Source organism: Gorilla gorilla, chromosome 1, assembly GCF_029281585.2.
Source record: "Gorilla gorilla gorilla isolate KB3781 chromosome 1, NHGRI_mGorGor1-v2.1_pri, whole genome shotgun sequence".
Taxonomy (NCBI): domain Eukaryota; kingdom Metazoa; phylum Chordata; class Mammalia; order Primates; family Hominidae; genus Gorilla; species Gorilla gorilla.
The window spans coordinates 7,760,314-7,899,402 of NC_073224.2; the positions used below are offsets into that span (position 1 = coordinate 7,760,314).

Consider the following 139,089-nt stretch of genomic DNA (forward strand, 5'->3'; position numbering starts at 1 on the left):
GTATACCCACTCTCTTAGTATTTTTAAGAGTACAGTATATATGGTTTTCTACAGAGATAGGAAAGCCACAATGTCATAAAGGAAAAAACAAATTTTGTACAAAGAGAAATAATTACAATATACTATATTTCTCTCATGAGTTCCTTAAATTATATTTTATGGTTGAAAGAAAAATTATAACAACATTAGTTGGTATAAAAAAACTATACATTGTGATGTAATAAAAATGCTATACATAAGTTAGAATCCTTAAAAATCTTAAAGAAAACATCAGAAAATCAATAAATGGAAAGCAGAGAAATAAAAGACAGAAGAAACAAACAGAAAACAAATTAAAAAGTCGACAAATTGTAGCATATTAATGATTACCTTAAAAGTAAATGATGCAATAATATATGCAAATTGAAAGACAGAGATTGGACACTGGATAAAAATACATAATTGAACTATAAACTGTCTATGAGAAACTCACATAAAGTAACAAAACAAGTAGGTTGAAAGTAAAACTACAGAAGAAGTCATAGCATGTTATGTCAACAAAAAGGAGAAGTATCAATAACAACAAACATAGAAGGGTGATCAATGAACAGGCTTTACTTCCCAACAGTTTCACCAGATAGCCATAAATGGGTATTTTATTCCATTTAAACAGGTTACAAATAATATAATGAAAATACTGTCATTTAAATCTTACATATTTGATAACAATATCAGAAAAATTTCCAACATAGATATATCTTTATCATATAATAGGTTATGTTGACCACTTTAGCTTATTCCCCCAGCCTTAAGGTATAGTTTACACACACACACACACACACACACGCACGTATACATATATTTATAGTATGCAATGTGATGCTTTTATATAGGTATAAACTGTGAAGTTATCAAACAAAATGAATTTACATATCCATCACCTCACATAATTATCTTTTATTGTGATTACATTTAAGATTCACTCTCTTAGCAATTTCCAAGTGTAAATGAACAATTAAAAGAAAAAATTAAAGAAAACATCTACAGCTATATTAAATACAGGTTGAAAGCCAGATATAAACCATATAGATACACACAATATAGATATTGGTAGACATAAATATGGCTATGGGTATAAGCATGAGTATGAATATAGTTAAGGTGTTATAGATCCAAGTTTACTTAAGATAGGACTATTTTATTTATTTATTGAGACAGAGTCTCACTCTGTCACCCAGGCTTGAGTGCAGTGGCACGATCTCAGCTCACTGCAACCCCAGCCTCTGGGGTTCAAGTGATTCTCCTGCCTCAGCCTCCCAAGTAGCTGGGACTACATGCACCAACCACCACATCTGGCTAATTTCTTGTATTTTTAGTAGAGGCAGGGTTTCACTATGTTAGCCAGGCTGGTCTCAAACTCCTGTCCTCAGGTAATCCACCTGCCTCTGCCTCCCAAAGTGCTGAGATTACAGGTGTGAGGCACCGCGCCCAGCCTAAGACAGGCCTATTTTAAACATCTTATACCAGTGTAATTACTACTAACAGTTCCTGGTTTATTCTGAAAAAGTCTACAGGGAATAACACACACTAGGACCTGTTGGGTGGAGGGTGGCGTAGAGAGGGAGAGTATCAGGAAAAAAAGCTAAGGCATGCTGGTCTTAATACCTAGGTGATGGGTTGATAGGTGCAGCAAACCACCATGGCACATGTTTACCTACATAACAAACCTGCACATCCTGTACATGTACCCCGGAACTTAAAAAAAAAAAGTCTACTTTGGCTGATAAATGTTAAGTTCCCAATGTACACAAATAGAAATATACATATACATATAAATAGATATAACTGAAGTTATATGTATATGTATTTTCTATAAATTTATATGCCTATGTAGGTATGTATTCTATATATCAATAGAAAATTACTTTTTCTATGAATTAAAAGTGGAGCATTGAGTCATTCTATTATATTTTAAATTATGGTTTCTATAAACATGTTCAATGACATAAAACCTTTCTGAGGCTCCTTTTACCTCTGTGTTTCTCAGGTTGTCAGTGATGAAGTTAAACATCAGGGTAATAACTCTGTATAGCATAGAGATGAGCCTGTCTGTGGCTAGATCTGGGCTTGCCTTAGACATGTGAGTGTTGACTGGAGAAGGAGTAAATGTAGGTAAATGTCAATATGCCATAGAACAAACAGACCGTAAGGAGGTGGGAAGTGCATGTAGAGAAGCACTTTGCACTCCACTCTACACACTGGATCTTTAGGATAGTGGAGATGACGTATATGTAAAAGTTAAAGGCAGCCAGAAAAGCACTGATCCCCAAGATAACTGATTCCACTAAAACAAGCATGTTTGCCAGGTGCATGGACTGGCACAACAGGGCCCCCATTGGTGAGATATCACAGTAATACTGGTTAACTCGATCAGGCTTGCAGAAAGACAGGCAGAGGGTAGACACTACGTGAAGGAGGAGGAAATTTAGAAACCCAGCTGCTCAGGTCCCATAAACCAGCTGGACAAAGCCAATTTGTTCATGATCAGGATGTAACAAAGGGAGAAACATGTGACCACACACCAGTCATAAGCCGTAACAGTGAGAAAGCTTTCTTCCCAGCCCAGGCCACTAGGAAATAGGGCTGCAAAGCTCACCTAACAAAAGAAATGCTGTGATCCTCAGTCTAGAGAATCTTAGGCATCTTAGGTATAGTAGCTGATGAACACAATATGTCTAAGATGGACAAATTTGCCAAAAAATAATACATGAGTAGTGTGCAACTTAATCATAGTCCCAATGGCCAAGAGAATGTCTCCACTTCACACCAAGAACACCTGACAGATAATGGCAAGGGCCACAAAAAGAAGGTAGTGCTCATTGGAGAAGTAAGAGAGCCCTATAAGGATAAACTGAGTCACTGTGAACAAATTGTGAACACCCATCCTCTCTCTTCACAAGGGTTTTTCTGTGGAGGTTGGGGGAGGGGAATGAAACAAACAAACATACATTAGTATAAAAAAACAAGAGGCCCAGTGATAAGAAGTTCTTGGAAAACAGCTGATATTGTGAGGCTGATGAATGATGTTAGCCCTATTTTAATTAGATGTTTCAATTATTATGAGTATTGCTGGAAACCTCCATCATATTTCTTCAAATATTTATCCTCAGTTCCCTATCAAGGGGAGAAACCCTCTATATAAATAAAGAGACGTTCAAAAATTTACCTTCTCAGTACAACTGTCTTTCATTGTTGACCCTTCAGCAGTATTTGGGATTTCATAATTCAGTGAAAGCTGATGGTGCATTTCTCAAACCTACTTGGGTACTTTATTCTGCCTGCATTATCTCAATGTTTATAATTTTGTGCACTATTCCAATACTAAATAACTTGAAGATAAAAGCTGTGTGTATTATTCCTTGATACAGAAATTTTAGTAAATATTAAGAATTAAAAGACACATAGGAAAAGGTAGATAAAATAATGAAGTGAAGAATAAATGGTGTGTTATATGCTCTGACAAATTTTCCTTATTGGAAAGAAATAAATATGGGAATGTTTTTATAACTTCAACCTAAAATCATTAAAATACTTCCATAGCATATATTTTAATTAAATTTGTACTGTAAAATATAGCTAAACCTAGATGACAGTATCTAAATGTCATTCAAATAAGAAACAAATTTATTTACATATATATACAACTCCTTCTCCTTTAATATTTACATATTTGATCTTGTGTATAAGAAGTTTTACTACAAATACAAACATATATTTATACAAATTACACATGCTAAAATATATTGGCCTTACTCTCGTTGAATTTTAAAACCACATTTGTATGTATCTTAATAACCCACATAATCACGATGTTTACAAAAATACTTCAATTGAATTTCTTCAATCAATACTTCAATAGATTTTTAATGTTGTTATAAAAATGAATTTCTTTCATTTTCATATCTCCTGTATATGATACTAAATTCAAAGATAAAATGTGGTTAAAAATGCAAAAGTCACTTTTAATAGTCCAGCCTTCATATTTATTTTGCTTGGTTGAAACTATTAATATTCTTTTTGCTAAGATAACATGTAAAATATAAAAAGTAAAAAATATGCATAGTGATTTATATACACAAATGGAATAAAATAATTTTCCACCACCTTTTCCCCAGCAGTATTTAAATAAAAATAACCAGGAGAACTTGGGACATGTTATTAGTCTTTCCTTAAGCAGCACCAGATCTGTCCCAGACCAATACTTGTAATAAGCAAAAAAATCTTATCACCAAGCTCTTCAAATCATGAAATTTAGGAAAGAAAATTACTATAATAATGACACTTGGATATCTTTATTCAGTCAACAAAAGATTAATGAGTGAATGAAAAAGGTTAATACAAAAACAACCATGTCATTTTTCAAGTTCTCAAATGTTCAAGATTCTACACTGCTATTCAATTTTAGTCTGTCTACATATTTATAAGGTAATATCTTAAAAATATAATAAGATATTTGGGAAATTAAATAAGGTACTTTTTATTATATTTATTATGCCAATTACAATTACAAATAATAATAGAATATTTTTCTCAAGATGATAAATACTTAATTCTACATGTTCTATATTAAATACTCATTTTCCTTTATGCTTACAATTACAAACTAGGAGATCTATGAAATGACCAAAAAAGACCTCAGAAGTATCCTCTTAAGTTCAAGAAATTACAAACAAATGCATATAAAAAGTTAAATGAAATATGGAAAACAATTCATGAACAAATTAAAAGTTTGACAAAGCAGTGGAAACCATAAATAAGAACCAAATAGAAATCCTCAAAATAAAGAATAAAATAATTTAATTGAACAATTAAATACAATGCTTCAACAACTAATTTGATCAAGCAGAAAAACCAGTTAGCTGGAAAATATGACATATGAAATTATCAATTCAGAGGAGTAAAAAGAAAAGAATAAACAAAAATGGAAAAGGCCTATGGGAATTATAGGATACCATCAAGCAAACTAACACTTGCCTAATAGAAGTTTCTGAAGGAAAAGAGAGAGGAAAATGTCTAAAAAACATATTTAGGAAATAATGGCTGGAAATTTTTTCATCTGGGGAAAGACAACAAATAGGTACTGGAAGTTCAGAGGCTGCCAATGGAACAACAAAAGAGGAGTTTATAAAGCACATCATAATCAGATTATCAAAAATGAAAAACAAAGAAAAATACTCAAAGAAATAAGAGATAAAAAACATATCACATTCAAGGGAGCTCCAATACAGCATGCAGAAAATTTCTCAGCAGAAATTCTTCAGGGCAGGAGATAGTGGGATGATACATTCAAAGTGCTACAGAAAGAAAAAATCTGCCAACCAAGAATAATGTATCCAGCAAATCTATCCTTCAGAAATAAGGGAGAAAGACTTTCCAAAGCAAAAAATAAAAAATGTTAAAAAGGCTGAACAAGTTTATCACCACCAGACCTGGCTTGTAAGATATGCTAAAGGGAGTTCTTCGAGCTGGAAGAAAAAATCACTGAGTAATACAAAAACATTTGAAAACAGTCGAATTCAGAATACTCTAAAAAAGAAATGACAGTGTGAAAATTACTTATATCTTTACTATGAAGGTTAAATAAAAAGCTATTAAAAATAACAACTAAAATAATTTGTTAAAAGGTATGTAATATGATAAACATAAATGAGGTCAACAATTCAAAATATGGAAAGAAAGGAGTTAAAGTTTAGAAGGTTTTTTTAGTGATCAAAGTTAAGTTGTTACTAGGATAAATAATCTAGCTACAAGATATTTTCTGTAAGCTTCATGGTGACCACAAGGCAAAATCTTAAAATAGACACACTAAAATAAAAAGTAAGGAATAAAAATATGCTACTAGAGAAAATGCACAAACACAAAGGAAAACAAAAAATAAGACCGTATCTATTAGGAATAATCTTTTTTTTTTTTTTGAGACAGAGTCTCGCTCTGTTGCCCAGGCTGGAGTGCAGTGGCGCGATCTCAGCTCACTGCAAGCTCCACCTCCCAGGTTCAAGCCATTCTCCTGCCTCAGCCTCTCCAGTAGCTGGGACTACAGGCGCCCGCCACCACGCCCGGCTAATTTTTTTGTGTTTTTCTTAGTAGAGATGGGGTTTCACCGTGTTAAGCAGGATGGTTTCGATCTCCTGACCTCGTGGTCCGCCCGCCTCAGCCTCTCAAAGTGCTGGGATTAGAGGCGTGAGCCACCGCGCCGGGACTGAGTGAGTTTTTAAAACAAGACCCAACAAAATGCTGACCATAGGTTACTCACTTCACCTATAAGGAAAGGGATAAAATTAAAGGAACAAAAACAAAATATTTTGTGAAAATGGAACTCAAAAGACAGTAGGAGTAGCTATACTTATATGAGAAAAACACAGGCTTGATGTCAAAAACTATAGAAAGAGACAAAGAAGGTCTTTATATAATGATTAAGGGGTGAATTCACCAAGAGGTTACAATAATTATAAAAATATATGCACTCAACATTGGAGCATCTAAATATATAAAGCAAATATTAATAAATCTAAGGGGAGAAATGATTGAAAAACAATAATAGCAAGGAGTGTGAATACCCCACTTTCATCAATTAATAGATCATCTGGATAAAAAAGCAACAAAGGATCTAAAGTCCATTCTAGACCAAATGACTTAACAGACATTAAAATAACATTTCATCCAAAAGCTGCAAAATATACTTTCTTCTCAACAGCAAATGAAACATATTTCAGGACAGACTATACATTAGGACCCAGAAATAATCTAGGCAAATTTAAGAAGATTGAAATTCTATCGAATATCTTTTGGGACCACAATGTTATAAAACTAGATAGTCAATTCCAGAAGAAAATGTGCAGAATTTACAGAGACATGAGAATTAAACAAACAACATGCTCTTGAATAGCCAAAGGGCCAGTGAAGAAATTAACTAAAAGTTTAAAAATTTTTGAAACAAACAAAAACGGAAACACATTATACCAAAACCTATGGGACACATCAAAAACAGTTCTAGGAGAGAAGTTTACAGCAATAAATGCCTCCATCAGAAAAGGAGAAAGAGCTAAAATAAACAGCCTAACACTACACCTCAAGGAACCAGAAAAAAAACATTAGTAGAAGGAAGGAAGTAATAAGAAAAAAAAACACAAGTAAATGTAATAGAGAAAAAAAATAATGTAAAAGGTCAATGAAACAAGGAGTTGGGGTTTTTTTAAAGATAAACACACAAATCTTTAGGTAGACAAACTAAGAAAAAAGAGACAATATTCAAATAGATAAAACATGAAAAAGGAGACATTACAAATGATACCACAGAAACACAAAGGATCATAAGAGACTATTATAAGCAATTATATGACAACAAACTGAATATCCTAGAAGAAATGGATAAATTCTTAGACACATAAAACCTACAAAAATTGCATTATTAAAAAATAGAAAATCTGAATAGACCAATAAGTGAAGAAATTGAATCAGTAATAAGTTCCCTATCAAAAAATAAAAAGAGCCCAGGACCTGATCAATTTATAATTTTTTCATATTATAAAAAAAGTTAAAAAAGATCTTACACCAGTTCTTCTTAAATGATTCCAAAATATTGAAGAAGAAAGAACACTTTCAAATGGATTCTATAAACAGAGGCCTCAGAAATAACACTACACATCTACAACCATCTGATCTTTGACAAACCTGACAAAAACAAGCAACAGGGATTCTCTATTTAATAGTGTTGGGAAAACTGGCTAGTCATATGCAGAAAACTGAAACTGGACCCCTTCCTTACACCTTATACAAAAAATAACTCGAGATGGATTAAAGACGTAAACATAAAACCTAAAACCATAAAAAACCCTAGATGAAAAGCTAGCCAATACCATTCAGGACATAGGCATGGGCAAAGACTTCATGACTAAACCACCAAAAGCAATTGCAACAAAAGCCAAAATTGACAAATAAGATCTAATTAAACTAAAGAGCTTCTGCACAGCAAAAGAAACTATCATCAGAGTGAACAGGCAACCTACAGAATGGGAGGAAATTTTTGCAATCTATCCATCTGACAAAAGGCTAATTCCACAATCTACAAGGAACTTAAACAAATTTACAAGAAAAAGGCAAACAACCTCATAAAAAAGTGGGCAAAGGATATGAACAGATACTTCTCAAAAGAAGACATTTATGCGACCAACAAACATGAAAGGAAGCTCGTCATCACTGGTCATTAGAGAAATGCAAATCAAAACCACAATGAGATACCATCTCACACCCGTTTAGAATAGCGATCATTAAAAAGTCAGTAAAGAACAGATGCTGGAGAGGATGTGGAGAAATAGGAACATTTTTACACTGTGGGAGTGAAAATTAGTTCAACCGTTGTGTAAGACAGTGTGGCGATTCCTCTGAGATATAGAACTAGAAATACCATTTGACTCAGCAATCCCATTACTGGGTTTATATCCAAAGGACTATAAATCATTCTACTATAAAGACACATGCACACGTATGTTTATTGCAGCACTATTCACAACAGCAAAGACTTGGAACCAACCCAAATGCTCATCAATGATAGACTGGATAAAGAAAATGTGGCACATATATACCATGGAATACCATGCAGCCATAAAAAAGAATGAGTTCATGTCCTTTGCAGGGATATGGATGAAGCTGGAAATCATTTTCAGCAAACTAACACAGAACAGAAAACCAAACACTGCATGTTCTCACTTATAAGTGGGAGCTGAACAATAAGAACATATGGGCACAGGGAGGGGAACATCACACACCAGGGCTTGTCAGGGGGTGGGGGGCAAGGGGAGTGATAGCATTAGGAGAAATACCTAAGTAGATGACAGGTTGATGGGTGCAGCAAACCACCATGGCACATGTATACCTATGTAACAAACCTGCACGTTCTGCACATGTATCCCAGAACTTAAAGTATAATAATAAAAAAAAACCTGGCAAATGCAATTCAGCACAATGAAAAGATAATTTATCATGCTCAAATTGGGATTAATCCCATGGATACAAGAATTCAACATATGCAAATCAATACATGTGATATGTCATATCAGCAGAATCAAGGGCAAGAAACTCATGATCATTTCTATAGATGCAGAAAAGCATTTGGTAAAATTCAAAAATCCTACATGATCAAAACTCTCAACAAATTAGGTACAAAAGAAATGTACCTCAACACGATAAAGGCCATATATGAAAAACTCACAGCTAACTTTCTGCTGAATGAGGACAAGTTGAAAGCTTTTCCCCTAAAATATAGAACAAGAAAAGAGTGTCCACTTTTGGCACTCCTATTCAACATAGTACTGGAAGTTTTAGCCAGAAGAATTGGGCAAGAGAAAGAATAAAAGGCATCCAAATTGGAAAGGGGGAAGTCAAACTGTCCCTGCTTGAAGGTGCCATGTTATCATACACAGAAAACTTCTTTTAGAACTGATTAACAAATTTAGAAAAGTTGCAGGATACAAAATCAACATACAGATCAGTAGCATTTCTGTACACTAATTTTTCAGCTTTAAAAATAAGTCAAGAACAGAATTTCATTCTCAATAGGCAAAAATATAAAATAAAATACAGTACTTAGGAATAAACTTAACTAAGGAGGTTAATGATTTCTGTACTGAAAACTATAAATCATTTATTAAAAACTTGAAGAAAAACACAAATAAATGGAAAGATAGCCTGGGTTCATTTTGGAAGAATAAATAAAAATCTCTATACTCCCCAAAGCAATCTACAGATTTCATGCAATCCCTATCAAAATACCAATGACATTCTTCGCATAAACAGAAAAAAAAATTCTATAATTCTTATGACACCACAAAAAAAAACACCAAATAGCCACAGCAATTTTGAGTAAAAAGAACAAACCTGAAGACATCATATCACAGGCTTCATAATACACTACTACAAGACTACAGTAAACAAAACAGCATGATACTGGCATAGAAGTAGACATAGAGGCCAATGGAACATAACAGAGATACCAGAATTAAATCTATAAATGTACAGTTAAGTGATTTTCAACAAAGGTGCCAAGATCACACAATGGGGAAAGGACAGCTTCTTCAATGAATGGTGTTGGAAAATTGGATATTCACATTCAGAAGACTAAAATTAGACCCTTATCTCTCATCATATATAAAATGCAACTTAAAATAGATTACAGACTTAAATGTAAAATCTGAGACTATAAAACAACTAGAAAAAAATAGAAGAAAGCTTTATAACATTGGTCTGGGGAGGATTATTTGGATAAGACCTCAAAAACATAGACACCAAAAGCACAAATATACATATAGCATTACATCAGATTAAAAAGCTTCTACACAGCAAATAAAACAATCCACAAAGTAAAGAGACAATCTACAGAATAGAAGAACATTTACAAATTATTTAACTGATAAAATGTTAATATCCAAAACCAAAAGTCCTCCAGCAACTCAACAGGAACAAAAAAACACCAAGAACCTGATTTAAAAATGGGCAAAATACCTAAATAAATAGTTATCAAAAGAAGGCACATAAATGTCTAACAGGTATATATAAAAAAAAGATCAACAGTACTAATGTTCTGGGAAATGAAAAACAAAACCACAATGAGATATCACCTCAATGCAGTTAGTATGGCTATAATTAAAAAGACTTAAAATAACAAGTGTTGGAGAGGATGTGGAGAAAAGTGAACCCACACACATTGTTGGTGGAAATGTAAATTCGTACAGCCACTTTAAAAAACAGTATGAAGGTTTCTCAAAAAATTAAAAATAGAACTCCCATATGATCCACCAATTCCACTACTGGGTAGATATTCAAAGAAAATGAAATTGGTATGTTGAAGAGCTATCTGCACTCCCATGTTTATGGGAACCATATTCACAATAGTCAAGATATGGAATCAACCTCAGTGTCCACCAGCAGATGAACTGATAAAGAAAATGTGATACATATACACAATGGAATGCTCTTTAGCCATAAAAAGAATAAAATTATTTCATTAGGAACTACATGAATGTGCTACAGAAGACATTATGTTAAGTGAAATAAGCCAGGCACAAAACACAAATACTGAATGATCTCATTAATATGTGGAATTTCTAAAAATTGATCTCATAGAAGTAGAGAGTAGAAAAGTGGTTTCCAGAAGGAAAGGAGAGTAGGGGAAAGGAGAGAATAGGAAAAGGTTTGTCAAAGGATACTAAATTACAGTTAGGAGAAATAAATTCAAGAGACCTATTGTACAGTAAAGTGACTATAATTAATGATGATTGGATTCTTAAAAAAATGCAGAAAGAGTAGATGTTGAGTGCTTTTCCTACTAAAATGGTAACTAGGTGAGCTAATGCAATTGTTAATTAGCTAGACATCATAATCCCACAATGTATATATACTTCAAAATATTATGGGCACATGATAAAAATATACAATGCTATCTGTAAAATTTTAAAAATAAAATAATAATTTCTAAACATTATAAAAAGAAGAAATTTGAAACACAACACCATTTACATTAGCACCCAAAATTAAAATACTTAGGTATAGATCTAACGAAATATGAACAAGACATATATGAGAAAAACTATAAAACTCTAATAAAAAAATCAAAGAAGAAATTAATAAGTGGAGACATATTCCATGTTCATGCATTAAAAGGCCCGATATTGTCAAGATGTTGGTTCTTCCAACTTGATCTATAGATTCAATGTAATCCCACTAAAAATCCCAGCAAGTGACTTTGTATTTATTAAGAAACTTTTCCTAAAAGCTAAAGGAAGAAACAAAAGACCCAGAACAGCTAGAGCAACAGTGAAAGAGAATAACAAAGTTGGAGGACTTATACTACCTGAATTTGACATTTATTATAAAACTACAGTAATGAAGACAGTGTGGTATTGCTAAAAGAATAGACAAACAGATCAACAGGAGAGGCTAGAGCCCAGAAATAGTCCCACGTACATATAGTCAACAGATGTTTGACAAAGAAGCAAAGGCAGTAAAACAGAGCAATAATAGTCTTCAACAAATGGTGCTGAAACAACTGCATATCCATGTGCAAAAAATAAATAGACATAAACCTTAAGTCCTTCACAAAAATTAACTTAAAATGAATCACAGACTTAAATATAAAATGCAAAACTATAAAACCCTAAGATGACATGGGGAAAACCTAGATGATGTTGGGCATGGCGATAACTTTTTTAGATAAAACACAAAAGCCACAATTCATAAAATAAATCATTGAAAAGTCAAACTTTATCTTAAAGAAATCTGCTCTGTGAAACACAATGTCAAGAGGATGAGAAGACAAACCACACACTGGAAGAAAATATTTGACAAAAATACATCTGATAAAGAACTTATCCATTGCCAGGTCCAGTAACTCCCACCTATAATCCTAGCACTTAGGGAGGCTGAGGTGGCAGGATTGTTTTAGGCCAGAAGTTCAAGACTAGCCTGGGCAACACAGCAAGATTCCATCACTAAATTAAAAAGAAAAAAAAACTTATTTAAAGTATGTAAAGAACACTTAAGGGCCGGGCATGGCAGCTCAAGTCTGCAATCCCAGCACTTTGGGAGGCTGAGGTGGGCGCATCACCTCAGGTCGGGAGTTTGAGACCAGCCTGACCAACGTGGAAAAACCCTGTCTCTACTAAAAATACAAAATTAGCCGGGCGTGGTGGTGCATGCCTGTAATCCCAGCTACCTGGGAGGCTGAGGCAGGAGAATCACTTAAACCCGGGAGGTGGAGGTTGCGGTGGGCCGAGATCATGCCATTGCACTCCAGCCTGGGCAACAAAAGCAAAACTTCAACTCAAAAAAAAAAAAAAGAAAGAAAGAAAGAAAAGAAAAAAAGAACCCTTAAAACTCAACAATAAGAAAACTAACAACATAATTAAAAATGGGCCAAGTACCTTAAGTGACACCTCACCAAAGAAGAAATATAGATGGCAAATAAGCATATGAGAAGATGCTCCATATCGTATGTTGTTAGGGAAATATAAATTAAAATAATAAGTTACCCCTGCACACCTATTTGTATGACTGAAATATGAAACGCTGACATCACCAGTTTCTGGAGAGGATGCAGAGCAATAACGGATTTTTAGGACAGTGAAAATACTCTGTAAGATGCTATAATGATGGATACAGTTATTATACATTTGTCCAAACTCACAGAATGTACATCACCAAGAGCGAACACTGAGATAAAGTATGGACTTTGGGTGATGATTATGCATCAGTGTAGGTTCATTAGTTGTACAAAATGTACCATTGTGGTGTGGGATGTTGATAAGGGGGAGGCTGTGTATGTGTGCAGGCAGGAGGCACATGGGAAAGCTCCTTAACTTCCTATTTTGCTGTGAACCTAAAACTGATGTGAAAAAATAAAGTGTCTTCTGGGTGGGGTGGTATGTGCCTGTAGTCACAGCTACGCAGGAGGCAGAGGCAGGAAGATTGCTTGAGGCCAGGAGTTTGAGGCTATAGTGCACTATCATGGTAGCTGTGAATAAACACTGCAATTCGGCCTGGGCAACAGAGCAAGACTCCACCTCTTAAAAAGAAACTTAAAAATTTTTTAAAGTCTTTAAAAATCAAAGTCAAATAGGATAGATATGCTATAAGGATGATACAGAGGCCATAGGTATATGAGTGTTTACTGAACATGTATATGTTCATAGGTATATGAGTGTTTACTGAACATGTATATGAAGAAGTCTCTCAACTTTCTCTTTATAATACAACATTCACAATACAATGTTAGGGGAAATTCAACATATCAAGTAAACAAAATGAGAGATGTAAAGATTTGAATCATTTAACTACATTCATGCACTCATATTCTTTTCAAATGCACAATTTATTAAGTGACTTTCCATTAGGGTACCATAAATACATTAAATAGACTATTTACCAAAAGAAAAACAACCTAAATAAGAATTATGTATTTAGAAACTGTAAAATGGCTTTCTAATTTGCTATGGTATTAGGACAATATAAAAGAGAGACTGTGATCTCACTCCATTGATGAAAGAAATAGAGATAGAGAGATCAGGAAATAAAAATTGTTTAATAAGAGGAAACTACTTTTCAAAATTGTAGGATATAGCCACAGGTATATTTATAGAAGGGGCAAAAATTGGGGCCTGGATTCAATACTTCTCACAAAAATACATTTAAAGAAATGGTAGATAATATGTCTAGGGAAATATGAGCCGTCTGAGAAAAACAAACTCCTTAAATAAAGTAAAATGAAACAAGCAAAATGAAAGTATGCTGTCAGATAAAAAAATTATTAATTTCTCATACAGTAAAATTTAAAATAAATATATAACCCCCAAATGAGGGCTTCATAGTTAACATAAAGGAGAAAAATATAAAGAGAAGCAAGTAGGAATAATAAGTACAAATATAAATATCTAGAAAAAACACTAAAAAATGTTTTAATTAACAGATCTGACATAACTAGTTATTGAGTACTCTGATGAATGTAGAAGAATTGTCTCAGAGAAAATCCAGATAAGACTTCAACATAATAGCATCACCAGAATGAAATAAATAAGTATACATATGAGAGTATATATTTGAAGAAACAAGTGTTTTCCTTATGTGAAGCAGGATTATAGTCCCCCCTTAAAAATGTAACATGATATATTAGGAAAAATCTAAACATAGACATATTTGTGAAGTTTAATATCAAAGACAAAGAGAAAATTCTAAAACCTTCCCCAAATAATAAAAAAGGTCTCTTACAAAATCCAAAGTATTATATTTTCATCTACTAAAGGGCAACACTGGTATGATTTATTTTATCTTCATTTTTTAAGGTAAGGAAACCGAAAGCTCAAATTATTTGCTCAAAAAAAATTAATGAGAGTCATTAAATGTTGAGAGGCTCTGATATTCATCACCACACACATGGGTGCATGCTGCTGCATGTAACTGGTTATCATTCATCCTTCAACTAGCATCTACCTAGCTAACTTTATGTGCCATGTGCCAGACAATGCTCTAGGCACTTGAGATACATCAGGAAATAACAACAACAACAAAAAAATCCCTGCTTATGGGATCCAGAACTAGAAATACCATTTGACCCAGCCATCACATTACTGGGTATATACCCAAAGGATTATAAATCATGCTGCTATAAAGACACATGCACACGTATGTTTATTGTGGCACTATTCACAATAGCAAAGACTTGGAACCAATCCAAATGTCCATCAATGATAGACTGGATTAAGAAAATGTGGCACATATACACCATGGAATACTATGCAGCCATAAAAAAAGGAAGAGTTCATGTCCTTTGTAGGGACATGGATGAAGCTGGAAACCATCATTCTCAGCAAACTATCGCAAGGACAGAAAACCATACACCGCATGTTCTCACTCATAGGTGGGAATTGAACAATGAGATCACTTGGGCACAGGAAGGGGAATATCACACACCAGGGCCCGTTGTGGGGTGGGGGAGGGGGGAGGGATAGCATTAGGAGATATACCTAATGTAAATGACAAATTAATGGGTGCAGCACACCAACATGGCACATGTATACATATGTAACAAACCTGCACGTTGTGCACATGTACCCTAGAACTTAAAATATAATAATAAAAAAAATCCCTGCTTATAAGCAAATTATACTTTAGGATAAGAGTGTATGTGTGCGGGGAAGGGGTGGGGAGACAGCAGATACTGAAAATAATCATAATAAATAAGTAAATTACATAGCATGATGGAAGGTCATCAGCATCATAGTAAAGAGGAAAAAGAGCGAACTCGGGCAGATCAATAATACTGGTGGGTAACAGTAGAGAGCTCAGGCTGGGCCTTGAGTAAGTAACTTTTGAGCACAGATTGGTAAAACAATAAGAGAGTGAGTCTCATAGATACTTTGGAGAAGAGAGTCTAATAAAAGAAAATTCCTAGCATGCCAACTCTGAAGCAGAACTGTGGAGTATATATTCTAGAACAGCATAGATGCCTGTGTGGTTGGAATGGAGAATGGGAAGATGAGACCAGTGAGAGATAACAGCAAAATATGACTGGAAACTAGACTTAAAAGGGTCCTGGAGCAGCCTTTTTGAGGCCCTTGACTTTCTGTCTAGGACAGAAAAAAATGGATCTTAGAATATTTACTAGGTAAATGCGGGTTGTTTTTCAAAGAGATACACAAATTCACATTTCCATTGCTAATGCATCACAGTTCGTTTCACTCCATATCCTCATTCAAACATAGTATGTTCACTCATTTAAATATTCGCTGAAAAATAGCAAGTATGGAGTACAACCTAATGGTTTTATTTTAATTTCCATGATTATTATCCATAGGCAGTATCATTTGATATGTTTATTGATCATCCATACTTTCTACTCTGTTAACTATCTGTTCAGGCCTTTTGCAGACATTTTTTTTCTGTTGGGTTATTTTCCTTTGTCTTAATGATTCCTAAAGATTGTGTATATATTTACTTACTGATTCAGTTCCACATCCAATTACCCACATGACCTTTCCACTTGAATGGCTTTTAGACATCTCAAGATGTACAGTATTCTGATATTTCCCTATCCCATATCTGTTCCACGCACATCTTTGCCTCCCACTTCTGATCACAATGGTACCCCTTAATACCTCTGGCCCAAAGCTTTGGGGTCACCCATGAGTGCTATCTTCTGTACACACGCTACAGCCAGTCTACAATATTTCTGTTGGCTCTACCTCCAAAGACATCCAGAATCCGGCCGCTTCTCACCATCTTCACTGCTACCTACCTGCTTTGGGCCACTTATTCTTTGTGTATTTATGAAATGTTTATGTAATCTTGCTGCTTCTACCCTTGACCCTCAGCAACCTACTCCCTACAGAGTAGCAAAAATAATATGTGTACTTCTTCTCTGCACAAGACCCTATATTGACTTCCCATCTGCCTTAGAATAAAAGTCTTAACAAAGAGCCTTTTCTACATAGCAGAAAACTGGAGGACAGAAAATACAAATAGTTATTTTTAAACAGTGAAATGCTATGTAACAGTTATATATTTTTAAAATGTCTTAACCATCAGTACTTGCATGAATGAATCTCCCAAGCAAAATGTTAAGTGCAAACAAACAAAATGCTTTTGATATGATTCTGTCAATATAAAGCTCAAGAGACATGCACACAAATATTTGAAGATATGGGCATTTATGATAAAAGTGTAAAGATAAATGATTTACAAAACAAAATTAAGAATGTTGTGGCTCTCCAGAGAAGATGGGAGGAGACCACCAGGAGCTCAAATAAATTGTTGATGTATATTTCTTCTATGTGTAGTAATTACAGGTTATTTTATTTTAAATTTATAAATATTAATTAGATGGATTTTATTGTGTACAATATATTTCATAATATGAATTAAAATAATTTTAATTTTAAAAGTGTCAAAAATTTATTCCAAAGCCACAATGAAGATCTCATTTTGATGTTCTACTGAATCACATTAATGAGTTCACCACTGTCCTCCCACTCCTGATATAAACACAGACATCCTTCTAATAAGTAAACGGTCTGTATATTGTGTATGAGAATTGCACCCCAACCCAGAGGTAACCTAAATATGGCAAACACTCAATAAAATATATACAAAATGAGACCAACTCATTGCTGTGAATTTTCTAATCACAGCAGTCCAATGACTACATAAAGAGGTGATCGCTTCCATAATGAAGCCTGTATTAGTCCATTCTTACATTGCTATAAAAAAATACCTGGACAGTGTAATTTATAAAGAAAAGAAGTTTAATTGTCCTAAGGTTCTATGGGCTGTGCAGGAAGTGTGATTCTGGTATCTTCCAGGCTCCTGGGGAGGCCTCAGGAAGCTTCCAATCAGGGCAGAAATCAAAGAGGGAGCGAGGCATCTCACATGTTGGGAGCAGGAGCAACAGAGAGAGAGCGGGGAGGGGCTATACACTTTTAAACAACCAGATCTCAAGAGAACTCACTCAGTATCACAAGAACAGCCCCAAGAGGATGATGGTAAACTATTCATGAGAAATCTAGCCCCATAATCCAATCACCTCCCTCCAGGCACCACCTCCAACACAGGGGATTACAATTTGAAATGAAATTTGGGTGGGGACCCAGGTCCAAACAATATCAAATCCACAGATAGCTATCTAAAACAGCAATAAAATATTACTTTATGATAATAAATTTAAGACCTCACTTGTGGGGTCCAAAACAAGCAAAAAGATCATAAGGACACATCGCTGTAGGTGTCACAGGAAAACTGAAGTTATAAATTGAGGTCAATTGCACAGGAATCTCAGCTCCGTCTATGGACACCTACCTAAGGAAAATAATGTTCTTCTCAAATCTATATGTATTTAGGTATTAATACAAAGGTTTACTATGACAAAAAACTCCTCTCTCTGCAGACCTAGAACAGGTAAAATATGACAAAGTAGGTAGAGGTGAACTATACATTTGCTGGCTCTTTCACTAGAGGCAGGCACATTCCCATACATAAAGGTGAATAAAGGGGCCATGTGAGAGATAGAAGACTAAAGCAGGACACTTGGTGTGAAGCTAGAGTAGGTGGTGGGCTTCTGGCCTATGTAAAAGGGGCTTAATACACAGGAGTCAAACTGCTGTCTGCAGTTAATTTATTTTATTATATTTTTAATTGAAATATAAGAATTGTATATATTGATGGAGCACAATGTGATATTTTAATACATGTTTACATTGTGGAATGATTAAATCATGGTAATTAACAGATCTATCACCTCATACACTTCTATTGTGTGTTGGAAACGTTTAAAATCTATTTTCTTTAGCAATTTTTAAATATATAATGCATAATTATTTATTATAGTCATCATTCAGTACAATAGATCATTAAAGCTTATTTTTCCTGTCTCACTGAAATTTTATAATCTTTGATAAAAATCTCCCCTTCAGTATCCATCCCCTAAAACTTAAATATTTAAATTAGTATTAGCATCTGTTATATATGATATAATAATAACAACAACAATAAGTTAAACATGTGTGGGAATGAAATAGTCTTTTAAATTGGCACAATGAAAAAAATGAGGTGAGAAGATTGTGGGAGGCCCAAGATATATTTCAATCCAAAAGACACCTTTAAGCAGTCGGGAAGGTGGGACACTGAGTAGAAAATGATAAAAAGTAACTGAGGTTAGGAGCGTACTCATTGAAGTAGCAGGAAAGAAATATAATGTAAGCCAGCAAGAAAGAGAGATAATGTAACGCACAAATAAAATTCTGAGTGCCCCAAGTGACTGAATGGACCCTCCTCTTAACCAAGGGGATCCCAAGAAACCTGAAAAAATAGCTCAGGCCATAATGGAAAAGGCGGGTCACACATACCCTCATCCCTGTGGAGTTTAGGCACAAGGGACCAGCATTAACATTAAAATAGAGATCATAAGGCTGACAAAACAGATTCTTTGTAGCAGTGAGATACCCAACTCCGACCTGACTCTGGTATGGGATCACATGATAGAGAGCAGGCCTTGAAGGAAATCAAAGTATTTTGTCCCAAAATATAATCTCTTTGACATATTTTGAAATGTCCCTGCAAAGCCCTCTCTTGTAAGAGTAATTTGTATTCTGTAGGGAATCTCCTTCCCTTACCAGGTCTTTTCCAGATTTTTTTAAGATCTGATAAGATACGTTTACCATCCATTCTCTCTGAAGCCTGTTACTTACAGGCTTCACAGACATAGCAAGAACCTTGGCTTCCACTACCCCCCTCATCTTGACTCAAGCATTTCTTTATGCTGACTTCAACTCTTCTCAGGCAAAACTTAACTTTTTCAACCCATTGCCAATCTTTGGAAATCTTTGAATTCACCCAGGACCTGAAAAGCCCTCTCCCACACCCTACCTTCTAGATGTCTCACCTTTCATGGCCGAACCAGTGTACACTTTACATGTATTGATTTATGTCTGCCTGTAACTTCTGTCTCCCTAAAGTATATAGAAGCAAGCTGTAACCCAGCTACCTGGGCACCTGTCTCCCTAAAATGTGTAAAAGCGAGCTGTAACCCAGCTACCTGGGCACCTGTCTCCCTAAAATGTGTAAAAGCGAGCTACAAGCCAGCTACCTGGGCACCTGTCTCCCTAAAACGTGTAAAAGCGAGCTGTAACCCAGCTACCTGGGCATCTGTCTCCCTAAAATGTGTAAAAGCAAGCTGTAACCCAGCTACCTGGGCACCTGTCTCTCTAAAATGTGTAAAAGCAAGCTGTAACCCAGCTACCTGGGCACCTGTCTCCCTAAAATGTGTAAAAGCGAACTATAACCCAGCTACCTGGGCACATGTTCTCAGGACCTCCTGAGACTGTGTCATGGGCCATGGTCATTCACATTGGGCTCAAAATAAACCTCTTCAAATATTTTACAGTTTTGCTTTCTGCATCAACAAAACCAATGGAGTTTGTGTTACTCAAGAAGTTTTCTTGTTTAATCAATACTTTTCTCTACACGAGGGCAGAAATTAAAACACTTTAACTGATAAAAATAATTTGGTAGATTAAAATAAGTCAATTCAATCTATCCTAGGATTTTTGTTTTTCACTGACTTGACTGAACCTTTTAACAAATTGAAAACTTTTTTGTTAAGAATCTAGCCCAAGTTCTTGAGCTTTATAAATACATAAAACGTATGAGCTAACTTTAAATAACCAAATAGCTACTTTTGAAGAGAGCTGAATATCATGTCTTTCCACACTTTATTATTAATGGTATTTTTAGTGCAGTGACAATTTTATTATAAATGCTGAGACACAGTCACAATACTAAAAGAAAGATTCCAGTTATGAATCTGGATTGTTTTCCAAATACTGAAATTGGTACTCATATGAGGGAACTAGGACTATTCTCGGAATGATCAGTTTATTCCAGTGAATAATAATCATATGTGGATAAACGTCATGGAACATAAGCATGGTTGTTAAATGAGCCCAAAGCTATCAAGGGGGACTCATTTTGCTGTTCTACCTCAAATTAATGGAACACACTATTGTCTTCCTATTCACAAATACAGACACAGTGTGTTTAATAATAAGCAGATAGTCCAGCACTTTGTATGAGAATTGCATCTGGTCCCAGGTGAAACCTTACTTTTTGTCAAAATTTGTCTGATTTCACTGTTGCCAAGATGCCTTTGAACGAACTTGGGGCTTCATTACTGTCCAGAATGCCAGGGAGAGCTAAGTTAGAAACCCAAAGGATATTATAACAAGTTCTTCTCCTGGGATCCCAACTGCAGGTGCCAGCGCTTGTCGTTTCCTCTATTTAATTAAAACTTTTTAACTGGTATATTGTAGCACTCTAACAAGTCCCCTGGCACACCCAGAGCAGAGGTTTAACTGGCAGGGATCCAAGCTCCAGGAAGTTGCCAAGTAAAGAAAACAAAGCTGCTTTCAAATCCCTCTTCCCGGGTCTTTTGTATTCTGTGAGAGACTATTTAAACCATTGCTCAGCCCCTGTGCCTTTCACATACCCCTATTATAATTTTTAAGAACTCTCACTGGGAGGCCAAGTGAGTGTCAAATGAGAGAAACTAGACTACCTCAAGAGAGTATCTCTGGGAACTGTATCTATCAGAATAAAGCAATCACATTTTGAGTTAAAGTTGTTGGGTAATAACCGATGCTTTTTCTTTGTTCCCCCACCACAAAGTTGTCTTGTTGTTGCTGTTTTTCATATATCATCAGAATATTGGAGGGTGGAAGGAGAGGTCAGAGTATTTAACTCTACTTCTTCCTGCCAGCCTATGGTCTGGCAATTGCCCTCTTCCTTTGCCTAAGTTCACAGCTACCATTGTCAGTCAATAAAACCACTCTTTCTTCTTACGCATTCAGATTTCATCTTGTTAATTCTATTATGTGACATTATTGCTTGTTGGATCTCTTAACCTTAATAACCATGTGTAAATAGTTCTTTCATTAAAATCTCTTCTCAACTCCTTTGCACAGGCCATCTGTTTTCTACCAGCTCCCAATTAATTCTCCAATAGAGACCCTAAGAACCTCACAAAACAACACATCAAAATGGGTTCTTGAATTGGTTTGCTCGCCTTTATAACTTTATAATAACTTTAGACTGATAAGCCTAGATTAATTTGGAAGGATACAGAGTTACATTACCAATTGAATATGTGACCATCCAAGTTCTCTTGTGCTACAGGAAAGACATGGATTGGGAGGAGTGTGATCCTGAGAAATGGGTTGCAGACAGTTGTATAAACAAAGACAAGAGTGGCAACTTTGAAACTGAAAACACTGAACATTACTTTTGGGTGTAAGAATTTCATACCCCCCACCCTGATTTGAGACAATCAGCAACTCTATACGTAAGTCTTTTCGTTGGCTTCAACTGGGTAAGTTATTCGCATGTTTGCCAGCATCTTTCACTTCCTCTAGAGCATAGGAGATTGAGATCCAGCTTCGCAGAGAAGGAGAAGTAGAGAACATGCACTGAGGAATATGGCTCATGTACTAAGAGAGCTGTAGGTCTTGACATTTTTCTTGGCATAAGTCCGAGGAACAACTATGGATGTGCATTCTATGGCTTTTAGACAAAAGAAGATGTAATATAGGACTAAATATGGTAATATTCATTACCATGGGTATACTCCTGAAGCATTTATAACTTAATATGTTGGTTTAAGTGTCTGGAAAGAGCATTCATAGTCTTCTATGTTGACTAATTGAAAGCTGGACTTAAAGGAGGCCTATAGTAAATAAGTATGAGATGCTAGAACTTCTGTGTCAAAGTGTAGCAAGATGAATACTAAGGCTTAGTGAGATGGGTATTTATTATGGTCACTCCACCCAACTACTTGTTATCTGTACTTATGGGAGGGCCCAAAGGCCACTGTTGTTGTTGCCTATATTTTAAATCATATTAATTTTTTTTTATTTTTAAGCAGAGCACCAGGATCCTAGAAAAGCTTGTGGCTGTCCTCAGTAGTCCATAAATAACAGTGAGGAATTACACATTGATTCCATTGGCCTCTCTGATATCAAAGAGTTTTAGACATGTTGAAGGGGCATAAAAATCAGAGATAAGGTAGACATATCTCTGGCAGATGGTGAGCTCAGTTTCTGTGTATTCCAAACTTTCATCAAGTTCTGAGAAGCATGCCTGCTCCACCTGACCCAGTCATGACAAACTAAATACATCCCTGCATTCTGGGATAGCTCAATGAACAGCCGCTCTAACACCAGCTGCCATGCACCTTGACATTGCTCCCCTCCAGCCAAAGCTTATAAACGACAAGTGACACAGAGAAACGAGGGCTGTTTTCTGTCTTTATGCAAGTAAATACAGCATATACTCCTGGTAAAGTTAAAATCATACCTTCTCCTTTTAAGCCTTTTGGTTGAAGGTTTACAAAAACATGACAACTTTTGGAAATCAGATCTCTAATCCAGATAACTGAAAGAAAAAGAAAGGAAAATGTATAAAAAATAATATTGTCCGTAATACTGTCGATTCAAAACTTTACCTCAAAATTCTTTTCACTCAAGAAGTAATGCTTATTAACTGTTCTTACTGGGAAGAAACTTGCTCAGGAGAAGCAAATATTCCAGAGAACAGAAATTTAGTCCAAATTTTTTTTTTTTTTTTTTTTTTTGAGACGGAGTCTTGCTCTGTCGTCCAGGCTGGAGTGCAGTGGCGCAATCTCAGCTCACTGCAAGCTCCGCCTCCCGGGTTCACGCCATTCTCCTGCCTCAGCCTCCTGAGTAGCTGGGACTACAGGCGCCCGCCACCACGCCTGGCTATTTTTTGTATTTTTAGTAGAGACGGGGTTTCACCCTGTTAGCCAGGATGGTCTCGATCTCCTGACTTCGTGATCCGCCCGCCTCGGCCTCCCAAAGTGCTGGGATTACAGGCATGAGTCACCGCGCCCAGCCCGTCCAAAAATATTTTTTAATGGAAAGATCAAAGATTTTTTCTTAAATAATTACAAATAGATAAAAATACACATTTTTAACATAATTTAAATTTTAATGATGAATCAGGATAATTAACATAAACAAACCATTCTTTCCATTTCTAAAGTATATCACTCATAACAGAGCTTTCTCTGAGACCTCTACAGATATTAGAAAACAAAAAAAGTGGTGGAATAATTTAGTTTTTAGGACATTTAACATATTAATATGTATAGCAACTTTCTTGGAAAGGATTATACTAAATAGTATTTCCCACATTTTAGCAGCTTTTTTTTAATTTATTTTCAAAGATCATCCTGTAGGAAGGCATTACTAGATGTATACTTCGGAATACACTGCCACAGAGGTGGCTATTTAAAAAGGGGAGTAATGTGGAAGAAAGGGACAAATGAGGCTTCCCATCTCTGAGCTGCTTTGGTCTATAACTTCCCTGAAATGACTTTCCAGAAAAAGACCTTGATGTCTGCTTTCCTTTGGAGATTTTTCCGTTTCACATAAAGGCAGGGTACCACATGTGTCACTGTGATGCACAGGAGCAGGCAATCGAGTGCCTTTTTTGAAAACTATGGTCAATAAGCCAGATCAGCCTTCTCCCCATCAGTGTCCATTCCTGTGTGTTCCTATGGGCTGACCTCTTACAGGTCAACAGTCTGCAGAACATGACTCAAAATCTCACCTGAAGGACCACCTTTCTAACCTACACTTCCTTGACAGGGTGTAAAGGACAACCTTCACCATTCCAAAAATTCTACATTTCCAACTACCACCCAACTCACACTAATCCCCTCCAAGGTTGGCTTCCCTTCCAATACTTATCTCTCATCTCTATTCTGTAGCTCATTTAATAGTATCACCATCTACCTAGGCACTTCAGCTGGAAAGCATGGGGAAAATGTCGGTCTGTCTCTCTCTCTCAGTCACATGTGCCATTAACCTCTAGGCCCCAGCATGTCCATCCTCCAATCTCCCTCAAATCTAACTTGCTCTTCTCCATTTCCAATCATACTAACTCTCAACATCTCCTGGCTTTATAACAATTTCCCATCTGGCCTCCTTGCTTTCTGTACATCATCTTCATTCTAGCTTCACTTCTGAATCACACATCTGAGCACGCTGCTACAGTTCTCACTTTTTTTTTTTTTTTTTTTTGAGATGGAGTCTTGCTCTATCACCAGGCTGGAGTGCAGTGGTGCAATCTTGGCTCACTGCAACCTCCATTTCCTAGGTTCAAGCAATTCTCCTGCCTCAGCCTCCCAAGTAGCTGGGATTACAGGTGTCTGCTACCACGCCCAGCTAGTTTTTGTATTTTTAGTAGAGACAGGGTTTCACCATGTTGGCCAGGATTGTCTTGATCTCCTGACCTCATGATCCACCTGCCTTGGCCTCCCAAAGTGCTGGGATTACAGGCATAAGCCACCGCTCCTGGCCAGTTCTCATTTTCATGTACATATTCCCACTCAATTTTAAAGCAAGCCTCTTAGAACTAGTTGATGCCTTGCACCGGTGCTTCACAAACATGGATAAGAAGATTCATATGAGGACTGTTGCTCACAACAAAAATTTACAAACGACCCAAATTATGTGACATAATCAAGTGGAATAATAGGCAGCAAGGAAAAACAAATTAAACTGTACACACAGTTGGATATTAATAACACACTACTGAGTGAAATAAGCTAGCTCCAAGTTGCTCTATCCAGAATAATAAGCTTCTTATGAATTTCATAAATGACTAAAAGTAAATAGAATATTGTTTAGGTGCTATATTTAGGCTACACATACATGTGAACATATATACACAAACAACACATATACATACATACATAAATATATAAATACATGCACACTGACAAAACTATGAAAACTACAAAAAAGGCAACAGAACAATCAGCACAAAGAGGTAAGAGAGACAGGCATACAGGCTGCAGAGAAAATGTGCAGAGGTAAATACGGACAATGTTGTTATTCTCTGGTTGGGTGATATCATCATATATGACCATGCTATTGTTTAGCTAATTAATTATTAAAAGAAAGCCATGCATGAGCTAAGAATTATATGTCCAATTCAGTATAGCTAAGGTATAGTGAAAGGAAGGGAGGCAGGAAGAGGGTGAGAAAAGAAGTTTCCACGTTTAAAAGAGGATTTGAGGCCGGACATGGTGGTTCATGCCTGTAATCCCAGCACTTTGGGAGGCCGAGGCAGGTGGATGACCTGTGGTCAGGAGTACGAGACCAGCCTGGCCAACGTGGTGAAATCCCATCTCTACTAAAAATACAAAATTAGCCAGGCGTGCTGGCAGGCGCCTGTAATCCCAGGTACTCGGGAGGCTGAGGCAGAAGAATCGCTTGAACCCTGAAAGCAGAGGTTGCAGTGAGCCGAGATCACGCCATTGCACTCCAGCCTGAGCAACAAGAGCAAAACTCCGTCTCAAAAAAAAAAAAAAAAGAAAAAAGAAAAAACAAACAAACAAAAAAAGAGGACTTGAAGAAGACCCAGAGCAAAACCATGTTAATGGAAACCAGCTATGTGGGTCTGACAGTCAATGCTTTTGGTAAACTGTAATCTGTGGCCTATCTACAGGGAAGTGATTCTCCAAAAGAGCATTCAAGCAGCACAGATCACCCCAGCAGTGCTATCTGCTCCCTCCTCCTGAGCTTGCCAAGATTTGGGGGTTTTGCTTAGGCTTCCCCATTCCTGGATCCTAAAGCACTCCAAGCAAAGTAATGTTGGTACTGTTTATCCCTACATGCAATGTGCCATATGAAATCTTGAGAAAGTTGCCCATGTCAGTCTATTTTGTTTTTTAAAAAGGATGATTATAAAATAAAGTGAACATCTGAATCTCTGGCCAAGTGAACCTCAGCCTCCCTTATAAACCTCAATATGCTCATCTTCATTTACTACGAAGCAACAACTCTTCAAATTCTTAAGCAAATCATACAATATTAATTGCAATCTGGATCTCCCTACATGTCTTTCATTGATCAACTGTCAAGGACATTAAGGAGATTCTCAAGACTCCTCAAAAGTTGGGGGCGTGTGTGTAAGGGGAGAGATTTGTGACCAACTAAAATGCAGGAAAGTTAAATAACATTTCCAACTTCCTGGTTTGAGGCACAAACACATTTGGTGTTGAAGGAAAAGGATCAGGAAGAAACAAAACTATAATTTATAGCTTCAGTATGGTCATGGGACAGGAAATAATGTGTAGCACTTACAAATTCCATGTCCAAGCCAGGAAAAGCAAAACAGAAACAAGGACCAAGAGGGTGGTAGTTAACCTAGAAAGACTGAGGACTAAGGAAGTCCCTACTGCTGACCGAGCCCATACCAAGCAAAACCAGCAAGTGACAAGCAGCTCTCAACCCCTTTGGCTTCCTGCCTACCCTGAGATATTCTTCCCAATAATTCAAATCTAAAAGGTTTTCAGCAGCATGGGAATTAAAAAAGAAAAGAAAAACCCACCTCTGTGAAAGAGTGGCTTATATACAGGTGATCGTTTTGGATGGCACACCTTAGCATTACTAAGTTAATGCATCAGAAAGGTCACAAACCCATCCTCTGTAAATCGGGACAGAACCATGCCCTCTACTTGTTTTCTGCCCGAGCTTCATTCTTGACTTCTGAAGTCAATTTTAATGGTTTAAGCCCTTCCTCTCTGTTTCCAAGAGTTTTGTTTAACTTTCTTTTATCCCCCACTCACACCCTGACAGATTATGGTATGAAATAACAAAAAGTCCATAGACTTTGAAATCAGATAGACCTGGGTTTAAATCAGATAGACCTGATGCTTCATCTCTGAATCTTATCTGTAAGCTTCTGCAAAATGGACTAGTAATAACTACTCCTGAAGTTCTTCTGAGTGTTAAATGAGATAATGTATGGAAACATATCATGTCTGTTGTAGTAGATATGCTACAGTGACACAGCACACCTACTCCAGGACAAATCATTCACGTCTCGGATAGTATCTGGAACAGTTAGCTGCTTAACTGCAATCATCTTCTCAATACATTTACCAAAATACAGAAAAGTGCCATGCATCAGTTACTTGTGAAAATTCTATCTCCAGTCCTGATCTCTCTCCCTTGAGTTAGAGCCCTGGATTTGTGGCTACTTAGTGAATATTACTATCTACTAGTGACTTTAGAATTGGCTAGAATTCATTTTATGCCATTGCTATTAGAAATATGAAAGCAGACCTCAACACATGAATTCATTTGGCCTTTGTTATATATACATAGACAGGATAGGAAGTAGGACTTAGGTCACCCACCTCTCTATTTCCTGCATTTCTCTAAGTGCTTCTTGATGTCTCTCCACCAGCTGGACCATATAGAAAAGCAAATTTATCACCACACTTCCTCCAAAATTAGCTCCCCCTCTGGACTTATTTCTGTTAATTGAACCTTAATTTTCCTGGTCTGATTCAGGACTTGCAATGTCCTTGGCAAGATTTTCTGCCTTCTTCTACACCCATCCACCAGTCCCTGCATCCATTTGTTACCAAACTACCATAATTTCGTCTTTTACAAAGTCTGCTGTCTATCCTTTCCTTTTAGTTTCACCTTGACAGCACACTCTAGAACCTCATTACCTCACACCAGGACAAAGGGGTCCTACCTGGACGCCCTTCCACCTGCCCATCTAATCCCAAACACTCTACGCACACTGCCACTTTCACCATCCCATATCCACGCTTCGCAGAGACACCTGCAAAAACACTTCCAATGCAAGACTCAGCCACAACTGAGCCTCAGAGTGTGACATCTAGGGGACACTTTGACAAAGAACCACAGGAGAAACCAAAGAGGTGGGTAAAGAACCAGGAGAGAAGACTCCAGAGAAAGGTCAAGACCCGGGGGCAGGCACCAAAAAAAGAGATGAGAACGGCAAACTTTGCCCTTTCGCAGCCTAAAGTCCTCCAAGTAAATGTCAGAAGCCAGCAAATGCCTTGGGGGGCTGATACGGAGCCCTGACTCATCTCTGGAGGAGCAGAAGAGGTTAATCAGAAATCTGTGCAAGTAGAACAAGGGGTCGGAAGACTGATCTAGCTACACGGGAGGCCAAGGTGACGCTGAGGGACTCACTCACAGATGCTGAGGGCTCAGCAGGGTCTGCACGGGGTCTAAGGAACGCAGCACCGAAGCCATTCTGCGTTGCTCAAGCACTCCGCGGACACGCGCTCGGCTCTCACATCCTGGAGATGTTCATTATCCCGGGAAGATGTTTATCAGAAGAGAATTTCAAAAAGAATAAGTAACTTTTTAGTAAATGTCCTCAATTAAACCCCCGCCTTAAGGCAACTGTTGAACTTTCCCCAATGTTGGAGGATACATGTGATGACATGAAATGTTCCTATTTTCCAAAGTTTTCATCTAGCAAGTCGTTCATGTACGGTTTAGCACCGTTAATATAAGTTCACTCCTCAAAGTAATAGGTTCTGTGACACAAGATTCTTGGTCCTAAATTTCTGATTCAAAAATGGGAAAACATTCCAAGATATAAAAGCTATTCACCAGTATTCCAATTAAATGTATAACATAATAGAACAATATGAGTAATCATTGAGTCACCTTTTCCAGATGTCTCACAGAAAACCTCCTCTGACTATAATGCCCATGGAAAATCATCTTAATTCCAGAAAGCGGGGGCTGACGGGACACACTGTTGAGAGGGTGAGTCACGGAAAATCACGAATGGTGGCAGGCGCCCCGCCTCAGTTCCCCTCAGGAGAGGGCACCCGCCAGTGCGGACCGCGAAGGGGCGTCCAGGACAAGGGCGGTTGGGCTCCGCGGCCCCAGCGTCCGCCCAGCGCGCCCTCCCGCGCGGCCTCGTCCCAGCCTGGCCCAGGTTCCGAGTCCCCAGTCGCGGGCGTCGTGAGGCTCGAGCGAACCCCCAACACCCGCGCCTCGCCAGCGCCACCCCGCCGCTCTGCGAGGTTCCCGGCGGCCCGACGGCGGGATCCTCAGGACGCAGGCGCGCGCCTCTGCCGCAGCCAGGGGAGGAGCGCGGCGGCAGCAGCGACCAGTAACCGTTAGTGGAGCAGCCCCGCCCCCACGGCCGCCAGGCCCGCTCCTCCCACTCCGCCTCCTGAGCTGGAAGCTGAGAGAACCCAGGGCCCGGGCTCCAACTTCCAAGCCTGTCGCAGAGCCTGGCAAGCTCTGCGTGACCTTGTTGGTTCTTCTTCCCGCCTGGCCTCTGCTCTAGTTCCTCAACATCCTTCCTGCTCATAGGGAAGGTCTCACCCCAAAGTGGCCCTGGGATTCCGTCTTGCATATTTTCGTGTGTGTGTGTGTGTGTGTGTGTGTGTGTGTGTGAGTGAGTGTTTACAAACTGAACTGATTTACTCCCACCTCTTTAGACCTCCTTTAGAAAGGAGAACGCAGACTGGGTGGCTGTGAGCAGCACTTACCGTTCTCCATGGCCTTGGTAGGGCCTCTTGAGCCCTGCTTGCTTCTTCACACAGAAAGGAAACTAAAGAGCTTTCTTGACAACCAGTAACTCTGCCAAGTATATTTGTGTTTTCACACAGGATTTTAATTTCTACCACTGTGGGAGGCACTAGGTTCATGTTTGGAAAAGTTAGTCCCCATGCTGTCTCTGAAATTGTATCCACAAAGACAGTTGTTCATTTTAAGTGGCAATTAGGATGGTGAGGAATTCAAAACCGTGCCTAACAATAAGAACAGTAATAATAATAACACTAGCCATTAATTGAGCTTTTAGTAGGAATCAAACATTCTTATTTAATCTTCAGTGCTTTATAAACACTATCTTATTGAATCTTCACTGACATCCCATGAGACATTTTTATTCCTGTTTCACAGGGGTCTGTTGGGTGCACAGGAATCATGTCTTTCAAAGAGCACCAAGTGCAGAGGCCATGGCAAGGACCCTGGACTCAAGTGGAAAGAAGAGGAGCAAACGTGTTCCCAAGCCCATGTTGAGACATCACCATTCCAAGGACACCCAGAAATAGCTGAGGAGGAATTTAAGGAGACAAGAGAAACATGGGATTAAGATCTTGTCAAGCAAGTGAAGATTTCGAGACATGGAGCTATGCATGTGAATATGCCTGGACATTCATGAACTTATTTACACTCATGAACTCCTGAAACCTAAGAGAAGTTGAAAAATTGCAAATCTACTTGCTCCTTCTCCGCACCCAGGCTCCACTTCTAAGTTATTGCCAACTGCTCATGGCTGAAAGCCCACATCCACTTCCATCCTTCATCAGCCACATCAGGCTGCTAGTTTTCTTGGCCCTCCAACTGCCCACCTACTCTTCCCTGCCTGGGTTGGTTTTCAGACACTTGGACTTCACTGATCTGCCTGTTCTTCTGAACAGTGGACTCTGCTCTCCCATCTGAATTTTTGATACTCCCATTGTGTTATCATCAAAAATATATATTTGGGCCAGATGCAGTGGCTCACACCTGTAATTGTAACAGTTTGGGAAGCTGATGCTGGAGGAACCCTTGATGCCAGGAATTTAAGACCAGCCTGGACAACAAAGGGAGACCCCATCTCTACAAAAAATGAAAAAAAAAAATTACCCGGGTATGAGTGCATGCACCTTAGTCCCAGCTACTTGGGAGGCTGAAGCAGGAGGATCGCTTGAGCTCTGGCATGACCCTGTCTCAAAAGTTAGGGTCAAAATGTTTATCTATTTGGTCTTTGCCCTTGATTCCTGGCAAAAAGGCACCTGAAATTCTTGGAATTTCCTGAGTGATAGGAGTTTCTTTCATTATTCATAAATAGCCCCTTTGGATCTTACCTGAGTTAATGCTAAGAGGTGACTCTAGATGGCCCTTACATAGCTTCTAGATGGGAGCTGGTGGCCAGGGCAACCAACCACATGAATAGAGGGGCTGAACTCTCAGCCCTACCCCCTGATCTGCAGGGAGGGGACAAGGGCTGGAGACTGAGTCCAATCACCACCAACTGCCATCAATCATGCCTATGTAATGAAACTTCAGTAAAACCCCTGAAACAACGAGGCTGAGCTTCCAGGATGGTGAATACATTGAGGTGCTAGTGCCCCCAGAGAAGACAGGGAACCTCCATCCCCACCCCACCCCTTACCCTGTACATCTCTTCCATTTGGCTGCTGTTAAACTGTATCCTTTAAGATAAACTGTGACTGTAAGTAAAGCGCTTTCCTGAGGAATGAGCCATTCTAGAAAATTCTCAAACCTGGGGACAGGAGTGGTGGAGTCATAGTTTGAAACAAACTACCAACCCTCACATTTTTAGTGAGCTAGGCAGAAGCGTAAATAGCCTGAGGACCCCATTTCTGGCCTGCATCTGAAGTGGAGGTGGTCTTGGGGAACTGAGCCCTTAACCCCTGGGGTCAGCGCTAACTCCGGCTAGTGTCAGAACTGGACAGAATTGTTGGACACTGAGCTGGAATAAGAGAATTAGGGTACTGGTTATTGTTGGAATAATAACATAACACCTGTAGTAATCATGCTGTTAATATTTTTCTTAAATAGATCCAACATTCCGCTGCTGCCAGGTGTTGAGGAAATGCACACACCCTCATGAGAGAGATATAAACCGTCACAGAGCATCAGGTAAGCCCCTCCCACACCCTCCCATGCCAGCCGGAGCCACCATTGTCTCTTGCCAGGATTGTTCCAACAGCCCACAATGGTCCTTCCCAGTTCTTCCTTTGACCTTCTACAGGGCAGCTAGAAGGGCACTGTAAAATAATCAGTCAGATCACATCACTCCTCACAGCCCTGCAGTGGGCCCCTGTTTCCTCCATGGTGATCTGCTACTCAGCTGCCTCTTCACCTGCGTGTTCCACTTCCCTGGCCCTCACTCACTCCCCTCCAGCTATGCCAGTCTCTTCCTCATTCTTGGAACATGCCAGGCAGCTTTTACCTAGGGACTTTGCACATGTTTCTCTGTCTGGAACATTCTTCCACTAAATAGCTTAGGACCAATTCCCTTACTTCCTCTAAGCTTTTGCCTAAATTTCAGCTACTGCACAATGTCCACCCTGAAAATGCTATTTAAGACTATGGCATTCTCTAGATTCCTCCTCTTTGGACATCTCTGAAAAAAAAGGCATCTATAAGTCCTTGGGACAGACACTTGGGTGAAGGGGCGGCTGTGGGCACAGCTTCAGCAGACTTAAACGTCCCTGCCTGACAGCTCTGAAGAGAGCAGCGGATCTCCCAGCACAGCCTTCAAGCTCTGATAAGGGACACACTGCCTCCTCAAGTGGGTCCCTCTCCCCTGTGCATTCTGACTGGGAGACACCTCCCCGTAGGGGCTGACAGACACCTCATACAGGAGAGCTCCGGCTGCCATCTGGTGGGTGCCCCTCTGGGACAAAGCTTCCAGAGGAAGGAACAGGCAGCAGTCTTTGCTGTTCTTCAGCCTCCACTGGTGATAGCCAGGCAAACAGGGTCTGGAGTGGACCTCCAACAAGCTCCAACAGACCTGCAGCAGAGGGGCCTGACTGTTAGAAGGAAAACTAACGAACGGAAAGGAAGTGTATCAACATCAACAAAAAGGGCATCCACTCAGAGACTCCATCTGAAGGTTACCAACATCAAAGACCAAAGGTAGATAAATCAATGAAGATGGGGAGAAACCAGCACAAAAAGGCTGAAAGTTCTAAAAACCAGAAAACCTCTTCTCCTGCAAAGGATCACAACTCCTCACCAGCAAGGGAACAAAACTGGTTGGAGAATGAGTGATGAATTGACAGAAGTAGTCTTCAGAAGTAGGTAATAACAAACTCCTCCGAGCTAAAGGAGCATGTTCTAACCCAATTCGACGAAGCTAAGAACCTTGAAAAAAGGCTAGATGAATTGCTAACTAGAATAACCAGTTTAGAAAAGAACATAAATGACCTGATGGAGCTGAAAAACACAGCATGAGAACTTCGTGAAGCATACACCAGTATCAATAGCCAAATCGATCAAGAGGAAGAAATAATATCAGAGATTGAAGATGAACTCAATGAAATAAAGCAAAAAGAAAAGATTAGAGAAAAAAGAGTGAAAAGAAATGCACAAAGCCTGCAAGAAATATGGGACTATGTGAAAAGACCAAATCCATGTTTGATTGGTGTTTCTGAAAGTGATGAGGAGAATGGAACCAAGTTGGAAAACACTCTTCAGGATATTATCCAGGAGAACTTCCCCAACCTAGCAAGACAGGCCAACATTCAAATTCAGGAAATACAGAGAACACCACAAAGACACTCCTCGAAAAGAGCAACTCCAAGACACATAATCATTACATTCACCAAGGTTGAAATGAAGGAAAACATGTTAAGGGCAGCCAGAGAAAAAGGTCAAGTTACCCACAAAGGGAAGCCCATTAGACTAACAGCAGATCTCTCTGCAGAAACCCTATGAGCCAGAAGAGAGTAGGGGCCAATATTCAACATTCTTAAAGAAAAGAATTTTCTACCCAGAATTTCATATCCAGCCAAACTAAGCTTCATAAGCAAAGGAGAAATAAAATCCTTTACAGACAAGCAAATGCTGAGAGGTTTTGTCACCACCAGGCCTGCCTTACAAGAGCTCCTGAAGGAAGCACTAAACATGGAAAGGAACAACTGGTACCAGCCACTGCAAAATCATGCCAAAATGTAAAGACCATCGACACTATGAAAAAACTGCATCAACTAACGGGCAAAATAACCAGCTAGCATCATAATGGCAGATCGAATTCACACATAACAATATTAACCTTAAATGTAAATGGGCTAAATGCCCCAATTAAAAGACACAGACTGGCAAATTGGATAAAGAGTCAAGACCCATCAGTGTGCTGTATTCAGGAGACCCATCTCATGTGCAAAGACACACATAGGCTCAAAATAAAGGGATGGAGGAATGTTTACCAAGCAAATGGAAAGCAAAAAAAAACAAAAAACAAAAAACAAAAAAACAGGAGTTGAAATCCTAATCTCTAACAAAACAGACTTTAAACCAACAAAGGTCAAAAGAGACAAAGAAGGGCATCATGTAATGGTAAAGGGATCAATGCAACAATAAGAACTAACTATCCTAAATATATATGCACCCAATATAGGAGCACCCAGATTCATAAAGCAAGTTCTTAGAGACCTACAAAGAGACTTAGACTCCCACACTGTAATAGTGGGAGACTTTAATACCCCACTGTCAATATTAGACAGATCAATGAGACAGAAAATTAACAAGCATATCCAGAACTTGATCTCAGCGCTGGACCAAGCAGACTTAATAGAAATCTACAGAACTCTACACCCCAAATCAACAGAATATACATTCTTCTCAGCACCACATAGCACTTATTCTAAAATCGACCACATAATTGGAAGTAAAACACTCTTCAGCAACTGAGAAAGATCAAAAATCACAACAAACAGTCTCTCAGACCACAAATTAGAACTCGATATTAAGAAACTCACTCAAAACCACATAACTACATGGAAACTGAACAACCTATGCCTGAATGACTACTGGGTAAATAATGAAATGAAGGCAGATGTTCTTTGAGACCAATGAGAACAAAGACACAATGTACCAGAATATCTGGGACACATTTAAAGCAGTGTGTAGAGGAAAATTTATAGCACTAAATGCCCACAAGAGAAAGCAGGAAAGATCTAAAATCGACACCCTAACATCACAATTAAAAGAACTAGAGAAGCAAGAGCAAACAAATTCAAAAGCTAGCAGAAGACAAGAAATAACTAAAGTCAGAGCAGAACTGAAGGAGATAGAGACACAAAAAAGCCTTCAAAAAATCAATGAATCCAGGAGCTGGGTTTTTGAAAAGATCAACGACATAAATAGACCACTAGCCAGACTAATAAGAAAAAAGAGAAGAATCAAATACACACAAAAAATGATAAAAGTGTTATCACCACTGATCCCACAGAAATACAAACTACCATCAGAGAATACTATAAACACCTCTATGTAAATACACTAGAAAATCTAGAAGAAATGGATAAATTCCTGGACACATACACCCTCCCAAGACTAAACCAGGAAGAAGTCAAATCCCTGAATAGACCAATAACAAGTTCTGAAATTGAGGCAGTAATTAATAGCCTACTAACTAAAAAAGTCCAGGACCAGATGGATACACAGCCGAATTCTACCAGAGGTACAAAGAGGAGGTGGTACCATTCCTTCTGAAACTATTGCAAACAATAGAAAAAGAGGGAATCCTCCCTAACTCATTTTACGAGGCCAGCATCATCCTGATACCAAAACCTGGCAGAGACACAACAAAAAAAGAAAATTTCAGGCCAATATCCCTGATGAACATCGATGTGAAAATCCTCAATAAAATACTGGCAAGCTGAATCCAGCAGCACATCAAAAAGTTTATCCACCATGATCAAGTCAGCTTCATCCCTAGTATGCAAGGCTGGTTCAACATATGCAAATCAATAAACGTAATCCATCACATCATCAGAACCAATGACGAAAACCACCTGATTATCTCAATAGATGGAGAAAAGGCCTTCAACAAAATTCAACAATTCATGCTGAAAACTCTCAATAAACGACATATTGATGGAACATATCTCAAAATAATAAGAGCTATTAATGAAAAACTCACAGCCAATATCATACTGAATGGGCAAAAACTGGAAGCATTCCCTTTGAAAACAGGCACAAAACAAGGATGCCCTCTCTCTCCACACCTATTCAACATAGTAGTGGAAGTTCTGGCCAGGGCAATCAGGCAAGAAAAAGAAATAAAAGGTATTCAATTAGGAAAAGAGGAATTTAAATTGTCTCTGTTTGCAGATGATACGATTGTATATTTAGAAAACTCCATCGTCTCAGCCCAAAATCTCCTTAAGTTTGATAAGCAACTTCAGCAAAATCTCAGGATACAAAATCAATGTGCAAAAATCACAAGCATTCTTATACACCAATAACAGACAAACAGAGAGCCAAATCATGAGTGAACTCCCATTTACAACTGCTACAAAGAGAAAAAAATACCTAGGAACACAACTTACAAGGGATGCGAAGGACCTCTTCAAGGAGAACTACAAACCACTGCTCAAGGAAATAAGAGAGGACACAAACAAATGGAAAAACATTCCATGCTCATAGATAGGAAAAATCAAGATCATGAAAATGGCCATACTTCCCAAAGTAATTTATAGATCCAATGCTATCCCCATCAAGCTGCCACTGACTTTCTTCACAGAATTTGAAGAAAAAAAAAACTACCTTAAATTTCACATGGAACCAAAAAAGAGCCCACATAGCCAAGACAATCCTATGCAAAAAGAACAAAGCTGGAGGCATCATGCTACCTGACTTCAAACTATACTACAAGGCTACAGTAACCAAAACAGCATGGTACTGGTACCAAAACAGGCATACAGACCAATGGAACAAAACAGAGCCCTCAGAAATAACACCACACATCAACAACTACCCGATCTTTGACAAACCTGACAAGAACAAGCAATGGGGAAAGGATTCCATATTTAACAAATGGTGTTGGGACAACTGGCTAGATATATGCAGAAAGCTGAAACTGGATTCCTTCCTTACACCTTATACAAAAAAATAACTCTAGATGGATTAAAGACTTAAACATAAGACCTAAAACCATAAAAACCCTAGAAGAAAACCTAGGCGATACCATTCAGGACATAGGCATGGGCAAAGACTTCATGACTAATACACCAAAAGCAATGACAACAAAAGCCAAAATTGACAAATGGGATCTAATTAAACTAAAGAGTTTCTGCACAGCAAATGAAACTATCATCAGAGTGAACAGGCAACCTACAGAATGGGAGAAAACTTTTGCAATCTATCCATCTGACCAAGGGCAAATATCTCAACTCTACAAAGAACTTAAACAAATTTACAAGAAAAAAAACAACCCCATCAAAAAGTGCACCAAAGATATGAACAGACACTTCTCAAAAGAAGACATTTATGCAGCCAACAAACGTATGAAAAAAAAGCTCATCATCACTGGTCATTAGAGAAATGCAAATCAAAACCACAATGAGATACCATCTCATGCCAGTTAGAATGGTGATAATTAAAAAGTGAGGAAACAATAGATGCTGGAGAGGATGTGGAGAAACAGGAATGCCTTTACACTGTTAGTGGGGTGTAAATTAATTCAACCATTATGGAAGACAGTGTCGTGATTCCTCAAGGATCTAGAACCAGAAATACCATTTGACCCAGCATTCCCATTACTGGGTACATACCCAAAGGATTTATATTCTTTATTCTACTATATACTTCATAGCTTTTTTATTTACTTCATAGCTCTTTGCACTTTTATTTCATTAATATCCTTATATGACTATTTTGCCTTCTTCTACCAGAAAGTAAGTTCCATGAAAGCAGAGGAATTTATTTTTATATTAACAACAGTATCAATCAGTCCTTAAAGTACCAGTGCTGCAGAATATATAGAGCATTTATTCGATACATGCAAGTGATGAATAAATAAATGCATAGTTCAAATTAATTGAAAGTGTTTATGTGGACTCACAGTGTAAATTTTAAGGTTTGCTGAGGACACAGATCATCTCTGTTTGTTATATCTCCCTAGGTATTGACTACAACGAACAGTTACCAGTGTTTTTAAAAGTATACTGATCTATACTAAGATTATTTTAGTCATAAAAATCCACAATGGGATAAAATGTAAGTTTTTTCTGCGGGGGGAGGACAATCTCTACTTATATGTGTTTTAGTCTCTGCTCAAATACATTACCAAAAAGCAGTTCCATGCATGCCATCTAAACTAGAAACTGAGGGGAAGAGTAAGATGGCCAAATAAAGGGCTCTACTAATTTTCTCCGCTGCCTCCACCAGTTTCACATCTATACAAAACAAACCACCTTTATAAGAACCAAAATCAAGTGAGCACCCACAATACCTGGTTTTAACCTCACATTAATAAAAGAGACACTGAAGAAGGTAGGAAAGAAAGTCTTAAATCCCTGATATTTACTCTCTCCAGTCCCTTGGCAGTGGCCATGTGGTGCGAAGAGAGAATCTGTGTGCTGTAAGAAGGATAGCACAGCAATTGTGAGACGTTATATTGAACTCAGTGCTGTCCTGACACAGCAGAAAGCAAAACTGGACTGAACTCAGCTAACACCTTTCCACAAAGGAAGCAGATAAATCAGCCCTAGCTAGAAGGGAATAACAGATGCCAGCTGTTGGAACTTGAGTTCTGGCAAATGTCGCCATGGTAGGCTAAAGTGCTCTGGGATCCTATAAAAACTTGTAAGGCAGTATAGACTGCAAAGACTGCAACTCCTAGGTGGGTCCTAGTGCTGAACTGGGCTCAGAACCAGGGAACTTGGAGGGCATATGACATACTGAGACATCATCTGGGGTGGCCAAGGGAGTGCTTACATCACCCCCCCAACCTTAGGCTGCACAGCTCATGGCTCCAAAACAGACTGCTTCCTTCTGCTTGTGGATTGAAGAGAGTAAAGAGAACTCTGTCTTACATCTTGGATACCACCTCAGTCACAGTAAGATAGGCCATCAGTCAGAGCCGTGAGGCCCCCTTTCCAGGCCCTAGTTCCAAAATGACAATTCTAGACACACCCTAGGCCAGAAGGAAACCTGCTGCCTTGAAGGAAATTACCCAGTCCTGGCAGGATTCATCACCTGCTAACTAAAGAGCCCTTGGACCCTGAATAACTAGGAGAAATACCCAGGTAGTATCCCGTGGCCCTTCAGTGAGACTCTGAGACTGGCTACCTTCAGGTGAAACTCGGCACCATCCCAGCTATAGGGGCTATGGAGAAAAACCCTTTCTACTTGAGAAAAGCAGAGGGAAAAGTAAAGGGGACTTTGTCACCGGTTTAGCCACAGGGGGCTAGAGAACCAAGCAGGTCCTTGGGGTATTTGAGTCCAGGCTTTGGCTCTTTGATGGCATTTCTGGATCTATCCTGGGCCAAACGAGAGTCCACTGCCCTGAAAAATGAGTCCTATCCTAGGCAGCATTTACCGCGAGGTAACTAAAAAGCCCTTTGGCCTTAAGGAAATACTTTCAGTATCCTGGAATACTCCCTGTGGGCCATGGTGGTAGTGGTCACAGATTGAGGCTACTCTGCCTGTGGAAAATGGGGGGAAGAGGGGATAGAACTGCATCTCGTGGTTTGAATGCCAGCAAAGCCACAGTACAATAGAACACCAGGTAGACTTCTAAGGACTTTACTCTAGTCCCTGGCTACTGAATGGCACCTCTGGACTTGGCAGGGGCCTGTGGGAAGTCTGTGCCCTGAAGGGAAGGACACAGGCGTGGCTGGCTTTCTCACCTGCTGGTTATAGAGCCCCAAGGCCTTGAGAAAACATTGGAAGTAGCCAGGTAGTGTTTATAGCAGGCCATGAGCCAGGCTCAGTCCTGTGCTGGTTTCAGGTCTGATCGAGAGCACTCTGATGCTCGTGGCCACAGTGGTGCTTGTGTCGCCCCATTCCTAGCTCCAGGTGGTTCAGAGTAGAGAGAGAGAGAGAGAGACTTCATTTGTTTGAGAGAAAGTAAGCGAAGAAAACATGAGTCTCTTTCTGGTAATCCAGTGATTTATTCCGGATATCATTTAAGACCATCAAGGTGGTATCTCTATGAGTCTACAAGAACCACGGGATTACTGGCCTTGGGTGCCCCCTAAAGCCAATACAGCTTAGATCACAACACCTAAGTCTTTTTTAATACCTGGAAAGCCTTCCCAAAAAGGATGGGTACAAATAAGCTCAGACTGTGAGCAGTACAAAAAATAACTAACTCTTTAATGCCCAGACACAAATGAACATCCATCCACAAGCATCAACATCATCCAGGAAAACATTACCTCAGCAAATGAACTAAATAAGGCACCAGAGATCAATTCTGGAGAAACGTAGATATGTCACCTTTCAGACAGAGAATTCAAAATAGCTGTGTTGAAAAAAACTCAAAAAAATTGAGAATAACACAGAGAAGGAATTCAGAATTCTGTCAAATAAATTTAACAAAGAGATTGAAATAAAAACAAGCAGAAATTCTGGAGTTGAAAAATGCAATTGACCTACTGACGAATGCATCAGAGTTTTCCAATAGCACATTGATTAAGCAGGAAAAAGAATTAGTGAGCTTGAAGACAGGCTATTTGAAAACAGAGGAGATAGTTTACTCCATTTTCATACTGCTGTAAAGAGCTGCCTGAGACTCAGTAATTTATAAAGAAAATAGGTTTAATTGACTCACAGTTCAACATAGCTGGGGAGGCCTCAGGAAACTCACAATCATGGAGGAAGGGGAAGCAAGGCACCTTCTTCACAAGGTGGCAGGAAGGAGAAGAGTCAAGCAAAGGGGGAAGAGCCCCTTATAAAACCATCAGATCTCATGAGAACTCACTCACTATCATGAGAACAGCATGGGGGAATCTGCCCCCATGATTCAATTACCTCCACCTTGTCTCTCTCTTGACATGTGGGGATTACAATTCAAGATGAGATTTTGGTGGGGATGCAAAGCCTAACCATATCGGGGACAAAAGGAAAAATTATAAGAAACAAAGAAGCATGCCTACAGGATCTAGAAAATAGCCTCAAATGGGCTACTCTAAAAGTTATTGGCTTTAAAGAGGTGGTAGAGAAAGAGATAGGAGTAGAAAGTTTATTCAAAGGTGTAATAACATAGAATTTTCCAAACCTATATCAATATTCAAGTACAAGGTTATAGAACACCAATCAGATTTAGCCCAAATAAGACTACCTCAAGGCATTTAATAAACTTCCGAAGGTCAAAATAAAGGATCCTAAAAGCAGCAAGAGACAAGAAACAAATAACATACCATGAAGCTCAAATACATCTAGGAACTGACTTTTCAGTATAGAAAGCTTACAGACCAGGAGAATGGTATGACATGTCTACAGTGCAGAAGGAAAAATACTTTTATTCTGGAATACCATATCCAGGGAAAATATTAGTTAAATATGAAGAAGAATTGAAGACTTTCCAGAAAAACAAGAGCTGGTGAATTTCATCAACACCAAACCAGACAATAACTACAAATAAAATAAAATACCAAGGAATTAACCACAGAAGTGAATGATTTCTACAATGAAAACTATAAAACGCTGATGCAATAAATTGGAGAAGACACAAAATACTGGAAAGATGTTTCACGTTCATGGATTAGGAGAATAAATATTGTTAAAATGTCCATACTATCTAAAGTAATATACAGATTCAATTCAATCCTTATCAAAATACCAATGACATTTTTCACAGAAATAGGAAAAAAAGTCCTAAAATCTATGTGGAACCACAAAAGACCAAGAATAGCAAAGATTTATTAAGTAAAAAGAACAAAACTGGAGGAATCACATTATTTGACTTTAAGTTATACTACAGAGCTTTAGTAATCAAAACGGCATGGTTCTGGTATAAAAACAGACACATAGATCAGTGGAACAGAATAGAGAACCCAGAGATAAATCTATACATCTGCAGTGAACTCAATTTTGACAAAGGTGCCAAGATCATACATTAGGGAAAGAACACCATTTTCAATAAGTGGTGCTGGGAAAACTGGATATTCGTGTGCAGAAGAATAAAACTAGACCCCTTTCTCTCACCATATAGAAAACTCAAATCAAAATGGATTAAAGACTTAAATGTAAGACCTCAAACTATGAAGATACTAAAAGAAAACATTGGGGAAATGCTCTCAGACATTGGACTGGTTGAAGATTTATTGACTAATACCTCAAAAGCACAGGCAACCAAAGCAAAAATGGACAAATGATCACATCGAGTTAAAAATCTCCTGCACAACAAAGGAAACAATCAACAAAGTGAAGACAAAACCCATAGACTGAGAGAAAATATTTGAAAACTACCCATCTGACAGAATATATAAAGAGCACAAATAACTCTCTAGGGACAAATCTAATAATCTGATTTAAACATGGGCAAAAGATCTGAATAGGCATTTCTCAAAAGAAGACATAAAAATGGCAAACAGGTATATGAAAAGGTCCTCAATATCATTGATTGTCAGAGAAATACAAATCAAAACTACAATGAGATATCACCTCACCCCAGATAAAATGGTTTTTATCCAAAAGTCAGTCAGGCTATTACAAATGCTGGCAAGGATGTGAAGCAAAGAGAACCCTTGTACACTGTGGGTTAGAATGTAAATTAGTAGAATCACTATGGACAACAGTTTGACAGTTCCTCAAAAAATTAAAAATAGAGTTACCATACAATCCTGCAATCCCACTCCTAGGTATGTACACAAAAGAAAGGAAATTAGTGTATTGAAAAGGTGCCTGCACTACAATGTTTGCTACAGCTCTGCTCACAATAGTTACACAATGGAAGCAACACAAGTGTCCAACAACAGATGAATGGATAAAGAAAATTTGGTAACTATGCACAATGGGGTTCTAGTCAACCATAAGAAGAATGAAATCCTGTCATTTGCAACAACATGGATGAAACTGGAGTTCATCATTTTAAGCAAAATAAGCCAAGCACAAAAAGACAAACTTCACATGTTCTCATTTATTTGTGGAAGCTAAAAATTAAAATAATCAAACTCTTGGAGCTAGAGAGTAGAAGGATGGTCTGGTAAGGGTAGTTGGGGGAGGTGGGGAGGAAATAGTGATGGTTAATGGATACAAAAAGAGAAATAATTATTAGGACTTAGTGTTTGTTAACACAACAGAATGACTGTAGTCAAAAATAATTTAATCATACATTTTAAAACTACTAACATATTATAACTGGATTGTTTGTAACACAAAAGATAAATGCTTCAGGTCATGGATACCCCATTTACCCTGATGTGATTACTATTTATTGCATGCCTGTATCAAGATATCTCATGTATCTCATATATATACACCTACTATATGCCCATAAAAATAAAAATTAAATCAAAAATTTAAAAAACTGGAATCCAATACTACTTCATTCTCTATCCTCTTGCCTTTCTCTATGCTTCTTAATTTAACTACAATTCCAGACAATAAATTATGCATTATTTGAATTGGTTTATTTATTATTTCATCAGTGGAAAAAAATTGTTTCTTCTCTCTGCTACGGTAACTTTCTCCCTGATTAGCTTAGTGCAATCAATAAATATTGATGAATGAACATATCCATTTAGTATAAATACATTCACTTTGACTCTGAGTCATAGTGCACACACACACACCCACGCATGCACACACGTGCTACTTCAACAGAAAATAATCAAATATATTTACAAAGTAATTATAAGTTGTAAAGGTAATACAGTTATGGTTTTTTCATCTGAGGAAGAAAATTCAAGACAAATTTAGGAAATTGTTTTCTAGTGTCAAGATTTTTGGATGAAAGATACTAGCCAGTTCACTTCCTTCTATCCTTCTATTAAACCAATGATATACAAATAAATGAATTATTTTTGCCAGTTTTTATATCTGCAAGATAAATCAGCAGTAGACAAAATGAAATTTCTTTTTTTCTTAGAATCAATAACTCTTGTTAAAGGAGATGGTATTTCTACTAAGGGATAAGTGAAAAGCTCAGGAAATGCTCAAATGAGGGCCTTTATAACTTTTATATATTCCAATTCTAAAGATGTCTTCTAGTTCTTATGAACATACAAACACACATGCACACGTGTATACACAGATACACACATGTACACACACACACACACACTAACTGTGGTGGGGAAATTGACAGATATGGAGAAGATGCATTCATCCAAGTTTAATGGTTTTCTTAAATCTTGAAAAGTAAATACTGAAGTTATGATTAATTAATTTACACCAATATGTTCTCCAGTGAAAGTTAATTTCAGTTGTATCTCTGCTTTTTTCTAAAGCAAATTAGTGCTTCAATAAACATTCTTAAAAATGCCTTCTCATGTATGAAAGAGTTTTCCGAGGTGTATGCCTGCACGTGGAATTGCTGAGGCACAGATGTAATGCATGAGATAGACGCTATAAGTAAGCTCACTCAGTCCTTATTTTAAACTCTTTCCAGTCTGTATTATAGTCTTCAGGGAAGCTATAGATTTGAAGCATATCTTGTACTGCTTCTTTCATATCTCCATCTCCCTGCTTGTATATGACCCAAGTTCCATCAAGAAAACTAGTAGTGGAGCTTCTGTGGGAAGAAGTCACATATGTGAATGAATATTGGGTTTCTTGCAAGCATGGAGTGGAAGTGGTCGATTCTTCTGGAAAATCAGAGATTTTCTCAAATATACTTATACCCACAAGTACAGCAGCAGCTGTTGGGTTTCATTACCATTTGTGGTGTTTTGAGAGCCTTTTTAAAATATATTCAGTTCCTGGTAATGTACAGCCCAAGCTCTCACATGTAGACTGTGCATGTAATGGTAGTAGTCTACGTTTTAAACTCCATATGCCTCAATAGGCTATTTGTAATTTTATACGTTTCAACTAAGAACCATGATGAATGCAATCCATGTTTAACATTACTGTATAAATAACAAAATATGGATCAAAGTGTTCACTAACAGCAGTGTGTGTGTCCAAGTCGTTCCTAAGCCCACCAACACTCGATGCTGTCAAATATTTTAGAAAGCTTGCCTGTGTTACTGGACAAATTATGTTTTCTCTGCTGTGAGATGGCTTCCAGGATAATGCACTCTTCAAGTACAATGCATATTTTTACATGTTCTTGATCTGATCCTGATTTAAAGAAGTCATTTTCACATTCAGAGTGCCAATCCTTTGGCAATTAGGTTCTATGGGTATGTAGTTTGGGATTTTTTCCACTTTAAGATGACTGTGGGTGAGAATAAAGCTTTACATTTAATAGTTATCATTATCAATGTTTTCATTTAGATGTTGCATTTTTTCATAATTTGAGTGACTATACCTCCCTCCCTAAGCTTAATAGTTTCTAGCTTTCGATTTAAAGTGAGAGACAGGCAACTCTTCCTTTCACTTGAAAATTCAGAGGCCTTGTAGGATTATTGATCGACCTAATTTTCATATTGTTGTGTCTAAGGAAATTGCAAGGCCTAAGGAGAGGAAAAAAGATGGGGACACAGCCAGTCAACGGAGAGTCAGAACACACACACTTATTAAGTTTATCATCTTATATGAGAACAGTTCATGGCTCCCCAAAACAAATACAATAGTAACATTGAACATCACTGATCACAGATCACCAAAACAGACATACCAATAATGAAAAAGTTTGAAATATTGTGAGAATCACTAAAAGGTGACATACAGACGTGAAGTGAGCACATGCTGTCAGAAAAATGGTGCCAATAGACTTGCCCAATGCAAAGTTACAAAAAACCTTTGATTTATAAAAAATGCAATATTTGTGAAATTCAGCAAATGAAGTGCCATACAATGAGGTACGCTTGCATCTATCCAAAGAACTGGAATCAGTAGGTCAAAGACATGTCTGTATTTCCATGTGTATTGCGGCATTACAATAGCTGAAATATGGAATCAATCTAAGTGTCCACCATGGACAAATGGATTTTTAAAATGTAGTATACACACACAATGGAATACTATTCAGCCTTGAAAAAAAACATGAAATTCTGTCATTTGTGACAATATGGATGAACCTAAAGAGGACATCATGTTACGTGAAATAAGCCAGTCACAGAGAGACAAATACCACAGGATCTCACTTATATGTGGAATCTGAAAAAGTCAAACTCATAAAAATACAGAGTAGAATGGTGGTGACCAGAAGATGGGGGCAAGGGTGATGGCAGACTGGTAAAGGGGAAATGTTGGTCAAAGAGTACAGAGTTCCAGTTAGACAGGAAGAATAAGCTCTGGTGATCTATTGCACAGCAAGATTAATCTAGTTCATACCAATGTATTGTGTGTTTCAAAATAGTTAAAAGAGAGGATTTAAAACATTGTCACCACAAATGAATGATAAATGTTTCCGGTGATATATTACATTGCCTGATTTAATCATTCCACATTGCAAACATGTATTAAAACATCACTTTTACCCCATAAGCATATATAATTATTTTTATTTGTCAATTAAAAATACAATTTAAAGGACTTTAAAAAGGATAACTTAGGTAGGATGCTATTTATATTATAGTTTAAGTATTAATTTATAAAATGATGCTATGCATTTTATAGATGAATATTTATATAGATAGAATACACATAAAAGCACTCTGGGAATAATGCATAATAACTTTCAGTTCATACTTTCCTATGCAGAGGAAAAATGGAAGAAGATTTTAATTAGCTTAACATAATATTGTGTTTAATTAAAATACAATGAAAATGACATTTCTCCTCTATGAACCTTCCTATACACAGCACCATAAACATATGTGAACCTTTATTGTTTGTGATATGATTGCATATATTTCATCTCACCCAATAGATATGCTCCCAGAGCACTGGTCTCTAGCCTATTTGACCATCCTTTATAATGCTGAAGAAATTCTGAGCACACACTGTTACCTTATGTTTATTTTCCATTTGGTTGCTTTTAATCCATATGATCTTGTTCTGCTGTAATTAATAAACACATATGGTAGTAATTCATTTATATTAGTAATTCACTTTTATATTAATTAATATGTTGTATTACTGAGTACAATATAATTTATAAAATTTTGAGATCTACAACTCATAAAAATGAATAAAAGCACAAGTTCTAATGTTTTGAACACCCCAAAGTACCTTTTAGTGCATTCTAAGGTTGAATTCACCCAAATATGGAGAGCATGGTAAACTATAGCTGAATTTAATTTAAAAATCAAGAAAGAGCTCAGCAATCAGTTGAAAATATAAGCCCAGAGAGTTTACAAATTGCCTGATTAGAACAAGAGTTCAAGAGTTCTGGTCCGTAATCAAATTCTTCATCTAGCATACCACACTGCCTTCTCAGGGACCACACTGCCTTCTCAGGGCTGCCTTCATGTCCCTATTCCTCAGACTATAGATGACAGGGTTCAGGGTCGGGGGCACGACTGTGTAGAATACAGACAGGAAAACATCCAGAACGGGGGGAGAATTTGAAATTGGCTTCACATAGGCAATGCTGCCAGATATCATAAAGAGTGTTACAACCACAAGATGTGGAATGCAGGTAGAAAATGTTTTTGATCTACCCTCCTTAGAAGGAATCCTCATGATGACAGAAAAAATGTACATGTAGGAGAGAGTAATTACAACAAAGGAGATTATCACAAGACATGTACCAAAAACCATGACTCCAATCTCAATGGTAATTACTTTGGGGCCTAAGAGGCTTAGGAGCTGTGGAATATTACAGAAAAATTGACGTATTCTATTGCGCCCACAGAATGGTAATGAGAATGTTGCTATCACATGCATGAATCCACAAATCACCCCACTGAGCCACGACATGGCCATCATCCTCAGACAGACACCTTGGTTTATGATGACCTCATAATGTAAAGGCCAGCAGATGGCCATATAGCGGTCATAGGACATCACTGTAAGGATGGCTACCTCTGTAGTCGCCAAGTCCATGAAAAAGAAGGCTTGCAGAGCACACCCAAAGAAAGAAATGGAAGTATCATGAGTCAAGGAACTAACAATAGATTTTGGAATTGTGACAGAGATGTAACAAAAATCTAAGAAAGACAAGTTTCTCAAAAAGAAATACATTGGGGTTTGGAGGTGAACATCCAGAGTGGTAAGTATGATGATTAGGAGATTTCCTATGACAGCTGCCAGGTAAACTAGGAAGAATACAGCAGCATGTACAATCTGAATATCCCAGGAATTCGAAAATCCCATGAGGAAAAATTCAGCAACTTCAGTTTGGTTAAAATCATTTGCGGTCTTTCCATTTCTTCCTAAAGAGAGAAAAAAATGGATTATAGAAATATCAAATATGGCTACCCCCAGTGATATTTCAATTTGTGATAATTAATTATAAGGTTACTCATATGCAGCATGGATACTATCGTTCTAAACCTAAATCTCAATTACACAGAATAGTGCTTTATACAAAGCATATTCTCAATAAATACATCATAGTATGTGAGGTGTATAAAAGATGACAACCAAAATGCAAAATAAAAAGGGAGAATGAATAACCTCACTGACATAATCAACAAAGAAAATATATAGTATTAAAAGAATAAAGTATGCATACTTGGACAAAAAATGAGTATTATTCCCATCAACTGAATATACGTATTTATTTTGAAGCATTTTATTTGCTCGTTATGTGTTAAAGAACAGCATTGCAAGTGGTTTGTCATAGTTCTTTTCAGTTTTATGAAAATAAAATCAAAGTGGTATTAGTAATCTGAAAAAAAGGCTCCTTATGTCATAACTATTTAGTGAGGTTATAGTCACAGCCTTTCAAAAAAGTATCAGGAGACATTTGGTAAACACCTCACATAAAAAGCACAATGGTTGGCTCTTATAGTAAAAGATTTCATAAGAAACAGTTCTTGAATTCAAAACTTAAACAATCAAATAGAGAACGTAGGGAGGTAAAATACTAAGTGGAATCTGGTATTATAAACAATAGCGGGCATGATGAGAAAGGGTGATAGTGGATGTATCGAGAAAAGAGATTGGTCTTATTTTGTGTTGTTATAGAAGAGTTGCAGAGAACAGTGTCTGAGCTAGGTTTTGAGAACTATTTTACTGAATGATTTTTAGACTGATATTTTTGAAGAAAGCCACATAGGAAAAGGCAGAGGTACAAAAGTATTTATCGTATGCTTAGGATATGGGTATGGATTAGCTAGGAAATGTGTATTTACATCAGTCTAGTCTTTTTGCTGGTCTTCAGAATCTGTCTTCAATGTTGAGATTCAAAGAAAAAGAATATCAATTATGTATTCAAGACACCTAAAAATATTGAGCAATTTCTACAATGATCTTTCCTAGCATCTGCGACTCATTTTATTTTTTTTTAATTTTGCTTTGGATTGGTCTAGTCCAGTAAAATGGGAGTCCTCATTCCCAGACTTCTATAGTGTTTAAGCCAAACTCTGAAATGGATTTTCACCCATATCAAATAATGTAGCTGGAATTTATGTACGGTAATCTGTATCAATTTAAAGTATGCAATTCTAGGAGTTTTTGCAGTTGTATATGCCTATGAAACAACCACCACAAACAGGGCAGACTATTTTCATCATATCCAAAATATTCCTTATCCTTCTTTGTATATAATCTCTTCTTCTGGCAGTTTTCACTCTAGGCAATCACTGATTTCCTGGTCTTTCTTGGGTAAATCAAAAGTTAAACCGAGAAAGAAAACCAAAATGGAGTCAACTGAATATCTCTCTACTGGAAAATGTGTTTCTATTTGTTCTAGTTTTCTGACATTGATCGCCTAAATAGCTGGTTGTTAAAGGGACAGGTACAACCAAATAGAAAGAAAAATGCTTCTTGTGACCAAGTAAAGAACCAACTTCATCTTGGGAATCTATTCTGATTACAGTTTACCAGGGCACCATTAATTGATATCTCTTTTATCAAAATGTTTAAAGGAATGATGTGGTGACACTAATCAGGAAGAGAAATATCAAGGACTCTAAAGTGAGAACTATTATACAGCATTGACAGGCATTGGAATTGACTCATTTATTATGAATTTTTAAAAATTCAGTCAATGCAAACATGTTTAAATGTGCGCATCCTTTTCATCGAACACACACACACACACACAACACACACACACACAACACACACACATACAGAACTTTCACCACTGAAAAGAAATATAGACTCATCCAATCCCACCATACATCGAAACTACACACACACACACACACACACACTTTCACCACTGAAAGGAAATATAGACTCATCCAATTCACCACACATCAAAACTCGTATTATACTACTCCCTCTTTTCTTTTACCTGCTTTCATGGATGTGCATTGCTCATGCCCAGATCCGGAACTGCTATCACCCCAAAAAAAGAAATAAGTGTGTATTCTAAAATGTGTTGTGCTTAATCTATAAATTAGATAAGAAGATGGTATGGAAATATATCAGTGCAATCTATTAATTGAAAAATAATATAACATTATTTATGGTTTTATTTTCCACTTATGGTATTGAACTTACTGCATGCTATGAGCTGATTTTTGTTGAACTGGGCCATTGAGCAACTCCAGTCATTCAAAATTTCAAACTTCTGTTTCTTTGAGAAGGAGCCTTGGTTTACCTGAACATATCAGATAAAATTGAAAAATGCCCTAATCTAACAATGTGGCTGTAGCCTCCAAGTTGCAACTGCAAATGTCTTTATCTTCTCCCTGATTCAAAAATATAAACTTGATGAGTGCCACATCTGGTTTCCATTTAGCTGTGATTCAGTATTTGTAATGAAATGGTGATTAATAAGTGAGATCCTAATGAGAGAAACTCTTTATAATTTGGAGGTCTCTGGAGACAAGATTTCTTGTAAATATGTCCTTGGTGAGCAAAAAGAAAAGCAGAGCTTTGATTAATTCAGTGACTAGCAACAAGGAGAAATATTCTTTTCTGTGATGTGGGATAAAAGAATGGGAATTAATTGCATAATATAACCTTCCACACGCCCAGAGGCTCGATTAGATAGAGCACTTGTGCTGAGAGTGAAAGAAGAAATGATCGATACTTATGCTTGGACAATAGGTATAAACCCAACCAGAGATTCTGGAACTAGATTTTCATTCTTAATATTTTTATCCTAATATTCTTCCCAAATAGGTATATTTGTGCCTTTTCATAGCCCTTTCTATCCCAAGTCAATTTTGTATATGAATGGCAAATTTTAAACACAAAGCTAATCCAGCTGGGCATCCTGGCTCATGCTTGTAATCCTAGCACTTTGTGGGGCTGAGGCAGACAGATATCTTGAGCCCAGGAGTTTAAGACCATCTCACTGGGCACGGGGGCATGTGCCTGTAGTCCCAGCTACTCGGGAGGCTGAGGTGGGAGGATCTATTGAGCCAGGGAGATGGAGGTGAGCCATAGTCACACCACTGCACTCCAATCTCAACAACAGAGCAAGATCCTGTCTCAAAAATAAAAACAAAATGAAATAACAACAACAAAAAAACAAAACTAACCTGTCACCCTTGTCTTAAGACCTTTCTCTGCATTTCTTTGGTATTAAAGGTAAAATTTCTTGACTTGGCCCATATGCTTGAATGCTCTAATCCTCTGTCTCATTTCATGTCATTCCTCACGCCTACATGGATTGAGTGGTCATTGGATTGCTTCTTTTGTGGAATGCTATTCAAATATTTCCTCATTTAAAATTGGGTTTATTTTTATTAGTATGTAGGAATTATTTTCCATTATGGATACTAAGTCTTTATTGATGAAATTAGTTGTAGATATTTTTCAAGTTTGTAGTTTTATATTTCTCTTTACAGTGTTTTGACAAATAGAACTTAGTAATTTCAATGTTGTTTTTCTATTAATTCTCCACCTTTTTTTTTTTTTTTTTTTTTTTTTGAGATGGAGTCTCTCTCTGTCGCCCAGGCTGGAGTGCAGTGGCACGATCTCCACTCACTTGCAAGCTCCTCCCGGGTTCACGCCATTCTCCTGCCTCAGCTTCCTGAGTAGCTGGGACTACAGGCGCCCGCCACCACGCCAGGCTAATTTTGTATTTTTAGTAGAGATGGGGTTTCTCCATGTTGATCAGGCTTGTCTCAAACTCCCGACCTCAGGTGTTCCGCCCCACCTCGAACTCCCAAAGTTCTGAGATTACAGAATTCTCCACTTTTAAAATTTTTTTGTTTTGGTTTTTTCTTTTGTTGTTGAAGAAATTGTTTCTACAAATGGCACTGGCAGGATGGTGGAATAGGACTTTCCAACTCTCATCTGCTCACAGAAACATCAGTTCAAACAATTATTCATGCCCAAAAGGAACTTCACAAGAACTAAGAAAACCAGATGAGATATTGCAGCACAGAAATTTTAAAACATGCAATGAAGAGGATAGGAAGGACAGTGTCATCTTACCCACATCGCCTCATTCCCAATGCCAAGCAGTAATGTATGGAGAGAGATAACCTCTGTGTGGGCAAAGGAAAGTGAGCACCAAACTTTGTCTCAGACCCCAACACCAGGCTTACCCCAGTAAAACCCAGCACCATGCTAGCCCCTGCATCACCAGGTTCCAGGCTGCCTTGCAAACACAGTCCCCAAGCTTGCTCTACTGCCAGGTCAGCCTCAGAAGCCCCGGGCTCCAGAGATCCCCCTGCACTAGGCCAGCTCCTACAACCATAGTCTTTAGGCCTGCCTCGTAAACAGGCTAGCCCAACACATCAAATCACCACGTTAGCACCCATGCACCCAGCCTCCAGGCCCATTCCTGTGCCAAGGAAGCCCCCGTAGACACAGACTCCAGACCTGCCCGAGGTTCTCCATCACTTGCTCCACCACTAGGGCAGCCCCAGTGACAACAGGACCCAGACTGTTTCAGTGCCAGGCCCAACCCTATAACCCCAGGCTTCAGGCCTACTCCAGTGCCAGATTGGCACCTGAACACCACAGCACCAGGCTGTCCACCACGGCCTTGGGCACCATTCCGACACCAGCAGACCCAGTATCCAGGCTGGCCCTACAGATACAGGCTCTAAGCCCACCAACTGCAGGCCAGTCTCCCCCGTGGCCACAAGCACCAGGCTGGTACCCATGGACCCAACCTGCAGGGTGTTCCCTGTGGACACAGGCCACAGGCCCCCTCAGTGCCAGGATGGCCCCTGTGATCTGGCACAGTGAGAACTCCAGGGCCTTCAGTCACATCAACAAGCACGAACCGCCTGTGTTCTACAGGAGCACTAAGAAGTCACGAATGGACCCAGCTCCTCTTCCAAAGTGCCCTTCTGAATTGCTATGCCAACAAAATGGAGAAGTACTGTTTGGGGAATAATATACCTTTCAAGATCTTGCTTGCTGTGAATAACACTCCTGCACATCCTCTTATTTCTCACCCCAATATCTTATCTTCACCCCAATATCAAAGTGGTGTTGCTCCCTCCAAACACCACCTCTTTGACTCCTACATGAGGAGAAAGGACTCCTCATTGCTGTTGGTAGGGTGGGATTTCCAGCTCTCTGCGGGATATCACTGTGGATGCAATGGGCAAATGTGCTTTGTTACTGCTTCCACGTAATTCCAGTGACGCCATAGTAGATGGGCTTGTTATCGTTGGGCTGTGGCAACGATAACTCTCCAGCAGGCTTCCGCTGACTCCAGCCCATCAAGGGGCAGGAGAGGCAAAATCAGGTAAGAGTGGATGCCCAGGCTCCCCATTTGAACGTTTCTGGTGGGACTAGAGGTGGGACTCTGTCTTTTCTGTGGTGTTTGGCTGGAGTGGAGAAGGTATTGTCTAGAAGTTTCTGTCTTGCTTGCCTTCCCTTTTCGTTCCTTTGACTGGAGAGACTTGGGTGTTATAGGGGCTTTTTCTTTAGATCTGTGCCCTTCAGCATTTCTGGACTCTGAGATTTTCCAAGACCTAGGCTAGACCTCTTTCCTATACAGGAGGAAGAAAACAACAAGCCAGTCCCTAGCTGGTCTGTCTTATTCCCTTCACCTTCCAGAATCTTCCTAAGCTTGTTTTATATACAGTGTCCAAGGATTTTAATTGAACTTGGCAGGAGGAAAAAGAAACAGTACTTCAACTCCATCTTTCTAAATGCTAAAGTCCTTATATAAACTTCTTATTTTAGAATAATTTTGGATTTACATAAAGATGCTCTTCCATGACTGGGCCTACATCATAGGTTAAGCCACCTGAAGACAAGAGGAAAAAAATAGTAAACTTACCACAGGTTTGATAGTATTTCAAATTTTGGACTTTGATCTACCTGCTACTGTATATTTCCTAGAATTCTCGGGTAGCTGCTTTATCTTTTCCCACCAGGTGAAATGTGTTGGCTCTGTCCTACCTGGAACTATAAACTGTCACTTGAACTCCTCATTCTCCTTTCCCAGGGCCCCCATGTCACATTGCTTTTGTCTAATCTTTATCAAGATCTGTGCTTTTGGCATGCAATCTTACATCGTGAAACTCCAATAGTAATGGCTTTTGTATCAGTGAGAAGTATATTATTTCTTCACCAGAGTACCTACGACTTGCTTCACAGGAATGGAGTAAGCTAAATAAGACCTGCGTATTTTTCTTACTAAGTTAGAAAACTCTTACCTAAATGTATGGATTGTTGGACATGAGAAAAAGTATTAATGACTTTTCCAGAGAGTTCTGTCCTTCTGATTGATCAGAAACCTAGAAATATGGAGATGCTTCACAATGAAGACTCTTATTTCCAGTTCATTAGTTACAAAATGAATTAAAATTTTGAAATCATAAATCTGAAGTTTGAAATATTCTGTTTAGAGATCCTGGAAAACTAATTTGGAGGAGGTTATTCATGTCCTATAGTGTATTAAAGATTATATCTGTTTAGATGCTATTTATAGAGTGGTCAAATAATATTTTATAATTCTTCACTGCAATTCGTAAAAAATATGGTCAAAATATTGCAGATAATTTTTAATCACTGGAAGCAAGCCATTTATTCCACAATTTGATTATCTTAATAAATATGTAAATTCTCCGTCTATATGGAGATCATGGCCCTGGGTTTTCAGTTTTCTTCTCCTAAATGGAAAGCTGGTATAATTTGTTTACGTGCCTTGTACACATAGCTTGTGTCTTCACCCTGAATTCTCAAAAGACAGATTTCTAAGACTCTGATTTAGGCAAATCCACAAGTTTTACTATTTTCTTTATTTTGGAAGCAGCTTCATGATAGTTTTGAAAATTATGTCTTTAGAATTGTCTGCTCCTCAACTAAAATGAAAATGGCACTGTTTCCAATTATTTTATTCATATTATGTTTCACTTTGCAGAAATACACAAAATTTATGTGATTTATTTTATCCTTTACTTCTTATCCCAAGGCAACTTTTTCAGTCTTTACCATGTTCACCCAATAAATCTGGATATTCCATGGTAAGGAAAATACAGGTTAATTCAACTTGTATCTAATGCAAACCAGACATGAGCCAGAAGTTATTTTCTCTGCACATCACTGCTTTTTAATAATGTAAACATGACTTATCAACGTTCAATTATGTAATTTTTTCATGTTTTAAGCTATTGTTATAGTGCAAAGTTTAACACTATCCTTTTTAAATTTTTATTTATTTTTGTCAGATAATGACAAATTACAATTGTATACAATATAAAATTGTTGCTACTATATATGTAGTATACACATATATACACATTATGGAATAATTGAATCAAGCTAATTAACATATCTATCACCTCAAATACTTATTATTTATCCTTCCTGTCTAGCTGAAGCATTATATCCTCTTACCACCATTGCCCCATTCCCCACAGTCCCCAGCTCCGGGTAACCACAATCCTGCACTCTGCTTCTATGTGCTGGAATTTTTTAGATTCCACATCTAAAATTAAGTGAGAGCATGCTATAATTTGCCTTTCTGTGCCTTACTTATTTTACTTAACATAATGATCTCCAGTTCCATCCATGTTGTTGCAAATGACAGGTTCTCATTCTTTTCTATGGCTGAATAGTACTCCATTATATATATGTACCACATTTTCTTAATCCATTCGTCTGTTGATGGACATTTAGGTGACTTCCACATCTTAGCTATTGTAGACAGCTGCAACAAACATAGGTGTGCAGATATCTCTTTGATATACTGATTTTCTTTCTTTTGGGTATATACTCAGCAACAGGATTGCTGGATCATATTGTAGCTCAATTTTTGGTTTTTTGAGGAAACTCCAAACTGTTGTTCATAGTGGTTGTAGCAATTGACACTCCCACCAACAGTGTACAAAGGCTCCCTTTTTTCCACATCCTCACCAACATTTGTTATTGCCTGACTTTTGGATATGAGCCATTTTAACTGGGGTGAGATGATATCTCATTGCAGTTTTGATCTGCATTTCTCTGATAAGCACCTTTTCATATGCCTGTTTGATCTGCATTTCTCTGATGAACACCTTTTCATATACCTGTCTGCCATTTGTATGTCTTCTTCTGAGAAATATCTATTCAAATCTTTTGCCCATCTTTTGATCAGATTATTAATTTTTTTCCTATAGAGGTGTTTGAGCTTCTTATGTATTCTGATTATTAACCCTTTGTCAGTGGGTAGTTTGCAAATATTTTCTCCCATTCTGTGGGTTGTCTCTTTAGTTTGTTGATTGCATCCTTTGCTGTGCAGAAGCATTTTGACTTTCTGTGATCACATTTGTCCACATTTGCTTTGGTTGCCTGCGCTTGTGGGATATTACTGCTCAAGAAATCTTTGCCCAACAAATGTCCTACAGATTTTCCCCAATGTTTTCTTGTAGTAGTTTTATAGTTTGACATCTTAAATTTAAGTCTTGATTATGATTTGATTTTTGTATATGATGAGAGATAGGGGTCTAGTTTCATTTTCTGAATGTAGATATCCAGTTTTCCCAGGGCCATTTATTGAAGAGATTGTCTTTTTCCAGTGAATGTTCTTGGCATCTTTGTTGAAAATGAGTTCACTGTACATGTGTGAATTTGTTTCTGGGTTCTCTATTCTGTTCCACTGATTTTTGTGTCAGTTTTTGTGCCAGTACCATGCTGTTTTGGTTACTATAGCACTATAGTATAATTTGAAGTCAGGTAATATGATTCCTCCAGTTTTATTCTTTGTGCTTAATATAGCTTTGGTTATTCTGGGTCTTTTGTGGGTCCATATAAGTTTTATAATTTTTTTTCTATTTCTGTGAAGAATGTCATTGGTATTTTCATAGGGATTGCTTTGAATCTGTAGATTCCTCTGAGTAGTAAGAACATTTTAACAATATCGATTCTTCCAATCCATGAACATGAAATATTTTTCCATGTTGTCCTCTTTAATTGCCTTCATTAGTGTTTTACAGTTTTCATTACAGAGCTTTTTCACTTCTTTGGCTAAGATTAATTCCTAGGTATTTAATTTTATGTGACACTACACATAAAATGGGATTTTAAAAATTTCTTTTCCATATTGTTCACTGTTGTCATATAGAATGCTACTAATTTTGTATTCTTGTATTCTGCAACTTTACTGAGTTTATCAGTTCTAATAGCTTTCTGGTGGGGCCTTTAGGTTTTTCCAAATATGAGATCATATCTTCTGTAAACAAGGATAATTATTTGACTTCTCCCTTTCCAATTTGACACACTTTATTTCTTTCTCTTGTCTGATTGCTCTAGCTAGGTTTTCCACTACTATGTTGAATAACAGTGGTGAAGGTGGGCATCTGTGTTGTGATCCAGATCTTGGAAGAAAGGCTTTCAGTTTTTCCCCATTCACGATGATACTAGCTGTGGGTCCATTTTGCATGACTTTTATTATGTTGAAGTATGTTCATTCTATACCCAGTTTTTTTTAATTTTACATTAAGTTCTGAGATACATGTGCAGAGCATGCAGGTTTGTTACATAGGTATACATGTGCCTGGTGGTTTGCTGTGCCTATCAACCCATCATCTAGGTTTTAAGCCCCACATGCATTACGTATTTGTCTTAATGCTCTCCTTCCCCTTACCCTCCATGCCTCCGACAGGCCCCGTTGTGTGATGTTCCCCTCCCTGTGTTCATGTGTTCTCATTGCTCAACTCCCACTTATGAGTGAGAACATGTGGTGTTTGGTTTTCTGTTCCTGTGTTAGTTTGCTGAGAATGATGGCTTCCAGCTTCCCCCTTGTCCCTGCAAAGGACATGAACTCCTTCTTTTTTATGGCTACATAGTATTCCATAGTGCTATACCCAGTTTTTTGAGGGCTCTTACCATGAAGGATTATTGAATTTTATCAAATGTTTATTCAGCATCAATTGAAGTGATCACATGGGTTTTTTTTCTTCATTCTACCGATATGATATATCACAGTGATTTATTTGCGTATGCTGAACCATCCTTGCATCCCTTGGATAAACCCCACTTGGTCATGATTAATAATCTTTCTTTCTAATGTATTGTTGAATTTTGTTTGCTAGAATTTTGTTAGGACTTTTGCATCAATAACATAAGAGATATTGGCCTGTGGTGTTCCTTTTCTGATGTGTCTTTGTCTGGTTTTGGTATCAGTGTAATACTGGCCTCATGGAATAAGTTTGGAAGTATTCCCTCCTCCTCTATTTGTTGGAATAGTTTGAGTAGGATTGCTGTTAGTTCTTCTTTAAATGTTTGGTAGAATTCAGCAATGAAGCCACTGGGTCCTAAAGCTTTTCTACACTGGGAGACTGTTTATTACAGCTTTGACCTCGTTACTGGTTACTGGCTTGTTCAGGTTTTGAATTTCCTTAGGGTTCAATCTTGGTAGGTTGTTTATGTGTCTAGAAATTTGTTCATTTCTTCTAGATTTTCCAATTTAATAGCATATAGTTGCTCATTGTAGCCACTAATGAACCTTTGAATTTCTGCAGTATCAATTATAATGTCTCTTTTTATTCTGATTTTGTTTATTCAGACATTCTCCTTTTTTTCTCAGTCTGGCTAAAGTTTCATAAATTTTGTCTAACTTTTCAAAAAACCAACTTTTTGTTTTATTGACCTTTTTAATTTCAATTTCATTTATTTCTGCTCTGATCTTTTTATTTCTTTTCTTCTACAAATTTTAGGTTTGGTTTGCTCTTGCTTTTCTAGTTCTTCAAAATGCATCATTAGATTGTTTATTTGAAAGTTTTCCTCTTTTTTGATGTAGGCTCTTATAGCTGTAAACTTTCCTGTTAGTACTGGTTTTGCTGTATCCCATAGGTTTTGATATGTTGTGTTTTCATTATCATTTATTTCAAGAAACTTTTCAATTTCCATCTTAATTTCTTCATTGATCCACTGGTCATTCAGGAGCATATTATTTAATTTCCATGTGTTTTTATAGTTTCCAAAATTCCTCTTGTTATTAATTTCTAGTTTCATTCCACTGTGGTCAGAGAAGATGCTTGATATTATTTCAATTTTTTGGATGTTTTAAGACTTGTTTTGTGACCTAATGTATGGTCTATCCTTGAGAATGATCCATGTGCTGAGGAAAAGCATGTGTATTCTGCAGCTCTTGGATGAAATGTTCTGTAAATGTCTATTAGGTACATTTGGTCTGTAGTGCAGATTAAGTCCAATGTTTGTTGATTTTCTGTCTGGAAGATCTGTCCAATGCTGAAAGTGGGGTGTTGAAGTCTCCAGCTATTGTTGTATTGGAGCCTATCTCTCTCTTTAACTCTAATAATAGTTGCTTTATATAATCTGTGTGCTTCAATGTCAGGTGCATATATGTTTACAATGGTTATATACTCTTGCTGAATTGACCCCTTTGCAACGATATGAATGAACCTGGAGGACATTACGCTAAATAAAAAAGCTAGTCAGAGAAGGGCAAGTAGTGTGTGGTTTCACTTATATTAAATATTTAAAATAGTTACCATCATAGAAGTAGAGAATAGAATGATGGTTACTAGGGGATGAGAGACAAGAAAATGGGGAGTTTTTGTTCAATAAGTACAAAGTTTCATTTATGCAAGATGAATAAGTTATAAGAGATCTGTTATAAAGCACAGTGCTTATAGTTTACAGTGCAGTATTGTGCACTGAAAAATTTGTTAAAAGTGTTGATCATATGTTGTGTTATAACAAGCACAAATAAGAAGCACAAGGAAACTTCTAGATGGAATGGTTATGTGTATTACTTTGTGGTGATATTTTCAAGGGTGTATGTATATATCATACTCATCAAATTTTTTTTCTTTTTTTTTTCTTTTTTTTTTTTTTTTTTTTTGAGACAGAGTCTCGCTCTGTCGCCCAGGCTGGAGTGCAGTGCGCGATCTTGGCTTACTGAAAGCTCTGCATCCCGGGTTCACGCCATTCTTCTGCCTCAGCCTCCCGAGTAGCTGGGACTACAGGCACCTGCCACCAAGCCCAGCTAATATTTTTTATTTTTTTTTTAGTAGAGACGGGGTTTCACCGTGTTAGTCAGGATGGTCTCGATCTCCTGACCTCGTGATCCGCCCGCCTCAGCCTCCCAAAGTGCTGGGATTACAGGTGTGAGCCACCGTGCCTAGCCCATACTCCTCAAAGTTTATACACTAAATATGTATATCAATTACACCTCAATGAAGCTGTATTTTTAAAAAAAGAAAATAATAATGTCTTTTGAAGTCCAATTATTCTCATTGATTGAATGTATGAAAAGGTATAGAAGAAAATTTGATTATTTTATTCTTTCAAAAATCTTGTACCTACCATGTATAAAGTGACCTCAGTTCTCACTTCTGCAACTCATATACTAACATTGAAATAATACAGAGAAGATGAGCGTGGCTCCTGCACAAGGATAAAGTGGCCTCAGAACACAAAAAGAGATGCACACTCTAAGTTATGAAAAATAATGTGTTTAGCATATTTTGTTCTTGTTACCCCTTATTAAATTCTTAAAATGTATTTGGAACGGTTATTTAAAAATAGCTTATGCAATATCCTACTGACCAATAAATTTGAACTACGAGCACATGCAGGAATTGCTTATTTTCAACATAAAGCTATAATGAAGGACATAACGATGTAAATGTAAAGTGTTTGGCAGGAAACTGAACATTTTATTAAAACTGAAGAAAAGTCTCCTAACCTAGATAAATACATGGTAAATACTTAATAATTTATTTTTCTGAATCCCTGGGAATAAGTATCAGACATAAAATAGAGGCTTTGTGGTGAGGATCACAATTTACAACCATCCACAGCTCTCTTTTCAATAGTTTATGCTCTCAAATAAACGTATAAACATTTTACTTAGTTACACATAAAAAAGGAAAAAGTCCCTTATGAAGAGAAAATAAGTGAGCAGTAATATAGTTCATGTGAAATTTAGAACCATGGGTTTGACTAAATAGAATCTGAATAAGCTACCTGGCTTATAATGAATTTCTTGCAAATCATGTCCATAGGAATCACAATTTTCCCGAGAGAAGTTTCCTCAGAGCCTCTTTCATATCCTTGTTCCTTAAAGTATAGATGATAGGATTTAAAGTGGGGGTCACCATGGTGTAGAAGAGGGAGATAAACTTCCCTTGGTCCTGGGCATAGCTGTCACTAGGTTGCAGGTACATGTAGATTATGGTGCCATAGAATATAATCACCACTGTAAGGTGGGAGGAGCAGGTGCTGAAGGCTTTGTGCCGTGCCACTACTGATTTGATCCTCAGCACAGCTTGAGTTATGAAGCCATAGGAGATGGAGATGAGTGCTGGTGGAATGACAACAAACAGAACACTAACGACAAAAAGCACCAATTCATTGACAGTGGTGTCCACACAAGCCAACTTGAGAAGAGCTGGTACTTCGCAAATAAAATGGTCCAGCCTATGGTTGCCACAGAGAGGCAATTGCAAGGTAAAAGTTGCATGGATTAGGGAATTAGCCAAACCACTGAGTCAGGAGATAGATGCCAGCTGTTGGCAAAGCCGTGGGTTCATGATGACTACATAGTGGAGAGGTTTGCAGACAGCAACGTACCGATCCAAGGCCATGACAGCCAAGAGGATACATTCAGTGGAGCCCAGTGCCAGAGAAATATAGAGTTGCGCCACACAACCACCGTAAGTGATCGTCTTCTTTGGTCTTCGCAAGTTAACTAAGGTCTGAGGAGCAAGGCTAGTAGTGAAGCAGATGTCCAGTAAAGAGAGGTTGCTGAGAAAAAAGTACATTGGGGTATGAAGAGGGGGATCCAGGTATGAGATGATGATTATGGTGAAGTTTCCCACAAGGGTCAGGAGGTAGAAGAAAAGGACAAATACAAAGAGAACAGCCTCCAGACGAGGGTGGTCTGAGAAGCCTAGAAGGATGAAATCCATTAGGGAACTCTCATTGGCCAATCCCATCCCTCCAGGGGGATCCGCACCTAAGGCAGGAATGGAATGGGTACATCCAAAACAATTAAATTTAGAATAACAGAATACACGAGCTGAGAGGATCATGGAGACCAACTTTCCAAAACTATTCATTTTTCACCCTAAACTATTCATTTTTCACTAATGTGCTGCTGACTTGGAACATCAATCCATGTTTCTTCATTCCAGTTCAAAGGCTCATCTTTAAAAATTATGAACGATTTCAACTTTGGAGTTGTCTGGGGACTGATTATTAAAGCCAATCAAAGTGCATATTTACATGCATATCAAAAAATCCACAATGACCTACCACTAAAAATAAATTTCTCTCAAAATACGGTGAACAGTATCTCCCTGATTTTCAACTGTCAATAAATTATCTGCGTATGAAATACCTTACTCAGATTTGATTGTAAGCACAATCAGATGGGGAAGACTTTTTAGATAAAACTAATTAAAACAAAGACTTTAAAACCTTTAAAATGGGTATGATTGGTATGAAGGAGATAGAAAATCATTTTTGATATGTGTCACATTGGTACTAACTGGAGGAAAATGAAAAGATATATATAAGGAACCAAAATATATGATATAAATTCAAATCATCTCATAAAAGTTTATTCAATGATTGAACTGCCAAAAAATAAAAATTAGTTTTAAAATTTTTTATTTATTTAGGCATTATTTAACCAAGTTGGCTAATAGTCCTTACTAGTGAAGAAAAATACATATACTCAAAGGAATATATATAATTATAAGAGTTAAAGATGCATTGCAGTATTCTTATAAATATAAAATTTGTTTGAAGGAACCCTTAGATAAATCTATTAAAACTCCCTAACGTTTTGGCCAGGTGCTGTGGCTCACCCCTTTAATCCCAACACTTTGACAGGCTGAGGCAGGTGGATCACTTGAGGTCAGGAGTTCGAGACCAGCCTGACCAACTTGGTGAAACCCCATCTGTAATAAAATACAAAAATTAGCCGAGTGTGGTGGTGTACACCTGTAGTCCCAGCTACTCAGGAGGCTGAGACAGGAGAATTGCTTGAACCTGGGAGGCGGACAGTTGCAGTGAGTCAAGATCGCACCACTGCACTCCAGCCTGGGAGACAAAGTGAGTGAGATTCCATCTCAAAAAATAAAAATAAATAAAATTCCTTAACTTTCAAAATGTCAAAAACACAAAACAAATTATAAACAAAAATGAAAATAATTTATGAGACTGTTGAAGAAAACTGAAAGTCATCTGGAGAATGTCGAAGAGAATGTGTGAATGATTCACTTGTCTTCGTAAGAAGATTCAAAAAGAAATATTTTGCAAATTATGCATCTGACAAAGGACTAATATCCAGAATCTACAAGGAACTCAAGCAAATCAGCAAGAAAAAACAAATAATCCTATCAAAAAGTGGGCAAATGACATGAATAGACATTTCTCAAAAGAAGATATACAAATGACCAACAAACAAATTTTTTTAAATGTTTAACATCACTAATCAGGGAAATGCAAATTAAAACCACAATGAGATTCTACCCTACCCCAGCCAGAATGACCATTATTATAAAGTCAAAAAACAGTAGATGTTGGTGTGGATGTGGTAAAAAGGGAATGCTTATCCACTGCTGGTGGGAATGTAAATTAGTATAACCTCTATAGAAAACGGTATGGAGATTTTTCAAAAAAACAAAAGTAGATCTAAAATTCAATCCAGCAATCCCACTACTGGGTATCTACCCAAAGGAAAAGAAGTCATTATATCAAAAAGACATGCACATGTGTATGTTTATCGCAGCTCAATTCACAATTGCAAGGATCTGTAACCAACCTAAGTGCCCATCAACCGATGAGAGGATAAAGTAAATGTGTTATACATCATGGAATACTGCTAAACCATGAAAAAAATGAAATAATGCCTCTCAGCAACTTGGATGGAGCTGGAGGTCACTATTCTAAGTGAAGTAACTCAGAAATGGCAAATACTGTATGTGCTCACTTACAGGTGGGAGCTAAGCTATGGGTATGCACAGGCACACACAGTGGTATAATGGACATTGGGAACTGAAAAGGTGAGAGAGTGGGAGGGGAGTAGGGGATTTAAAGAACTACATATTAAAAAAGCCTTTGACAAAATTCAACAACCCTTCATGCTAAAAACTCTCAATAAATTAGGTATTGATGGGACGTATTTCAAAATAATAAGAGCTATCTATGACAAACCCACAGCCAATATCATACTGAATGGGCAAAAACTGGAAGCATTCCCTTTGAAAACTGGCACAAGACAGGGATGCCCTCTCTCACCGCTCCTATTCAACATAGTGTTGGAAGTTCTGGCCAGGGCAATCAGGCAGGAGAAGGAAATAAAGGGTATTCAATTAGGAAAAGAGGAAGTCAAATTGTCCCTGTTTGCAGACGACATGATTGTTTATCTAGAAAACCCCATTGTCTCAGCCCAAAATCTCCTTAAGCTGATAAGCAACTTCAGCAAAGTCTCAGGATACAAAATCAATGTACAAAAATCACAAGCATTCTTATACACCAACAACAGACAAACAGAGAGCCAAATCATGAGTGAACTCCCATTCACAATTGCTTCAAAGAGAATAAAATACCTAGGAATCCAACTTACAAGGGATGTGAAGGACCTCTTCAAGGAGAACTACAAACCACTGCTCAAGGAAATAAAAGAGGATACAAACAAATGGAAGAACATTCCATGCTCATGGGTAGGAAGAATCAATATCGTGAAAATGGCCATACTGCCCAAGGTAATTTACAGATTCAATGCCATCCCCATCAAGCTACCAATGACTTTCTTCACAGAATTGGAAAAAACTACTTTAAAGTTCATATGGAACCAAAAAAGAGCCCGCATTGCCAAGTCAATCCTAAGCCAAAAGAACAAAGCTGGAGGCATCACACTACCTGACTTCAAACTATACTACAAGGCTACAGTAACAAAAACAGCATGGTACTGGTACCAAAACAGAGATATAGATCAATGGAACAGAACAGAGCCCTCAGAAATAACGCCGCATACCTACAACTATCTGATCTTTGACAAACCTGAGAAAAACAAACAATGGGGAAAGGATTCCCTATTTAATAAATGGTGCTGGGAAAACTGGCTAGCCATATGCAGAAAGCTGAAACTGGATCCCTTCCTTACACCTTATACAAAAATCAATTCAAGATGGATTAAAGATTTAAACGTTAGACCTAAAACCATAAAAACCCTAGAAGAAAACCTAGGCATTACCATTCAGGACATAGGCGTGGGCAAGGACTTCATGTCCAAAACACCAAAAGCAATGGCAACAAAAGCCAAAATTGACAAATGGGATCTAATTAAACTACAGAGCTTCTGCACAGCAAAAGAAACTACCATCAGAGTGAACAGGCAACCTACAACATGGGAGAAAATTTTCGCAACCTACTCATCTGACAAAGGGCTAATATCCAGAATCTACAATGAACTCAAACAAATTTACAAGAAAAAAACAAACAACCCCATCAAAAAGTGGGCGAAGGACATGAACAGACACTTCTCAAAAGAAGACATTTATGCAGCCAAAAAACACATGAAAAAATGCTCATCATCACTGGCCATCAGAGAAATGCAAATCAAAACCACTATGAGATATCATCTCACACCAGTTAGAATGGCAATCATTAAAAAGTCAGGAAACAACAGGTGCTGGAGAGGATGTGGAGAAATAGGAACACTTTTACACTGTTGGTGGGACTGTAAACTAGTTCAACCATTGTGGAAGTCAGTGTGGCGATTCCTCAGGGATCTAGAACTAGAAATACCATTTGACCCAGCCATCCCATTACTGGGTATATACCCAAAGGACTATAAATCATGCTGCTATAAAGACACATGCACACGTATGTTTATTGCGGCATTATTCACAATAGCAAAGACTTGGAACCAACCCAAATGTCCAACAATGATAGACTGGATTAAGAAAATGTGGCACATATACACCATGGAATACTATGCAGCCATAAAAAATGATGAGTTCATGTCCTTTGTAGGGACATGGATGAAATTGGAAACCATCATTCTCAGTAAACTATCGCAAGAACAAAAAACCAAACACCGCATATTCTCACTCATAGGTGGGAATTGAACAATGAGATCACATGGACACAGGAAGGGGAATATCACACTCTGGGGACTGTTGTGGGGTGGGGGGAGGGGGGAGGGATAGCATTGGGAGATATACCACCAGCATGGCACATGTATACATATGTAACTAACCTGCACAATGTGCACATGTACCCTAAAACTTAAAGTATAATAAAAAAAAAAAAAAAAAAAAAAAAGAAAAATATCTTCCACTCTAAGATGATAAACATAAAAAAAAAAAAAAAAAAAAAAAAAAAAGAACTACATATTAGGTGCAGTGTACACTACTCAGGTGATAGGTGCGCTGAAATCTCAGACTTCACCACTAGGCAGTTCATCCAGGTAACCAAAAACTACTCGTACCCTCAAAGCTACTGAAATTTTAAAATATAGTTTTTTGTTTGTTTTGTTTTTATTTCTTTACTTATTCATTTATTTTTAATTGACAAATTAAAATTGTATATAATGATCATGTACAACAAGATAAATACTGTTTTTTAAAAAAAAATATAGTTTTTTTCTGGGCCTTTTTCACATAATATGCTCCAAAATATGAGGTAGGTAGTAGTGTTCTAATTCTACAGATGAAAAATGTTTAAAATACATGCCCCAAATTGCTCAATTTTAAGTTTATGGAGCTGGATAAAGCCCAACCCAGAGTTAGGCTTAATACTTCCCTAAAGGCAGCTCATATACTTGACTCCATAAGCACCTTTGGCACCTAGGATACGTGTATTTAATTTTCTTGTGCAAAAGGGTAAATGGAGTTACCTGTGGCCACTCCAACTGTCTTTCCACCACTTCAGCCAGCTAAAGTTACTGCTGTATCCCCAGGACCTATCAAAGGGCCTGACCCACAGCTGGGCTCAGTAAATACTATGGAATGAATGAGTCAGTATTTAATCGAAACCTGATCACATAATACCACTACTATTATGGATTTTTTTATTATTCTTTAAGTTCTAGGGTACATGTGCACAAAGTGCAGGTTTGTTACATAGGTATACATGTGCCATGTTGGTTTGCTGCACCCATCAACTCGTCATTTACATTAGGTATATCTCCTAATGCTATCCCTCCCCCAGTCCCCCATCCCACAACAGGCCCCTGTGTGTGATGTTCCCTTCTCTGTGTCCAAGTGTTCTCATTGTTCAATTCCCACTTATGAGTGAGAACATGTGGTGTTCAGTTTTCTGACCTTGTGATAGTTTGCTGAGAATGATGGTTTCCAGCTTCATCCATGTCCCTGCAAAGGACATGAACTCATCCTTTTTTATAGCTGCTTAGTATTCTATGGTGTATATGTGCCACAATTTTTTTATCCAGTCTGTTGTTGATGGACATTTGGGTTGGTTCCAAATGTGAGTAGTGCCACAATAAACATACGTGTGCATGTGTCTTTATAGTAGCATGATTTATAATCCTCAAAACTTGTACCCTCAAAGCTATTGAAATTTTAAAAGAGTTTTTTTGTTTTGTTCTTATTTCTTTACTTACTTTGTTTTTATTTCTTTATTCATTTATTTTTAACTGACAAATTAAAATTGTATATATTTATCATGTACAACACGATAAATACTGTTTTATTTAAGTATAGTTTTTTTTAAAAAAAGGATTCAAAAAGGTGAGTGCTGAAGGTATGCTTAGAAAATAAAATACTTGGAGTCAAACTGTAGAAATCACTGGGTGAAATAAAGTTCTTAGCTTTGCTGTGCAGGCAGTAAGATGTTGTTAAAGGCTCTGAGCACACAAGAGAGTAATATTTTCTGTTTCCATTTTGGAAATATTGGTGCATTGATAGGAAGATGGGTAGGGAAGATATTGATGTGAGGGAGTTCAGGTAGGGATAGTTCAATAGTTCTCATGATATTAACTAGGTTCATGTCATGTGAATAGCCTGAGAATTACCAAAATGACAACATTAACTGAATGAAAGTCAATGGGAAGAAAATTAATGGAATGAAAATGACAAAATTAACCTAATACTGACTTTTAAATGGAAAGGGAGGTAAACTGAGGATATAAGATGATTTTGTGCTTTTCTTTCAGAATGAGGAAAGTAGGGATATGTGAAATTACAGGACAATTCCTATTCTGACTAATTGTTGTATAACTTACCAAGACTCCCAAATCAAAACGTGTTTCAGAATCTCATCAGCCAAGGTTATTCTTCCTGCTTGTTGTAAAATGTTAGCGTAACATTTGAGTAAGGTGATTGTGTCTAATGTGCATATTTACATTCCCTTCAGAGCCAGCTGTGGGTTCTTTCCTCCCACCAGAGCCAGATGGAATGTTTGCAAAATGCCTGTAGAAATGTCAGTTTGTGCTAAACTCAGACACTTTTTTTTACCATTTTAGACATTTCTAATTTATATTTCTCCCTATAACTGAGAATCTTTGCATTAAGTATGGCAAAATAAATAATAAATAGAAAAATATACATATTAGTACAAGTTTAGTGAAGAGAATGATCACAAACACATTTAGAGAAGATGGCAGAAAGCAAGCTGAGCCCTTACATTTAGCTATGCTGTGTGTGTGTGTGTGTGTGTGTGTGTGTGTGTGTGTTTACCTTTTAATTTCAGGCATACACGTGCAGGTTTGTTACACAGGTGAACTTCTGTCGTGGGGCTTCGTTGTAAGATTATTTTGTCATCCAGGTATCAAGCCTAGTACTAATTAGCTATATTTTTCCTGTTCCTTTCCCTCCTTTCACCCTCCACTCTCTGGGAGGCCCCAGTGTGTGTTGTTCCCCTCTATGTGTCCATGTCTTCTCATCATTTACCTCCCACTTATAAGTGATGACACGTGGTATTTGGTTTTCTGCTCCTGTGTCAGTTTGCTAAGCATAATGGAGCTATGGCTTTTCTTATGCTGCTTCCCATGACAATGATAATCTTCTCCAACCCCCTTCACCAGGCAGTTATCTACACACTTTTAAGACTCAGTATTTCTCACGAACATACAAAGACCTCTTTGACTCTGATTAGCACTCCTCTCTCATACATCCCTCCACCCAACCTTGGTGAGGCTTATTTTGTGTTCATTCCGTACCCTAAACTTACCTCTACAATCAAAAACTCCAATACCATACTGACCTAATGTTTTATGACCGTATATATCTACTAAACCATAACCTACTTCTTAAACTGAGGGGTCATGTTCTACTGATATTTTATGGAATTTATATGATATCAAATGCATACTAATGTGTCAATAAATGCTTGATGAAGAAATGAATGCATTTTTCATGTGTCCTATTTCCCAGTCAGACTCTGTTGAATCTTTCTGGACAGAAGATACTGGGTAAAGAAGTGGTTAATATTGGTGGATCAGCTGACCTAGAGAGAGAGCTGAGCTGTAAGGTGTCAGAGGACCCTAAAGCAGCAAGGGACCAATATGAAAGTTACCGTGAAGCCTCTAATCACTGACTATGATAATGCATTCCAGTGTATAACACTGGAAGAAGCATCAACTCCTCCTAATCCCTTCCCATCCCGCTACCCCACCTCTCATGCAGTGGTGCTTGGTGAAGGTAAATCAGCACAGATGCAAAGGTCATGTCACTGTCGAGGGTTCCATGAACGAAAGGCCCCTGCAATTTTATGGATCCCCAAACCAGGGAGAGTGAGAAAGGGAAAGGGCTACATGTGGTAAAGTACTGAATACTGAGTCAAAGATAGGAAAGTTGTCTTTAAGTTTCTCCCCTTCTCCTGCCTTACAAGAAGACTCTGCCTACAGCACCAGACAAAGTGAATGAATAAAGATGAGCAAGGAATAAAGATGCTTAAGATATAAATGTGATTGTGCAAAAGAACATGACAAGCCAGAGAGGTCAGAGCGAACCCTTGACTGCAACTCCCTCCAGAGTCTTCAACGCGCTGGCTGTGCCGAACACTGAGGTGGGGAAGCAGCTTTCCCCTATCCGTACTTTTCCACATCTAGCCCTTACCCTTTCTCATGGTCCCTGGATCCGTAAAACTGCAGGAGCCTTTTGTTCATGGAACCCTCAACAGCGATATGACGCTCACATCTGTGCTGATTTACCTCAGCTTTCACCAAGCACCATTGCATGCCAAGTCCTTGCAATTCCCCCCAAAACAGGTTTTTAACCACAAGCCAACCCCTTAAATACCTGTGCTGCCGTGCCACTCAGCCCTTGTTCATTATTCTAACCATCTGCCTGAATAAAGCTGCCGTGCCACTCAGCCCTTGTTCATTATTCTAACCATCTGCCTGAATAAAGCTTTAAGACAGACGGCTGAAAAATCATAATCGTGTCCTCTCTCAATCTGGAGAATCCAACTTAAGACCGATGCGCTTCTGGTCTAGTCCATTCTCCAGATGCTCTGGTCTTCCATGGTTACTTGACCAGTTGGTGAAAATATGAGACCAATGGCTATAGATTTCCTAGTGTCTGTTCACGTGTTTCAAGACCAGATTGGAAGTTGCCCACCTGATCAGTAAAGCACTCGGTCTGTTTAAGTAAGTGTCCTCTACCCATACATATTCTTGCTAACCATCAAATTTTACTAAAATACAATTACTTCATGAGAAGGAAACACAGAAATTAGAGCAGTGTTAATAGAGTCGAGAAACAGAGGTCCTCTGGAAAACATTTTATTTCTACTCAATGAAATCCAACCCAATAATTTAAACCCTCAATCATTTTGGTTAAATTGTAATTCAACTATCCCTCTGTTTCAGCTGGCGAAGAGCTTACAATTTCAAAGGTTAGCAATGGTGCACTACTTGAGGAAGCTTCCCCTGCAGTACTTCGATTTTTTTTACAGAAGGCTGAAATTACCTTGAATTGAATGTTCCACTTGAGTTATAGTTGTGCTTTTGCGGAATTGCGTGTGTGCTAAATCTACCAACTAAGTTGTTTCTATAAGTAAAATTTATCCCCAAAATGCTAATTATACTAATTAATTGCATGATGCTAACTTGTACTTATGAAGACTAACAAGAAATTGCCCTGTATTTATATTAGATAAATGAAAGCAGAAGTCCAGATAGTTTACCTGTGTCACACAACATTATTACTTTAATGATACAGCAAATCCAACAGTAATGAAAGCAATAAAGTTTCTACCTATTAACTTTTATAAACTTCTTTAAGATACGATTGCATTGAATTTAGATTATACCAGATTGAATTCTTACTTACACTCAGGAATATTTAAAGGTGTCGGTGTTTTTCACATCTTCAGGATGCAAGTCATATAACATTTTCTTAGCTTTGTTATTTTGTGTCCAGCCTGCTGTTGACCCACAAGACAACTGGCTTCAAAAAACAATCTGTTCAAGATTTATATTTCTCGCCTGAGTTTATCCTGAGGAAATTATGTTAGTGGCAATGAAAACTTGGAGAAAAAGGGAAGCAGAAACAGTGAATTTTGCAAATTTACAAAATTGCCATGATTTGTTTTTACCATGTCTTCTGGGAAAAACCTGCATCCCCAGTAGGCAATTAGTGGAAGAACTGACTAACTTCTTGGGATCATCAAGGAACAATACTACACATATTTCCCCAGTGTGAAGTATTCCTTTCTTCAGTATTATTCTGGCACCTCGTACTTCACATAGGAAATAGAAGCCATCAAACTTGTCCAACATGAAAGAGAGAAAAGAAAACCCACTTAAGTCTTCTGGGTCCCTCCTCCTTCACTCTAGTTACCATAGAGAAGATCTTCGTCATCCCCTTTAAAGAGAATCTCTTTGCCCGTACTTTGGATTTCTAACCTTGAGCATCGTTCTCTTAGAACTGAGATACTTTATATTAAAGCTGTCATAACAAATGCCTAGAATAACTGTCTCTTTTGCAATCTCTTCTTACTCTCTTAAGCCCTTAATGGTTGGATTCATCAGTCCCAGTCCAGCGGGACTGATCTTCTAACAAATTAAATCTTCTCCTATCGGAAACTATATGCTTATTGCTATGTTAATTATGTGTAGATTTCTCTACTGAGGACTAGATTCATGTATCCTATTTTGAAACTACCATCTCCACTAGGTGAGACACCTCAAATGCACTGTGTTCAAATCTAAACCCTTGCTCTCTCCATTTTGCTTGCTGTAAAAGTGAATAATGTCACTGTTATCCAATTATGCAAGCTAGAAATTTAGGCCCATCTTTGATGTAACTGTCAATAACTTTATCTACTAGGCATAAAAGAGTTAGGACTGAAATTCAAAACTATTCTTCTGAGTCTGGTGATCTTTGTACTACATCAACAGTGTCACTTGGGAGGTTATTTGACATATTGAAATTGTTAGTTTTTCAACCTCTTATATAATCACTGTATTTTTTAGACTTCCTTCCTGAACTCTTTCCCCTCTGAATTCATAGCCTGTTTTTAATTTTTAAAACGTATATGTAGGCCGGACGCGGTGGCTCACGCCTGTAATCCCAACACTCTGGGAGGCCAAAGTGGATGGATCATGAGGTCAGGAGATTGAGAGCATCCCGGCTAACATGGAAACCTGTCTTTACTAAAAAATACAAAAAAATTAGCGAGGCATGGTGGCAGGCGCCTGTAGTTCCAGCTACTCTGGAGGCTGAGGCAGGAGAATGGCGTGAACCCGGGAGGCGGAGCTTGCAGTGAGCCAAGATTGTGCCATTGCACTCCAGCCTGGGTGACAGAGGGAGACTCCATCTCAAACAAAAAAAAAAGTATATGTAGTGGTAAAATATTTATTAAATTATATGTATATAAGCATATATGTAAAATAATAAAATATAAAGTGATAAAATATACACAACAAAATCTCACCATTTTAATAACTAATAATTTCAACTTTTATTATACATTAAAGGGAACAAGTACAGGTTTGTTACATGGGTAAAAGGCATGACGTGTAAAATGCATGACACTAAGGCTTGGGGTCCCAGTGATTCCATCCCAGGAAGTGAGCATAATATACAACAGGTGGTTCTTCAGCCAATAGCCCACTCCCTCCCTCCACCATCTGTTGGTCCCCAGTATCCATTGTTCCTAACTTTATTTATTTATTTATTTATTATTATACTTTAAGTTTTAGGGTACATGTGCACAATGTGCAGGTTAGTTACATATGTATACATGTGCCATGCTGGTGCACTGCACCCACTAACTCGTCATCTAGCATTAGGTATATCTCCCAGTGCTATCCCTCCCCCCTCCCCCCACCCCACAAGAGTCCCCAGAGTGTGATGTTCCCCTTCCTGTGTCCATGTGTTCTCATTGTTCAATTCCCACCTCATGTGTATTCAGTGTTTAGCTCCCACTTATAAGTAAGAACATATAATCTTTGGTTTTCTGTTCTTGCATTAGCTCACTTAGGATAATGGCCTCTAGCTCCAACTATGTTGCTGTAAAGTACACATTTTTATTATTTTTTATAACTACCTAGTATTTCATTGTATATCACATGTCTACCACATTTTCTTTATCCAATCCTCTGCTTGAGCACCTAGGTTGATTCCATGTCTTTGCTAGTATAAGTAGCATTGCAACATACAGGTGCATGTGTCTTTTGGATAGAATGAATTATCTTCCTTTGGGTATATACCCAGGAGTGGAATTGCTGGGTCAAATAGTGGCTCTATTTTAAGTTCTTTGAGAAATCTCCAAACTGCTTTCGAAGTGGCTGAACTAGTTTGCATTCCCACTAACAGTGTATAAGCGTTCCTTTTTCTCCACAGCCTCACCAGCATCTGCTGTTTTTTGACTTTTTAATAACCAGTATTCTGACTGGTATAAGATGGTACCTCACTGTTGTTTTGATTTACATTTCTCTGATAATTAGTAATGTTGACCATATTTTCATGTGTTTATTGGCTGCTCATATGTCTTCTTTTGAGACATGTCTGTTCATGTCCTTTGCCCATTTTTAATTGGATTTTTTTGGGGGGTGGTTTGCTTGTTGATTTAAGTTCCTTGTAGATTCTGGATATAAGACCTTTGTCAAATGCACAGTTTGTGAATATTTTCTCTCATTCTGTAGATTGTCTGTTCACACTGTTGGTAATTTTTTTTTTTTCTGTGCAGAAGCTCTTTAGTATAGTTAGGTTCAGCTTGTAAATGTTTTGTTTTGTTGCAATTGCTTTTGGGAACTTAGCGATAAATTCTTTGCCAAGACTGATGTACAGAATGGTGTTCTTTAGGGTTTTTTCTAGGATTTCTATAGTTTGAACTTACATTTAAGTCTTTAATCTTGATTTAATTTTTGTATGTGGTGAAAGGTAGGGGTACAGTTTCCTTCTTCTGCATGTGGTTAACCAGTTATACCAGCACCATTTATTGACTAGGGAGTCCTTTTCCCACTGCTTATTTTTATTGATTTTGTTGAAGATCAGATAGTTGCAGGTTCGTGAATTTATTTCTAGGTTCTCTATTCTGTCCCACTGGCCTATGTGTCCGTTTATATAGCAGTACCATGCCATTTTGGTTACTGTAGCCTTATAGTATAGTTTGAAGTTAGGTAATACGACATAATAAAAAATGATAAAGGGGATATCACCACTGATCCCACAGAAATACAAACTACCACCAGAGAATAGTATAAACACCTCTATGCAAATAAACTAGAAAATTTTTAAAAAATGGAAAAATTCCTGGACACATACACCCTTCCAAGACTAAACCAGGGAGAAGTCGAATTCCTGAATAGACCAATAATGAGTTCTGAAATTGAGACAGTAATTAATAGCCTACCAACCATAAAAAGCCCAGGACCAGACAGATTCACAGCTGAATTCTACCAGAGGTACAAAGAGGAGCCAGTACCATTCCTGCTGAAACTATTCCAAACCATAGAAAAAGAGAGACTCCTCCCTAATTCATTTTATGAGGCCAGCATCATCCTGGTACTAAAATCTGACAGAGACACAACATAAAAAGAAAATTTCAGGCCAATATCCCTGATGAACATTGATGCAAAAATCTCCAATAAAATGCTGGCAAACCAAATACAGCAGCACATCAGAAAGCTTATCCACCACAACCAAGTTGGCTTCATCCCTGGGATCCAAGACTGGTTCAACATATGCAAATCAATAAACATAATTTATCACATAAACAGAACCAATGACAAAAACCACTTGATTATCTCAGTAGATGCAGAAAAGGCCTTTGATAAAATTCAACACCGCTTCATGCTAAAAACTCTCAATAAACTCGGCATTGATGGAACATATCTCAAACTAATAAGAGCTATTTATGACAAACCCATAGCCAATATCATACTGAATGGGCAAAAGCTGGAAGCATTCACCTTGAAAACCGGCACAAGACAAGGATGCCCCCTCACCACTCCTATTCAGCATGGTATTGGAGGTTCTGGTCAGGGTTATCAGGCAAGATAAGAAAATAAGGGATATTCAAATACGAAGAGAGGAAGTTAAACTGTCTATGTTTGCAGATGACATGATTGTATATTTAGAAAACCCCATCATCTCAGCCCAAAAACTCCTTAAGCTGATAAGCAACTTCAGCAAAGTCTCAGGATACAAAATCAATGTGTAAAAATCACAAGCATTCTTATACACCAACAATAGACAGGCAGAGAGCCGCATCATGAGTGAACTCCCATTCAAAATTGATACAAAGAGAATGAAATACCTAGGAATACAATTTCCAAGAGACATGAAGGACTTCTTCAAGGAGAACTACAAACCACTGCTCAAGGAAATCAGAGAGGACATAAAGAAATGGAAAAATATTTCATGCTCATGTATAGAAACAATCAATATTGTGAAAACGGCCATACTGCCCAAAGTAATTTATAAATTCAATGCTATTCCCATCAGGCTACCATTGACTTCTTTACAGAATTAGAAAAAAACTATGCCAAATTTCATATGGAACCAAACAAGAGTTCATATAGCCAACACGATCCTAAGCCAAAAGAACAAAGCTGGAGACATCATGCTACTTGACTTCAAACTATACTACAAGGCTACAGTTACCAAAACAGCATGGTACTGGTACCAAAACAGATATATAGACCAGTGAAAAAGAACAGAGGCTTCAGAATTAACACCACACATCTACAACCATCTGATCTTCGACAAACCTGACAAAAACAAACAACGGGGAAAGGATTCCCTATTTAATAAATGGTGCTGGGAAAATTGGCTTAACCATATGCAGAAAACAGAAACTGGACCCCTTCCTTACATCTTATACAAAGATTAACTCAAGATGGATTAAAGAGTTAAACCTAAAACCTAAAACCATAAAAACCCTAGAAGAAAACCTAGGCAATACCATTCAGGACATAGGCATGGGCAAAGACTTCATAACTAAAACACCAAAAGCAATTGCAAGAAAAGCCAAAATTGACAAATGGAATCTAACTAAACTAAAGAGCTTCCATACAGCAAAGGAAACTCTCATCAGAGTGAACAGGCAACCTACAGAATGAGAGAAAATTTTTGCAATCTATCCATCTGACAAAGGTCTAATACCCAGAATCTACAAAGAACTTAAATTTACAAGAAAAAAACAAACAACCCCATCAAAAGAAGACATTTATGCAGCCAACAAACATAGGAAAAAAAGTTCATCATCACTGGTCGTTAGAGAAATGCAAATCAAAACCACAATGAGACACCATCTCATGCCAGTTAGAATGACAATCATTAAAAAGTCAGGAAACAGGCCAGGCGTGGTAGCTCATGCCTGTAATTCCAGCACTTTGGGAGGCCAAGTCAGGTGGATCACGAGGTCGGGAGATCAAGACCATCCTGGCTAACATGGTGAAATCCCATCTCTACTAAAAATACAAAACATTAGCCAGGCATGGTGGCAGGTGCCTGTAGTCCCAGCTACTCGGGAGGCTGAGGCAGGAGAATGGCGTGAACCCGGGAGGTGGAGATTGCAGTGAGCCAAGATCGCACCACTGCACTACATGCTGGGCGACACAGCAAGACTCTGTCTCAAAAATAAAAAATAAAAAAAAAAAGGAAACAGCAGATGCTGGAGAGGATGTCTAGAAATAGGAATGCTTTTGCACTGTTGGTGGGAGTGTAAATTAGTTCAACCATTGGGGAAGACAGTGTGGCAATTCCTCAAGGATCTAGAACCAGAAATACCACTTGACCCAGCAATCCCATTACTGGGTATATACCCAAATGATTATAAATCATTCTACTATAAGGACACATGCACACATATGTCTATTGCAGCACTATTTACAATAGCAAAGACTTGGAACCAACCCAAATGCCCATCAGTGAAACACTGGATAAAGAAAATGTGGCACATATACACCATGGAATACTATGCAGCAATAAAAAAGGATGAGTTCATGTCCTTTGACATGGATGAAGCTGGAAACCATCATCCTCAGCAAACTAACACAGGAACAGAAAACCGAACACCACATGTCCTCACTCTTAAGTGGGAGTTGAACAATGAGAACACATGGACTCTAGGAGGGGAACATCATACACCAGGGCCTGTCAGGGGATTGGGGGAAAGGGGAAGGAGAGCATTAGGACAAATACCTAATGCATGTGGAGCTTAAAACGTAGCTGACAGGTTGATGGGTGCAGCAAACCTCCATGGCACATGTATACCTATGTAACAAACCTGCATGTTCTGTACACCTATCCCAGAACTTAAAGTAAAACTTTTTAAAAAGAAAAAAAATTTTTCATCTCCAAAAATGGGGGATATTCTTATATTGTATGTACTTCACCATCACTGTTCCTTTCCTAACCCAAGTCTTAACTCATTTTATTGTTAGTGCCTGTTTAATTGCATCCTTGTTGCACTATAATCTACGATTCCAATATTCCGATCCCAGTTCCCAGAGCAAGCTTAATTTACATTTGATAAGCAAACTTATTAATGTATGAAGTATATGTCTCCATGAAAGGTGACAAAATAAACATAAATAGAAATCCCACTTTATGCAAGTCTTCTTTTGAAAAAGTATCATTGATTAGAAAGTGAAGGTCCAATATAAAATTTTTATAGCTACAGATTCTACTTACTCTACCAATATTTTATCCAATATAGTTTAAAAGCGTTAGGCATAATTTACTAAAAATCCACAGCAAACAATGATAGAGCATTATTTTTATTTTGGTAACATAAGGAGGAACTTTGTCACTTGACAAAGTACCATAGTACCATAGTACCATTTGGTAGTACTCAAGAGAAATCTGCCTATGTTTGTAAGCATATTTTTGAAGTTTGTCAGCTTACAAATTGGATTTTTCAAAGTCAGGGTATTTGTTGCTGTCAAAATATTGCAGGAAGAGAGATTGTTGCTTCTAATATTGGAGAAGAATGTGGTGTTCCTGGAAAGGGATTGAAGGGCCAGCATAAAGAAAAAAGAATGAAAAGGAAGATTCAAATGCTTTCTTCAGTGCATGCTCTGTCACATCTGCGTTATCCCTGCTTAAAACATAATCTTATTTAAAGTGTTCTAAACTCATGAGAGTTTTATAAAGAGCAAAAGATCATAGTTACTCTAAAAATAAAAGCCCTCAGAAAATTTGGGGAAGTTTGGGAGAGTTTGGAAAACAGCAGGCACTATAATTGGTTGGGTACAGAACCATATTAACCAGATTTGGAAGGTCAAGATAAAGCTTCAGCTGATATCTTGACAGCATTGCCTTAGGCAAAGTCTTCTACAGGAAACTCTTTCCTTTCCTTACCCATCCTTTCCCTTTTAGTCCTCCAGGGTTGCTTCTTAGCTTTACTGAGGTGGCAAATTAAATGCCACTTTCCCAGGAAGCCTTCAGTTAGCTCCTTGATAATCAATTGCATAACACACTATTTTTTTCATAGACCTTATTCCAGTTTCATTTTCATGGTTACCTTGTAGTTTGTTTTGTTTTGTTTTGTTTTGTTTTGAGGGGTTTGTTTGTTTGTTTTGTTTTTGAGACAGAGTGTTACTCTGTTGCCAGGCTGGAGTGCAGTGGCGCGATTTCAGCTCACTGCAAACTCCGCCTCCCGAGTTCAAGCGATTCTCCTGCCTCAGCCTCCCGAATAGCTGGCATTACAGGCACGTGTCACCATGCCCAGCTAATTTTTGTATTTTTGTTTTTTAGGTTCATCTTTTCTAACAGCAATGAGTTCAGGGTGGGTATATACCGTTTATTTCTAGTTTTCTCCCTATACTTAGCAACTAGCACTGCATGTGATATTCAGTACTTGCACATCAAAAATGTAACAAACTGGTAAATAAACAACTGAGGGACACTGAAAGGATAGACACTCAAAGGACAGAAGCCATGCAGTGCATTATCTTACTAATTATGCCTCTGCTTCTGAACAGTTATAAACAACAACTCATTCTCTAACGTTTAATACTATATTTAAAATGATCACCACATTTGGACTTAAAAGACCCTTCTACAATATCCTTCCTCATCTCACTGAATTCATTTATTTATTTTGGTGTAAGTTTGAACAGAGGACATAGTTTCCTACTACAGAGTGTACAACCCAGTGCCTGCTATAATGCAGTGAAATAGGAAGTATAATACCATGAGTTCACACAACGTTTTCTAGACTCAAAATGCAAAAATTCCTTATTTCCAGAAAAAGAATGGTATGGGCCATTTAGAGTGAAGCCATGGGAAATGAAGTTCAGTATTTTGGTGCAAACAATTTAAACAATTTGGTTAAGGTTTTATCTGGAAGATATATCTCAAAATTATGAAAATGTTTCATATACAGAAATGCAGTTATAATAACAATGTGTTATTATTTATGTATCCATGTGAGCCATAGAAAATTTTACAGCTGTGTTTTTTCTATAGACTGAGACTCCAGTGTTAGGCAATTCAAACTATTTCTTGATGCAACTACACAACCAGAGAACTGGGCTTTCATCTACTTTCCACATCACCTTTAAAGTGTGCCCTTTGTCTTTGTGTTGTATTTGCATGTCTACACATCTCTTCCACATGTTAAGAGGATGGCATATAGGGTGCAATTTAAAAATTTGCCTCATTACAGCTTGCTCAACACACATGCATCTCAGCTACATTCTTGGAAAGGAATAAGCTATGTGTCCATCTACAAGAAGGCTCAGAGATTAATGCATTATTAGCAACCAAAAAAAAAAGTTGGCTGACATAAACATTTCTTGAATATGTTCATGCCTATCTTAATCCAGTAAAGTATTTATTCAAAAGTAGTTTCAAATGTACTACAAAAATGATATATTCTGCAGCAAAGGCACTGAAGCATAGATTGACTAAAGGACTCACCTTATACTGCTACTGGGTAATGGCCAAGTTGCGACTTTATAGACATATGTTTCATGTATGTATGTAGACATATATTCCATAGTATTTTACATAATGCAAAATGTTGTACAAATATTTAATCAAAAGAAAATGTGAGAAGAGCCCATAAAAAAGCCTCTTATTAAAAGATGCTACTTTTTACCAAAAAAAAATTCATCACAGTGTCACTTAAATTTTTTTTTAATAATCATAAAATATTTACTCTCAGAGCGTTTGCTAGAACTTTCTTTAATGCCCCTTTCACCTCCTTGTTCCTCAAGGTATAAATAAGAGGGTTAAGTATGGGGGTTACCACAGTGTAGAAGAGAGAAACAAACTTTCCCTGGTCCCTGGATCTACTCTTGGCTGGCTGCAGATACATGAAGATGATGGTTCCATAAAAGATGACGACCACTGTCAGGTGGGAGAAGCAGGTCCCGAATGCTTTCTGTCTCCCGGTAGCTGACTTAATCCTCAACACTGCGTGGGCAATGTAGCCATAGGAGACCAGGATGAATGAGACAGGCACTATAAGGAAAAGGATACTAGCCACAAAAAGCTCAGCCTCGTTAAACGTGGTGTCCACACGAGCCAGCTTGATGAGCACAGGGACCTCACAGATGAAATGATCCACTTGGCGATGCCCACAGAAGGGCAGCTGCAGGGTGAGGGTGGACTGTACCGGGGTGGTGGCTATTCCACTGATCCATGCCACAGACGCCAAGGCCATGCAGAGATGGGTATGCATTAAGACAGTGTAATGGAGAGGGCGGCAGACAGCCACATAGCGGTCACAGGACATCACAGCCAGGAGGACGCACTCAGTGGATCCCAGGGCATGGGAGTTGTAAAGGTGAACCGCACAGCCACCATAGGTGATAGTTTTCATGGGTTCCCACAGGTTTACCAGGAGCTGGGGAATAACACTGCTGGTGAAGCAGCGGTACAGGAAGGAGAGATGAGAAAGGAAGAAATACATCGGCATATGAAGCTTGGGTTCCAGACGAGAAACCAGAATGATGGTGGTATTCCCCAAAATAGTTAGTAAATACAGAATCAATATGAGCACAAATAGAACCTTCTGTAACTGAGGATAATCAGAAAACCCTAAATGGATGAAACCTGCTAGGTTGCTCTCATTGGTATGTCTCACCATCCCCATATGTAAAGTGTGTTCCCCAAGGCTGAGGCATAGCTGAGAAAGATAACACATCACATAGGGTTAAATGAGTGACAATGTCACCTGCCCACCCAAAAAAGTATTGTATGTTAAATGCTTAGAAGCTATGTCTTTACATCCGGTGACTTAGATCTATTTATTTTCCGAATATGTGCATTATAAATAAATGCAATACACATCCTTCAAATATCTTAGCTGTCCTTCAGTGCTTTCCGAAGCAGAGAAGAGCAAGAGCAGACATTAGGAAACATCATCATCTTTTGCAGGAAATAAATTTGACCCTTCCTTTAAAATAAATTTCCCTTTTTATATTAATGTATTTCAAGTTACAGAAAAAGGGAGTCTCGAGATACCATCTCACACCAGTTAGAATGGCGATCATTGAAAGTCAGGAAACAACAGGTGCTGGAGAGGATGTGGAGAAATAGGAACACTTTTACACTGTTGGTGGGACTGTAAACTAGTTCAACCATTGTGGAAGTCGGTGTGGCGATTCCTCAGGGATCTAGAACTAGAAATACCATTTGACCCAGCCATCCCATTACACGGTATATACCCAAAGGATTATAAATCATGCTGCTATAAAGACACATGCACACGTATGTTTATTGGGGCACTATTCACAATAGCAAAGACTTGGAACCAACCCAAATGTCCAACAATGTTAGACTGGATTAAGAAAATGTGGCACATAGACACCATGGAATACTATGCAGCCATAAAAAAGGATGAGTTCATGTCCTTTGTAGGGACATGGATGAAGCTGGAAACCATCATTCTCAGCAAACTATCTCAAGGACAAGAAACCAAACACTGCATATTCCCACTCATAGGTGGGAACTGAACAATGAGAACACATGGACACAGGAAGGGGAACATCATACACCGGGGACTGTTGTGGGGTGGGGGGACAGGGGAGGGATAGCATTAGGAGATATACCTAATGCAAAGTGACGAGTTAATGGGTGCAGCACACCAACATGACACATGTATACAAATGTAACGAACCTGCACATTGTGCACATGTACCCTAAAACTTAAAGTATAATAATAATTAAAAAAAGAAAAAGGTTTTAATAATCACAAGACCTATTTGTGTACATTGGAAAGGAATCAAAATTTTTAAAATGGGTATTAAATATGTCACTCCATCAGTTACTAACAGTGATTAAAAAGAAAAAAAAAAGAACTAATGTCCAGCCTAAATTACTTCTCAAATACTGGATCCCTAAAAGGCTAAAAGAAAATAGTTTATGAAGAAAAGGGCAAAGAAGAAAGAACAATGGCACTTAAATAATAAAAGAAATCCCAGCGACTTGGGAGGCCAAGGTGGGAGGACAGCTTGAGGCCAGGAGTTTGAGACCAGCCCTTGCAACATAGCAAGACACTAACTCTCCAAAAAAAATTTAAAAATTAGCTGGTCATGGTCCCATGCACCTGTAGTCCCAGCTACTCAAGAGACTGAGGCAGAAGTGTCGCTTCACAGGAGTTCGAGGTTGCAGTGAGCTATGATCATGCCACTGCATTTCAGCCTGGGCAACAGAGTAAGACCCTATCTCTAAAAAAAAAGTAAATTAAAGTAACAAATAAAGGAATAAATAGTAAAATAATGAAAATAAAGTTAAAGAATTAAGACAAATCATGTCAGTATAGGCACACAATGATTGCTCTAGGTGATTGTAAATACAAGTGAAATAAATACATCAATCGCTTAAGGGATGAGTGCTCCAATTAATAGAGAAAAGCATGTCATAGGCTAGGGTAAAAAAAAAAACTAAACTCAAATTTGTACAGCCTGTTTGAAACAAACAATACAGTCAATTAAAGAAAGAAAACATTTTTAAAAATTAAATTAGAAAAATTCAATATAATTTAATTTTGAGATAACAACAAAACTGACAAAACAGGGCAATTTTATTGATTAAAGATTGAATCTACAATGAACATACGGATGTAGTAAAATGTTATGTCCCAAGAAGGCAACAAATTGTGTAAATCAAAAACTGTTAGGACCAATTGCATAAAAATTAAAACATGTTTTTTAAAAAGAAACTGAAAGTGGAAAAAATCAAAATATGCCATCCAAAAAGAAGTCTCTTTTTAAAAATAGTTTAAACATTAATTTTAGTTTCAGGGTGTACATGTGCAGGTTTCTTACCTGGGTATATTGCATGATGCTGAGGTTTGGTGTATGATTGATACTGTCACCCAGACTCAGCATAGTACCCAGCAGTTAGTTTTTCAGTCCTTTCCCTTCTCCCTTTCTCTGCCCTCTAGCAGTCCCTGCATCTGTTGTTCCCATCTTTATGTTCATGTGTACACATTGTTTAGCTCCCACTTATAAGTAAGAACATGCAGTGTTTAGTTTTCTGTGCCTGCATTAATTAAAGGCCTCCAGTTGCATCCATTTTGCTGCAAAGGAACATGACTTCATCATTTTTTATGGCTGCATAGTATTCCAGGGTGTATAGGAACCACAGTTTCTTTATTCAGTCTACCATTCCATTTCTTTGCTATGGTGAATAGTGCTGCAATGAATATATGAGTGCATGTATCTTTTTGGTAGAATGATTTCTTTTCCTCTGGATATATACCCAGTAATGGGATTACTGGGTCAAATGGTAGCTCTGTTTAAGTTCTTTGAGAAATCTCTAACCCGCTTTTCACAGTGGCAGAACTAATTGACATTCCCACCAACAGCATTCCGTTTTCTCCACAGCCTTGCCAGCATCTGGTTTTTTTTTTTTTGTTTTTTACTTTTTAATAATAGCCATTCTGGTATTTCACTGTGATTTTGATTTGCATTTCTCTGATGATTAGTGATGATGAGCATTTTTTCACATTCGTTGGCTATTTGTGTGTTTTCTTTTGAGAAGTGTCTGCTCATGTCGTTTGCCCATTTTTATACGGGGTTATTTGTTTTTTGCTTTTTGAGTTAAATTTCTTATGGATTCTGGATATTAGACCTTTGTCAGATGCATAGTTTGTGAACATTTTCTCCCATTTTGCAGGTTGTCTGTTTTCTCTGTTGATTGCTCCTTTTGCTTTACAGAAGCTCTTTAATTTAATTAGGTCATTTTTGTTTTTGTTGCAATTGCTTTGGAGGACTGAGTCATCAATTCCTTCCCAAGGCTGATGTCCAGAATAATATTCCCTAGGTTTTCTTGTAGGATTCTTACAGTTTGGCATCTTCCATGTAAATAATTCATCTTGAGTTAATTTCTTGTGTATAGTGAAATGTAGGAGTCCAGTTTTATTCTTCTACACATGGCTAGTCAGCTATCCCAGCACCATTTATAAAATAGGGAGTCCTTTTCTCATTGCTTACAAAAATATATCTCTTTAACATAAAAATTGTTTTGAACTGAGTGCAACTGGGAGGAGGCAGATAAAGAAAACGTTACCTGCCTTTCCTCAATTTGCCTGAAAGCAGGAGATAGATGTACAAAAGACAATTGTGTCCTCCTCTCCACACCAAGAAAGACAAAAATTAACAGCCAGGAGATAGCATCAGAGGAATCTATGAAACAACCCCTCCCAACTAGCCTTTATCTGCCATTTATTAGCCTTCCCACAATTTGCTGTCCCCAGAAACTTTTCCTTTGTCTTGTCCTTTTCCTTTGTCTTGTTATCCTCTAAAAATTTACCATTCTTCTTTGAATCTGCTCCATAAGCTGGAGGCCTAGGTCACCTCTTTGGGAATTACTCATTCCCTGAGCATCTCTCGTGTATACATCTCTCGTGTATACATCTCTCGTGTATATTGAGCATCTCTCGTGTATACATCTCTCGTGTATACTGAGCATCTCTCATGTATACTGCAGTATACATTTTAATAAACTTGTTCATGTTTCTCTTGTGAATCTTTCTTTTGTTACCGGAGTCAGCCCCACCAATAAACCTAATAAAGGTAGATAAAAATAACTTCTCCTCCCCTACAAAAGCAAATTTTCAACTGTATTTCAAATATTAAACGCAAATTTTAAAATGTGGGAAATATTTATAAGACAAAAAGCAAAGATTTAATAACCATGGCATTTTAAAATATCAGTAAGAGACAAATAAAAACCTGTATTGTAAATATATATGTGACAGATATAGAAAAAAAGAAAAGGAAGAAATACAACTAGGTCAAAAATATGAAAAGGCAAGCAATTTTTAGACAACTAAGCTATGTCCCTTCTAGGCCAATTTTGCTGGGGGTTTTAATCATAAAAGGATGCTGGATTTTGTCAAATGCTTTTTCTGTGTCTATCGAGATAATCATGTGATTTTTGTTTTTAATTCTGTTTATGTGGCGTATCACATTTACTGACTTACATATGTTAAACCATTCCTGCTTCCCTGGTATGAAACCCACCTGATTGTGGTGGATTATCTTTTTGATATGTTGTTGAATTCGGTTTGTTAGTTTTTTTTTTTTTCAGGATTTTTGCATCTATGTTCATCAGGGATATTGGTCTGTAGTTTTCTTTTTTTGTTATGTCCTTGCCTGGTTTTACTATTAGGGTGATACTGGCTTCATAGAACGATTTAGGGAGGATTCCCTCTTTCTCTATCTTGTGGAATAGTGTCAATAGGATTGGTACCAATTCTTTGAATGTGTGATAGAATTCTGCTATGAATTCGTCAGGTCTTGGACTTTTTTTTCCGACAATCTTTAAATTACCATTTCAATCTTGCTGCTTGTTACTGGTCTGTTCCAAGATTCTATTTCTTCCTGGTTTAATCTGGGAGGTTGTATATTTCCAGGAATTTACCCATCTCCTGTAGGTTTTCTAGTTTATATGAGTAAAGATGCTCATAGTAGCCTTGAAAAGTCTTTTGTATTTCTGTGGTATCAGTTGTAGTATCTCCCATTTCATTTCTAATTCAACTAAATTGGATCTTTTCTCTTCTTTTCTTTTTTTTTTTTGAGACGGAGTCTGGCTCTGTCGCCCAGGCTGGAGTGCAGTGGCGCAATCTCAGCTCACTGCAAGCTCCGCCTCCCGGGTTCACGCCATTCTCCTGCCTCAGCCTCCTGAGTAGCTGGGACTACAGGCGCCCGCCACTACGCCCGGTTAATTTTTTTGTATTTTTAGTAGAGACGGGGTTTCACCATGTTAGCCAGGATGGTCTCGATCTCCTGACCTCGTGATCCGCCCGCCTCGGCCTCCCAAAGTGCTGGGATTACAGGCGTGAGCCACCGTGCCCGGCCTTTTCTCTTCTTTTCTTGGTTAATCTTACTAATGGTCTATCGATTTTATTTATCTTTTCAAAGAACAAGATTTTTGTCTCATTTATCTTTTGTATTTTTCTTTTTTTTGTTTCAATTTCATTTAGTTCTGCTCTCATCTTCTATTTTCTTTTATTCTGCTGAGTTTGAGTTTGGATTGTTTTTGTTTCTCCAGTTCTGTGAGGTGTGACCTTAGATTATCTATGTGTGCTGTCTCAGACTTTTTGATGTAGGCATTTAATGCTCTGAACTTTCCTCTTAGCACCACTTTTGCTGTGTCCCAGAGGTTTTGATAGGTTGTGTCACTATTATCATTCAGTTCAAAGAATTTTTTAAATTTCCATCTTGATGGCGTTGTTGACCCAACGATCATTCAGGAGCAGGTTATTTAATTTTTATATATTTGCATGGTTTTGAGAGCTCCTTTTGGAGTTAATGAAGGAGGTCTGCCGCTCCACATCTGTGGGTATTTCTCATCAGGTGGAGACAAGAGACTGAGAAAAGAGATAAGACACAGAGACAAAATATAGAGAAAGAACAGTGAGCCCAGGGGACCGGCACTCAATGTGGGAGGACCTGCACCGGCACTGGTCTCTGAGTTCCCTCAGTATTTATTGATCACTATTTTTACTATCTTGGTGAGTGGAGTGTGGCAGGGCAACAGGGTGATGGTGGGGAGAAGTTCAGCAGGGAAACATGTGAACAAAGGAATCTGTAACATGAATAAGTTCAAGGAAAGGTACTGTGTCTGGATGTGCACATAGGCTAGATTTATGTTTCACTTTACATAAATATTTCAGTGTAGCAAAGAGTAACAGAGCAGTATTGCTGCCAGCATATCTCGCCTCCAGCCACAGGGCAGTTTCTCCTATCTCATAATAGAATAAATGGTCGGCTTTACACCAAGACATTCCATTCCCAGGGATGAGCAAGAGATAGAAACCTTCCTCTTGTCTCAACCACACAGAGGCCTCCCTCTTTCATTACTCCTCCTCAGCACAGACCCTTCACAGGTGTGGGTCTGGGGGATGTAAGGTCTTTCCCTTCCCAAAAGGCCATATCTCAGGCTGTCTCACTGGAGGAAAATCTTGGACAATACCCAGGCTTTTCTGGGCAGATGTCCTTGTGGCTTTCCACAGTGCATTGTGTCCCTGGTTAATCGAGAACGGAGAATGGCGATGACTTTTACCAGGCATACTGCCTGCAAACATATTGTTAACAAGGCACATCCCACACAGCCCTAAATCCATTAAACCTTGATTCAAAACAGCACATGTTTCTGTGAGCACAGGGTTGGGGCTAAAGTTACAGATTAACAGCATCTCAAAGCAGAACAATTTTTCTTAGTACAGATCAAAATGGGGTTTCTTATGTCTTGCTTTTCTACATAGACACAGTAACAATCTGATCTCTCTTTTCCCCACAGTTAAATTCCAGCTTTATTCCACTGTGGTCTAAGAGAATACTTGACATAATTTTGAATTTCTTAAATTTGCCGAGGCTTGTTTTGTGGCCTATCATATGTTCTATCTTGGAGAATTTTCCATGTGCTGATGAATAGAATGCATATTCTGCAGTTGCTGGGTAGAATGTTCTGCAAATATCTGTTAACTCCATTTGTTGTAGGGTATAGTTTAAGTCCATTGCTTCTTTGTTGACTTTCTATCCTGATGATCTGTCTAGTGCTGTCAGTGGAGTATTAAGGTCCCCCACTATTATTGTGTTGCCGTCTATCTCATTTCTTAGGTCTAGTAATTGTTTTATAAATTTGGGAGTTCCACTGTTAGGGCCATATATATTTAGAATTGTGAAATTTTCCTGTTGGACAAGTCCTTTTATCATTATATTATGTCCTTCTTTGCCTTTTCTTTTTTTTTTTTTTGACAGAGTCTCACTCTGTTGCCAAGGCTGGAGGGTAATGGCGCAATCTTGGCTCACTGCAACCTCCGCCTCCTGGGTTCAAGTTATTCTTCTGCCTCAGCCTCCCAAGTAGCTGGGATTACAGGTGCCCACCACCACACCCAGCTAATTTTTTTTTTATTTTTGGTAGAGACAGGGTTTCATTATGTTGCTTTAAAATTTGTATGATATAAGAATAGCTACTCCTGCTTGCTTTTGGTATACATTTGTGTGAAATATCTTTTTCCACTCCTTTACCTTAAGTTTCTGTGGCTTTTTATGTGTCAGATGAGTCTCCTGAAGACAGCAGAAACTTGGTTGGTGAATTCTTATCCATTCTACCATTCTGTATCTTTTAAGTGGAGCATTTAGGCCATTTACATTCAATGTTAGTATTGAGATATGAGGTACTATTCTATTTGTTGTGCTATCTGTTGCCTGAATACCTTTTTTTTCCATTGTGTTGTTGTTTTATAGATCCTGTGAGATTTATGTTTTAAGGGGTTCTATTTTAGTATATTTTGAGGATTTGTGTCAAGATTTAGATTTCCTTTTAGCAGTTCTTGTAGTGCAAATTCTCTCAGCATCTGTTTGTCTGGAAAAAAAATTGCATCTTTCCTTCATTTATGATGCTTAGTTTCACTGGATACAAAATTCTTGGCTGATAATTGCTTTGTTTAATGTCTTCAACAGTTTGGATGAGGCCCACATATTTTATGAAGGAGATATAATCTGCTTTACTCAAGGTCTTCAGATTTAAATGTTAATCACATCTAAAATATACTTTCACAGCAACATCTAGACTCTTGTTTGACCTAGCTGGGTACTATAGCCTAGAAAAGTTGACACATAAAATTAACTCTTATAGTTCATCCTTGACACTCATACACAACTCCTCAAACCATACTGAATCTTCAAATAAGGAAACTAACAAGTGCTATTTTCTCTTTGATATCCCATAACTTACATACTGTGATGTAAAAGTAATACATCTTATCTTACATCATAAGAGGATAAGAGAGGAAAGAAATCAAAGACATTTGCTTACTGTGTGTATACATATGCATATATGTATATGTATACATAAAATAATTATGTAATACACATATAAATGTTTATATATGTCTATACATACATGCATTTATACAAACATATTCACAACAAAACAAAGAAGAAATATAACAACACAGTCCTCATTTCTGTAACTAGTCATATGGTTGTAGCTGCCTTCTTTTATATTCTATGTTCCTTTGCCTTTGCAAGCATCTTGGTTGTAGTTCTTTATGTGGTGGGTCAACCCAGACCTTTATTCCTGAAGGGTCTGGGCCATTAATAGTCCTGTCTGAATTGGGTTGTTGTAGTTTTCCCCTGACTTTAATCACAGAGCATGACAGTACTGTGTGGAGTATTGGAGTAGCAGTCCAATTTGTCCTTTTTAGTCAGTATCAATTACCCCAACCACTATAGTAATTTCCCTTTTTACCTTTTGATCCAGAGGAACAAAGAGCTCAAAGTGGCCAGGTGGCCGTCTTAATTTCCAGTTTAACAGAAACGTTGTTTTGTCTTCTGACCTAAGCATTCTTCCCTCTGGAACCAAGACCTCTAGGCAAGCAGAGCTTAAGATCGTGAGGACAAAAATTGTTTATCAGTGGATCACTAAGAGTAATAATGAATGATGCAAATCCCATTTCCATCCTTTGGTTCCTGGACCCATGAATCCTCACTATGTTGGAAACACCATATATTGGGCATTGATTTAAAGCCTATATAGCATTATACAGAACCTGTCTCAATCCTTCAAGGTTTTACCACCAAACTGATATTGCTACTGAGTCTTCCAAAGGCTATTCCACTATTCTTACAAGCCAGCTGCTTCAGGATCATGGGGAACATGGTAAGGCCAGTGAATTCATAATTCATGAGCATGAACTCATTGGCACACTCTGTTTTCTGTGAAGTGAGTCCCTTTTTTTTTTTTCTTCTTTTTTTTTTTAATTGATCATTCTTGGGTGTTTCTCACAGAGGGGGATTTGGCAGGGTCATAGGACAATAGTGGAGGGAAGGTCAGCAGATAAACAAGTGAACAAAGGTCTCTGGTTTTCCTAGGCAGAGTGTTTGTGTCCCTGGGTACTTGAGATTAGGGGGTGGTGATGACTCTTAAGGAGCATGCTGTCTTCAAGCATCTGTTTGACAAAGCACATCTTGCACCGCCCTTAATCCATTTAACCCTGAGTGGACACAGCACATGTTTCAGAGAGCACAGGGTTGGGGGTAAGGTCACAAATCAACAGGATCCCAAGGCAGAAGAACCTTTCTTAGTACAGAACAAAATGAAAAGTTTCCCATGTCTACTTCTTTCTACACAGACACGGCAACCATCCGATTTCTCAATCTTTTCCCCACCTTTCCCCCCTTTCTATTCCACAAAACCGCCATTGTCATCATGGCCCGTTCTCAATGAGCTGTTGGGTACACCTCCCAGACGGCCGGGCAGAGGGGCTCCTCACTTCCCAGTAGGGGCAGCCGGGCAGAGGCGCCCCTCACCTCCCGGACGGGGTGGCTGCCAGGCGGAGACGCTCCTCACTTCCCAGACGGGGTGGTTGCCGGGCGGAGGGTCTCCTCACTTTTCAGATGGGGCGGCCGGGGCAGAGGCGCTCCTCACTTCTTAGATGGGATGGCGGCCAGGAAGAGGTGCTCCTCACTTCCCAGATGTGATGGCGGCCAGGAAGAGGCGCTCCTCACTTCTTAGATGGGATGGCAGCCGGGCAGAGACGCTCCTCACTTTCCAGACTGCGCAGCCAGGCAGAGGGGCTCCTCACGTCCCAGACGATGGGCGGCCGGGCAGAGATGCTCCTCACTTCCCAGACAGGGTGGCGGCCGGGCAGAGGCTGCAATCTCGGCACTTTGGGAGGCCAAGGCAGGCGGCTGGGAGGTGGAGGTTGTAGTGAGCCGAGATCACGCCACTGCACTCCAGCCTGGGCACCATTGAGCACTGAGTGAAGGAGACTCCGTCTGCAATCCCGGCAACTCGGGAGGCCGAGGCTGGCCGATCACTCGCGGCTAGGAGCTGGAGACCAGCCCAGCCAACACAGCGAAACCCCGTCTCCACCAACAAAATACGAAAACCAGTCAGGCATGGTGGCGCGTGCCTGCAATCGCAGGCACTCGGCAGGCTGAGGCAGGAGAATCAGGCAGGGAGGTTGCAGTGAGCTGAGATGGCAGCAGTACCGTCCAGCTTCGGCTCGGCATCAGAGGGAGACCATGGAAAGAGAGGGAGAGGGAGACCGTGGGGAGAAGGAGAGGGAGAGGGAGGGGGAGGGGCAGGGGGCGAAGTGAGTTCCTTAATCAGAAGCAAAGCTGTGTAAAATAACATCGTGGTGGGTAAGGCACTCTGTAAGTCCACAGATGGTACTTTTGCAGAACCGTAATGTGCAGAGAAGGCAAATTCACATCCAGAGTGTCTATTTCAGTAAGAACTACCTTCCATGACAGAAGTGTTCCAGTGTAATCCACCTGCCACCTGGTAGCTGTCTGATTGCCCTGGGGAATGCTGCCATATCAGGGGCTCAATGTTTGTCTCTGCTGCTGGCAGATTGGGCAATCAGCAGTGACCGTAGTCAGGTTAGCCTTGAAGAATGGAAATTATGCATAATCTCCATCCCTGCCACCATACCTGTTCAGGAGCCCACTGTGTGATGACGGGGTGGCTGGGGAAAGAGGCTGACTGGTATCCACACACTGTTGACTATTAGTTTCTCTGCTGACATCACTCTTTGGTGAGCACTCACATAACACAACATCTTCAGGTTTTTAGCCTGTCAAGACAGGTCCATCCATATAATTCTTCCCCAGACCTCCTTGTCACCAATTGTCCAATCATATTCATTCCAAGTCTCTCACCATCCACCAAACCACTGGCCACAGCCCATGAATTGATTTAAAAAATCACACATTTGGCCATTTCTGTTTCCAGGCAAAGCAAGGAACCAGATGTACTATTTGATGTTCCACTCTCAGGGAGGATTTCTCTTCACCACTATTATTCATGGATGTCCCAGAAAGGGCCGTGGTGCTGCAGCTGTTCATTTTTTGGCAGTGCCCGAATATTGTGCAAAACCATCTATGAACCAGGCCCAAGGTTTCTGTAGGGCCTGTTGATTGACCATAGGAAACTCACCATGAGGCCATCAGTGTAAGGCAGTGTAGCATGAGTGGGGACCACGGACATTTGGGTCACTTCTTTATGTAATTTACTAGTGTTTTCAGGACCTGCTTGAGCCTGATCGCATATGTACGCTTTCAATTTTACGATGAAGTGCTCTGCACATACCCCGTTTTATAGCTTAACAGGTCAGACAACATCCCCTTTATGAGGGGCAGCTCAGGTCACATGGTAACTTGGTGGCCTATGGTTAAGCATTCAATCTTTAATATGGCCCAGGAGCAAGCCCAATGCGTTTTCAAAAGCAGCTTAGGTGTTTGAAGAAATGGCAGGGCTTTGCTCCAAAATTCTAAGAGTCTTCGCTGTGATTCACCTAGAGGGCCCCTAAACAGAATCCCTGTCTGCCACTGACACCTCAAGAACCATTAGAGCTGCTGGATCCTACCGCCTAAGTAGCAAAACACCTTGCACAGCAGCCTGGACCTGTTGCAGAGCCTGCTCTTATTCTGAGTCCCCACTCAAAGCTAGCAAGTTGCTTAGTCAATGAGCTAGAGTAACACACCCAAATGAAGAATACGCTGCTGCCAAGATCCAAAGGGGCCACTAGACATTATGCTGCTTTTCTGGGCATAGAGGAAACAAGGTACGACAATTTATTCTTCATCACAGAAGGAAATCTCAACATGCTTTACACCACTTGACCCTAGAAATTCCACTGAGGTAGAAGACCCCTGATTATTGTCACATGTATTTCTCATCCCTTGGCATGTATCCATTTTATCAATAAATGTGGAAATGCCAGAGATTGTCAGCATACCCCCAGAAGCTAGGAGAGATGCATTGAAAAGATTTTCCCATAGAGAAACCAACTCAAAGTTTTTAGGCTTTTTCCCTTGAAAGACCCACTCTGCCAACACCTTGACCTTGGACTTCTAACCTTCAGAATTGTGAGAAAATAAATGTTTATTATTTAAGCCACTCACTCTGTGGTCCTTTGTTATGGTAGCACCAGTAAACTAACACACCTAGATATTCAAATTTATAGTCGCTTTATTCATTTATAGCCACTGTATTCATAATGTCAAAAACTTAAATATCCTACATATCCATCAGTGATTAGATTAACAAATTATAGTATATCTATATGGTGATATGCTGAGACAAGTAAGATGTACAACTACTGATAGAACATTAAACATAGATGAATCTCAAAAATATTATAATGAATAAAAGAAGCCTTACACACACAAAATAAATATGGAAAGGGTACATTGCTACAAATATCTAGAACAGTTATAATTATACAAAGCAGATCATTGGTTGCCAGGACTGGTGAAACTGAGGGAAAAGGAGCACTGTGGAACTTTCTGGGAGGATGTACGTGTTCTGTCTCTTCATAAGGAGGTGACTACATGGGTGAATACACTTGACAAAATTCATATAACTCTACCCTTACAGTGGTTACATTTTCTTGTATATAGTCACACTTGAGTAAAATTGATTAAAAATATAAACAACGTAAAATGTTCAAATGTTTATATGCATAAAAGATAAGCTTCACAAAACAATTTACAGGTTAAAAAGCACTTATACAGCAATGATTCCATTGTTCTTCATAACCACATAAGATAGTTACATTTCTTAAATTCTGCTTTGCTGAAAAACTAGATCTCGGAAAGATTAAGACATCTGCTGTGGCTTATGGTGAACCACCAGAAGACATTGATGCTCTTGGATTTCAACGTTCCTTCTACCAATCAATACTGTTTATTAACCTATTGCTTGCCCCTTCTCTGATAATTCCAGATTGTTACTCAAATTAAAATTAATCTTATTACAAATACGGTATTTATATCATAAAACAGCTACAAAGGCAGATAAAAAGTAAAAAATGTTGCCATTTTCCTAAAATTGGCTAATTTCTACAGGACTGACATATTTTGACAGAATGACTCTTCCAGAATTGCAAAATTTCTATTGTTTCCCTTCCGCACATTAAAATCACCACAAGACGGCACAACAATTCGTTGAATAGAGAGGCAAAATGTGTATACAACAAATGAGTTATCTGGAGTCCACCTATTGATTAATGCTTGTCAATGACTAAAAGGTCAGTACAGGTTGAAAATCCCTAATCTGAAGATCTGAAATGCTCCAAAATCTGAAACTTTTTTTTTTTTTGAGACAGGGTCTCACTCTGTTGCCCAAGCTGGAATGTGGTGGCAAGATCCTGGCTCAGTTCAGCCTCAACCTCCCAGTCTCAAACAATCCTACTACCTCAGCCTCCTGAGTACCTGGGACTACAGGTGTGCACCACCACACCTGGCTAATTTTTTAATTATTTGTAGAAACGAGGTCTCACTGTGTTGTGCAGGCTGGCCTCAAACTCCTGGGCTCAAGAGATCCACCTGTCTTGGCTTCCCAAAGTACTCGGATCACTGGCATGAACTGCATCACCAGCTTACCATCTGAAACTTTTTGAGCACTGACTTGAAATAGTGACACTTCTGCTTTCTGATGGTCCAATGTGCACAAACTCTGTTTCAGACATAAAATTATTTAAAATATTGTATAAAATTACCTTCAGGCTATTCAGACAAGGTGTATATCAAACATAAGTGAATTTTATGATTAGACTTGAATCCCATTTTCCAACTCTCTCATTATGTGTATGGAAATATTCCAAAATCCAAAAGTAAATCTGAAATCCAAAACACTTCTGGTCTCAAGCATCTCATCTAAGGGATACTCAACTTGTATACTGTAACTATACAAAAAAATATATAATGAATGCATTGTCAATTAAGGCTTTTGTCTCCCAATTAGGAAGCTGGCATATCATTAAAAAACTTCTTGGGAAAGAAAGCATAATTAGATGGATTATTTTCCAGTTTGCTTGAATTTTAAAACCAGAAACTATACATCCACCTTCAGTAGAGATAACTAGTCACAGGTTAAATTAACTAGTGTGTTGCAAACAAAGTATAAGCACAAGTTTATTTTCAATTTTTACTAATCTTTGAACAGAATCCTTCGATTCTCTGTTGGCTAGAAAATTGAAAAAATTGACAATTATATATGCTTCATTTCATCTTTTTTTATTTTGTGACACTTTCAATTTCTCTTCTCAGAAAAGCCAATGTCAGAAACTATTAATTTTTGAACTATTACTGCAAGTTTATATGCAAAAATATCCAGTACATAGAAAAAGAAAAATTGAAGTAAATGTCAGGTTAGCAAAGGGTCTGGTCACTGGTCTTACACAGTTTATTGAGTAGATTACACCTCAAAGATGAAATAGGTAATTGGATGGGGAGATGTTGGCATTTGAAATTTGGTGAGCAGGCTTGGAATTGAAGATTCTTGGACATATATTTGTGGAGACTTATTGGTAACCAAAACCCAAATTCTGTAAAATATTTAAAGAGGTTGATTCTGAGCCAACATGACTTACCATGGCCTGGGATACACTCTCAGGAGGTCCTGAGAAAGTGTGCCTGAGGTGGTCAGGTCACCGTTTACTTTTATACATTTTAGGGAGACAGGAGTTACAAGCAAAGACATAAATCATTAAATGGAAAGTGCACATTGGTTCAGCTTAAAGAGGCAAGATCTTGAAGCAGGAGAGAGCTTACGGGTCATAGGTAGATTCAAAGTTTGTCTGATTGGCAATTGGTTGAAAGAGTTAAGCTTTGTCTAAAGACTTAAGAAGTCAGTAGAAAAGAATGCTTTAGCTAAAATAAAGGGGTTGTGGAAACCAAGGTCTCTGTTATGTAGGGAAAGTCTCATAGATGGAATCCCTCAGACAGTGTGTGATCTACACCAGAGTCAGGTTGGAATTGGGACTCTTATTGCCACAATCAGTCTATTTCATCAGTCTTATGACTCATCCTGGTCACTTGTGCCTAAACTCCAAAAGGGAAGGGGTATAACAAGGTGTGTCTCACCTCCCTTCCTATCATGGCCAGAATTCAGTCTTTCAGGTTCATCTGAGGTCTCTTTGGCCTAGAAGAGGGTCCATTCAGTTAGTCAGGGGGATTAGAAATTTATTTTCATTTTACATTATTGTCCTAAGAAAGTTTTTTTTATCACCTCCATGTCCTCAAACTTTACAAGCAAAAACACATAGAATATTTTAGGTCATTGTGTCAATTTCTATGATTTCACCTAAGCCACAGAGATGCCACATTTCAGAGTTGCCTAAGGATATATAATAAGATAATATTTCTAAACTTTAGCCAGAAAGGAATGTTTCATGCACTGCTCAGGGTGAACAACTTCGCCAGAGTCTGCTATTCTGCATTGTCTTCATTGCTGGAAGGTGATAAAGCAGCTTGAGGATTTTAGTGTGGAAACACAACTTCATAATCATGCTCATGGGTGCAGGAACAAGGCCTACTAACAGAAGTCCTAAGAAGGGCATATTCTGTCTCTGACCTTTCTCTAAACTGTCTCACTTTTCTTGTGAGGGAGTCAATGTTCTCATAGCCATCATCATTGGAGCTCAGGGAGGATCTCTGATGGGGGATGTGATTAATGACAGTGTAGCACACTTCTTCAGAACCACTGCCATTCTCGTTTTCCTGCCAAGCACAAAGAGAAAAGAAATCAAGGATCCAGGGTCATTCATAAATTGAACTCAGTGTACTACCTTCCCTTCTTCTTTATACACCTGATGGTGCTCTTACACTTAAGGTATCCAAAACCCAAGCATTCCTGTACATCAATAATAGACAAGCAGAGAGCCAAATCATGAGTGAACTCCCATTTACAATTGCTACAAAGAGAATAAAATACCTAGGAATGCAACTTACAAGGGAAGTGAAGGACCTCTTCAAGGAGAATTAAAAACCACTGCTCAAGGAAATAAGAGAGGAAACAAACAAATGGAAAAATATTCCATGTTCAAGGATAGGAAGAAGCAATATCATAAAAATGGAAATACTGCCCAAAGTAATTTATAGATTCAATGCTGTTTCCATCAAGCTCCCCGACTTTCTTCGCAGAACTAGAAAAAACTACTTTAAATTCCATATGGAACCAAAAAAGAGCCTGTTTAGCCTAGACAATCCTAAGCAAAAAGAACAAAGCTGAATAGGAACAGCTCCAGTCTGCAGCTCCCAGCAAGACCAATAGAGAAGGCAGGTGATTTCTGCATTTCCAACTGAAGTACCCAGTTCATCTCACTGGGACTGGTTAGACAGTAAGTGTAGCCCACAGAGGGTGAGCAGAAGCAGGGTGGGGCATCACCTCACACAGGAAGTGCAAGGGATCGGAGAACTCCCTCCTCTAGCCAAGGGAAGCCATGAGGGATCATACCTTGAGGGACAGTGCTATCCAGCCCAGATACCACACTTTTCCCACGGTCTTCGCAACCCACAGACCAGGAGATTCCTTTGGCTGCCTACACCACAAGGGCCCTGGGTTTCAAGCATAAAACTGGGTTTCAAGCACAAAACTGAGTGGCCATTTGAGCAGACACTGAGCTAGCTGCAGGAGTTTTTTTCGTACCCCAGTGGTGCCTGGAACACCAATGAGAAAGAACTGTTTACTCCCCTGGAAAAGGGGCTGAAGCCAGGGAGCCAAGTGGTCTTGCTCAGTGGGTCCCACCACCATGGAGCCCAGCAAGCTAAGATCCTCTGGCTTGAAATTCTTGCTGCCAGCACAGCAGTCTGAAGTCGACCTGGGACATTCGAGCTTGGTGGGGGAAGGGGCATCTGCCATTACTGAGGCTTGAGTAGGCAGTTTTCCCCTCACAGTGTAAACAAAGCCACAGGGGAATTTGGGCTGGACTGAGCCCACTCCAACACCACAAAGCCACTGTGGCCAGACTGCCTCTCTATATTTCTTCTCTCTGTGCAGGGCATCTCTGAAAGAAAGGCAGCAGCCCCAGTCAGGGGCTTACAGAAGGGAAGGCTGTGAGTGCAGCTTCAACGGACTTAAATATTCCTGCCTGCCTGTTGGCTCTGAAGAGAGCAGCAGATCTCCCAGCACACTGCTCAAGCACTGCTAAGGGAAAGATGGCCTCCTCAAGTGGGTCGCTGACCCTCATGCCTCCTGACAAGGAAACACCTCCCAACAGGGATCGACAGACACCTCATACAAGAGAGCTCCAGCTGGCATCTGGCAGGTGCCCTGCTGGGACAAAGCTTCCAGAGGAAGGAGTAGGCAGCAATCTTTGCTGTTCTGCAGTCTCCACTGGTGATACACATGCAAACAGAATCTGGAGCGGACCCCCAGCAAACTCCAGCAGACCTGCAGAATACGGGCCTTGTTGTTAGAAGGAAAACTAACAAACAGAAAGCAATAGCGTCGACATCAACAAAAAGGACAACCACGCAAAAACTCCATACAAAGGTCACCAAGAGCAAAGATCAAAGGTAGATAAATCCACAAAGATGAAGAAAAAGCAGCTCGAAAAGGCTGAAAATTCCAAATACCAGAATGCCTCTTCTCCTCCAAAAGATCACAACTCCTCGCCAGCAAGGTAACAAAACTGACGGAAAATGAGTATGTCAAATTGACAGAGGTGGGCTTCAGAAGGTGGGTAATAAACTCTTCCGATCTAAAGGAGCATGTTCCAACCCAATGCAAGGAAGCTAAGAACCTTGAAAAAAGGTTACAGGAATTGCTAACTAGAATAACCAGATTAGAGAAAAACATAAATGACCTGATGGAGCTGAAAAACATAGCACGAAAACTTCGTGAAGCATACACAAGTATCAATAGCCAAATTGATCGGACAGAAGAAAGGATGTCAGACATAGAAGATCAACTTAATGAAATAAAGCATGAAGACAAGGTTAGAGAAAAAAGAATGAAAAGGAACAAACAAAGCCTCCAAGAAATATGGGACTATGTGAACAAAGATCAAACCTACATTTGATTGGTGTACCTGAAAGTGACGGGGAGAATGGAACCAAGTTGGAAAACACACTTCAGGATATTATCCAGGAGAATTTCCCCAGCCTGGCAAGACAGGCCAACATTGTAATTCAGAAAGTACAGAGAACATCACAAAGATACTCCTGAGAAGAGCAACCCCAAGACACATAATCATCAGATTCACCGAGGTTGAAATGAAGGAAAAAATATTAAGGACAACCAGAAAGAAAGGTTGGGTTACCCACAAAGGGAAGCCCATCAGACTAATGGCGGATCTCTCTGCAGAAACCCTACAAGCCAAAAGAGAGTGGGGGCCAATATTCAACATTCTTAAAGACAAGAATTTTCAACCCAGAATTTCACATCTAGCTAAACTAAGCTTCATAAGTGAAGGAGAAATAAAATCCTTTACAGAGAAGGAAATACTGTGGGATTTTGTCACCATGAGGCCTGCCTTACAAGAACTCCTGAAGGAAGCACTAAATATACAAAGGAAAAACCAGTACCACCCACTGCAAAAACAAACCAAAATGTAAAGTCCATTGACACTGTGAAGAAACTGCTCAACTAATGAGCAAAATAACCAGCTAGCATCATAAGTACAGGATCAAATTCATACATAACAATATTAAACTTAAATGTAAATGGGCTAAATGGCCCAATTAAAAGACACAGACTGGCAAATTGGATAAAGATTCAAGATCCATCAGTGTGCTGTATTCAGGAGATCCATCTCACATGCACAGACACACATACACTCAAAATGAAGGGATGGAGGAAGATTTACCAAGCAAATGGAAAGCAAAAAAGAGCAGGTGTTGCAATCTGATAAAACAGACTTTAAACCAACAAAGATCAAAAGAGACAAAGAAGGCCATTACATAATGGTAAAGGGATTAAAGCAACAAGAAGAGATAACTATCCTAAATATATATGCTCCGAATACAGGAGCACCCAGATTCATAAAGCAAGTCTTTAGAGACCTAAAAAGAGACTCAGACTCCAACACAACAATAGTGGGAGACTTTAACACACCACTGTCAATATTAGACAGATCAACGAGACAGAAGATTAACAAGGATATTCAGGACTTGAACTCAGCTCTGGACCAAGTGGACCAAATAAACATCTACAGATCTCTCCACCCCAAATCAACAAAATATATATTCTTCTCAGCACGAAATAGCACTTATCCTAAAATCAACCACATATTTGGAAGTAAAACACTCCTCAGGAAATGCAAAAGAACAGAAATCATAACAAAAAGTCTCTCAGACCACAGTGCAAATCAAATTAGAACGCAGGATTAAGAAACTCACTCAAAACCGCAAAACTACATGGAAACTGAACAACCTGCTCCTGAATGACTACTGGGTAAATAATAAAATGAAGGCAGAAATAAAGATGTTCTTTGAAACCAATGAGAACAAAGACACAACAAACCAGAATCTCCAGGACACAGCTAAAGCAGTGTTTAGAGGGAAATTTATAGCACTAAATGCAAACAGAAGAAAGCAGGAAAGATCTAAAATCAATACCCTAACATCACAATTAAAAAAACTAGAGAAGCAACAGCAAACAAATTCAAAAGCTAGCAGAAGACAAGAAATAACTAAGATCAGAGCAGAACTGAAGGAGATAGAGACATGAAAAACCCTTCAAAAAATCTATGAATCCAGGAGCTGGTTTTTTTGAAAAGATTAACAAAACAGATAGACCACTAGCCAGACTAATAATGAAGAAAGACAGAAGAATCAAATAGACACACTAAAAAATAATAGAGGGGAGATTACCACTGATCCCACAGAAGTACAAACTACCATCAGAGAATACTATAAACACTTCTACACAAATAAACTAGAAAATCTAGAAGAAATGGATAAATTCCTGGACACACACACCTTCCAAGACTAAACCAGGAAGAAGTTGAATCCCTGAATGGACCAATAACAAGTTCTGAAATTGAAGCAGTAATTAATTAGCCTACCAACCAAAAAAAGCCCATGACTAGATGGATTCACAGCTGAATTCTACCAGAGATACAAAGAGGAGCTGGTACCATTCCTTCTCAAACTATTCCAAACAATAGAAGAATAGGGACTCCTCCCTAACTCATTTTATGAGGCCAGCATCATCCTGATATGAAAACTTGCCAGAGACAAAACAAAAATAGAAAATTTCAGGCCAATATCCCTGATGAACATCAATGCGAACATCCTCAATAAAATACTGGAAAACCAAATCCAGCAGCACATTAAAAAGCGTATCCACCACGATCAAGTCGGCTCCATCCCTGGGATGCAAGACTGGTTCAACATACACAAATCAATAAACGTAATCCATTACATAGAAAGAACAAATGACAAAAACCACATGAATATCTCAATAGATGCAGAAAAGGCCTTCGATAAAATTTAACACCCCTTCATGCTAAGAACACTCAATAAACTAGGTACTGATCAAACCTATCTCAAAATAATAAGAGCTATTTATGGCAAACCTACAGTCAACATCATACTGAATGGGCAAAAGTTGGAAGCATTGCCTTTGAAAACCAGCACAAGAGAAGTATGCCCTCTCTCTCCACTCCTATTCAACATAGTATTGGGAGTTCTGACCAGGGCAATCAGGCAAGAGAAAGAAATAAAGGATATTCAAATAGGAAGAGAAAAAGTCACATTGTCTCTGTTTGCAGATGACATGATTGCATATTTAGAAAATCCCATCGTCTCAGCCCAAAAACTCCTTAACCTAATAAGCAACTTCGGCAAAGTCTCAGGATACAAAATCAATGTGCAAAATTCACAAGCATTCCTCTACACCAGTAACAGACAAACAGAGAGCCAAATCATGAGTGGACTCCCATTCACAATTGCTACAAAGAGAATAAAATACCTAGGAATACAACTTACAAGGGACATAAAGGACCTCTTCAAGGAGAACTAAAAACCACTGCTCAAGGAAATAAAAGAGGACACAAACAAATGGAAAAACACTCCATGCTCATGGATAGGAAGATTCAATATTGTGAAAATGGCCATACTGCCCAAAGTAATTTATAGATTCAATGCCATTCCCATCAAGCTACCATTGACTTTCTTCACATAATTAGAAAAAAACCTCCTTTAAATTTCATATGGAACCAAAAAAGTGCCCATATAGCCAAGACAATCCTAAGCAAAAAGAACAAAGCTGGAGGCATCATGCTACCTGATTTCAAACTATACTACAAGGCTACAGTAAGCAAAACAGCATGGTACTGCTACCAAAACAGATATATAGACCAATGGAACAGAACAGAGGCCTCAGAAATGACACCACACAGCTACAACCATCTGATCTTTGACAAACCTGAGAAAAGCAAGCAATGGGGAAATGATTCACTATTTAATAAATGGTGTTAGGAAAACTGGCTAGCCATATGCAGAAAACTGAGACTGGACCCCTTCCTTACACCTTATACAAAAATTAACTCAAGTTGGATTAAAGATTTAAATGTAGGACCTAAAACCATAAAAACCCTAGAAGAAAACTTGGGCAATACCATTCAGGACATAGGCATGGGCAAAGACTTCTTGACTAAAACACCAAAAGCAATTGCAACAGAAGCCAAAATTGACAAATGGGATCAAATTAAACTAAAGGGCTTCTGTGTGGCAAAAGAAACTATCATCAGAGTGAACAGGCAATCTACAGAATGGGAGAAAAATTTTGCAATCTATCCATCTGACAAAGAGCTAATATCCAGAATCTACAAAGAACTTAAACAAATTTACAAGAAAAAAAACCCCATCAAAAAGTGGGTGAAGGATATGAACAGACACTTCTCAAAAGAAGACATTTATGCAGCCAAAAAACATATGAAAAAAAAGCTAATCATCACCAGTCATTAGAGAAATGAAAATCAAAACCACAATGAGATACCATCTCATGCCAGTTAGAATGGTGATCATTAAAAATCAGGAAACAACAGATGCTGGAGAGGATGTGGAGAAATAGGAACGCTTTTACACTGTTGGTGGGAGTGTAAATTAGTTCAACCATTGCGGAAGACAGTGTGGCGATCCCTCAAGGATCTAGAACTAGAAATACCACTTGACCTAGCAATCCCATTACTGGGTATATACCCAAAGGATTATAAATCGTTCTACTATAAAGACGCATGCACTTATATTTTTATTGCAGCACTATTCACAATAGCAAAGACTTGGAACCAACTCAACTGCCCATCAATGTTAGACTGGATAAAGAAAATGTGCCACAAATACATCACGGAATACTATGCAGCTGTAAAAAAGAATAAGTTTATGGGCTTTGCAGGGACATGGATGCAGCTGGAAACCATCATCTTCAGCAAACTAACACAGGAACAGAAAACCAAACACTGCATGTTCCCACTCATAAGTGGAAGTTGAACAACGAGAACATATGGGCACAGGGAGGGGAACATCACACACCCGGGCCTGTTGGGGTGTGGGGGGCAAGGGGAGGGAGAGCATTAGAACAAATACCTAATGCATGGGGGGTTTAAAACCTAGATGAAGGGCTGATAGGTGCAGCAAAGCACCGTGGCACATGTATTCCTATGTAACAGACCTGCCCATTCAGCACATGTATCCCAAAACTTAAAGTAAAAATAAATAAATAAATAAATAATAAAAATATATATAATGTAAGAAATGTTTCTAGAAAAAAAAAAAAAGCCCTTGCTCCAAGCCCTGGTGTCTTAGAGACCTCATTATAGCAGCATAAACTGTACTCCAAGCTTCTACTAATTGTGCTTTAATTTTACTTGAATAATAAAAGAGGAAAGAAGGATGCTATTATGCCTCTAAATATCCAGGGAAAAGCACTTCTATACTTTCGTTCACACATACTGAGATGCAATGTATGCAACAATCAGACCTCAGTAAGTAATGAATAAGTAATTATTCATTATAATTTTTATAAGATAAAATACTAAGAAAAAATTGAGTTTATGCACATTTTCAATTGCATAGACAGTGAAGGAAAGAAAAAATAAAAACATTAATATATACTAATTAAATCAACAAAATTTTTATGATGTAGTATCAAAAGGAATAAACTTTTTTCCATATGTTATAGTTTCCACCATACTTGTCAATGCAAATGCTAATTCCTGGATATAAGGATTGAAAGGGAATGTGGAAAGCTAAAAATAATTAATGTTTTATGGTGGTCAGCTTTTAAGTATAAATTTACTTGATTTCATCTGTTTTTGTTATAATAGCTTTGAAAATTAAAATAATAGGCTGGACACAGTGACTAACGCCTGTTACCCCTGCACTTTGGGAGGCTGAGGCCAGTGGATTCACTTGAGGCCAGGAGTTCGAGACTAGCCCGGCCAACATAGCGAAACCCTGTCTCTACTAAAAATAAAAAATTGGCCAGGTGTGGTGGTGCACACCTGTAAAGCCAGCTACCTGGGAGGCTGAGGCACCAGAATCACTTGAACCCAGGAGGTGGAGGTTGCAGTGAGCTGAGATTGTGCCACTGCACCCCAGCCTGGATGACAGAGTGTGACTCTGTCTCAAAAAATAAATAAATAAATAAAATTAGACTTCAGCAGAATTGAGGCCAAAACAGTAAGAACTTGCTACTCATCTAGATCAGTTGAAATACTTTTTGGTTTTTTATTTCCTTTCATTTCTGCATTACAATTGCCATATAAATTATTTAAAATATGAACGATTTCTAAAAGTACATTTAGAAATTACAAATAAAGGAAGACAGATGCTACTCTTGAATAAATCATCTGTATTTTGGCATTTATCAGACAAACATAATACAAGTTTGTGTTTTTCTTTTGTCTTGCTTTTTGTTTTCTACCTACCTGATTAGAAGTGGATGAAACTTCTTGGCCTGGAGGATTAAAAAAAAAAAGAAAGAAAGGAAAGCATTGTGAGACTTTTGCCCCATCACAGATTGAAGGAAAAGGTGGAAAAAACAGAATGTAGAAGTCATAAAACTGCAGAGGCCTATTATCTAAACATCTGACATGACATTATCCCATCTTATAACTGAAGTTCTCAAGACTGAGAGACAAAATCAAGAAAGAACATGTGTTCTGAGATAGCATCAATAGGATGTTCTTTCTGTAAATAAAGCACATTAACGTACTGAATAAAATGGATTTCAAAATTTGGTAATAAAATGTTCATAAATGTGCTATGTCAATGCAATATGATAAGCATAAAGAAAGAATGATTATAGCTGCAAATTTAAGATATAAATTTTACGTAAATATCACAGGAAAATCATACAATTCTTTAAAATGAACACTTGCTATAGAGATAGGTACAGAAATAACACGAGTAACTATTTCAAGTTACATACAAATATGCAGATTCATGTTGATTCCATCTGTGAATGCTGAAGCAATTTACATATGTGTGAATCTGAAATCGACTACCAATTTTTTTTTTTTTTTTTTTTTAGACAGAGTCCCGCTCTGTCGCCCAGACTGGAGTTCAGTGGCGCTATCTCGGCTCACTGCAACCTCTGCCTCCTGGGTTCAAGCGATTCTCCTGCCTCAGCCTCCCAAGTAGCTGGGACTACAGGCAGATGCCACCATGCCCAGCTAATTTTTGCATTTTTAGTAGAGACGGGGCTTCACCGTGTTAGCCAGGATGGTCTCAATCTCCTGACCTCGTGATCTGCCCACCTCGGCCTCCCAAAGTGCTGGAATTACAGGCATGAGCCACTGGGCCCAGCCGTCTGTTCACTCTTGTTAGTTATTTTTGCTGTGCAGAAATACTTTAGTTTAATTAGATCTCATTTGTCCATTTCTGCTTTTCTTACAATTGCTTTTGATGTCTAGATCATGAAATATTTGCTCATTCCTATGTTCTGAATGGTATTGCCTAGGTTGTTTTACAGGGTTTTTATAATTTTGGGTTTTACGTTTGGGTCTTTAATCCATCTTGAGTTAATTTTTGTATATGGCGTAAGGAAGGGGTCCAGTTTCTATCCTCTCCATATGGCTAGCCAGTTAACCCAGCACCATGGATTGAATAGGAAATCCATCCCCATTGCTTGTTAGTTAGCAACGTAGTATTCTTCATTTGAAATTTGCTAAGGGAATAGATCTCAAGTGCCCTTATGTCCCCACATTCATACAAGATGGTAGCTATGTATAGTGATGGATATATTAATTTGATGTAGTAATCATTACACAATGTATACATATATCAAATCATGACATTGCACACCTTGAATATAGGCCATTTTTATTTGTCAGTTATACCTCAATAAAGTTAGGGGTAAAAATAAACAGAGAGTTTCCTTTAGGTATACTTGTCCACAGGGGCTGAGCCCTGTTATTCATAACTGTCGATTTTGAGCAATTACATAATTACTATACCTAGATACTATGGCAAACAGAGCAAATTCTTTTTTTTTTTTTTTTTTTAAGACAGGCTCTTGCTACATTGCTCAGGCTGGACTCTAATTTCTGGCCTCAAGGAATCCTTCTACTTCAGCCTCCCAAGTAGCTGGGACTACAGGAATGCACCACCAGCTTCTTTCAACTTCTTGAGAACAAAATAACACACTTTTTAGGGGCCGGACATGGTGGCTCACGACTGTAATCCCAGCACTTTGGGAGGCCGAGGCAAGTGGATCACGAGGTCAGGAGTTTGAAACCAGCCTGGCCAACATGGTGAAACCCTGTCTCTACTAAAAATACAAAGATTAGCCGGGTGTGGTTGTGTCTCCCTGTAATCCCTGCTACTCAGGAGGCTGAGGCAGTAAAATCGCTTGAACCCAGAAGGCGGGGGGTTACAGTGAGCCAAGATTGTGACACTGCACTCCAGCCTGGGCGATAGGGTGGGACTCCATCTCAAAAAAAAAAAAAAAACACTTTTTATCGCCTGCTAATATTCAAAGGCCCTATTTTAGAACACCAATATACAAATTAAAAACAGTAGAATTTTGGTTAGCTTCTTTCCACAGAAGTTTCTTAAATGTCACTCAAAAAATAATATACAAATATTACTTTAATACCAAGAATGATGTGATCAGTTTTATGAAAGAGTAAGAACTCCAAGCAGCCTCTCCTCCAATCTGTTATTACAATAGGCTCAAGAGTGTCTGCTAATTGGATGCTTAAATTTGCACTTCACTACTATGAAAAATATTATACAGCCATGACTTACTTTTCTTATCTTGATCTTGAAGTTTTCTTTCAAATGTAGTCATTTCCTGCCTACAAGGAAAGAGATAGTAACATGAGATACTCCAGGTTCGCCAAAGCTAAAAATGCCTTTCAAAGCATTTGGTTGCCCTTAACTTAAGGCCATTGTTAGATTTTCCATGCAAATATTAAATACAATTAAAAGGCTGCTTACTCCAGCCTATTTTGAAAAACCACAAATATCTAGAAAATGAAAAGTGGAAAACAAAGCTCCATATAGCATGAAGCTAAGAGAATTATTAGCTTATCAGACTACATATATTATTACACGCATGGAAAACATACGTATAATATAATGAAATTTAGGACAGTTCAAGAGAGAAAATGGAAAGTTTTGAAATTTATTTTTCTGCTATTCTTGATGAGGGTGTATAAATCCTTAAAGGCAAATGAGAGGGTCTTACAAATTCTAACTAAAACCTTACAGTAATAGACATTAATAAGTGTGGTGGCCAGGTGGGATGGCTTATGCCTGTGATCCCAGCACTTTGGGAGGCCAAGGCGGGCAGATCACGAGGTTAGGAGATCGAGACCTTCCTGGCCAACACGGTGAGACCCCGTCTCTACTAAAATACAAAAAAAAAAAAAAAAAAAAAAATGAGCTGGGTACGGTGGCATGCACTTGTAGTCCCAACTACTCGGGAGGCTGAGGCAGGGGAATTGCTTGAACCCGGGAGGCAGAGGTTGCAGCGAGCCGAGATCATTTCACTGCACTCCAGCCTGGTGACAGAGCGAGTCTCCATCTCAAAAATAAAAATAAAAATAAATTAAAAAAAAAATAAGTGTGAGCCAGTGATGAAAGAAATAGAGATTATTTTTAAAGGGACACAATTTACACAATAAAGAGGATTCAAAGGCGGTAGGGAGGAGATGGGGTTGCCAGCATATCACCTTTTATTTCTCTGTCAGTCAGACTCCTAAATTTAAGGGGAAATATGAAAGAAGGATATAACTTGTAATCAGCTGCCTGCCTCAAGGACAGCTAGTTACACAGTAGAGAGACGTGCCTGGGCTGAGGGAAAAATATTTTGTGAGGAAGTATTCTAAAACGACATGCCACTATCACTGCCTGGATTTTGCAACAGAGCAGAGACCCCTCCTGGAAGTCTGTCTGGCACTGCCAAGCAAGGAAATAAAGGAAAGTCGTGAGTTTCTTCGAGGGAAATTCCAGGCACCCAGCCAGCCCTGAGAAGTAAATAAGCAGCCTGAGAAGCAGGAGGAAACCTGGACCTCCACCACATGCATCCTTTGGCACACGGACCTCAGGCACGGGGGCGCTGAGGACTGAACTCCCACCGCCATGCTTTGTCTAAATTTCTTCCTGAGGAGCCTGAGAAAGTCATGCCCAGGAGCCAGACCTTAGCGTTCCTTTCTCCATATTTTTAGACAAAGCTTTGCTTCCTTAAACAATTGCAAATTAAAGAATCTTTCATTCCGCCTATGACCCGTAAAGCACCCTTCCCCCTCAGCTTCAAGGTATCTCAGCTTTTTAGGCCAAACAAACTATAATCTCCATGTATTTATTTACAATTTTGCCTGTAAATTCTGCTTTCCTGAAATTTACCCCTGCCTTTAAAAACCCTTGATTGTAAGCCATTGAAGAGGACAGGTCTTAAGCCTGAGGGATCCATTCTCCTTGCTTGGTGACCTGCAAATAGACGCCTCCTTGGTCCTGCTGCAACCCTCCGTGTGGATGTTTTTGGCTTTGCAGCGCTGGGTGAGCTGCCCTCAGTTTGGTTCAGTCACAGCCATAGCTTGTTTCTCTTCTGCACTCTCCTTAAACACACACGCATACACACAATTTTATCTCACAAATGATCTACTTTCATTCAGAGAACTAAGCACAAAGTTACAAAGATGAAATGCGTAACAAAAGCAAAACAAAAAAGCAGAAACAATATTTTAGAAGCAGAAAAATAACATATGTTTATTATTGTTAATAGTTATTAACAATAATAAATGAAGAAGGAAAATGGACTGACCTAAACCAGGAAAACAATTATAGAGAATAACATTTTTATATTAAATTAAAGCAACATTAGTGGGAGAGGAAAGAATCAAGAGAAGTTAGCTAATGGGTACAAAAATATAGTTAGCTAGAACAAATAACTCCTAGTATTTGGTAGCACAGTGAGGAAAATTATAGTTAATAATAATTTATTGTATATTTCAAAATAGCTAGAAGAAAAGAATTGTAATGTTCCCAAGACAAATAAAAGATTGGTGTTTGAGTAGATGGATATCACAAGTACTCTGATTTAATCATTACACATTGTATACATTTATCAAAATATCACATGTACCCCCCAAATATGTACAAGTATGCTCTATCGGTTTTAAAAGTAGGCCAGGTGTGGTGGCTCATGCCTGTAATCACAGCACTTTGGGAGGCAAAGGCAGATGGATCACTTGAGCCCAGAAGTTTGAGACCAGACTGGGCAACATGGCAAAACCCTGTCTGTACAAAAAAGTTGTATATTAGCCAGGCATGATGGTGTGCACCTGTAGTCTCAGCTACTTGGGAGGCTGAGGTGGGAGAATTGCTGGAACCCAGGAGGCGGAGGTTGCAGTGAGCCGAGATCATGCCATTGTACTCCAGCCCCAGTGACAGCAGTGAGACTTGGTCTCAAAAAAATAAAAAATAAAAAATAAAAATAAAAAAATCTAAACAAATGAAACAAAAGTATAATGAGAGAAAAGTCATAAAATAAATACTTAAATCTGAAAACCGACTTCACAGGGGAAAAAACAAATGGCATGGAACACTGAGATATGGTGACTATAGTCAGTGACAACGAGTGCTTGAAATTCGCTAAAAGAGTGGATCTCAAGCATTCTCATCACACACAAAAATAATGGTAACTCTCCGAGATAATAAATATATTAAGTTGTTAATGTACTTATAGTGGTAATCACTTCACCGTATATACATATCAAAACATCATATTGTGTACCTTCAATATGTACAATTTTTGTTTTTCATTCATAGCTCAAGAAAGGTGAGAAAAAAATTGAAAATAAAGACATATGTATAAAAGAAAATAATACATGTTTGGGGGTGGGGGTAGGGAACAAATGAGTTTTCAAACTTTCATGGGGAAAATGTATGTAAAACCAAGTCATCAGGAAGGTGGCTTAAGGTGGCCCAGCTCCACAGCTGCAGAGTGGAATTACGTTCACTAAGTTGTGAGGAGAAAGATACAATCCAAGAACTGTATTACTCTCCAAGGAAAGAAAATGTGTTCTCAAATGTCTTAGTACTGAGATAATCTAAAACCTACGAGGTCTTTAGGAAAGAAATAAAGCAAACATTACTGCACAACCACATTTGGACTTTGTAAAATGTGAAGTTATGTAACAAAGCAGTTGGTGAATGAAGAATTCAGCCACTCAGTTATCTGTCGTTCTGAGGCTCTAGCCACAAAATCCAAACCTATCTAAGTCCAGGCTGTGGATTATCAGCACCTACTGCTTGTCCACTCTCTCTTAAATACAGTGGAACAATTCTGCATGCTGTGAGCGCTGGAAATGTCCAGACAGTGGCAGGAATTCCTGGATTTCTAGGAATCCTCTTAGATTTTCTTGACATCTCTCATGAACTAAATTATGTCCCCTTAAAATCCACATGTTGAAGTCCTAATCCCCAGAACCTCAGAATGGGACTGTATTTGGAGATAGGATCTTAACACAGATAATTAAATTAAAACAAGGTCATAAGATTGGGCCTTGTTTCAGTATGACTGGTGTCCTTATAAGAACAGAACATTTGAACACAGTCATAACACAGAGGGAAGACAATACGAAGACTCAGGGAAAAGACAGTCGTCTACAAGCCAAAGACAGACTTCACAAAACAGCCCACCTCTGCAAACATGCTGATCTCAGACTTCCAGTCTCTGTAATTGTGAGAAAGAGAATTTCGGTTCTTTAAGCCACCCAGTCTATGGTACTTTGCTACAAGAGCCTTAGTAAATGAGTATAGATTGATATATGGGAACTAGACCAGGCAATACTAATGAAACAGGACCTCCCTCTATCCTCCCTATCCGAGAGGAAGCTGCCTGCAATGTCCCCTGGTGTCCTTGATCTCCCGTCACAGGGACCTTCTCACACTGCGGAAGATGAAGATTTTAGCAAGGCCGTCATTTCAGAAAAAAAGCTGGACAGTAGATGGCATGATGGCATGATAAAGATTAAAACCGACAAACACTTAATACTGTCATGAATTGCTACACACCAAACTATTTAGAATCCATATGAAAGAAAGAAAAAGAAAACATGAAAGGTAACTCAAATAAACCAGTAGATTAATTTCTCTCAGCTAATAAGCAGGAAAAATAATGACAGTGAATATCTGAAATACACAATAATGTTTCTCTAGCAGACAAATTTCAAAATTATGATCTCTGAACAAAAGATTACATAATATATTTTCAAAATCTAGGCACATAATGATGTGCACAGATACCAGCTAGTATGTATTGAGTGTTGGTGCCAGACAGCCATCATGCTGATGAAATAGGCAGTGATTTCTTTTTCCATAAACACAAGCTAAAATTGTAGTATTTTAAGGCTATTTTGCATATGAAGAACCCAAAATTTAGAGAATGTAAGTAACTTGTCTCAAAGTTAACATATAGGACAAAGAAGACTTTAATAAAATCTATAAAGCAGAAATAACACAGACCACACAGATACTGGTAACAATGAAATAAAATTTAAATTATATTCAAGACTATAAAACAATATTTGAAATTTAAAAACTACTCAGGTCCAAGAATAAAGTAAAAGTTGCAAAATATTAGACAATAATAGTATTTCCTTCAATTACACATAGGATACAGGTAAAATATTATTTAGAGGGAAAATTTGTATTCATATATGCTTCCATTCCTAAACAAGAAAAGTTGAGAACAAAATTATTAAGTTTTGAATTCAAAACAATTAGAATAGCAACAATTTAAAAAACTAAGGAAAGCAAAAATAAGAATGCAATAAAGATAAAAGCAATGATACTATGTCATCCTGGAAAAAATGCAAAACAGAAACCAGATCAGTGGTTGCCAGGGGTTGAAGGGAAAGGGAGGGGTGGTGGAAATATTCTGTATCTTGATTGTGGTGATTACATGACTGTGTATGTTTTTCCTAAACTTATCAAACTGTATATATGAGAAGAGTGAATTTTACTGTACTATATACTTCTATAAGCCTACATTTTAAAAGTTAAGCGACTTGAAAGAGCTCATACTGTCCTTTCTGTAAATATGTTTAAATGAATAATATTCTGATAAGAATCCAATAATCAAAATTGACTCAGCTTCTAGAAAATCCAACTTTATTCAATAGACATCATCCTGTGAAATTAGCCAAAAAGGAAACTGACTTCTTAGCCCACATGAAACACATATTTGACTGCAATTGACTAGAATGGTAAAATGGTTCAGATCTTCCTCACCATGCTGACTAGTGAAAATTCCATGAGTCGTGGTCCTAAAATTTCCTTGCATGAGAAAACCCTGATGACATTTAATTTATCTACATTTAGTTATTGTCTGATTGTAATAAAGACTTGCTGGTATTTGAAAATGTTAACACTTCAGTTCCTTTAACAGAAAAATATTAGAGAATGACATCTAGTGCAGATCTCACTTTAGACATGATGAAATAAAAGCCTAGTTTAAATGACTAGTTTATGCATAAGTTAAATGCCTAATGTGAATGCCTAAATTAAAAGTCTGGTTTAAAAGACGCTATACAGAACTGATTCACAGCAGCTGATAAAAGAACCTTGGTTCAATAATATCACCAAATCATTGCTATCTCCTCTCCAGCTACAAACCATAAGGGGAGTGGGGGGGAGTCGGGGGAGCGTGAGAAAGGGTCACAAGATAGGCATAGCCAACTCCACTGTCCCTGAGGGCTGACTCATGAAGCCAACTCTCTCCTTTGTGCAGGAAAGTGTCGTTCAAACATTTAGGAGGGGGCTGATGCCTGCAAACATCATTTCACATCACCAATAGATACCTGGCTCATCTCCTCAATCCTCTGCCCCTTCATACCATGGAAGAGAAGAAGAAGCCATCTCAGAGACGGAAACCAAGACATTGAGATGAAATGATTAAAAAAGAGCTTAGTGCAAGAATACGAAAAGCCTACAGTTAACCAACAAGGCAGGGTATTTCTGTTCATCTAAGCTGAGGCAAGATATCAACATCTAGATATCTACCATTTTTCCACTCCATTTTTTTTCTTTTTTCCATTGAGTGTCTTGCAAGGGTTGAGCAACAGATATACACTAGCAAGTGAAACAGACGTGACTTTAAAGTGCGTATGGTCTATGAAGGAAGTCGACTATAAAGAGCTCAAACGACATATAGAGTTACAAGTTCAGATAAAGGCCACAGCAAATATAAGTAGGTTCTAGTGCCATAAAACCATGGGGTGCAGAAGCAAATTTCCTCCATAATCTTTCAGAGAAGGGCATGAGGGCCAGCATCTCCAGGAGGAGACGTTATCAATCAGTCCAAATGCAAATATGGAATTTTTTTTAATTGTGCAGTAAAAGACCAGCTTGTAGAAATGCCCTAAAGTGAGGCTGAGTTTGGTGGCTTGAAGAACATCAAATAAAAGGAGAATACATGTAAGATAGTGAGTGAAGGTAGAGGGTAAGGAACCAGATGGGAGAGATGCAGAATCCAATCCTTATGGAATTGTAGGCCCTGGTGAAGAGTTTGCATTTTATTCTGAATGCAGTGAAGAACCACTGAATGGTCTCAGGCAAGGAAAAGGCATAATGAGACATGTTTTCCAAAGATTATTCTGGCTACTTGTGAGGAAAAGGTGGGAAATATGGCCACCGCATATAACCAACCAAAACCAAACATCCTTTATTCTATCTTTATGTTTCTACACTCACATTATATAATCAATAGAAACAAAACACGTGGCTAATACCCTGTCTTTCTTATTTAGACAGAGTCAATGTCTAACCTGCTGCCAAGTCATGCAGGTAATCACCAAAGAACTCTATTATAGCAGCCCTAAGAGGTGTTAGTTCTAGTGGGGCAGAGACTCTGGAAGTAATCTCAGAGAAAAAAACAAAACAAAACAAAAAAACTCTGATATGCTCTGTTCTTACCGTTTTCTTTCCTCATCTGGGTTTCCTTTCTTGGGCTTCTTTTGATTCTCTCCCAGGCAACTATATGGAAACACATAAGAAAAAAGAGAGATTGTTACTGCCCTCCACATTTTTTCACCTTCTTCTCTAACTTTCTGGACCATTAAAACCAAACCTGCCTTTTCTTTTTAACAAACTTCCCTTTCCTTCAAAATCAATAAGCAGTCACAGATAGAATGCATTTCAGAAATTAACCACAGAGACCAGGACTCTGATGGGACAGAATGCCCATAGTCTGACTTTTGATTCTGTCAGTCTTAGGATTTCTTGTGACCAAACATGCAAACTTCCTGAATCTCTAGAAGAGGTGAGAGCTCCCAAGAAGCTATAAAGACCTTAACAACAGGGAAGCGTCACTTTTGCAACAACCTGAGGCAAGATGATCTGCTTGTACACACCTTTGTGGACTATGAGGACTGTCAGTCTTGGCCCACTGAACCAGAGCAAGCTTCTCTGGGCCCTGCTGCATGTGGGCATCCATGTGCAGATAAGACATTGGGATCTTTACATACATTCAGGAAAGCTGACTTTTTCATATTACTCTTGGTGTTTTGCCATCAATTATCATCATCTTTATGATAATCAGGCAAACACTAAATGATGAAGTTAGAGAAATCAGGTGATTTGCGTGGTTATCACAATAGTTAGCAGCTTGTGTTTGTGACTTGGTTAATCAAACTTTCTACTCCACCTGTTGTCCACACATAGCATTTCCTTGATGGTTTTCTTTTCCTCTATTGTCACTTCTGCAGCACTGGTCTATCCTTCTGCTTCTAGGTAGCTTTGCATGTAAGAGCTTCACTTCTGCTTACCAGCAGTATTCGGGGAAAGCATTTCAAACCAACGCTGAGAAAGTGCCTTCCCTGAATAGAGCTCATATGTATATGTTCAAGAAACATTGCTAGATATCAACACACAAGGCCACTAAGCAAAGAATATATTTGTTAAATATAAAGGAATATCAATTTACAGAGGTGGGGGCTTTTTATAGAATCAGTTGCTGATGTAGAGATTTTGTATAATAGTCACAATCACAGTAAAATCTGGATGTAATGTTTATTTAATAGTGTAGATTGCAAATCAGGTGAAAAGTAATTTAAGTGTCTCCTTTTTTCCCCTTTTCCTGGAGTCCAGTTTTCTCATGATTCCATCTTCCTAAACTGCTCAATAAAGAAAGAATTTGGTAAAATAATTGTCCTTGGGGTTATTAGTGATTCATTGACTTACACATCTAAAGGATGTTTGTATTTTAAAGTTGAAAACAAGACAGGAAAGTATTTAACATCAGTAGGGACCTAATTGGAATTCCACATCATTGATATTACTAAACATAACTGGATACTAAATTCTACTGTGAATAAAGTAAAAAGTGTTTTTCTTAATCCAGAGGAATTCAGATAATATCAGGCCATAGGTGATGTACAAAAATTTGTTGACCAAATTAATAAATCAACTAATACTCTATTGTTTTTAAAAATAGGTATTTTGTTAAGCTTTAAATGTGTCTTGGCCAAAGAATTAAGATTATGAATAATTTTTTATACCTTCTGTGTTTTTTCTTCTATTTTTAAACTTTCTAAATGTTGGATGTTGACTTATGACTTCATAACTCTACAAAGAAAGTCTTAGTAAACATCCCCCAAAATCAACAATTTGCACATGATTTCTCCAACTATCAAGCAGTAAAATTAAAACCCAACAAGCTATAACCAAAAGTGTACCTGTCTAGGCATAAGTAATATTCTAAATAATCCTTATGTTAAAGAGGGAATCATAAAGGAACTTTCTAAAAACACAGAATAAAATAATAATGCAAGCTACACAAGACTATTTGAAGGATAAAGTGAAGTGTGAAGAAAATAGCTTGCTAAAATACATTCATAAGAAAACATAAATGACTAATAATGACAAAGTAAGCATTTATCTTAAGAAGTTGGGAGAAGAAAAAGGAAACAAAGTTGTGGGTAAAAATAAATATGATAGGGAACCAAATCTTAGAAAAGAATAATATCAGTAAGATAGCAAAAATCTGGAAAGACCAACTAAAGAAATAAGGAATGGAGACAAAAATATAATGAAAACAGAAAGTTCAAAATAAGTATTACAGACATAAAACAGGCATGATGAAGAATTATGTATAATAAACATTATGGCTTAAAATGAATAATATCTTGGAAAAAATGAAATAGAAAAACTGACACATGAATACCATCAATAACAAAAAAATCCAGCTTACACAGCTGCGTACACAATTTACCAAACTTCAAGTGACAAATGTACTCTCTCATATATAAGATGTTCCAGAAAGTAGAGAAATGTAAAATGATGCCAACCCATTTAATGAGATTGGTAAACTTTCATTTCAAATTAAATAAATCAAATTTTAAAAAATCACAGGTCCAACTCAATCATGAAAATAGATGCAAAACTCAATAAAATATAAGTTAACTAAATCTAAAACTATAGTAAAATTGCACATATCACAATCAAATGGGTTTTATCCCAGAAATTAAAAGATAGGTAATTAGCAAAAATATTTATTAACATAATTAACTACTTTAGAAGTCTAAGAGAAGAATCATGAGGTTATCTCAATAGTTTAAAACTGCATTTGATAATGTTTGGTCCTTATTAACAACAATACCCCTCAGAAGAGCTGGGTGCAGTGGTGCATGCCTGTAATCCCAGCTCTTGGGAGTCTGAGGCAGGAAGATCACTTGAGGCCAGGAGTTCAAAGCTGTAGTGCACTCTGATTGCATCTGTGAATAGCCACTGCACTCCAGACTGGGCAACATAGTGAAATCTCATCTCTACATATTTTTTTAAAAAGTAGAATCTCCTTATTTTGATAGAGGCAATATGCCAAAAACATAAATGCCAAATATAAATGTCAAAAATATACAGCAACCTTAATGAAAACAATTTAGAAAAAAATTATTATGATCAGTTACAAGACAATGATGCCTAAGAATTCTGACATAACTATGCTATAAAACATGATAAAGGTACCTATAAGACTTGTAAGAAACTAAAAAAGAATAGAAAAATCTTTAACTTTATAGATGATATATTAACTATGTAAACCCAGTAGGATTAAAAAACCATGAAAAAAATGAGAAATTCAACAAGGCTAGTGGATACAAAGTCATCTTGCAAAATTCAATAGCATTCCAACAATAACAGGCTAGGAAAAAATGTCATTCATAGATTTATTACTGTTGCATATGGTATCTAGAAATCTATCTAACAAAGAATAAAATAAAAACAAAAAATTAAAGCTCTATTAGAATGCATTAAAGAAGACTTGAATAAAGGTAGTTATAAATAATTGTTTTGACTGGTGTATTAATAGTATACCTGCATAGACCAGGCACAGTGGCTCACGCCTGTAATCCCAGCACTTTGGGAGGCCAACGCAGGTAGATCACAAGGTCAGGAGTTCAAGACCAGCCTGGCCGATATGGTGAAACCCCGTCTCCACTAAAAATACAAAACTTAGACGGGCATGGTGGTGCGTGCCTGTAGTCCCAGCTACTCGGTAGGCTGAGGCAGAAGAAACGCTTGAACCCGGAAGGTGGAGGTTGCAGTGAGCCGAGATCGCGCCACTGCCCTCCAGCCTGGGTGACAGAGCAAGACTCCATCTCAAAATATATATACATATAGTACATCTGCATAAACATAGAAGAATTTGCAAATAGATCTCTATATTCACAATGTTGTCCGAATCCAAATTCAAGCTGGCACTTTTTATACAATACACAAATTCAGAATTTGTGTATAAATTTACATGGGAGGATAAAGTCTTCAAAGAACTAAATCAATTTTGAAATAAAGACTAAAGAGGGTATGTGATGGACACTGCCCATGGGCGATGTCTACATTTACTTCACCCTCTTGCTAGTCAGGGGCTAGAAAGCAGCAGCAACCTTCCCCAGACTCATCTGCAGCCAATTATCAGGCTGCAAATTAGGCACTGCCCAAGGTAACAGGCCTCTGACAAGCAGGGTCAGAGCAACAGGACCCTCTCTGCATCCGTGTTCTAGAGGCCATTCTCCAGCCTTCTTTCACACCACATCTGTGATCCCAATGACTGACACACACCAAGGTGACTCCTTGGGAATACATTTACTTTCACTGAATTTCCTCTTCATTTTGGTTGTTCCTGATGAATTTCAGCTCTTTACCATCTCTTTGTTGGGGCTCAGAAAATGATACTCCAAAATAAAAGCCTCAGAAGCAGCTCTCTTTCTCCTGCCCTCCTCTCTGTGACAACTCTTTCCTACCCAGGGCTAGCCATAGAAATTAGAATCCCTCTTCCCCAAGGTGATTGATAGAAACCAGAACCTCTTTTCCCCAAAGCCAGCCATAAAATTAGTAAGATGACTCTAACTTTCCCTCTATCTTTCTGTGTAAGAACCGGCCATAAAGACATTATCTGACCTACTTTGTCTGACTGTAGGTCATAAGCCCCCATTCCAGAGAGTGTTCTGTCCCATACTCATAAGTAAGGAATGCTGTACAGAGAGGTCGAGAAGAATCTAAACAGACAGAACAAGACTTGCTGGGATTTTCCACTCTGTCTATTAGCATTAGGTCATATCCTTTTTGTCCAATCATATTTCCACATGGCTATCCAAAATTTGTTGAACCTAAGCATAGAAATGGACAGTTTCCTTTGCATCTTTGGGTCTTCATTCTGAGGTTCCTGTGTCACATAAAACGATGATCAATAAATTTGCCTTTTGTCCTATTAATCTGCCTTTTCTCAGCTGATTTCAGAGAACCTTCAGGGAGCAAAGGGGAAGTTTTCCTTTTGCCCCTGCATCTTCTTTGGTATATTTTAAGAGCTTGTTGTCTATTTCTCTCTGCCATTCCTCCATACTCACTGAGCATAGACATTTCTTCCTAAAATACATGCCACATTGCATTTTTCTCCAGCTTATAAATGTTCACTGCTTTACCACTGTCTGCGTGCCTTTGAAGGCCCTTCATTACCAGAGCCCCAACTTCATTCTCAACTTCTTCCGCTACTGGAGTCATCTCTGAACAATATGCTCCAATTATTGCCAGTAATACCGTACACTTGAAACTCATATATTTTCACAGGTTGTCCCTTCAGCTTGGACCGTCTTTTCCTGCTTTGTAAGTCTGCCTAACATTTACAGCACAATCCAAATGGCAATTCCTCAAGCATGTCCTTCCTTCCTGCTATCCCAAACCAGAATTCCATTCCTTCCTTCCTTTTATTTCTACAGTGCGCTGTTTGTGCTTCTACCTAGAACACATTAGCACCTGCCTTATCTTAAAAAGAAGCCATTGCGGTGTAATGGAAATGACGGATGACTTGACATCATAAATTACATGTAAGATTCATAATTTTATAGCAAAGGCAACCTTGACAAGTTTTAATGCTCTCTCAATTTTAATTATCTGAGCCACGTAATGTCTATTTTTTTAAAGCTGAGTCAGAGTGATTAAGTACGATGTTCTTTGAAGGGGCCTATCCATTTTTAAAATTTGCTTCCATACCCATTTTCCTTCCATGTTTAATTTTTTCTTGCGACCAAGACCATTGTCTTACCTAGGCTTTCAATAAATATTGCTTAACTTTAAAAGAAGGGAAACATTTTTTCTTTAGGGTAAATAATTGAATTTACCTCTCAGCACAATTGTGTCATCTGTCCTCCATCTACCGCCCAGACTCATGCCCATCCTGAACTTTGATGGCCCTTCTCCATCCATGAACTGTTAAGCAGTTTGTTTTTTTTTTTTTGGGGTGGGGGGGGTTGAGACAGAGTCTTGCTCTGTCACCCAGGCTGAAGTGCAGTGGCGCGATCTCGGCTCACTGCAAGCTCCACCACCCGGGTTCACTCCATTCTCCTGCCCCAGCCTGCCGAGTAGCTGGGATTACAGGCACCCACCACCACGCCCAGCTAATTGTTTGTATTTTTAGTAGAGACGGGGTTTCACCGTGTTAGCCAGGATGGTCTCGATCTCCTGACCTCGTGATCCACCCGCCTCGGCCTCCCAAAGTGCTGGGATTACAGGCATGAGCCACCGCGCCCAGCCCCGCTTAAGCTCTTTAACAAATAGGAATTTACTGAAAGACTAAATGAAGACGTCAAGGGACAGCTGAACTATTTAACCTGGTGAAAGGAGACGGCATGAACCATCAGGTGTGGGGAAGCCAATCTGCTGCCTCATAAAGACAGCTTCTCTGACCTACTTTGTTTGACTGTAGGTCATAAGCCCCCATTCCAGAGAGTCCTCTGCCCCATACCCGTAAGTAAGGAATGCTGCACAGAGAGGTCAAGAAGAATCTAAACAGACAGAACAAGACTTGCTGGGATTTTCCACTCCGTCTATTAGTGTTAGGTCATATCCTTTTTGTCCAGTCATATTTCTACATGGTACCCACTGGAGCACAGGAGCGATATGATGAAAGTTTTGCCTTGGGTCTATCAATGTAGTCACGTCATATGCAAGATTGTCTGGAAGGGGACTGGGAGAGCGGACAGAGGAGTGGGATGCTGTAGATCCCATCATTTAAGATTAAGCAAGATGTAAGAAAAATAATGCCTGTTATCTGTATACATTCTACAAATTATGAAGTATTGGAAGAGTGTAAGGCTAAACATTACCAAAAAAGGTGTGACTAAAGTCAAAGGCATTCAAATGCATATCCTGCATCCATAATTTGCAAGGACCTAACTGTTCATTCTCATACCAACCCACAAAGCTGATGGATGGAAAGTTAAGCTCTACACCCACATGAAGAAAAAGAGAAGCAGGAAAATTCAAGTGACAATTGTGTAGGGTTGCCAGATGAAATACAAGATGCACTGCTAAATTTGAATTTCAGATAAACAATGAATAACTTTTTCGTAAAGTACAACCCATGTTATAATGCCCAAAATATTATATGAGGCACATTCATACTAAAAAAAAAATGTTTTTCTGGAATTTGAATGTGACTTAGCATCCAGTATTTTTGTTTTCTACATCTGGCAACCTATCATTGTTCCGGAGTAAGGCAAGAGGAGTCAACTGGGCGTCACTGTGTGCTCCTAGAGGATGCTGTCTTCAGGCTTAACCTTCTAGGAGCACAATGTACCTCACCATTACAAATGCATTATGTCCAGCCTCCTTATCTCTGTTCTCTTTCTCCCAAGAAAGGAGGCACCAAGAGTCAAGACTCACCTGAGTTTTCGCAGGAGATAATTTCCCATCTTTTCACAGTGACTCGGTTTCTCAGCTCCTGAGTTTCACTCCACTTGGGGAAGTTCTGACCAAAGCACCAAGAGGAAAATGCATGAGGCAGGACGTTGCATCTGACCACGGGTTCGTGCTCTTGCCAACCACGAGCTGCCAGGGGCCTGCACATGATAGAGAAGGCAGGAAGAGCTCGAAAGGGGAGGCGGAAAGGAAAATGTGAGTGTGCGTGTGTGTGCCTGCACGCACACACACACACTCATACACACATGCGTGGGCATACAGTGGGAAAAAATCAGGCTGAAACATGAGAGTGAATCTATCACTCCAGGTTCACTTTGCTTTCAAGGAAATTCTAGTATTGCAAGACGAAACAAGGTAAGGACTTCCCTATTCCTCCGAAATGAGCATAATAATAAGATTACACAAGAATGGCAATAAGAGAGTTGCATTTTTGCTGGAATAAAAGTGATTAATCTGGATTCATGATTTCTTAGGCAAACTGCTCATTACAGAGATCTGAGATCTCAAGATTCCAAATATGTTGTCCTCTTCCAAACATACAAAGAGAAAGCCTCTTCTTGGGGAAAAGAAAAAAACAACGTTAGAAATAAAATTTCTCTTTGTGGCTCTAGCAATGATAATCAGATCAAATGTCAATAGCCTTTCTTCAGAGGTCTGATACTTCCAAAGACAAGATGGGAAAGAAAAAGGAAAAAAAAAGGATGAGAATAGAAGGTTATCAAAATTATTTGGGGTAGGTTAAGAAGCCATTGTTCTGGTTGTCAGCTCAAAGACTAACATGACAATGGGGAAAATGCAGGGCCTGGAAGACCTGTTGCCAGCATCTGGTCCCCCACTTCCTCCCCTAGGCTGCCCACCAGAGCCACAAAACACAAGCTGGTTCTAGTGATAATTTCAAGGCCACAATATCAGCGGCAGGAGATTAGCTAACAGCTGACTCTGAGCCGTGGCTGTCAGGAGACTGAAATCGCTTATTCATGATGTCTGCTGCCGAAGGATTTACACCACAGGTGGTTGATTTTCTTCAGCTTCCAACCAACACAAAATCTATTTGCTGAAATCAGAAACTATATGCTCACCTATTCCAACTCTTTTTTTCTCCCAATGAGGAAATCGGGACTGAGGAAGTTTAATTGACTGTTAACCAGCAGCAGAACTCAGGAGTCTGGAGTGCTTTATCATTATTTATAAGTTTTGTATTGTTTATTTATAGATTATAAGCATGAGAAAAATATATTACAAGCAGGAATGTCACACACCCCATTTCAGATTTATGATTTATCTAATTCGTATTTGACAACTTATGTACCAAAGTGCTGCTTCCCAAACTTTCTCATGTAAGCAAATCACCCGAGGATCCTGTTAAAATGCAGATTCTGACTCTTTCAAACTGGGATCAATATTTTGCTTTTCTAACAAGTTCCCAGGTGATGCCACTCCAGCCAATCCATGGAGCGGTAAAGGCACTAAGAAGCGTGTTCCGCCATTGCTGTCCTTGACCAGAAACACCGGCATCACTGAGAACTTATTAGAAATGCAAATTCTCAAGATCCACCTAAAACCTGCTGAATCAGAAACTCTCAGGGGTGGATTCCTCCTGTTCCCTACTAAAATTTGAGAGCTACTGAAATAAATCTTTGTTTCTTTTATCTGATTACTTACAAATAAGTTCATTAATCCTCAAATGCTCAAGTAAGTAGGTCCATGTTAGTTTTTAGTCACCGAATGACAGAAATGTGGTAACACGAAAGGTTTCCATTTTTTCAGCACCTCTAACTCCCATTCTGTCCCATCCTAGCATAAATTGGTCTGGTAAACAAATCTCCTGGAACTCACGTTCTCCATCTGCAGAATGGATAGGAGCTACGTGAAAGGGAGTCTCAGTAAGCCGTAGGTATCCTGCCATTATTATGGCCATGGCTGCTGTTTGAGAACAAAGACGTGCACAATATTCAACTTGATTTAAGTTCTCAATGCCATGTAGAAAATTAAGTACAAATAAGAAAAAATAAAATATTTAAATAACCCAGAATCCTACTACCCTCAACTACCTTCTTGTGCTTTTTTGTTTGTTTGTTTTTTTCTTTGAGACAGGGTCTTGTTCTGTTGCCCAGGCTGGAGTACAATGGCATGATCAGGGCTCAGCTGCAGCCTGTACCTCCCAGACTCAAGCCATCCTCCCTCCTCATCCCCCAAGTAGCTGGGACCACAGGTGTGTGCCATCACACTAGGCTAATCTTTTTTTTTTTTTTTTTAATTTTAGTAGAGACAAGGTCTTGTTACGTTGCCCAGGCTGGTCTCAAACTCCTGAGTTGAAGTGATCCTCCTGCCTTGGCCTCCCAAAGTGCTGGGATTACAGGCTTGAGCCACCACATCCAGCCCCCTTGTGAATTCTGGTGCACACATTTATCATCCTTGCTTTGTGAAAACAAACATGCACCCACTGATTTAAAAGTTTCCAAAGATAGGATCATCCTTTGCACATAAGTGTTGTCATGCCACTAAATACAGTTTGAAAGACCATTTTCAGCCGGGCGCGGTGGCTCATGCCTGCCATCCCAGCACTTTGGGAGGCTGAGGCGGGCGGATCATGAGGTCAGGAAATTGAGACCATCCTGGCTAACACTGTGAAACCCAGTCTCCACTAAAAAAATACAAAAAATAAGCCGGGCGTGGTGGCGGGCGCCTGTAGTCCCAGCTACTCGGGAGGCTGAGGCAGGAGAATGGCGGGAACCCGGGAGGCGGAGCTTGCAGTGAGCCGAGATCACACCACTGCCCTCCAGCCTGGGCGACAGAGCGAGACTCGTCTCAAAAAAAAAGACCATTTTCTCAGCCGGTGTGGTAGCATGTGCCTGTAGTCCCATCCACTTGGGAGGCTGAAGCAGGAGGATTGCTTGAGCCCAGGAGTTCGAAGCTGTAGTGTGCAATGATCATGCCCGTGAATAGCTACTGCACATCAGCCTGAGCAACAGAGCGAAACCGTCCCATCATTAGACAGAACAAAACAAAACGAACAAACAAAAATTTATTTTCTTTCTTTCCTAGCTTTGTTGATATATTGATATAAAAGAACGTGAATATAATTAATGTACATAATTTGATGAGTTGGGACATATGCATACATTTATCCTACCATCACCACAGTCAAGGTAATAAAGATATCTATCATCTCCAACAGTTTCCTTGTATCTCTTCGTGATTTTTTCTTTTTTCTTTGTGTAGTAAGAACAATTAACATGAGATCTACACTCTTAACGAATTGTTAAGTACACAATACTTTGTGTTTAACTGGAGATACTATGCTGTAACAATGAGAGTGAAAAGGCAACCTATGGAGTGGGAGAAAATATTTGCAAACCGTATATTTAATAAGGGGTTAATTACCAAAAAATTTAAGGAACTCACACAACTCAATAGCAAAAATAACTAAATAAATAAACATAACCCAATTTTGAAAATGGGCGAAGGTACTGAATAGACACCTCTCCAAAGAAGATATACAAATGGCCAAGAGGTCTTTGAAAAGATATTCAACATCACTAATTATTAGGGAAATACAAATCAAAACCATGATGAGAGCTCTCATACCTGTTAGGATGACTATGATTAAATACATTTTCTTAACATCATTACTAATGGGTGCAAAGTACCCCTCTGCATAATCATCATAATGATAGTTTTCAACCAGTTCTTTTTTTGTTGTTATGTCCAGTTTTTCTGTTGCAATAATGCTAGAGTTAATATTCTTACAAATAAATCCTGACGGTATTATTGACAGTGCTTATAATTGTTAATACTAGCTGGCAAATTTGCCTATATAAAAAATTGTACATATTTTTATATTAAATCTACAACAGGAGTTGCCCACCAGAGGAGCAGGAGATCTTGTCTCAGTCAGTCCTGCAAGGCATGGGGCCAGACCAAGCATGTGCACTGAAACAGGGCATACCTGTTGACAGCGAGTCCCTGCTCATTTGCAGATAATGTTGGAACCAAAGCCAATTCCTTACCTAAGTACAGGGTAGAGAAACAAACTCTCAAATCTGACTCAATTATTTCATTTTTAAGGAATGACCAATAAGATGAGAATTAACCAATGAAAAAGCTAGCATTTCACCAAATGGGATATTTGGCTTCAAATGTTTTCAATGTCATTGCTTGACTACATTTAAATCTTGTTATATTTGTTGTATGATACAAAAAAATTACCTCAAATTTGGTAAAAGGGAAAATGAAGATTGCTTGGTTATTTATTATTATTATTTCATACTTAAAAAAATTCCTTTTTGTTTTTGTTTTGTTTTGCTTTTTGTTTTAAGACAGGTCCTGCTCTGTTGCCCAGGCTGGAGTGCAGCATGTGATCTTTGTTCACTGCAGCTTCAACCTCCCAGGCTCAAGTGATTCTCCTGCCTTGGGCTCCTGAGTAGCTGGGACTACAGGGCATGCCACCATGCCCAGATAATTATTGTTTTTGTTTTTTTGGTAGAGACAGCGTTTTGCCCTGTTGTCCATGTTTCCATGTTTGCCATGTTGTCTTGAACTCCTGGGCTCAAGCGATCCACCCACCTCTCAAAGTGCTGGGATTATAGGTGTGAGCCACCCTGCCCAGACAAGAATTTTCTCATTAGCCTAATTGATCCTCATGTGGAACTTGTGGGGAATGTACCTTTGTGGTCACGATATATTTGCAAATGTAAATGGAAGGTTTCTCTTTATGACACCACTTGCCTGAATATACCACAGCTGAGAGTTGTGTTTCCCTACATGCAGCTGCCTGCCGGGCAGAAGCTGTTATATGAACAGAAACTTCGAAGGATATAAAACCCAAAGCTAATAGTGTTGAAAAACTTGGAGAGGTCTTATTTACCAACTCTTTTAGAATCAGGACCTAACTAAAAATGTTTTCCTGACTGATGAATGATACAATTCGGTTTAACACACTGTCTACAGATCTGTGGCCTAATTCTGTCCTTCCAAGTATGCAAAATTTCGACCTTTCATCAGCACAGCCATCATGAGCTCTCTCTCTACAACCTCACATGAAGTTTTCATTCAGCAGCCTGCTTGGTGTGTTTCTTTTAGTGACATGTGGTCCTATCCTTTATCAGTGATCAACTCAGCTTGTTTTTCATTGCTCTGGTGCCCATTGTTTTAATTGTTTGACATAAGAATTAGCAACTTATAAAGGTTCTCTTGTTCACATAAAATTAGAAGTTAAACCAGGGTGACGCACACTTGTAGTCAGTCCCAGCTACTCCAGAGACTGATATTAGAGGATCCCTTGAGCCCAGGAGTTTGAAGCTGCAGTGAGCTATGATCATGCCACTGCACTCCAGCCTGGGTGACAGAGTGAGACCCTGTCTCTAAAAAAATTTTTTTAATAAGATTAGAGGTTAACCTGCAGAAATTGATAAGTTACTACCAATAACTTATGGCTGGTAGAGAAGGAAGTAGTTTTGATTTATTTTAAGTAGAAAGTTAAATAAATTCATATATAGTTTAGTAATCTTAGTTTGGGTATTTGTTTCTGGAGTAACTCCATATAAGTCCCTATTATTCAAATGCTTTTAGAACCAGCTCTTTTGTCCTTCTGCTTTGTCCACGATAATTACTATAATACAGTGTTCCGCCTTATCCATGGGGGATAATTTCCAAGACCCTCCCAGTTCAGTGGATGCCTGAAACCGTGGATACTACGGAACCCTGTATATACTCTGCTTTTCCTATACATACTTATGATAAAGTTTAATTCATAAATTAGGCACAGCAAGAGATTAATAATAAAAAATAGAACAATTATAACAATATACTGTAATAAAAGCTATGTGAATGTGTGTTCTGTCTCTCTCAAAATACCTTATTGTAGTACACTGTGGGTAACTGATAAGGGGGGCTACCATAACAATAAATACTAATATATCAATAACTAATGCTTTGACACATGCTTAATAACAACTTTGAACATCTTGTTCTTATGCTTCCAATTGAAAGACATACTGTACTAGAGACAATTATATTATATCCAAACGATGGGCATTTCTTTCGCCTTGTTTTCAAGGGCACTGATTCTAGCCCTGAGACCGAGTAAGGCCAGCTTGGTGCTCCCTGCTCGCCCCGCTGTTGATTAGATCCTGCAGTTAGGGAAGCTAAGGACAGATATTTGGTTGCAGAATATGTGCTTCCTCATATTATTCTCGTCTACAGCTCTGCACAGATCCTCTGTCTTCTACCAGGTCTCATGCAGCTTGCTGCCAACTAATTGTAGACAATTACTCCTCCACTGATTATTTGGGGCAAATTCTATTTTTTATTTCCTATGTATTTTACATATTCTTCTTGGTAATTTTATTTTGGACTAAGTAGAATTTTAATAATTCTAGTCAAATAGTCATTAAATTAGAAGCCCCTGTTTGCTAAATTCATGACATTCTTTGTAGAAGAGGAGCTTTCATATCACAGGGGTGACTAGATACTGTAGTTTAAAAAATAACCTGTTTCAGGCTTAGTTTAGGTAAAATTAAAATGTCAAGCAACATCTCCCTTCATGAAGTATGTAGCAAGTAAAATTTAAAGATTTTATTGATACTGAAAATTTCAGGTTTGCATAAACCCAAAACCTAGAGAGCAATTCGCTCTTCTATTTGAGGTATTTGGACACTCAAAGTACATTTAAAAATGCAAAGTCTAGAACAAAATATACCTACAAGAACTGAATGATCCACTTTGGGATTTTCTGTGCAATTATTTCCTTCCACCTTTTGCATATGCTGCTCCTTGGACCACCAGTATTCTACAAGGAGTTACTTTGCATTGAAAATATCATACTGGCATACATTTTCTTTCATTTTCTTTGCTTTTTACTTCTTTCTTCCTTTTTTTAAAAGACAAGGTCTCACTGTGTAGCCCTGGCTGAGATGAACTGGCTATTCCCAGGCATGATCAGAGCATGCTAAAGCTTAGAACTCCTGGGCTCAAATGATCCTCCTGCCTCAGCCTCCCCAGTAGCTGGGACTATAGGTATGCACCACAATGCCAAGCTTGGCATGCATTTTTTCTAAAATAAATTAGTTGCAGTATGAAAACACAAAAAGCATATTTATTAGTTATTAGTTTGTCTATTCATCTTTTCTTTTTCCTTTTTTTTTTCTTTTTTTTTGAGACAGAGTCTCACTCTGTTGCCCAGGCTGGACTGCAGTGGAACAATCTCGGCTCACTGCAACCTCTGCCTCCTGGGTTCAAGCGATTCTCCCTCCTCAGCCTCCTGAGTAGCTGGGACTACAGGCACACACCACCATGCCTGGCTAATTTTTGTGTTTTTTGTAGAGACAGGTTTTCACCATGTTGGGCAGGCTAGTCTCAAACTCCTGACCTCAAGTGATCTGCCCACCTCAGCCTCCCAAAGTGCTGGGATTACAGATGTGAGCCACTGTGCTCAGCCAGGTTTTTCTCTCCATCTTTTCTAGGAGTCCTCTGCCATTCTTAAAAATAGAAATCCCTATTACTACTCACCTAAGGGTTTTCTATTTCAAGAAGCAGCCGGGTTTCACGGCAACATCTCAAATTTGGAGTGTCTGTCTGTGTGTTTTTTGACTTGTAGTTTGATTTGAAAACACCATTCATTTTCTGTGTGCAGGAGACCTGATTTTTTATTTGGGCTCCACCTTGGTTCCATCTGCACCCCAGTTTCAGCCATTTTGGGATGAGACTGAGTACTCCATATAGGCCATGATGAGACCATGCGGAAAATACCGACATATAATGAATAGCTGAATTAGTTCTCAATATTCTACCCCACCAACTGTGATCCATATGACATGGGAGGCCAAACCTACTGCTTTGCTCAAGGATATACCATGGAAACTTGAGTTCTGAGAAGCTCAATTGCTGGGAAATTGCCAAAAGACATTAATTATAAGCAATGCATTGCTCTAACTAGCAAGAGGCATTTCCTTGTTGTTTTAATAGCTTCAATAGGAAAAAAAAATTGAAAAAGCTTTTGCAAGAAAATAGTCACAGGATTTTAATTTAAACCAGCATATGTTTAGACAAAACTATGACCAAATAGGTAAATAAATGTCTGAGTGAAAAAATAAAAGGCTTGAGTAGTGTAATTGTCATTTAAAAGAATATTTGTGTCATTTTTGAAAAAAATTCTTTTCAGCAGTTTCTTTTATTTTTAATCCTCAGTAACTCAACGCCTTCTAAACAGAAATAGAGAACATATAAAAAAGAGGATATGCAAGACATTACAACTTTCTCAAAGGCTCTTGAGTTTTTTTCCTTGCAGGTGATTACAGTTTAGGAAATGCATGAATGACAAATATTTGGTAGTGGAGTGATTGTATTCTACGTGAATTGAAAAGAAGAGAGAAACTGCAAAACCCAGAGCGCAGTCTTATCCTTTCTAATCCTTCTGACGCATTGCAGAAAGCTTGCTCGTTTGCAATAAAGTGAGGCCTCCCTCCTCCACTTGCTCTTGCATCCCCACAGTGGTCACTGCCCCCACCTTCAGTTCACACATCTGCTCATTCATCAGCACTCCTTTATTAAGCTGCATCTTCGTGCCCATGCTCAGAAACTGGGGATGCAGAAGAAACAAAGTAGACACCACTGCCTTCATGAGCTTCTATTCTGACAGAACAAGACACATAAGTAAAAATAAGCGCGTAGAATGCTTCAGTATGCGCTGAACTGTGCTCCGGAGAGAAATAGAGCAGAAGTGGGAAAAGGATAAGTTTGACAATTCGAAGTAACACCATCAGGGAAAATGCCTCTGAGGTGAAGGTTAAGGACAGATGTGAGGCCTCAGCCAAGCACTTGTTAAGAGATGGAAACTGGCTGGGCATGGTGGCTCAAGCCTGTAATCCCAGCACTTTGGGAGGCTGAGGCGGGTGGATGATGAAGTCAGGAGTTCGAGACCAGCCTGGCCAACATGGTGAAACCCCATCTCTACTAAAAATACAAAAAATTACCCAGGCGTGGTAGCACATGCCTATAATCCCGGGAGGCAGAGGTTGCAGTAAGCTGAGATCGGGCCACTGCACTTCAGCCCAGGCAACAGTGCGAGACTCTGTATCAAAAAGAGAGAGAGAGAGAGAGAGAGAGAGAGAGACTATTCTAGGCAGAGGAATCGGCAGAGCTAAAAGCAGCATGGCAAGTGAGAGCCTGGCGTTTTTGAGGAGCAAGGAAGCCCGTGAGGCTGCAGTCGAGGGAGGAATGGGAGAAGTGGTGGGAAGTGGGATCAGAGAGGTAATGTGTGTGGAGGGGGAAGGCGCAGACGGTAGATACTCATGGATTATGAAACAACGTGGGGTATTTACAGAGTCAGGTAGGAAGTCAGTGAAGCGTTTTCAAGTAAAATCATTGTGATTTTAATACAAGTAATCTAGCTGAGACAGGGTGATTCATTGTAAAAATGATTGTAATCTGGATATCTTTAAAAGTAGAGTCAAAAGGATTTGCTGACAGATTATATGTGAGGAACAGAGGTCGTGGAAATGTTTGAGGCCAAGGGCTCCCCTGATTAGGCCCAGACTTAACTTGCCTCACTGGCTTTAGTCGCTTGCTTTTAGTCTGTCACTTGCTTCTAGTTTATTTTAAGATTTTCATAGCTAAAGGTCACGTAGCTAAGCAATATATAATAAAACTGCCACCAGTTTCCTTAGAGATAACATCTCTTACTTATAGATCACTGTGGTAACGATTGCTTAAGTTCTTTTCAGGAACGAGGGTCAACTCTTGCCCAGTTCAAGCTAGCTGAAACCACTGGCCCCCAACTGGACCTGTGTGAATATCCAACGGGTGACCTTTGGATGTCACAGTGCCCAAAACTCCACCCTCAGATCATGTTAATGACACCATTTTGTGAACATGTGTGCTATGAAGAGCCATGAAGTTTGACTATATTTGAGCAGATTACTGATTACCTCATTTTTTCCTACCCCAATCACATTTTCCTACACCTTGGACCACCTCACTCCTCTATCCCATAAATATCCCTAAAATCCCATTTTCAGGGAGACTGATTTGAGACCTGTTCTCCTGCTTTCTCACTTGACTCCCTCATAAATAAACTCATTCTCTGCCCCAAAACTCATCATTTCAGTGATTGGCATACTGTGCCATGGGTTTGGAACCACATGGACTCCAAGCTTCTGGACTAAGCAAACGGAAGAATAGAGTTCTCAGTTGTCATCAACTGAGAAGAGGAGACTGCAGCTGGAGGAGGTCAGGTGTACAACAGGGTTCGTTTTCTAAAGTGTTGCACTGGAGCTTTGCATTAGCCATCTGTATTAGGCAGGTCAGGATATCACAACCAAACACCACAAACTGGGTGGTGGCAAGCAACAGAAATGTATTTTCTCACAGTTCTGGAGACTGGAAGTCCAAGATCAAGGTACCCTCAGGGTTGGTTTCTGATGACGCTTCCCTTCCAGCTCGCAGCCATCTGCCTGCTTGCTGTGTCCTCATCTGGCCTTTCCTCTGTGCATGTGTGGAAAGAAAGAGACTAGGGCAGGGAGAGAGGGAAGATAGCTAGTATTTCTTACTCTTTTTATAAGTATTCCAATCTTATGACATTAGGCTGCCACTCTTATAAACTCATTTACTCATAATTATCCCCTTAAGGGCCCTATCTCCAAATATAGTCACATTGTGGGTTATGAGTCAACATATGAAGGGGTGTAGGGCACAATTCAGTTCATAACACCATCCAAATGAAGCTGTAGTATAGGCAGTTAGATATGTGAATCTGAAGTTTGGTATAGAGGTGCTGGCCAGGAATATAATTCAGAGAGCCTTCAGAATACGGTTCATATTTGGACCCATTAGACTAGATACTAGCTAACATACATCTATGGGTTTATGTCACTTGATTTTTGACAAGGGTGTCAATAGAGAAAGTGTAATCCTTTCAACACATATATCCAGTTCAACACAACTGGACAGACACCTGCTAAAGAATGAAGTTGGACCCTACCTTACAGCATATACGAAAAGTAACTCAAAATACATCAAAAGCCTAAATGAAAGAGCAAAAAATTATAAAACTCTTAGAAGTAATCATAGAAGTACATTTTCATGACCTTGGAAGTCTCACTGTTTTGTTAAATATGACATGAAAACCAAAAACAACAACAAAAAAAACAGATAAATTAGTCTTCATCAAAACTAGAAACTTTTGTTCATCAAAAAGACATTGTCAAAAGAGTTAAAAGACAATATACAGAATGAGAGAAAATATTTGCAAATCATATATTTCATAAGGGTATAATATTCAGAGTATGTAAGGAACACTTACAAAAAGACAAACAACCCAATCAAAAAATGGGCAAAAGACTTGAATAGACATTTTTCCAAAGAAGACAAGTAAGTGGCCAACAAGCACATTAAAAAATGCACAACATTATTAGCTGCTGGGAAACACAAATCAAAACCACAATGAGATGCCACTTTGTATCCACTACGATGGCCATAAAGGAAAAAAAAAAGATTGTAAAAAGTGGAAAATAACAAGTGCTGGTGATTATGTGGAGAAACTGGAACACAAATTGCTTGTAGAAATATAAAGACGGTTTAGCTGCAGCAGAAAAGTTTGCTGGTTCAATAGTAAGTTGTTCATAGAATTTCCATAAGACCTAGCAATTCCACTCCCAGGTATACCCAATAGAATCAGAAACGGAGTTCAAACAAAAACTTGTATGTGAATGTTCATAGCAGCTCTATTCACAATAGCCAAAAGGTAGAAACAACTCAAATGTTCATCAACAAACAAACCCAAATGTCTGTCAACAGATGAATAAACAAAAGGTGGTAGAGTCATAGAATGGAACATTATTCCTCTTTAAAAGAGAATGAAGTACTGATACACACTACAACATAGATGAACCTTGAAAATATCATGTTAAATGAAAGAAACCAGACACAATAACATGTATGATATAAGTCCATTTATATGTAATATCCAAAATAGGCAAATCCATACAGAGAGAAAGCAGATTAGTGGCTGGCAGGGCTAGGGAGAGCTGGCAAATGAAGACTGACTGCTTGATGGCTACAGGTTTTCCATTTGAGGTGATGAAAAAGTTCTGACACTTGATAGAGGTGATGGTACAGTCTTGTGAAAGAACTTAACTCCACTGACTTGCACACTTAAAATAGTTACAATGATAAATTTATATGCTATCTGTATTTTACCAAAATAAAAACAAATTGATAAATTTAACTTATTAAGAAAAACATTATCTCATCACTGATGTATACACCAATAATAAAATCAATGGGTTTTTTTAAAAAAGAGTCTATAGCAGCATGTATCAAAATTAACAGAATGAGCAAATGTCTCAGACTATCTCCCTCACTACATGATAGAGAGACTTGATTCTTACGCTCCATAAGCAGTTCGGCGGTATAAAAACTAAAATAATATTCCAGTCATAAAAAAGAAACAATTCTGTGTGTGTAATACAATGAAGTTACAATTATCCAATAGGGAAAGAAATCCCAAAAGCTTTTTTCCCTCTACTTTTACTCCCCTGATATATGCCATCACTCTCAGGCTCCCTCCTGAAGGCTCCAGGGGTTACAATCAATGTCTTAGAATTATAAGGACTTTATGTCACACTTCGCCCTTTAGGGTCTGCATATAATTTCTCATTCTGGAAACACCATGAGCCATTCTCACTCCTTTGATTATCAATTTTCTTACAAAATATTTTAAGTGCTTTCTGCTGGTTCAATCCCATTGTGATTTAAATACTTAATAATGTGTCCTTTAGACATGAATTTGAACAGAATCTAACACGTCTGCTACCACCGACTTAGAGATTTCCACTATTTGCAGGGCTTTAAAATCCCCTAGCTAATCTCCTATTTTTTTAACGCCACACGCATTGAATTCATGAATGTTATCAGTCTTTTTAATAAAATATTGCCCATTTTACATTTCCACCCTGCGTAAATAGAGATGATGCTGCTAGCTCACCATTAGTAAGTGACATTTTGAATTTTGTCGTTTGTTTGTTGTTGTTGTTGTTGTTTATGGTATTTAAGATAAACTGGGATTTCAGACTTTCTGGTAATTCCAATTAAAATTGATGAGCACTGATCCGTTTAAATGATCTGATTTTCTCAGGTGGCCTTTGATATTCTAGCAGGTTGCCTATGTTCTGCGATACAGTTTGTGACTGCCTAGTTAACTCAGGCAAAATTTGAACTCAAGATGTTTCCTTAACTTTCAGTATGCTATCTTTGTCTTAATGGCACCGTGTTTGGGATAGGGTTGCATTTTGAAAAGTGAGTTTTTAATTGTGACAATTTTGGTGAATCTCTGTGGGTAAGCAAACCTCTTCCTTTACTGAAAACGCTATTTTTGTACTAAGAATCTGAGTATCTTGGGTATAGCTCCAGTATGACTAAGCAGCCCAGGGGCTTTGGATAAGTTACTAAACATTTCTAGAAGTAGATCAGATCACCACAAAGATCTCTTTTTCCTCAAAAATTCTACTAAACTATTACCTCATGAGTGACCTTGTGGTTCCTCTCAGCATCATTTACACATTTTCTGCATGTTATCAACTGTGAGTCAACAAAATTTTTATCTTTCCACAGATGGGATATACTTACACCCACGGGTCATAATGCAGTTGTCAGTTTAACCTGCTGTTTTTCAGCTCACCTGCGGTGACTCTATATACAGTACACCCTCTTTGACTGTCATGACTCAGTTGTACCTAACTCTCTCAATCCCAGTTCATCTTTTCTCTCTCACATTCACATGATGAAAACATCCACGTTCTGACAGGTCTCAACTCTACCTCCTTGATTTGTTTGTTTGTTTGTTGTTGTTTTGAGACAGGGTCTTGCCTGTTGCCCAGGCTGGAGTGCAGTGGCACAATCATGCCTCATTACAGCCTTGATCTCGTGGGTTTAAGCCATCCTCTGGCCTCAGCTTCCCAAGTAGCTGAGACTACAGGCACACACAGCCACACTCAGTCATTTTATTTTATTTTTTTGTAAAGACAATCTCTCACTATGTTGCCCAAGCTGGTCTCAAACTCCTGAGCTCAAGTGATTCTCCCCACTTCAGCCTCCCAAAGTGCTAGGAATACAGGCATGAGCCACCGCCCCCGGCTTGCCTCCCTGATTTGGAGGAGGTTGGAATGCATTCTCCAGGATGCCTTCTCCCATAGTATTAATGCTTCCCTGGCCTACTATATGCAGGCCAGATGATTGTCTCAGTATTCTGACACAGTAAGTCCACAATGGGACAGTTTCCACATGTGAATTTTAACAAATGCCTGGAGTTTTCTGAGCCTCATTTCTATACATGCACAATGGAAAACCTACCTGTATTTTTCAAACTGAATGCACATGTCTGTTCATGTCTATTTTGTTTAACTGACTTCCAGTTACAGGGATAGGTAAATTCTACTCTCTGGGATTTTAAGAAGGCTGATAGTTAAGTTCACAGATACTCTGTTCCCCTAATCTGGGTGAATCTTAACTATAATAAATTGATTCTCCTTTTTAAAATACAGGCTAGAATTAATGTTTTGCAAAGAAGGGCCCCAGAGGTCTTCAGGGACATCAGAAGCACACTGAAATTGTCCAGTTTCTGACTTTATGCACTGCCCCTGCTAAATCGTGCTCATTTTATTCCAACTGTACAAAAACAGAGGATAGTCCAGACCCTTCTGCATGACTCTGGCAGTTCCAAGAGCTCTCTCCTGACAACACTACTGAAAGTTTATGCTGAGTCCTTCCACTCTGCCTTCATATTACTCTAGTCCTGCCTCTTCCACCCAACAGAACCTTTCTAGCAACCTGTTTCATGATGCACGTCCATGAATATTGATTAAGGGACTACTGTGTATCAGACAGTGGGTTAGACATTGGGGACCCAGAGGTAAACAAAAGATAAAACTGTGGCTCCATGGAATTTATGATCTAGTGGAGCGAGACGGGTAGCAAACAAAAGAAATAAGAGTAGTTTCTTTGTTATAAGATTATCACCTTATATAAAAATAATTCAGGAAAGAGAGAGAAGGGAGTTGTGAGGGTTTTCAATATTATATAACACAGTCAGGGAGGGCCTCAGTTAGAAGGTGACTTTTCAAAAATGACCTGAAGAAGGTGAGGAAGGGGGTGTGTGGATGTCTTGGGGAGAAAGCACTGTAAGTATAGCAAACTGCAGCTGCAAGCCTTGTACCAAGACAATGAGCGTGTTGAGCAGCAGACTGATGTGATCATATGTCTTAATGTAATCCTGTGATTGCTTTCGTAGGAGTGAGGGAAAATTTCACCTTTGTCCTCTGAAATTTCACAGAAATCAACTGACAAATGGCAGATTCATAGGAGAAAAGACATACACATTTATTTGATCATAGTTTTACATGACAGAGGAGCCTTCAGATGAGAATCCAAAGATACAAGAGAAACTTCCCATTTTTATGCTTAGGTTCAAAGCCATATGGACAGCCATGTAGAAATATGACTGAACATGAAGGGCATGATCTAATACTGATGGACTGAGTGAAGAAGCCCAGCAAGACCCATCGTGAGATTCTTTTTGGCCTCTCTGAGCAGTGTTCCTTTTTTCTTGGTATGGAATAAGACCTCTCTGGAATGGAGGTCTTATGATCTACAATCCAGTAAGGTAGGTCAGATAATTTATTTATGGCTAGTTTTAACACAGAAAGGTGGAGGGAAAGTTAGAGTAACATTTTTAGGTTTTATGGCTGGCTTTGAGGAAAAGGGGCTCTGGTTTCTATGTGTCACCTTGGGGAAGAGGGATTCTAATTTCTATGGCTAACTGCGGGGAAGAATGAGGGGCCAGGG

General features: G+C 38.5%; 4 protein-coding genes, 2 long non-coding RNA genes and 1 pseudogene across 6 annotated transcripts; 2 read left to right on the forward strand and 5 right to left on the reverse strand.

Annotated features, from left to right (window-relative positions):
- Positions 1–23,352: 23,352 nt before the first annotated feature.
- On the reverse strand, positions 23,353–29,916 carry LOC115931209 (uncharacterized). The gene is made up of 3 exons (XR_004067743.3): positions 29,598–29,916; positions 29,116–29,221; positions 23,353–23,499 (listed from the first exon to the last, which is right to left on the reverse strand). It is a non-coding gene; the product is annotated as an uncharacterized lncRNA (long non-coding RNA).
- On the forward strand, positions 28,641–106,794 carry LOC134758613 (uncharacterized). Its single transcript, XR_010133997.1, has 3 exons — positions 28,641–28,834; positions 32,520–32,600; positions 106,487–106,794. It is a non-coding gene; the product is annotated as an uncharacterized lncRNA (long non-coding RNA).
- On the reverse strand, positions 46,086–51,350 carry OR14L1 (olfactory receptor family 14 subfamily L member 1). The gene is made up of 2 exons (XM_055381002.2): positions 51,093–51,350; positions 46,086–48,850 (listed from the first exon to the last, which is right to left on the reverse strand). The coding sequence occupies exons 1-2, from the start codon at positions 51,127–51,129 to the stop codon at positions 47,910–47,912; spliced, it is 978 nt and encodes a 325-aa protein (XP_055236977.2). The 5' UTR covers positions 51,130–51,350; the 3' UTR covers positions 46,086–47,909.
- Positions 61,286–61,399, forward strand: LOC115932253 (uncharacterized; annotated as a pseudogene).
- OR2G3 (olfactory receptor family 2 subfamily G member 3) lies at positions 61,973–62,902 on the reverse strand. Its single transcript, XM_004028722.4, is given in 1 exon segment — positions 61,973–62,902. A coding segment is annotated over 1 exon segment (930 nt).
- LOC101127568 (olfactory receptor 2G2) lies at positions 81,492–82,445 on the reverse strand. Its single transcript, XM_004028721.1, has one exon. It carries the CDS (start codon positions 82,443–82,445, stop codon positions 81,492–81,494), a length of 954 nt encoding a protein of 317 aa, XP_004028770.1.
- GCSAML (germinal center associated signaling and motility like) lies at positions 94,772–116,037 on the reverse strand. Its single transcript, XM_019032788.4, has 4 exons — positions 115,978–116,037; positions 108,802–108,851; positions 106,479–106,507; positions 94,772–98,322 (listed from the first exon to the last, which is right to left on the reverse strand). Exons 2-4 carry the CDS (start codon positions 108,842–108,844, stop codon positions 98,083–98,085), a joined length of 312 nt encoding a protein of 103 aa, XP_018888333.1. The 5' UTR covers positions 108,845–108,851; positions 115,978–116,037; the 3' UTR covers positions 94,772–98,082.
- Positions 116,038–139,089: the final 23,052 nt, after the last annotated feature.

Excerpts from the sequence above, each read along its gene's own strand:
- LOC101127568 (XM_004028721.1), bottom strand. The coding sequence starts at position 82,445 with ATGGGGATGGTGAGACATACCAATGAGAGCAACCTAGCAGGTTTCATC.
- GCSAML (XM_019032788.4), bottom strand. The coding sequence starts at position 108,844 with ATGACTACATTTGAAAGAAAACTTCAAGATCAAGATAAGAAAA. Across the intron at positions 106,508-108,801 it reads TCAAGATCAAGATAAGAAAA|GCCAAGAAGTTTCATCCACT; the intron begins GTAAGTCATGGC and ends TTAATCCTCCAG. Across the intron at positions 98,323-106,478 it reads TTTCATCCACTTCTAATCAG|GAAAACGAGAATGGCAGTGG; the intron begins GTAGGTAGAAAA and ends TGTGCTTGGCAG.
- OR14L1 (XM_055381002.2), bottom strand. The coding sequence starts at position 51,129 with ATGGCCCAGTTCAACAAAAATCAGCTCATAGCATGCA. Across the intron at positions 48,851-51,092 it reads AAATCAGCTCATAGCATGCA|GAAGAAATGGAAAGACCGCA; the intron begins GTAAGTTCAATA and ends TTCTCTCTTTAG.